We start from the raw sequence: 144,179 nt of genomic DNA, 5'->3' as shown, positions 1-144,179 counted from the left end.
TATCAGTCCCAGAGCCGAATTTCCACACGAAAGAAGCGCGAGTGAGAGCTCCAGCATTGAAAAAGGCTGGCTGATCTCATCTACCGATTGCAAGATTTCACGACGCGCCACGGAATCGGGACATACTTTTCGCGTGAACTCGAGAATCTGACGATCTGAGTACTCCTCACTATCATTTTTTGAAGACCAGTTACGCATCCCTCGTGCCGCATTCCAGAGCGTATTCATCAAAGTCTCGTGCGATAATCCGTCCACGAATTGCCGCCAGTATCGGCGTTTCTTGGCTTTGATGAGGCTCTTGAGTTCGCTTGTTCTTGAGTGCAAGAACCGAATACGCTTCGAAATGCTCAGGTTTTCCACGTGTCCGGAAAAGTTTAAACACGTCGCACTTTTTACGATAAACCTCAGTGCATTGCTGGTCCCACCAAGAGGAAGGAGGTTTCCTACGGAAAGACGTTCCAGGAACCGACCAAGTTTGAGCGCGTGCTGTTCAAGTTCAGATTGGAGAGCAAGTTCTATTCCTCCAACGGTGTAAGCCTTTCTACCGACGATACGGCTTCATCTATTGCGGTCTTGAACGTTGTGCACTCGAAATTACGAGTGAGGTCGTACGTGACGTTATCGGGTTCCGACGGGTTGAACCAACTGGCAACTGAAATTTTGATCGGCAAGTGATCACTATCGTGGGGATCTTGGATCATATTCCACGTGTCATCCAACGATAATGAATTAGAGCAAAGGGTGAGGTCTAATCTACTTGCATTCAAGGATAGACCAGCGAAGCGTGTTTCTTTCCCATTGTTAAGGATTGTCATATTGAAGTTGTCACAGAGATCATATATCAAAGTAGAACGGTTGTCTTCATACAGTTCCTCCAGCCTGTACCGCGGGAATTAAAATCTCCCATAATCAATCGTGCAGTAGGAAGAACTGAACAGATATGTTAAAGTTGTTTTCGATTAACCGAAACTTGGGAAGGAATATACACAGAAGCAATACAAAGGCTCTTGCCTTTGATAATAGCCTGACATGCGGCAACTTCATAACCTGTAAAATTCACTCTATAGAAGGAATGGCACTTTCTGATCCCCAAAAAGTACCCCTCCTCCACGTGAATTCTCGCGATCCGCGAATCATAAAAAGGAAGATCAATATCTGAAGAGAGCCAAGTTTCACAAAGAGCAAATGCATCATTATTGTGAACTAAAAACTAAAATGAGTGTAATTTAAGAATAAGACTTCGACAATGCCACTGTAGAACAGTGATCCCCGAACTCGTTTGGAAAATTATCCATCGAAGGAAATGATTGCTGCAAGGAGGGGCCACTTCAATGTCAATTGCTTCAAGAGGGTCTTTGCAGTAGGAAGCATTGCTAGAACAATGCTTTTCAGAGGATCAGAAATATCGAGGTACTTGAGGATACCGTCCTCAATGTCATTCAATGAGAACAGCCCCAATGAAGGGGCTTCTGTGCTTAAAATTGGAGTATCGGGGGTTTTCGATGTCCCTGGGAGAGGTGGAAAGTCCTGTAGTATAATAGTATAGTCAGTTCTGCGGAATCCAGTAGGAATAGAAGTCTCCTTTTTCCACCACTCCTTGATTTGGACAAGCTGATTTGGGTTTCCTTATCCGCAACTTTCCGCGAACGGATGCGTTTTCGTTTCCGTGCATAACCTTCCGGAAAACTGAAAGCATTTCCGCAAAAGACTGCCGTGAACGTTCCTTGAGTGAGCGTTGTTGTTTCTCCTCGCGTTGTTTGCACACCGGGCACGACGAGCGACCATGAGGAGTTCCCTTACAGTACACGCTTTTTGGTGCAGTGACTTTGCAGGCGCCATCCTAGTGCTTTTCCCCGCATTTGGAACAGCGTGCCTTGCAGTCGTGGTGGGCTACTTTAGACCCTTTCAATCATGTTGAATCAAATGAAGTAGATATATGAATTGAACGCGCCGGTGGTGTAGTGGTAAGCGTGATTACCTCTCACCCCAGCAGGCCTAGGTTCAATACCAGTCGGCGCCGCCGGGATGTTCTGAGGCATAACATCTCTGATCACGCCTTCCTTCGGATGGGAAGTAAAGCCGTTGGTCCCCGGTTCATGAGTTGATGGGTCGATAGGTAGGGTCCAGCTGTGGGAGCTGCCTTCCTGGCACGTCGGTAGCATTGGTGCTCAGCACGGAAAACAAGATCGACGGAAAAAACAAACCAAAGGAAAAAAAGATATATGAATCGATTGAATGTTATCCCAAAACTTAATGCTGGGACTGCAGTTAACTCGATCATATAAAATCGTCTGCTAATATCATTAAGCACGTCTCAAAACTAAATGAAAAAGTTTACAAACGAGTACTATCAAAAGTGTACCTTTTCAAGAATTTGACCCAAACTCGTTGTTGCAACTTGTAAACATTTTCACAAGCACCTCTCGGCAAGCAATAAGAATTTATAATACCGGATAGTGATTAGTAGCCCGTCTGTTCACATTTTTGAAGGCAAATGTGGCAGGTTTTAATGCAAAAAAATTCTACAGTCTATCTTGGTCGTTCATGTACTTCTCATTACACACCATAAAGGTATCCTCATTGAATGTACACCACATCCTATTATTAACTATTTTAATGATTGCCTACGAACATGTTCAAATTCGCATCAGAAAAGTGTTCCAAGCCGGAACGACGGTAATTTGTAATTTTTAAGAATATTGAAAGATTTATCAGACTGTTTCAATATTTAAAGGGAATTTAAGAGCACATTTGATCATTTCCAGGCCATTTAACACCGAGTAAGTGCAACCGTGTCAGGCTAGTTTAGCAATTTTGAGGACATTTGTGGTGTTATATCGGTGTATTCAATATTGTTTTGAAAGTTTACAGGATGTTTTCATATTTGATTCCAGCGATGAGACCTTGTGATTTTAATCAATTTTTTGTTACGTATTTAAGGCCTTGTTGACGCTGCAAGTTAGCCCGGAGCCAACAGTTAATGTTTTTAATTATTTCATCGTTCGCTTTGCTATTTACTTTTAAAACTACTTTGTCATTTTGATACTTCTCATGATTTACTTTTTAAGTGTTTTCAGATCATATTCCTACAGATAAGGTCTGGAGATGAACTAGCCAGTTGGCTAAAAATCTCCTTGATAAAGTTTATAAAAAAAAAAACATATAATGCCGATTTTGGACTGATTTGGCTAATTAGCGCAATTTAGTCGTTGACAGCATGTATATTTAGGTGCTCTGAGAGAGCGGTGCTGGTGGTGTAGTGGTAAGCGTGATTACCTCTCACCCCAGCAGGCCTGGGTTCAATCTCACTCGGCACCGCTGGGATGTTCTGAGGCATAACATCTCTGATCACGCCTTCCTTCGGAAGGGAAGTAAAGTCGTTGGTCCCCGGTTCATCAGTTGATGGGTCGATAGGTAGGGTCCAGGTGTGGGAGCTGCCTCCCTGGCGTCAGTAGCTTTGATGCTCAGCACGGAAAATAAGATCGACGGAAAACAAATCAAGGAAAAAAATAAGGCCTATTGAAGAAACGGCTACTTGTCGATTTTATTCAACTGCATGCTTAATATTACTTGTATTATTTTAAATAAAAACTTCTGTTCAACCACAATACGTTGAACTACTTGGTGTTGTATAAGGTATATGTCGAAAAGCTTTTATTCGACTTATATGAGTTGTAACAGAGCTTATTCGATCACATTTTTGATTATTCATTGATTGCTAAAACACGATAAAATTATTCGCTTACTTAATTTCATGTACCGTACACAGCAAAAAAAATAATTTTGATATCACATCAAAGTGGATGCACTACAATCATGTAGAAAATTTAATGTAATTTTTATGACCACATAAATAAACAAATGCAGTAAAAGCAGCGTAATGTCAGTTCATGCATTGTATTAATGATAATTTTGTCCTTTTTAGCAAGTAATATTACACCATATTTTCGACATGATTGTAGTGCATCCACTTTGACGTGATATCAAAATTATTTTTTTTGCTGTGTACTTTCCATCAGGGTTGCATGAAAAAAGATTTTAAGATTTCTGAAATCATAAGGTGGCATGATGATAGTTGCAAGTTACAAGAAGAGGTTGTGAAGCATATGGTTGACATAATTTTGCTTTTAGAGAGTCACAATGTAATGATTGGTGAATATTATATTTTCGTGAAAAAATACCATAAAAAATTGTGACTCTATGACCCCCTAATCTTGTAACTGACAGCTAATGGTTTCATAATTATTAAAAACATTTTTTAATTGCAAATGAATGGCAGCAATCCTGCTCTCCATAACTTGATATTCCCACGAGTCGATACCTAATATGAACAATGGAGTTCGAGTAAAGGCAACACGATAGATCAGCGGTTTACAAACTTGTTTCGATTGCGACGCACTTAGGGAAATTCCATAAGCTCGTGACCCACGAATATTGCATACAGTTGTTTTAGAATAAAAAAAACTGCTTTACCTGTATCCCAAAAATAGTATGATATTGAAAAGCCGAAATATCCCCAATAACAGCAAAAATTAAACCCTACCTATCGACCCATCAACTGATGAACTGGGGACCAACGACTTTACTTCCCTTCCGAAGGAAGACGTGATCAGAGATGTTATGCCTCAGAACATGCCGGTGGCGCCGACTGAGATTGAACCCAGGCCTGCTGGAGTGAGAGGTAATCACGCTTACCACTACACCATCAGCACCGCTCTCTCAGAGCACCTAAATATACATGATTTTTAAAGTGTGATGATGAATTATTACTAAATTGAATAATAGATATAAATGAAAAATTTATTTTGATGAACACCTTATACATTTTTGTTTCATTCCTTAACAGGTATATATCTAGAGATGCTGTTCACATGCTGGACATATTTAAGCTGTTAATATACACTTTCATTGGAGACGGTTGGTGATTTATTTGCGTCTATGAAAGTGATGATGTCATTGATTAATTTACGTAAGGAGATACGAGTTGTAAATTTTAATCATCGTGTATAGTGTACTTATGTAACCTTAGGTTATTTTTATCAAAGAGGCATTATTTGAATCATTCTGGCAAATATATTACACCGTACATGTGGTGAATATGTGTCACCGTACCTTAAACATAAGCTTCATCAAGTGAAAAAACTTGTCAGGAAATATTCTAAAAATTCGCATAGGAGCATATATAAGATAACAAAAAGATACAATCCCATGTTTTACACATATGAGCAGAAACCATGCTGACATTTTTGCACAATCTAAAAACACTACCTAACAGTAACTGAGATCTTGTATTATACACGGCTGCACCTTAGCTGAGTTGGCATCTTTCCGGATCGTCGTATGAATTACAATTCTAAGTGCCGTTAAATTGTAAATCTGATTACTGGTTATGTGCAATCGATGGATTGCTCTATCGGTCGATCGGTTAGGCCCATGTGAGACGATGCTGATAAGAAGTCACAACAATGTGGGAAACGCACTGCCGTCTCATCGGTGCACAGTGGGGAGAAATGCCCAGTTGCATTTTTTTTTTCGAGTCTCTAGAAAATTTTGAATTTTTCTTCAAACATTAGCTTGCAATTTGGCTATAAATAATCATAAATTTTACTAAATTTTTTACTATACGAATATCTGTTTTTAAATTTAAGAATTTTTAAATGTAATCCAAGTTGGATTTCTTATTTTTAGAATCTTCATAACATTTTCAAAAATCGATTAGCGTTTGTATGAAGTCACGTTGTGCCGTGTGCCGGCGATCCATGACCAACCATGATATTAGATGATATACATCTCTCCAAACCACACATACCACAATCGATCAAGATTGTTGTCTCACGCATGCTGGAGAAGCCCTTTGCAATAGCAATCGATTGTGACAGGCACCAGCAGATTATAAGATGATGATGTTGTACTACTCGCAAAACAAGAATAAAGAGGACGGATGGTATTAATTTCGAATCAATTAATAGTTTGCATTGTACATAACAATTAGTGGCCGAGGCGATCGTGTTTAAACGTTATAAAATCAATTAATAATTCTGCCGTAGAATTTGTACCACATACGTGCGATAATAACCCATGGAAATATTAAATTTCAAGATGCCACACGGAAAAGATGGTGTGCGTTCATGTCGGTACTTTTGATAGGTTGTATGGGTACACTAGTACATGCTAGGAATCAATCATCGTCTTATTAATAAACTCATGTCTGCACGTAGCCATTCCGAGAACGGTGAATCTCCACGGAGCTTTAAGTTTTCGTTTGTTTATGTTATGGGGCTATAACCTAAGCATTTTGACAGGAGTCTGTTACACTTCTGAAGCCATTATTATGGCCATCATTACTCCAGGGAGTATCAATGTGAGTTTTAATGTGATATAAAGGTTATGTTTAGGAAATTTTAAGAGGGAGGCGTCCACGGATCATCGCAGATCAACTCCCACTAAATAAGATTTGAAGTCTTTCTTTCAAAGCACATCGAGTGGGAGTTCCAAAACTGATTGGTATGACTGTTTATGTATTTTTTCCCATAAAACATATTTTTTATCCTTTTCTGATATGATATGATATGATATGAACGCTGCGGATATCTCGAAAACATATGGAGGATGAAAAGAAGAAGGATTGTACCGATCGGTTGTCGAACAAGCTTTCACACATCGACACAGGCAGCACAAGCGGAAGCTTAGCTCAAGTCGCCTCCCAGGAAGAGTAAGAGGGACTCATAAACATTGCCTCTCATTAGTATGTATTGTTATTAAAAAAAATCTGGTTTTCGGCTCCGGGGAGTACTTTGGACATTTGAACCTTAAAAATGCTTTCGCACACACAAGGTATAGAAAATGAATAATCGTGATGTCGAATTAAACAAAATTTAAATCCTTCCCCTGCGTTACAGCGAGACAATCTCCAGCAATGTTTTGCATGATTTCATCGTTTTGGATGATAATGAAAAGATAAAACCTCCCATTTTAATACGAGAACCGAATCTCGAATTCATGTTTTTTACCATGCAATTTATTATTTTATTCGTTAAGCCTTTTACATGTGGTGCGCTGAAAATCAGCCCAGTGACTTGATATACGCCAACAACAGAGTTTAACAGTAGGCAGCATGTCCCGAACCAAAATAATTTATTGTGCGGTGCTGGGCCCGCTGTCCCGGTATGTCATGTTGCCCACGCGATAATAACATCCTGTCATTTTCCAACAGTAAAAAAGATGTTGGATGAGTAAACGGATGTGTACATGTTTTTTTATTGAAATTCTAAGTAATATTTATCAAACCCCCCCCCCCCTTTGTAAGATCTTAATGGTCTGCATATGATTTGTTAATTCTTTCGTTAGATGTCTCTTAGACACCCTTCCTCTCATGTAAGAAAACGTAAGAAAATTTCAAAGTCTCCAGGAAAAGTCAGCTGGCGTTTTGTAATTTTATGATAACTTCTTATTTGAAAACGAGCAAAAACTAACCAGAAGGCTGTTTTTTCATGGTACCTATTCAGAACATTCAAAAATTTTGTTAAGGTACAGAAATTCTATAATCCACATTAAATTTCCCATGCAAACGCTGATTGAAACAAACGTTGCGTCACTTTGAGCGTGTGACCTTTTAAAAGTAGTGAATCGTGCGAAGCCGAATGAAAGCCGACTAAAAAACGAACTGAACCAATACATACAGCCTTCCAATTCCACACCAGGTTGGAAGGGTGTATCCAGTTAATGCATTTTTTAACGTTACATAATATTTGAACGGACCCTTTAACGGGCCAACTTTAAAAATTTAGGAACCTTCTTATAATTTTAGTGGAGAGAGGTATGGTTATCTTAAAATCTTAGTGTTCTAAAAGATGGCTAATAATCACCCAAAACCCGTACAGAATAGCCCTTACATGTTTAAATTAAAGCAATATTCGAAAACCTCACAGGCGACTCACCAATAATCACTGATAATTTAAGCTCTCCATCTCTCGAAGCTGGTGCCAAATATCCCACATTATGTTATGGGACTCCATGGACCTCTACGGATTTTAAAATTAAGTCGAGACATAGTGAAATACCTCGTTGAGCATGTAGATCTGATCTTCAGGATGATTGTTTTTTTTTGTTTAACGTCTTAATGGAAAAATCATCTCTAAGCCATGCAAGTAACATTACAAGATTTATGGAGGTTTTATAGCATTCTACAAGTTTAAATCATGGTCTACAGAACCCTTATAAAACCAGAATTGTTACTTGGGCAACCAATGATTACCGCGCTCAGAGAAGGGCTCAAACCCCATATCTTTTCATTCACACATACAGTCAAGATTCCTTTAGTACGGATTCGTTCTTGCCGGATTCCTATAGTAGGGTTGCCATTGGATTCTTATAGTACGGTCGATCCGGCATTAACGGATACACGTGCAATACGAAGAAACTTTCCCCGAGACACCATATACCTAACATTGTCTTCATAAACACGGCTTTGGGAGCATTGTGCATTGGTCCCCAGGGTCAATTTTCTGGGTATAACTCAAAATTAATTCTGATAAGACGCCAATGAGTGGTTCGAAAAAAAGCGGAATTTATTTTGATAAGACGTCTATCCCAAGTAACAATTCAGCAACCATTTAGCATCCACTCTGATTTATGATGGTTTTATAACGGCAATAAACAATCCATTTAGTTTAAATATAGCATTTCAAAGTGTAAAGCATTCCTGCTTAGTAATTCAGCTTTCTGTTGTTTTAAAAACCTTTTGTTGTCTGGCAAGAAAGTCAAAAACTGTCTTGTTTTAAAAATAAATTTAAAACAGTTATCAATCCCTCCTTAAAACTGTTCTGTAATTCAAGCATAAACGTCATTAGCAATTGTTTATTGATGTCTTGATAAAATACTTTATAAACGTGTTCTATCATTATAAAAGCAACCATAAAACCATTAGGTTTTGCATTAGAGCAAAAAGCATTTATTGTTGCTGTTCAGGCTTTTTTAAAGTGCATCATTAACTCCCCAATTACTCTGTTTACAAATTGAGCTTAAAAGATGGTTCCTCATAGTTAATAAATGCCAAATTTATGACAAGGAAATCTCGAAGGATAGACGAAGTAGGAAGAAAAATTCCAGTCGATTTCAGCAAAATTTACTTCTTTAGAAGAACCAGTACACCATCAACGACTGACCATCTGGCGGAGAAGAGCAAACTGAGCGGGGCCCTCGAATTCATAAAACATTGTCGAAAGTTTAAAAAACATACCAGTCTTCTCCAGATCTTGCGAAAAGATGACAACCGACAGCAAACCACTGAAACTGTTAGTTAGCGGAGATTAGCTAGTTTCCAATCCATAGCAGCGATTTCATTCAGCGAAAGAATCAACTCTTCGAAAATTTTATTCAAGCGTACATCCCTGCATCGTTGGTTTGTGCACTTCTGTAACCATCCGGAAGAAGGGGATCTTTTTCGGGAACGATTGCGCTTTCAGCTGTTTGAAATGCGAAATGTTGTAAAACATTATCGCAAACTGTTTGAGTAACTGCTCCCAATCTATCGGGAGAAAATCACCTGGAAGAACCCTGGATCCCACAGCACAACTATCGAAAGATAAAGAAACTATGACGTTTAACTTTTTGCAGGCAACTTTGCCTCCATAAATGTTGCCATAAATCTGAACGGGTTGGGATCAAGCAAAAGGGCTTTAGATAAATACAATTCAGCCTGCAAGTTTTCTTCATAAAAGCCATTTTAAAACCTTATTAATTTGTGGAGGAATTCTTGAAACCAAAACAACTTTTTCACAAATGACCCATGAAAATCAACTTTTATGCCACCGCCATGTTAGAATTAGTTTGCTTGTTTCTTACAATCTTCGATTTTCAATCTATATTTCCTTAGATATAACTATATTCTGGTAAATTTAGCAATGAGCAAACATTTAAATGCAAAAATAATAAAAAAAAATCTCGGCCAAGCTCGATCTGAAGATTTTTTTTTATTTTTCTATGTTAAATAATTAGTCAAATCGACGTTTTACTAAGGTGGACTTAATGTTTTCGATGTTTTCACGTACATTTCACATAAAATTTAATATGGCACTTACAACTAGGCCACTTAATGAGAACTGTCGTAATAAATTTGAACATTCAACAAGATTTTTATACCACCAGTTTCTATTTTAATTATTTTGATAAGATCGGATTCATAAATCCTTTTCTATCTTGATTGATGATTTCCTAGTGGACACAGCATGCGGCTGGGGTAAATGGCTCGGGAAGGGTTTTTATTGTTGATAAATAGCTTTTATTGTAGCTTTCAAATGGTGCTCAATGCGTTCGTCATACAACCTTTTGCAGTAAATCAATCTTGAAGAGCTTCGAGAATACACCCTTCAGAACCTTCTCCAGGGTGGGCCAACTAGACATATTCTAGTCTTATTGAGGTTTTGGTGGACGCATTTATGACAAAATAACCTTGACCAGGGTTTTATGAATGTTGTTTTATAGTTGCTTTGTAGTATTTCATAAAACTTAAAATGTTACTTGGGATGATTTGTTTGGAAAAAAAACCGTGGAGCTCTAGGATCAGTTTCATGAATCGACCACTTTTACGGATGTTCCGGATCTTCTAGTGGACCATCCCGTAGTCCCCAGGATCCATTTTTCGATCATAACTCCGAATTCATTCTAATAAGACGCTTATGAGTGGTTTCGAAAAATCCGCAGAGCTCTAGGATCAGTTTCATGAATTGACCACTTTTACGGATGTTTCGGATCTTCCGGTCCCCAGGGTCCATATTTCGGTCACAACTCCGAATTCATTCTGATAAGACGTTTATGAGTGGTTTCGAAAAATACGCGGAGTTCTAGGATCAGTTCATAAATTTACCAATTTTACGGATGTTCAGGATCTTCTGGTGAACTATCCCGTGGTCCCCATGGCCCATATTCTGGTCAAAACTCCGAATACATTCTGATAAGACGTTTATGAGTGGTTTCGAAAAATCCACGGAGCTCTAGGGTCAGTTTCATGAATTGGCCACTTTTACGAATATTCCGGTTCTTCCACAGGATCAGACTTGTGTCCTACCGGAAACCGAATCGTCCCAAAAGGTGACCAACTTTCTGCTTAACAACTTCTCAGAAGATATCAGGAAGTTATCTCTTCAAATTGCCGTACAATAAGTGTTTGGTCCCAATTAGCTCTAATCCCATATGCTACGTGTATTCGTTAATGCCGGTTCTTATAGTACGGTCCCTATTAACCGTACTATAGGAATCTTGACTGTACACACTTAGATTTTTTTTTGCCGAGATTGGCACCACCGAGCAGACTCGGCATTTATTTTTACTCAGCAAAATTTATGTTTGTTAGCCGAGATCTCGGCAAAATTCCCGTTTGTTAACTGAATCTCGACAAATTTTTCACTGAGATCCAGCCAAATAGATTGCCGAGCTGATCGGTGGTGCCCATCTCGGCAAAAAAAAAATCTAAGTGTGTACAACAAATAACAAATGTAATTTCACTAATTACGTTGAATACAAGTTACACAAATTATTAAAAGTTTAGTCAACAATCTAAAATAACTCAACACGATACTCTATTGATACACGTTATTCGTCCAAGATGGCTACCGATGTGCGTTGAGGCGACGTTGAAAGTGGCAGCAGAAACATCAAAATTATACTGTCCAAATGAATCGTTGACCCGGGAAATCATGATCCTAATTGGGACGTGTTGGCTATAACAACTGTTGCGGGCAGTTAGGTGCAGGTAGTTTCGTTGTCTCAAAAGTCGTTCTAGCACATACGTACATGTTCAGTTCAGCGAGAATACTTGGGGCATCGATTTCATTACTCAACACCTGGCCATGAAAACGGTTTGCATGTTGGATCTCTAATAACATACAACGATGTTCGTACGGTGGAAGATTTGTAGCATCAGGCCGGAGTATGTGCTAGTTGCATAATCTTTTTCTGTGTTGTTTCGATAGAAACAACCCAGTTTTTGTTCAACGGGCGCCAGGGTTATTAATAGTTAACGGACGTTAACGTCATTAAAAACCCTGACGGGCACCATACTAATAGCGCAGATTTAAGCGCAGAATTGAGCGTACAAGGGTACTGTAGAGATATTTCAGGCAAAGAGGATCCTTAAAGCTTATTGAAGGAACCAAGCTGTTTGTTTGCTTTTGATATCACACATATCAATGTAAGCAAACAATCACCAGTACGAAATTATCCTAGCCCTACTCTTACAGACCTTTCAGCCAAATAAGATGTAAACCAGCTCACAGAGTCAAAGTGAAAGGTAGACTTAATTAGCGGATTCAGAAGAGGACGTGCTCCTCGGTGATCTGAAAGATCCCAAAGTCAAAGCTGTCAGTTGGAGTATCACTGGTGGCAGCATCTATCTGTGGTGGTGAGCTAGTGTGTTCGAAAAAGCATTCTTGAAGTGCTCAGCAAATAGCTCATATTTGCTAGACGCTGTACAAACAGACCGGTTACCAAAGAGCATAGCTGCAGGCAAACCATTATCTTAACGTTTAGTCCGAACGAAAGACCAGAACAGTTTTGGATGCCAACGCAATTTTTAGTGCGTGCGATCAATGCATCGACGATACGATATGCGGTTGTACCGTGTACACCTGTTACTAGCGAAGAACAAAACCACCCTTTGAGTGTTGTGAACGATTGCGAATGTACGAAGAGCAGATCGTTTACGGCACTGTTCAACCATGAACGTTTGGGTAGAGAACGCTAAAGAAGCACGTGAGCTTCTGGGACTTGTCTAACTCCGCATTTAAGATCTCTACGAAGTCATCCAGATCCCGCTCAGAGTCCAGGAAATGCTAATCGATCGATAATAGTGCATCGAAATGACGACAGTGGGATGAGTGGAATCAATTTAATCAAACGACTGTGCGACTTCAGATATACATAAAATTGGCAGTGTTCTTTTATTTGCGAATACCAAATCAAAAATTCGTGAGCTGCAAGTCTCCACTGCATTGTTTTGCGTCAGACCGTGGAAAAGAAAAGTGTCATACAGTGTGCTACCAGCAATCGTCAATATCGATCTGCTGGGATCAATTGTAAAACCACAATTTTCAGATGGTATCCAGTACATTTCAGGGTGATTATAGTCATCAAACTGGAGAGCAATATCGAAAGACTCCTTGCCTGACATAATCGAATCAATGGAGTCAATATGCTGCTGAATGAGAAGCAGATAATTTTTACGATCAAGTGGCAGTACTTGAATGCTGACAGATTAACATCGTAACTTGATTTTAACTACATAAACATTTAGATGATACAGTTATCAGCACACCACCGGCACGAGTTTATCGACTGTTCAGCGAGTTGCGATCCATCCTGAATACAGCGTACGAGCCAGTAAACATTTGAAGTTTTAAAATACAATCGTCAAGCCAAGTCTCAAGAAGATGGAGTCTTTGTCCGAAGTGTCCACAAGTTTTGGTATTAAATTCGTAATTTTGAAACGGTCGTTGAGGGAAGATTCGTATGTAAATTTTGTCTGTGGTACGGCAGAGGTTGACTTTGAGTGAGTATGGATAAAGAGCTGAAAGCCAGATTTTTATCAGAGAAAGAATTGCCAAAAAATCAAGCAAACTTGCCTGAAGAATCAGATCGGGAGATCCTCACCCTATCTCCAACCACACTGACTCACTCGATCATAAAATCACTGATTATGACTCTCTGAAATAACGGCGCCGGTGGTGTAGTGGTAAGCGTGATTACCTCTCACCCCAGCAGGCCTGGGTTCAATACCAATCGGCGCCGCCGGGATGTTCTGAGGCATAACATCTCTGATCACGCCTTCCTTCGGATGGGAAGTAAAGCCGTTGGTCCCCGGTTCATGAGTTGATGGGTCGATAGGTAGGGTCCAGGTGTGGGAGCTGCCTTCCTGGCACGTCGGTAGCATTGGTGCTCAGCACGGAAAACAAGATCGACGGAAAAAACAAACCAAAGGACTCTCTGAAATTACCTCTTCTTGTAACTTTTTCTTCCTCTTCTAGGATTTTTACGCTTCTGTAGCTAGCATTTTGCTGGTTCTCAACTTAGCGTTCTTGATGCACAGTTATTAATTGAGAGCTTTCTATGCCAACCAATGCATGCATTTCTATAATGTGTGGCAAGCACAATGATACTCATGCCTAGGGAAAGCGAGAAAATTTCCAACCCGAAAGATGTCCTCGTCCGGACCGGAAATTGAACACGCCACCATCGATTTGATAAAACCGTGCCTTTACTGACTATAGGCTATCTGAGGGCACATGAAATTTACAAGTACAAATTATCATCATAACAGCTATTGATTTTATAATTCCAAAATACATTTTTTATAGCGAAAAGAGCATTTGTAGCTGTGCATCTCTTCAATACATTGAAACTAGCAAATCATTTTATTATGACGTGTGAATCCTTTCAAAAGTCTGAAAACTTATGGGATTTCAACCTTGGATTGTATCCTTTAACAATGAACACTGAATCCCAGGGCTGAAAGTCTCCTTAATAAAGATATAAAAAAAAAATGAACACTGAATAAAAATGTATCTTTTAAAAAATCGAATAATACCTGTAAAAGCATTAAACATTAAGCAATTTTCTTCAATTTACGAAAATACAATAACCGGAAACTGCGAGCCTAACCCAGCTAATTTAAAAGTAGTCGAAAAAGTTTCACCTTGCTACTGTAAACAAGCGGCCCATCTGTTTATTTAACAACAGCTTCAAAATTGGTTGAATTTGCGTTGAAAGAAAAACCGTATTTCATCTCCTGATTCAGAATCAATTCTAACCTTAACCCAATCAAGTTCAATGCATGCTGTCTACGTGGTAATTTGCCAATACTAGACATCACTTGCAGTTCTGCTTTGTGTTTTCCGCTCGTTCTCACGCCAGCAATTATCCATAACCAGCAAAAAACTCAGGTTCGCCAAAACCGAACACTAGCTTCCAAATAGATACCTACCTCTTTTCCGACCTATCCCAACCTGCCAGGTTTGGTACGGTGAAGAGGTTTTGTTCGATCAGTGTAGACTAGTGTTTGATTTTGGAAACAAGCAAAACTCGATGGTTTGTTATTAGCTGTACTACCTGATTACGGTTCTATATCTTGGCCCTTATAGCGTACGATCAGCACAGTTTTTCGGGCATTCGCTTATGATTCGCCTTGAACATTGTAACCTTTCATTCATCAAATTAATAGATGTAGATTGTTTTGATGTACGAGCAGCTAACCACAAACTAACCAGTACAATCAGCAAATAGAAAATCGAAGACATCATTGCATTCATTACGGTTTGTACATATGAATCGATTAATAACATCAGATGACGTTTGATTTGTTTAAAACTGCATAGACATAAATTTTGAATTTTTCTGTCACATTATATCACCGCTTGTTTCATTTTAAGCTGCACGGACTATGAGGGGAACTCAGTTACTGAGTCAAATTCAACAAAAATTTCAAAAAGTTGTGTTACTTAGTGAGTGAATAAAATCTTTCTCCCTTTTCCACAAAAAAAAAAAAAAAAAAAAAAAAAAACTTAGTCTAGTCTATAGTGAAAAATTTCTTTTCTTGGTTTGTTTTCCGTGCTGAGCACCAATGCTACCAAAGCACCTGGACCCTACCTATCGACCCATCAGCTCATGAACCGGGGACCAACGGCTTTACTTTCGTGATTGGACCCAGACCTGCTGGGGTGAGAGGTAATCACGCTTACCACTACACCACCGGCGTCGCTATCGATATTCTTAACATTCAAGATTTTTTTTTACCTGAAAAATCGAGACAAATTTTATTTAATCACTGAAAAAACCATTTTTTTTTCATTTTTTTTGCCGCGTATACATAATTAAGTTGATAACAAGCTTGTATATAACATTACAGATTTATGCGTTATTGCATTTACATTTAAATTACTCGCCTTATGCCATGTTTTGACCAGGAAGTTGTTACGTGTTTTAACCGGTTTACGTACTGGAAGGACAATGCTGATACCTTATGCCATGCGGTACATAATGTATGCCTGGTGGCCTCACAACTGGATCGTTTATGCCAAACTTGACCATCAATGTCATTAGAATCTGATACTAATAGAAATCCGAGAACGGAAGTACACCGTTTGATAAATTCCTGTACATTTCTGCGATATCTAACGCACACGTAAGGTAAATGATGGCTCCGGAACTGTTGTCGGCAACCAATAAGTTAATTTCACGGGATTTTGTTTAAACAATTAGTCTTTCAGCTTCAATTTGATTAAATTTGTACGAGCACGAACGCTGCGTAGATTGACAAGAAAACGTAAATACCCCAAGTAACGCTAGATTTGGGGTAAATTTACTCGATATTTCATGTAAATTTAAGAGCTGTATCATATAAATCAGCAATGTTGCATACACGCTTGCGAACAAGTTCGTTGTCTAACTCAAAATTACGAGGGGAGATTTTTTTTATTTATTTCCATTTCGTCAAGCCAGTGTGTAGTCTACACTACATGATTATTACAATGTTTACTTACATACTATGCATTAATTCTATTATGTTATAGCTTAGTTTTATTTGCTGCTTGGACATAGTGATGATGATTTTCGCGATGGTTAAGATTTAGATTTTAACGGCGCCGGTGGTGTATTGGTAAGTGTGATTGCATATCACCCCAAAAGGCCTGGGTTCAATCCAAGTCGGCGCTGAAGGGAAGTGAAGCTGTTGTTCCCCGGTATATGAGTTGATGAGTCGATAGGTAGGGTCCAGGTGAGAGGGGTTGCCTCCCTGGCTTCGATAGCATTGGTACGGAAAACAAGACCCACGGAAAAAAAATCAAAGAAAAAAAAAGATTTAGATTTTATTTCTATAGAGAGTAGTGACGTTTCACGCACGCACACTAGCGAGTGAACCACTGTGTAAAGTTGTTTATTATTTTCCTCTGGCTAACCTAAAAAAAATATGGAATTAGATCTGTCAAAATGAGTTTCATAGCGATTTGCTATGTATTTTCCTCGGATATTCTCTTACACGCTCTCATATATCGTACCAATACAACTGGACGAGAAAATCTCTATTTAGATCAGGTTTTAATCACTTCCATGTAGACACCCGGAGTATACATGTGTGTGTTCAATTTAGCTTTTGCCGCCAGGATGTTCTGGGGCATAACATCTCTGATCACACCTGATCACCGAAGTAAAAGTCGTTGGTCCCCGGTTCATGAGTTGATGGGTCGATAGGTAGGGTCCAGGTGTGGGAGCTGCCTCCCTGGCGTCGGTAGCATTGGTGATTAGCACGGAAAACAAGATAGACGGAAAACAAATAAAAAAAAATGCTTACCACTAGCGAATATCTATACTGCGATGCTCATCAAAAAACCTGAAAATTTCATTAATTTAAAGGAGTTACCTTTTTGTAACATGCTAGCCTTAAAAATCAATATCATACTCTTCACTCTTATCGCAAATTTAGAAGATTTAACGCTTTTTGCGTTTTATATCTATAGGCCGAGCATTAGGAACGTAGTTTTGAGACGTGTTCCTAATTATGGCCAACGAACTTTATTTGATAACTTTGTTTTGGTATTGGTGAAACTATTCGCGTTGACGACGACTTTGCAACTGTTCACTTCTATAGGAACCCCATAAGCAAATGTCGAATTTCGTGAATAATTAGTGATTCATTTCCTTTCACTCCACTGAAAAATCCCGTAGGCAAAATGTTAATCTTTGCGTGAAAGGACGGGTCGACAAATTTGGTTTGTTTAGAAATAGCGTGCAGTCAATCCTGCTGTCAAAGCAAACTTCATGACAAATGAAACTGATTCATATTTATGTACCGTTCACTCAAATTCGCAAAAGCGTAGGTCACTCGTAGAATGAGAACATTTTGTATCAAATATGAGTGAATGTCACTCATATTTAATTTAAATTTACTCACATATGAGTGAAATTTACTCATATACTCATAATTAATATTCAATCAATAAGAATACCTTAACTTGCATGCTGACCGTGAAATATCGACTGCAGCTTCGTAATACAAAAGATAAGGCTTAAAATGTAATTCAAGGCTTCATATTAGACATATTAGGGACACATACCCTATACTTTGGAGATCATTTTTAGTACGAGTGAGTGACGACAGTTGTTTTATTAATATTGCCGAGTTTGGTCGAAGTTTTGCAATGGATTGTGATTGAATTCTCATGTGAATCGATCATCCACATGATTGGTTTTGTTTGATTCAAATTTTGGCCGCTTCCCTCGGAACATCCGTAACATGTGGTGGTTGGAAACCATGACTAAATCCTTCCAGAGAGGTAATGATAATCCCGTAATGGCTTAAGCTTAAGAATTATTTGCTGTCACTGTTTTTGCTTACTACTCCAGATCCTTCAATCGCTGGAGTTGTTATAGTCACAATGCAATTCACACGTCATGGTGAATACTGATTTGCTATCTACTGGTTCACCAGATTTTGTACAATGATAATGGATTACCAATTCCAAGCCTCATTCATTTAGTTCTATTTGCAAATTTTAGTGTATCTGGTCAATCGCAATGTGGCAACTTTAAATTGTAAGGTCATCAATGTTCATGCTCACTCAAAACCCCACCTCCCCCTGCGTTGACCATCGTCCATACAACTTTTTCAAAATTTATATGAACTGTAGATAATCGCCAATCCCCCTCCCCTACTGATCCGTCTGCTTACTTTATGAATTGCTCCAAGGAAACTAATAAAGGACATAGAATGAAACATCAAGACAAAATCAGATGAAATCTAGAGTAACATTTGAAATGGGCCTATATCCAAAACGTAAACCAATCGGGTTTTTTTTATTGGGTATTAAGCTGGAGCTGCGTGACAGCTTAATTTTCAAGACTTGACCAATTTGAATAAATTTTGCTTCTATCTTTGACAAAACAGCAGAAGGACTAGCCTATGTTGGCCGCTTGAACACTGGATTCCGTATGTATTGTTTCAAGATAGTTATAGAATAAATACTGTGGCGTGTGCGCGTAGATACATCCGCGTAGTAAACCGATTGAATAAGTAAATCCGTTTCGAACGCAATATCTAAATTATGTATGTTACGAAAACCACGCGAATTCTGAAATCCGAAAGCCGAAAAACCGAAGCGAAAAAAAAAAGCTTGTTATCATTTAAAGAGTGCCACCAAAATAAATTTGATAGCCTACGTTGGCAAGTTGATTAATTTTGGTTTCCTCCCTAGATATTCTACTTATTTACTACTGAGCTTTGTATCAAATTAGTTAATTTAAAGAACGTATCAATCATTTCAAGATTTCGCGACCGCACCGAACAAATTCTAACTGACCGAATGATTGGTGCTCATTTTCCAAAGGCGGGGCTAATCTAAAGTTAGGTACTATACTCTGAAATCTGTGAAAGGGAATCTAGTATCATGTAGACAAAACGTCCAATGTAACACTGATTGATTATGTCATTGAGAAAAATCGTCCAATGTAACATGTCCGATGCACAACTCGACTTGTCAAACCGTCCTATGTGGTTTTTTCTATGTTGTAGCATGAAATTCAAAGTAAAATTGTGATTTTACCGTTTCTTCTGAATTTTCAGCGTTATTATACACTGACTACATTAATAATAGTATTGCAAACTGTATTGTTTTTAAACAGTTAAAATAATAATCTGTCGAACTTCAACTTCGATTTTCTCAAAATGGTGTATATGTTACATTGGGCTATTTGAAAAGTGACGCGAGAAATCATCGGCCCTGCCTCAAGCAGTAGGGCCTAGCTTTGGTTGAAAATTTTCAATCATCGGCTTATCAATGTAATGAAAAAAAAAATGATTTTCTGTTTTAGAGTGCGGGCCTATTAATGAATCGAAAATTTTCTTTGATCGGCCGTTTCGAAAATTGAGTTATTTTTAATGATTTTTATCGATTATGCAGAACTTTCCTACACGATTAGTAACTATCAAGCGGTGCTACAGAATGGTATCAAAACCCGATTGGTTTACCCTCCCCTTGGCTAGTTTTTGCACCTTGCTGTTGGTGGGCGGGCCTAATTATTAATTAATTAATAACTAGATTCCCTTTCACAAATTTCAGAGTATAGTACCTAACTTTAGATTAGCCCCGCCTTTGGAAAATGAGCACCAATCATGTTAGGCAGTCCGAATGACCGAAGTAACAATTATGTACCCATCATTTCAAACTGTACATTGGACAATTTTTGATCAATGATTATCTTAAATAAATGAAAGTAAATTTGGATGGATGTTGTTGAGCAATACTTTGTATCGCTTAACTCGATGTGTTTACATTTGTTACATTGGTCGATTTAAAAAGTGACGCGAGATTTGTTTTAAATTTATTTGACGTTGCGAAAAGGCTTAGCAAAGGGCGTGCCATTTCTAATGACAAGCACAACTTAACAAAAAGGGCCTCTCCATTAAAAGATTCACAATAAGGCTTATTAATTTAAAAAAAAAATGTTATCGATTTTCATATATTTTTGAAAACTTTTCGCATATTTTGGACGTTGTATATTAAGATACAGTTACTATTGTTGTTGTGAACAATATAAATGCATAACATACTTCAATTTCCTTATACAGTATTCAAAAAAAGTTTATCCACCCCCCTACCAATTCACATTATTTTTTGTTTTTCTGGTGAAAATCAGTTTAATTTTATGAGTGTTCCTCCATGATTTATCAATTTATGTTTATTTATCACATTGCCATTGAAAATACGGCGTTTATATCTTTTCTTGAGATTTCATGTGATAAATTATGAAAAATGGTAAAAAAATACGCAAAAAAAGTTTATCCACCCCCAAACGGATTCTATGATATAAGTGTGTTTTACAGAGCTTTAATGTGTATTCTGCAACTTTATTGAATGTAAACATTGTGTCTATCTGTAATTTAGTGCTCTTGAAGTTTTCGTGCTCAAAATTTCAGTTTTGTGTTCAAAATTGGAAGTTATTTGTTTCAAAATGCCTAAAAAAGATCAAATTTCAATCAGAATCCGAAATTTGATTATTGAACATCACAAAACTGGCAAAAGCTACCGTGATATTGCCGATATTGTCCAGTTTCACAAAGATACGGTCGCTAGAATTGTGCAGATGTACAAAAAGCGTGGTTCTATCTCACCAGCTAAGCGATCGGGGTGTCCTTCAAAGACAACTGACCGAATTAACCGAGTTATCGTGAAGAAGGCGGAGCTGGACCGGGGACTATCAGCTCCGAAAACTGCGAAACAGCTGTCTTTGAAGGACGCCCGATCGCTTAGCTGGTGAGATAGAACCACGCTTTTTGTACATCTGCACAATTCTAGCGACCGTATCTTTGTGAAGCTGGACAATATCGGCAATATCACGGTAGCTTTTGTCAGTTTTGTGATGTTCAATAATCAAATTTAATATACTGATCGAAATTTGGTCTTTTTTGGGCATTTTGAAACAAATAACTTCCAATTTTGAACACAAAACTGAAATTTTGAACACGAAAACTTCAAGAGCACTAAATGACAGATAGACACAATGTTTACATTCGATAAAATTGCAGAATACACACTAAAACTCTGTAAAACAACACTTAAATCATAATATCCGTTTGGGGGTGGATAAACTTTTTTTGCGTAATTTTTTACCATTTTTCATAATTTAAAAGATATAAACGCTGTATTTTCAATGGCATTGTGATAAATAAACATAAATTGATAAATCATAGAGGAACACTCATAAAATTAAACTGATTTTCACCAGAAAAATAAAAAAAAATGTTAATTGGTAGGGGGGTGGATAAACTTTTTTTGCATACTGTATATGAATTGAATAGTGGCGGAAAATTTCTAATTCATTTTCTGGTTTGTTTACATTTTGGACATAGGCCCGTTTCAAATGTTACACGAGATATAAGAGTAGACAGAAGAAACTAATAACAGTCTGTAAATACCTCCAGTGGAAGTTGAAAGAAATTTTTAAAAGAAGTGTTCCGGAGAAGTCAGAAATAACATTCGATGGAAACCAGAAGGACTTTTCGAGAATGTTGGTAGTAACTACTCGGGGAGTTTAGCAGAAACTTCCGGGAGATTCCGGTAGAATCTTTCGGGTAAAGTCCGAATAAGCTTCGTTTCGCGAGAAAATGGCCTTACAAGGTTTGCTTACAAAATAGAGTTGAGGCCTTTTCAATTGTTGGTCTTGAGATTGTTACAAAAGTAGATAGGGTAGAGAACTACTTCAGCCTAATCGCCCATTTTGCGCCTATCGAGCAGAAAACTTCAAATAAATCCATGATTTCAGAGTTAACAAGTCGATTATGCGTTTGGTACGATATGAAGGTTTGTCCCCAATATTCCCAAAAACAAAAGAAGCGCTCCGAACGAATCCATTTGTATCTTCATCCGATAAACCGAAGTGAATTCATTGGCGTTTCAATGCGTTAGGCCGAGCTTGGCGTCAAGAAGCAGTGTTAGACTTTTGACAATATCTCAACGATTGGTTTCTCTTTATCAAATCTTACGGTACGTACGGAAAGGTTAATATATTTGGAAGCCATCAGTAATAATAACATTCCGTTTGGTGCTAAACTGCGCTAGATTAAGAAAGACAGTGCGGGTTGTGCTTAATAGGCCGAAAATGGGGTAGTTAACCCTACGTCGATTTGAATAGTTACGCTTGATTTGTTTAGGCCGGTGTCATACTGAGAGCGAAGAGGTACGCGGTTCATACTCGAATGTAAGAAATAATATAAATAATAGGAATTCTTTTGTATAGAACGCTAAGCGCGCCTCTTCGCTTCCACTATGGCAGCGACCTTGGAGTCCTATGCCGAATCAATGGTAAAATTAACAAGTTGCTTAGATGTTCCATGTTGGTTTCAACCAGCGATGACATGTACCCTAATGTATGTACATCATAAAAGTTGGGATGGTTTTAAGGTTGTAAAGCTGTAGTTTTCATGCAAATCAGCTAGACTAGATCATTTTCAACTATCAAACATGAATTATGGAGGCTAGTTTGATGCATTTTTCCGCAGTATAACGAGAAGATGAATTGAATTGGTAACAACTACAAAAGTTATGACAATCTCAATCGAACCTTTGCAAATCATGAATTTTGTAATCCTCTATAATAAACAAAAAAAAAATGAATTTTGTGATAGCGCACTTATTATTAAAACGTTTGATAAAAACGCAATGTTAAACCCTAATGTTAAGAAAAGGAATCATTGTCCTCCTCAATCTCCAAACCTCAAATGAAATGTCCTCCTTTTTAAGTTTGGATATGGTAACAATACCAAGAAGGGGAATTGGAAAAAATTAACATTCTGATGAAAAATTATCAAAAATTTAGTATTCTTCAAATCTCAACTATTTCTCGATTCCTAAAAATACCTGAGAAGTGTCATTAGCTGTTTCCCGATTCCCGGAAGGCAAAAAAAATGTGTACTGGAAACACTACACACATACGAGTTTCGATTTCGCCGAGTCAGTTTTCCAAACGGTATTTAGAGTTGATGTCACTAATGTCAGTCTCAGTGTATTTCATAGTGGACCTATACAGTGCATTGCCGTTTTTGGCAACACGACTTCATCCTCTGTTTATTTCCTCAAATGTGTGATAAGAATTTCTGTACATTACTAAACTACTTCATAATTCATTCAAAACCAGCAGATTTCGGAAGCTGTACGAAAGGTTAAGGTCGTTCCATTTTCGTTTCATCAGATACAAACCTGTCAAAAGCCGGTTTACATTTTCTTGTATGGATGAAGGGTTTACAAGTTCTCCAAGCAAACTTCATCTTTGAAATTCGCAGAAAAGACAAACAAAACAAATCACTTTAACCCACTTTTGAATGGTGCTTCGACAGGGGTAAGTGTGCTGTCGGTTGCTTTTGCTACCGATCCGAAATGGATCGTGCCTCCTCATGCTTGATCACCAACTTAACAGTATCGACTCAACCCACTTGATGGATCTAGAATGGCTTTCAACAAGTTGTCCAAACACTTGGCACCAGGGGCTGCCGTTTCGGATGGCTTTTTACGCAAGGCTGTTTTCTGCCAACTGAGATGGGATGTGTAGACCGACCACTTGAAACCTGGCGTGCACCCGTTTTAGATAATTTGGCAGTAATAATGTTGATTTTCGTTTGATTTTGGTTGTTGCTTTTTGTTTCGCTCTCTTGGAGTGGTCAATGCCAAAAATGGGTGAGCTCGTTTATAAACAATCAATTATGATCCACAGGAATTGTGAAGACGCTTGCGTGGCTGCCCGCGCCGACCCGCCTAATGAATTGATGAGCGGGATGGATTAAGATTAAAGCTAAGCAAACCAAATCTCATTAGCGAGAAAACAATTAGTGGAAAAATCCATTTCACATGTTAATCAGCTTACTCTACTGGTGAGAAGTGAAAATTTTTTGACCCCAACAATTGGAGCCGACGAGAGCGTTGGTTTTCGGTTCGCCAAAATCCATTGATTTACAAAAATTAATCAATCTTTGCAGTGTGAAAATAAGACCGCTTCTTTGTTTGAAATTGAACCCGTCAGTTTTCCTCACATTTGGTTGGCACTAATCTATACTTAATCGGCCATGCAATATTTAGCATGTAATCATCTAAACTTTCGCTTGATAAGATGGTCTGTAATGACGATAAGATGAAAGAGAAATTTTCCGTGAAAAAATGCTATTATTAGCCAAATACATAGTGCTAAAAGTAATCAATCGGCAGGCTAGACCAGAAAATTGCAATCACAGAGGTGGGCCACAAATGGAAGAAGCAAGTAAGTTTGCTATGATCTGCAGGAGGTGCAACTGTATACCAATCATCGAAATCACTCCCCCGCGTTGTTGGTCAGCTTGGTGTGTGTTGGTTATAATCTATGTTAAATTGTTGCAGATTTTGTGTTTCCTCTATAACGGAGGCGTACCGGCTAATTTGTTTGTGTGTTGAAATTTAATTTGTTGCTGTTGTTGAAGTAAATGGAAATAACAATTTAATTAGCATTGTGGGTTGGTTATGTTGGAGAAAATGTCTTGCGATCGCGGATGCAGCAACTTTCTTTTGCTTTACTGAAAGCAAACATAGAACAGAATCCAATAATGGGCAGCGAAATTAACAATTAAAACTAATTAGGTACGGTTACTCTTCAGATCTATTTTGCGACCAATGTGAAAAATGACTCTTTGATGATAATTGACGGTTGAAACTGTTTTTATTGCTGTAACTTTCAGGTCAAAAACCGCAAACTAATTATGTGATTACATTGAATAGGTACCTAGGTACAGTTTTCTTCTATACTTTGATAATTAATTCTCAAAAGAATAATTTTCTGCAATTCATGCTTCCGACACACTCTACGTGACGTTATAACGGTATCTTCCGTTTTTTTTACGGTTTTTGTACTGTAATTGAAAATAATATTATTACTAATTTGGAAAGTGCATAAAATTTCCTATAATAATTGAATAATAGTTTTTGATTTGAGTAGCTCAAAACGTTTTAGTGAGTAGTTATTGAATAGTGTAGTTGAGAAAGGCAAAACTTTGTACTGCTACGCAACATAGTCGCTCACCAAATAATGTTGAGCTTCTCATATCATTAAACGTTGATCAATTCTTTTTGGAAATGTATAACACTTTCCAAATCTGTAATTATATTTGATGATTACTTTTATTTTTTTATTTACAGTACTCAAATTGTCTTAAAATCAGGAAAAAAACGTGCATACATCCTGGTACCAGGTGTCTTCTGTCTTAATTCTCCACAAAGTTGTGAACAACAGATTGACAATTTGCAAACATATTTGTCATCAGTTATATTTTCAAGTTTGAGATCCAGAGACCACGTCCGGCCCGCTTCTACGCTTCTACGGCTACACGTTGGGCATCACTGTTCTATAGTTTTGATATAAACGACATGTAGGTATCCAAATTGGAGCAGGATAATCTCTTTGGAATGAACCCATGTTGAGTCGCGGAAACGTTGTTGAGACAATGATGCTTCAGAAAGTCGAAAGCAATCAGCTCAAATAGCTTAGACGTTGCACATAACCCAAGTAACATTACATTGCAAGCTTTATACAGGTTTTATAGCATTCTACAAGACCAAATCATGGTCTACAGAACCTTCATAAAACCAAAATTGTTACTTGGGAATGCAGGGAGTCCGTTGTAGTTTGAAACCTCTCATTTATCGCCTTTTTTTGTTCTCGGGAAAAACGAGTGAATCCTCTTTGTGTTTTTAAAGGATCCGGATGAGAGCGAGTGGTTGAAAATAGTAGCTAAACGTTGAGAGATAGTAGAACTACACTTCCTCAAGATGATATACGGTACACCATCAGGACCGGGGTTTGACGAACATTTCATCCGAGCACAAGTTGATTAAACAGTGTTATTTGTGGATGAGAACTAATTGTCAGGCTTGAAGGTACATTAGTTGCACCATCAGTCACCGGTTGTACACAGATAAAAATTCTGAATTTTAATTGTGATGTAAACATTCATTCACTTAAACATAAATTTCATTTCACGCAGCCGAGCAAGTTGTAAACAATGTTGTTTACAAAGATGGGCTTTTGTGTACAATATTTGCTATATTGCATGAAATGCGTCAGAACTTTACATGATAAATAATGTAAACTTATATGATATGTGACGCTCCATTTATGTGCATCATATTGAACATAAATTTACACTACTTTTTCGAACTGTGTAGGTCAAGTGTTTCTTCGGTAAATTGGAGAGAATTGTTCTTTCAACAGGCCTCTTATGGCCGGAAGAGAAGAAGCTTCTATATCGACTAGTTTCATTGTTGAATGTAGTCCTTCCGCTGATCGTTTGAAACAGTTTCATGTTAAGTCGTTTGTATGCACTGTTGCATGCAAGGTAATACGATCTTCTGTAGGAATTGCGGTTATTGGAGAGCTTTATAAGAGCTGATTTTTTAACCGATTACAGGCTTATAAGAAAGTTTTTTTTTTTTACTTTGGTTTGTTTTCCGTGCTGAGCACCAATGCTACCGACGCCAGGGAGGCAGCTCCCACACCAGGACCCTACACACTTACAAAAAACTAATTTTACACGTGACGGAATCCATCTTTGGCATAAAAGATGAGACGTAAACAAACATGTCATGTAATATAAAGTGCTCCAAGACTGAAAAGTTCGTTGCTAGACGAAAAGTACGTTTGATTGAGCTATATTTCGCGTCTGTTATGACTCAAATTTATGTCAAAATTGACGCTCGTATATGTCACTCTCAGAGCACTTAAATTTACATGAACTTTTTTAACTGTGTACCTATCGACCCATCAACTCATGAACCGGGGACCAACGGCTTTACTTCCCTGATCAGAGATGTTATGCCTCAGAACCCAGACCTGCTGGGATGAGAGGTAATCACGCTTACCATTACATCATCGGCGCCGCTATATAAGAAAGTTGTTGGCGGGAACACAGGGTCTTTACAGGCTAGTACATATAAAATTGAACTGTTGTTTCGACGCTCAAATTTGCAATACGTTCTGTCAATCGATGGAGGATAAACGTTATAACGACTTCGGTGACAAAGATGAATTCATAATGAACACTTTCCATTATGAACAAATAAGCATTTCGAACATTACAGCCGGTGATTTATTTGATGCTGCAGATCAATCACTTCACTCAAACTTTTCTGCGTCGGATAATCTGCATCCGCTAATGCACCCGGCTTGTGAACAGGTTCTCCGAGCAAAGTCGGTCAACAAAATGAAAGCAAATCGATATTCAAGTTTGCAGTTTCTATCTTAATGAAAACTCATTTTGATTTCAATTGTCGCGATATAAGTCTGATATCATATTGTGCTTTCATTATGCAGTCAAGACTTTTTAAATGAAAGCAACTTAACTTGAAGTTCTGCTGTAAACGTATAAAACTTAATTTAAGTTCATCTGTCGTTGAACTAACGATAATTGTTTATATGTTTTGTTTAACATATTTCGCGTCATCCACGGTCCATATAATTTTTTTTTTATGGACAATTGTCTACGCAGGGGGAGGGGGGTAAAGAATCCTAAAAACTATCTATGTAGTTAATGACCAGCCCCTAACGTACCGTGTAAATCGCAACATAGCGGCATTAATCGTGTAAAAAAACTTGTAAAAAAAGACTTCAGTGTAAATTTAATTGAAGTACGCATTTTCTGTTAGAAAAATGTTGAAATGTTGGCTCAAAATACGTTAATCAGACTTTTGAGGCATTATGTCTCTTATCACGCCTTGCTTCGGGAAGTAAAGCCGTTGGTCCTCGGTCCATGAGTTGATGGATCGATAGGTAGGGTCCAGGTGTGGGAGCTGCCTCCATGGCGTCGGTAGCATTGGTACTCAGTACGGAAAACAAGATCGACGGAAAACAAATCAAAGGAGAAAAAGCAGTGAAACCCGGATAAATGTTTTTTTTTTTCTTTAGCTGAGTAGAATTCTCCATATCCGGTTAAACGAACCTTTTGTTAACTTTAATGATCTTTTTAAACGTGAATTAGCGTGCTGTTAGAAGGTTAAGCTCGAACATGAACTTGAAAGTTAGGTTAACTGCTTAAAAAGTATGCTGAATAGATTTCTCTTCATGATCCTTTTTTTACCTAATTAAGCTAAAAAAAGCCTTTTTTTCGAACCTTTGGTTGCTTTGGCAGGGACTCTCATTCTATGCAGTGCTTAGACGGTGGCCTCCCAACTGGCGCTGTTTAACGTATTCTTGACGTCGATCGCAATCATGGCGCAATATCGATATCTTATCCGCTTCTGTTAGGACTTCTTCTCGGCTTTCTCGACCACTGTCCAAATTGTAGCCACCGTTGTTCTCCCTTTCCGGAATCCGAACTACCTCTCAGATCATCCGTGCTCACTCTCCGTGCATTTCGTCAGTCTGTTTAGGGTTTTCCACGTGTATCCACAGGCATATAGGCCTATACGATGCTGGATCCCCCGGCGGTTTTCCTGGTTTTGGCAGCAACACTAGCTTCTGTATCTTCCACATGTCAGGGAAGTGACACTCGTCCAGGCATTTCTGCAGCACCATCCTGAACATGTTCCTGGAACATGTTGCTTCGGGAAAAATCCTTCCACGAATCATAGACTTTCAACTTCTCTGGACACATTTCAGCGGGCATCGTTGGATTTTTTTTTTCCGTTATAGTATGGCCCTATAATACTATCCTACACTCCTCTCTGTCTTCGTCAGTTCTCGCGTCTTCTGGCTCTGAGACAACTAGCGTGGAGGGTGCTGAGTGCCCTGTTCCACTAGTAAGCTGGGTGCTGGCTGTTCTTTGGCTCCAGTTTCTTCGGCATAGTCGTGTCACATGCTCTCACCAACGTTTCAGGTGCGAAGCAACTATTCCGTTAATTTTGACGATCATGAAGCTCGCAACCACTTCTTGAATGGTGTATTTGCCCATACGGTTCCGCAATGATTGTAACGTTGCACGTAGTATCCGTTGTCGACCGACAGTTGCTGTGTCGCAATGAATGTACGCTGGGAATTTGAAGCCTCCCGTCATATGGTCGTTTTCATCCTCCTTTCTACAGAGCATGCACCTCGGTTGCTTCGCGCAGTCTCTTGCGATGTGACTCTTTTCCCCGCATTTTCCGCACATATCAGATCTGTCAGGGCCTTTGCTGTTTGTTATCTGGTGACAGCAGCCCATGCACTTAAATCATCTCAGCAGTTGCTGGGTAGCCCAAAGGGCATCATTTAACGAACACACTGACCACCAAACTCCAAGAGAGGCTACAGCCGTCAAAAGCCATATCGACACTGTCTGCGTGCCTCATACGGATCCACCTTCCTCATCGGTGCATCTCCCAGATAGCATTGTTCCATCAGTGCATCCCTCAGCTCGTCCACTGTTGTTAGCTCATCCAGATTTCTGAACTTGACCACCGTTCACTTCTTCACCCAAATACTTCTCGATGAGCTTTTTGAAGGCTGAACTCTTGACCGTAGGATCTTTCTCCAGTTCGAAGAACATCTTGCCTTTCTCAGTTGCAGATTGGCTCTCACTTTCCGGAGAAGATCTGTGTACGTCGTTCCAATCTTTATCTCAACAATCAGAGCATCGCCCTTACTCCACTCGCGACGAGGCCTGGATTTCTACCCTCTTCTTCTCTTCTTTCTTCTTCACTTTCTTTTTCTTCCGTTTTTTCATGTCTCCTTCTGCTTCTCGACTGTGTGCCATCGACGGCCATCTCATTGCTCCTTGTTGCCTTCCTGGTCATTTTTGGATTTCTTCTGCGTCCCTTTTCTCGGCGTCTCCTGTGCTTCAGCTATTTCCTTCTCTTTGACCTCCAGCAAAGCCTTTTCAGTAGTCTCGGCTCTCGTCCTCAGCGTATTCTGTTTCCGTTCGCCAGCAGTTACGGCGGATTTGATACCCGTCACTAGTACCTTGATCCTAGTGTGGACGTGATCCTTATCCTTCATGAACTCGTAGAGTTCGTTGGTCTTCCGCCTGACCTCCGTCCTATTGGTCCTCCCAAGCTGCAATCCTTCTCCGTTTTTCTCCATTATATTGGACCGCTATCTCCACTCGTTGTTTATAGTCACCTATCGTGATGTCATGGTTATATATGCAAGCAGGTAGGTCATACTAGGGTTGACACGGTCCTTCAATGTTACATCTGACCCTACCACACACCAAATTTGGTGACGAGTTTCAAACGTACCCGGAGGCTTGCCAATGTTTTACTGGGACGGGGGTAGCCGCACCATTAGCCCACTCGACATTTCAAGAAGGTGTCACCCTTCTCTAGAAGAATAGCACGACTATCAGGTTGACGAAGCATTCCCTCTATCGCCGAGCTATGGTTACCGCACCAATGTCCGCGTTACACCTTCTCACTTTGGAATTGTCGGAAGGGCAACATTGCCCAGGCTACACGAGGAGGTGTGAGGTAGGAACTAATGAGGACCAGAGCTAGGTATCACGTATCATGTCAACTCACCATTTGTAGCCCTGTATGTGTGACATCTTTAATCACTTGAAAACTTAAAAAGAAGCTCAATGGTTATCATGTTGAGCGTCCAGGATGAAATTGGCCACATCCGGACATTTTTCGGCTACCTCAGGAGAGGTGGTCAATTTCTCGTATGGGCCAAAACCTATCATGGAATGCCTCAAATCTCAAACCAATTCAAAAACAAGTGGTTATATTAAGGTTGAATTTGCGCAAACTCCGGAGAATCAGGTATCACCAAACATAATTTTATTTTTTCGCATTCATTTAGAATTTTCATGACGACTAAAAAAAAAAGACTTTGGAGTGAAAATATACGAACTGCCCTAAAAAATATATTCGTTCCAAAATCTGACGCAAATGTCATCATAACATTACCTTCCGTCTAGACGAAACTTTGTGGAAACTGACCTACAAAAAAACTGTTAACGAGAAACGAGAACCCAAGGGGGATCAAGTGTGTCCAGTCCCCCCCACTAAGCTAATAAAAAATCTCTATATGGAATCTTACAAATTCATAATTTAATTACTACGTTATTTTTAATGTAACCATTTATGGATTTACAATTGTTTAATCTCTTAGAATCTTTTGGTTACATAGCTGTTAGTGTCGGAGTATGTCAAATGTTGCATATTGATCACAGTGACTCAATTGTGACAACATGTTATTGGTTCCATACATCTTATTATTTGTAAGATTTACTATTTACCATTTATCTATCCGTTGGTAAAACCTATCAGCTAAAATTAACTTTTATGAAAAACCTTTGCACTGATCCGTGCAATCGGCTGATTTTATATGGGTATAACAAAGCAAATTAAATCACATCGAAGTGGCGTTAAACCCTTTGACCGAAATGTTCAGATTTGTACAAACAATTCTATTTAGGTATTCCCTATGTACACTAACTTACATAATCTGAAATTTCTCGAAGGGAACTCCAGAATCTGTATGTTATTACAGGAACAAAAAAAAAATATTACGGTTCAATGATATAATAGGGTTCCATACAGCCAATCCACAAAAATAAGATACATAAGTTTTGACTGGCCTCGTAGCAAAAAGATTTAGTTGCAAGTACTTGTCGGGTATACCCTAACAAATGATTTTATTTATGTTTTATACCGATTGATTGTTCAATGATCTAAATTAAATCAACTTGACTAACATTTGTCCCAGGAAATTAATATGTGACTGTAACCAATTTGCAGCATAATCAAGAATGTGAACAGGTCATGAGATTAATGAGGCCATCAAATAAAAACTATCGGTCAGATATGTATTTATGCGCAACGTGCAAATGCACTCTTACGGTCAAAGCATCAAAGCATCTTGGCTTGCCAGGTGCGATAATTAAAAACAGCACTTGACCATTACTTTTATGGTCATCGCCTGTCATCAATAAATGTTTCTGTTGTTGGTTTTCAATGGTGCAAATAAAATTACTACATTGAGCATCATTTGGTCAAGGAGAGGTTGTGTGTCAGTGCCCACTGAAGCATCTTGGATGATGCATACTGTAAGCTTCGCTAAATTTAGCAATTTACTTTGCACTTTAACACCAAATTTACCTTTATTTATTCTTAAACGAGACGTGTACAAACCATTACTTCTGTTACTGATGCTGTGGTTGCGGATGGTTTTCAAGGTTGGTTCTAAAGGAGATTATTCGCGGAGAGGATATTAACGTCGACTTGTGTGTTTTATTATACGATCGTGCCGATTTGAAGGTCACGGATGACTTGGAAGATGGGCAACTACGCTAGTTGTTATTTCATTGCAGCCTAGAGCAATATCATTGATAGCAAACACACGGAAGATCTTTTTTTTACATTTCAGTAATTTTTTGATAGAGAATGTATGATTCGCGTGATAGGATATTGATTTTCACCTGGATAACTGTTTTTGACTTCTTTGAGACAGTAATCTAGGTGAGATGTCATCGGTATCATTCAGAATCACTTATATTCTCTTTGTTCAATAAAAAACCTTAAATTAGGAGAGAGTGGACACACTTGATCTGCTATTTTAGTTCTCAGCGGAAAATATCGAAACTTGTGCGGTTTCTTTACAGGTTCATAGAGAAAAATCTTGTTCAATTTTACACAGTTCGAAAAAATAGTGTAAATTTCTGTTCAATATGATGCACATAAATGGAGCGTCATATAAGTTTACATTATAAATACATATCATATAAGTTTACATTATAAATAATGTTATGTTCTGAGACATTTCATGCAATGTAGCAAATATTGTATACAAAAGCCCATCTTTGTAAACAACATTGTTTACAAGTTGCTCGGTTGCATGAAATCAAATACAAGTTTACGTGAATGAATGTTTACATCACAATTAAAATTCAGAATTTTTATCTGTGTAGGAATACTCTTCATTCTCAAAAGTGATGCGTCAAAAGCGCGTTTTATTTTTCTGATAGATGTCTAAAAACGCATCTTGAAAAATTGTGGGAGACTTGATCCCTTTTTGATAGCATGCATGCACACTTTCTAAATTCCTAATTTTACACGTGACGGAATCCATCTTTGACATAAAGGATGATGTAAAATTAAGTGCTCCGAGACTGAAAAGTTCATTACTCGTCAAAAAGTACGTTTGATTGAGCTGAATTTCGCGTCCATTATGACTCAATTTTATGTCAAAATTGACGCTCGTATATGTCAGTCTCAGAGCACTTAAATTTACATGATTTTTTTCAAGTGTGTGAGTTGACTCAGGGTTCTGTCATATAGGGTTACGGTATGTAATGTGGGTCTAGTCCTTTCATTCGGCCTATCACGCAAATAAATAATTAATTAAGGAATATTACACAAAAATAAGGAAAATATTGATCACTGATGGTTCATAAATGTGTACCACACACAAATCAATTTATATCACAACATTTCAATACATTTTCAGCTCTCGTAAGTAATAAAACTGGTTGAGAATATCACTCTGTTCGGAGTTTTTAGCCGCCATGACTTATAAGGTTAAGATGGGAAGGTTGACTGACGATCATCAAATGGCCTGATTATGGCATTTATTGAATGGAATTACCTGATAATACACACTAGACGTAAAACTTACAGTTGCTGTTTGAATATTTTATGTTTCTTTTAATTGTTTAACAACGTTTTCACAAGTAAATCATGGACCCAACTTTAGGGACACATTTCTTTTCTATGTTCCTAACTATGGCCCATGAAATTCATTTGACAGCATATAGCAATAAGAGTAACGTCAACAATGTGGTTTGCATTTGGATGATAAGGAACGAACAGGAAGGAAGATTTTTTCTGCCAAACCTGTATAATGAACATCACAATGTTTTGATTTCGCTATTCTGCGGTCGAAAGACGATAAGCGAAATTTTTAATTTTTAATTTTTAATTTGAGTGATTTAATGTAGTTTTCGTAAAATTTTCTCTGTGAAATGTTTTGAGGAATGAAGAGCATTAAGTTAACAGTGATAGTGATAAAAAAATATACATCAGAAAACGTTACCAAGAGCGTTTTTTTGAGGATCAAACAAGATAGGACGAAGTTGCATCCATAAATAGACCCAATTTGGGGACAATAGACCCATATTACATACATTTCCCTGGTGAGTTATTGTCTCAAAAAAAGTAAGTTTTTCAACTTTTCGTGGTTTCTGGTAGCAAACGACATAATAAGCATATCTAAGCATACCATTTAGCAGTAGAATATCGTTTGCAGGTAAATTAATTGATGAGTTATGATTAAAAACGTAATCGATGGCTGCATATTAGACCGAGGTTAGGGACGTATACCCTAATTGTAATTTTTAATTCATTTGAGCCTCTGAATGGATCAGCTAAAAACAATTATCGATCGGTTAGTCTAGCGTGTTAATCAAATGGAAGTGATTCATAGTTATGGGTGATCCATAATTGTCGGGTCAGTGCATACATACTTAAACGTAAGTTTTTTTTCTACGGTCATAAACGACGTGTGCGACCACAACAGTTCCTGTAAATTGTTATATGCGGATGATTTTAAACTTTACTTATGATCAAGTCGATTGTTGATTGCTGTGCACTTCAATCCGATATTGAACGACTAACATTGTGGTGTCAAACGAACGTAATGCTAAACCATGCTAGTAACCGTATCGATTGAGGTGCTGTGCTTCAGGAAACCAATATCCACGCATTGCGTCTAGAAAATCATCTCGTGAAACTTACACAACTACGCATTGTGAAAAAAACGGTTCCGGGTCATTTGGCCGAATGCCGTTTCGCCGAATGCCGTTTGGCCGAATCCCAAACAAAAAAAAAACCTCAAAAGAACTGCTCATGCATGGAAAAAGCATAAATATCCTGTTTTTTTTCCTGCGTTTACTGTGCAAACATAACTAGAACAACAAAACCCCAAAGAACTGCTCATGTTAAAAAGGTTGGCCAAAAACACACTAAAAGCTTATCTTTAAGAGAATAATGAATCCATCGACAATATAAAATTTCAGAATTGATAATTTTCCATTTTGATTTAATTTTTATTCTAAACAAAAAACCAATCATGCAATTTAAAACTCAACTCGTACATTAGAAAATCATTTGCTAGTACAGGATTGAGAGGTATTTGTTTGTTTGCCAAACATATGGTTAACAAAATTTCAGATTTATCGGTAAAAAGAATTCTGACGCAAATGTAACTTTAGCCGGCGCCGGTGGTGTAGTGGTAAGCGTGACTGCTTTCTAACACCCCGATGGGTCTGGGTTCAATCCCAGCCGAGGTCTGTGGGATTTTTTTGAGGCATAAAAATCTCTGGTCACGTCTTCCTTCGGAAGGGAAGTAAAGCCGTTGGTCCCGGCCCATGTGTGTTGAATGGGTGCGATATCCTACGCAGGTGTGGAAGCTGCCTTCCTGCACATTAGATTGCCGTCAATAAATGGCAATCGATGTCCGTCGGTGATTGGCACCAGATTGCGGAACAGAGACCGACGTTAAATAAAGGAAAGAAGAAGAAGCAAATGTAACTTTAACAAAACCTTCCGTTTGGACGAAACTTTGAGGAAACTAGGGGAACAGAAGTGAAAAGTGTGTCCGATTACTCCAGTTATGAAGCTTAAAAAATGAATGGCTAGGTATATACTTTTCAGCACTGTGGTTTCTCAGTAATATGTTATATAAAATTAGCTTTATTCAAAGATTAATCATGTCATTCAATTTGTTTATTTTCAGATCACAATTCCTGAACCAGGCCTGACGAGTTGATTGTCTGGGTTGTTTAATACAATAGTTTAAAAAGGTAATTTAATTGTTGCTGAGAACAAATAAAATTTAGCATTATCAGTGTCAAACAATATTTTAAAAATTCACATGGCGTTTCTGGGCTATAATAGCCCAGTGATTCCTCGTGGAAGTGCACAGGATTTCTCGGCTTCCATCAAAGCGAGTGTCACGTCAACACATTCCTATCCATTCCTTTCTTGACCTGCGTTCGGGTGCGGCCGGCGCTGGTATTGTCTAATTTGAGATCACCATTTTTATGCATTGAGGATGATTGCTATTCCCAAGCATCGTCTATTGGTTCTCTGTGTAATTACAGCTGATTTGGCAGTAACAGAGTACCCGAGTAACAATTTTGGTTTTGTTAGGGTTCTTTAGACTATGATTTAGACTTGCAGAATACTTTAAAACCGCAATAAATTTTGAAATGTTACTAGAGTAGTAACTGTGGGTGGTCATTCATGCTCATGCTCTTGCTCAAAATATCATAAAATATTTAAGTCGCAGTTATGGGCAAACATTCGGCACTGTGTAAATTTTTAACAACAACATGAATAGTTTATTTCCATTTTTCATACATATTCTTATACAAACTATGAAGTTCTCTAGAAAATCCGGATCGCCACCAAATTTGACCAAATTTGGCACAGTTGTTGGGGATCTCAATACAGATCGAAAGAATAGAGGAGAGCAAGGGGTTGAGATCAGTCATATAAACTTGAGTCACCCTAATACTCATGCTCACATCGCTCGCTTGACATATGTTGTGAGACAGTTGCCGCCGTCATTGTCATTGGTTTTGAATGGTTGTAGCCAGAGGTGGTATATAAAAATTTGGCATTATCACTTCTAAAACGTTGGGAATAAACATAAACCATCTCTGGCTGTAGCACCAACTCGATCATAAGTGTTGTAATATGAGGAGCTGGGTGGCCTTAGAGTTACCTTTATGCATACTGAACAGATTGTGGGTTTAATTGGCTAGACTTTTCAAACTCAAGAGCCGTTAAGCACTTTCTTCCATAACATGAACACAACACTTTAATTTAGCATACCGTTTACCAAAACAAAGCCTGGTAACACTTTTGCACAACATCCCAGTGAATTCTCATGGTGAAGTACAGAGGATCTTTTGGTTTTCAATGAAGCGAGTATCACGTCAACACTATTATAAAGTGTGGGATGATTACTAGTCCCAATAATTAGGTTCTTTGATTTGGCAAACCGTGGGAAATCAATCATGCTAATGCTAATGTAGAAAAAAAAGCTCTACCTAAATAACAAGAAATTTTAAATAATTATTGATTAAAAATTACGCAAAATTATTGAAAAATATTTGGAAAATCATTGTAAATAAATCCACTGGCCGGCAGTCGTATTATGGAAGAAAGCCATCTGTAATTTCTCGTTTGCGGTAATTGCAGACAGCTTTAGTTCGGAAGTAAAAGGTTATAGCTCGCTCTATTGCCGATCCAGCAACTCATTTCAGAATGTCTGGAGAGTCAAGCCCATTCACTTTCACTCAAAAAATACCCCACATCAAATGGATATTGGTATCACATACACACTTACAGGTTCGAAAATATTATTTTCAATCCTGGCACATAGATAGTTTAATTTTGACATTAAATTTGTAAATAAGAAATGTCCAACTCTCGCCACCGCTCACCGCCGCTGTTGATTGCTTCTTTTGGAATCCCTTTTACTTTTTCTCCCTAACGCTTCGTATTTCTCTAGTCATAATCACTGCTAGTCTCCCGACAGTCTCCCATGTTATTTCTGATGTATTCCACGCCATTTCAACGTTAGTTCGTTATGTTTGTATGATAATTTTGAGTTTCTTGTTGCGTCTTATAAAACTGTAACACCAGCACGGAAAATAGACAATACCCATCTCCGGGTATTTTCTTAATGAGCTTCACTCCATATATATAACCATTGAATGGTTGATTTTTATTGATTTTGCGTGTGTCCAGTGTTTTAAACCAAGAAGATAAAAATGCATAATGCGTGACAATACTGTGAACAAACTCGCTTCTCAGTAACAATACTACGGTTAAGATTATTTAAAAGTAGTTCTGTATTTTTTGTAGCTTTTAATGCTGCAATGAACTTTTTAAATACTGGGATTTCCCGAACACTGATCCTAGTAGTATTCAATTTAATTGTGCAATGTGTCTTAAGTAAATCGTAAAGGGCCAATCAATCGTTTCTGTGTACGTCTTAAGACCTGATCTATTCACGGCACTGATATACACAGACGCTGGAATGTGCGTGAACATATGTAAAAACATGATACTAGCTTTCTGACCTATCAAAACTACATAAAAAGTTTATATGTACTTATGAACACGGGGCGTGAAAAGGGAAACATTAATAATCTCTATAACAGCCATTAGGCTATAGTAACATACTTTCACTGACCAAACATTCTTTGCTGATAGTTGGCTTTCTATCGACATTAAGTAAAATAGAATTCCCAGCCTATAGATAATCAGATAGAGAAAAGTCCCTCCCACCGTCTAGAGAATACTTCACTGAGCGGAAGACATGCGATTTTATTATATAACGTGCATCTTTCTTTTTCTTGTGTTTCTTCTATGCTACACATGCTATAGGGTGGGAACAGTCGTAATTCAATCCAGGCGCTTGCCGCTTCGAAACAAAACGGTCGGCCTTGGAAGGACGCTTTGCGCTCAAGTTCAATGTAATGGAAAACCAAGACCATCCAAGCACCGCAGTAATGATAATGATGATGGTCATCATCATCATCATCATCATCATTGGAAGCCGTATCATCGACGTATTGGTTGGCTATGTGGAACGTGAACATAAGAGCGGTTTATGTGAAGTTTTTTTTTTTATTCCAATGCGAATTAATCGAGCAACGATTTTATGACCGTATGGTTCGCATCACAGATCGTTTCTCAAAGCTGGCTTGGAGCTGACTTATGTGTGTAGTAATAATGATCATGATAATAGTTTTAAATGATTACATGCTCCTGTGGAATAACTACCAAATTCAACAAGTGCAGGGTGCAGTAATGAGGGGAAATTCCGAAGTATGGTCGATCGAAGATCTATTGTGCTTATTTTTTCATCAACCTAAATTAGCCAATGGTAATATTTGGATGGCCGATAATCTTGAAAGATTCTAAGGAATGCGATATTGTTCATCAGTCATTCTCGCGATTCACGTGGAAAATAAAAATAAATGATTTTTGCTCTATTGACTTCAAGCTTGAAGTAACGAAAACCATGTTATCGGTTCGATCACCTCAACGTGGAATTTTTTTTCAATGGGGCGTTCCGCAGACAGTGAAAAAATTCGAGCTGATTCTCAGGATAAACAAAACGGTATCTGGAAGCTTAATGGAACCCACACGGCATTGCAACCCGACAGTCTGACCTGACACCTGACGAGCCAACTTCGCTTACGGTCGGTGACGTAAAGTTGAAATCTCTATAAATGGCAAGAAGATTAGCAAAACAGCAAATTAACGAAAACGGGGTTTAGACGTTCACAAGTTCGCACTTTGCCTGCCAGGTCAGTGGAATTTCAACCACCATCATTAAACGTTTATTGACATCCTACCGCTACCATTGTTGCTACTGATGGACCATTGGTGGATATTAGTGTAGGGTTGACATACGATTAATTATTGCTCTGCGGTGTGGAAGTGTGAGTATAGTGATGATAGAATTTTGTTTCTCTATTAATTGGAAACTACTAGTTGAAAATGGTAAAATATTGACTTTCCTTTAGTGAACAAGGGTAATTTTGACGTCTTTATGGACTATACTGGGGTGCAAATTGAAAAAAAATTGTTACTAAATAGTGTCTCGTTTTGAACGCTTATGACATGGTCATTTATGAATGAAATTAAATTTTAATCACACAATTTTATTAAGATTGAATGTTAGATATGCCTGCCCCGTAACGTGGGTACATCACCTTATCGTAGTACGTTACGGGATGTAAGATCTACCACCGAGTCCTAGTCCTGACTACTTCAAACTTGAGGAACAGGATTTTTCAGTAATCAAAGGAACACATCTTAGTCCTTGTTACTTTTTATGCCTTGTTGATAGTGACAAGACTCGGATTTGCCTTTCCGAAAATTATCAAGGAAAAAATGAGTTAGTTAGTCTTCATCTATGTGATTCCTAATCTTCTATTCGTTGTGCTCTAGTTTGAAGTGGTTAATGATGCATGGTCATTCCTTAATTTTGTTGCTAAGGCATCCAATTTTGACTGACAAAGGGGCGCGCCTTTGGAGGGTGTTTCAACACCCCGAAGGGTATAAAGAGCGGGTCCTTTCAACTAGAGTCGGATCCTTGCGATAAATGCAAGAATGGAAACTGTAAAAAAAATCGAATACTTCATCATTTCTCAATAGTGATGGAGTAATACGACATGCACTAAACTTAGGTCGCAGTAGTGTTAGGCCCCGAACAGAGGAAAAAAAATAGATATGTTTGGTATAAAGATGATAGTTGTTTACCAATTGTTAAATTTTAAAAATGTATCAATTTTTTCAGCCGTATTCAACCAATTAGGTGCTCGCTCGCTATAACTATCGAGAGAACAGAGAGAAGAGCCGGTACCACTCAGTAATAATTTTTTTTTCTCTTTACTTTTTTCTATTCATTGACCTACATCAGCAAAATACATAAAAAAGGTGGTGCTTAGAATGCTAATCTTATTAAGTAAGGGAAACTTAGACAATTTGACAGCAGTCATGACCTATTCTCTGCTTGACCGGTTTTTACTCGCCCTCTCGAGTTGTTCACTAGTTCGTTCCGATAGTGTTCGTACTCTTTTTTTTTCACGGTGTTTGGTGAAGCATCGCACGACCGCCGCGTGTTGACGATCGGACACAGCCAGTTCTCACTTAGCATCGAAGAAGCTGTTTGCGAACAATCGTTACGCCATCCTAGAAAACGGCGAAAGTTCCACCGTTCTTCGTAAAAGGACTCCCGGAAGACTTGCGGAAGAAAATCGACTTTTACATCGGTAAAGGTCTAAAGTGTACCATGCGCTTGTGCACTGACGGCATCAAGCTGATGGTCCCAGTGATGAACCACTACAAGGGCGTCAAGGCGTTCCTGAAGCAGAAAAACCTTCCTGACATGGAAACAGCCACACTGTCAGATGAATTAAAGCAACATGGATTCAAGCCAATCGACATATTCAAAATGAATACTCATGACGATTCACGTAAGTACTGCGACCAGCTGTATCTGGTTCACCTGGAAAGGAATTCAACATGCTTGAAGGACCTTCAGAGTATCTAGGCCCTTTTCCACATCGTGGTGATTTGGGAACGGTCCAAGCCAGTCTACCGTGATGGCACCCAATGCACGAAGTGTATGCTGTTCGGGAATGGAACAAGAAACTGCCACATGGCCTATCGCTGCAACAATTGTGTCAAGCAGCACGCGCCTGATGCATACAAGCTAATGCAGGACGTAGACCACAAATGTGCCAAATGTGGTGCAGCACATCGGGCAACCAGCAAGATAAGCCTGAAGCGAGCGGATTAATATCCACCAAAAAGCCTCCACGCAGGGGTGCCTAACACTTCGGAAAACTCAAGACGTCGGTCATTTGCGGCAACCGCTGCATCCCGAAGCACCTCTCCACCTCCAGGGCTATCTTGGTAGCTTTAAGGTTCTCCCTATTAACCAACGATCGAGAACGCAGATACTCTGCTTACAACGGCGGAACTTGTTAAACTTGTGACAGAAATCATTATGATACCGCGCACCCGCAGGACCCGAACAGAGCAGCTTCATGCTGCAATATCCCTAATCAATAAGTATGGGCCGTGAAGCCATCAATATTGCCAATTGTAATGCTTACTCGCTCCAGAGCAAGAGCATCGAGTTCGTTGAATTCCTCAACGAACGAAACATCTATATCACCATCTTCACCGAAACACACCTGAAGCCCGAGTTTAACGTCTTCCTTCCAATTTCCGGCTTGTGAGGCTGGAGCGAACCAGCTGCGGGAGAGGAGGAGTGGCCATAGCGCTAAAGAGGAACATCTACTGTCGGCTGCTGATAAGCTTCAGGCTGAAGATAATTGAAGCCGTAGGGTGGAAGTTTCTACTCCTGTCGCCCCATCAACATCGTTGCGGCTTACTGCCCAAACAAGTCAACATCAAGGACGGGTCGGCAGCAGACCTGCTACAATATATTTCCAAGCTAATACAACGGCGGGAAAACTTCATCATCGCTGGCGACTTGAACGCCAAACATCAAGCTTGGGGCAAAAGTTGGTGCAATCAAAATGGCACTATCCTGTAAAATGACCTGCAGGAAGCGCAGTACAACATCTTGAGTCCGGACACTTCCACCCGGTTAAATAGTTCCGGTTCCACGCCACCATCGACATCTACATCAGCAACTTGGCAAACAACAGCTCGCAACCTGTGGTTTGCCAAGAACTCAGCTCGGACCACTATCCGGTGGTGCCGAAACCGATTCGAAGTTTCCCGACAAAGTTTTCCAACACTGCGTTGACACCAGTGTAATATGCCGAACCTTTAGAGGCGCACTAAAGACCTCATTAGACTCCGCAACACCATTCGTAGGCAGTATCAGCGTACTGGTTTGCCTAACATGAAGACCAATTGCAATCGCTTAAACAAAATCATCCAAGCCAGGATGGTGGATCTCAGAAATAACGATTTTGAAAACAAGATTTGCTCTCTCCCAGATTGTGCTAAGTCATTATGGAACATGGCAAAGATTTATAAAATAAGCGGGGCCCATCCCTCCCCTTTTCCCTCTTTATCAGAATTGTGATCCATCCTTACTCATAACCCCAGTTGAAAAGGCCAATGCTCTTGGTCAACACTTTGTGAATTCACATAACCTTGGCCAAGCCATGGTGAGTAAGTAGAACATCGGCTGATGAGGTGATATCAGCCATTAAATCAACTAAGAACATTAAGGCCGCTGGTGTCGATGGAGTGATCAACCTTGAATTGAAAAACTTGAGTGTCGTCTGCTGGTATTTTCAAATGATAATAACATCTTTCTCAAAGAGCAATTCGGGTTTAGGAAAGGCCACTCTACCATCCACCAGCTCGCACAGGTTACTAACATCATTAAACGGAACAAGTCCGTTTCCACGACATCTGCCAAGATATTGTCGGACGGTGAGAAGGCGTTCGACTAGCATGATGGCCTCGTGTACAAGCTGCATCGATACAACTTCCTGATCTTCCTTGTTAAAATCATCAAAAACTACTTGTCGGGTAAATGATTCCAGGTCTTCTTGAACAATCCTCCTTCTGATACGTTCAACGTTGATGCTGCGGTTCCCCAGGGTAGCCTACTTGGTCCTATCCTCTTCAACATCTTCACGTAAGATGTTCCTCCCCTTCCGGGTGGTGGTATTTTGTCAATGTATGCGGATGACACTGCCATCATCTATAAGGGTCGAGTGATCCGTGCTCTAAAGAGAAAACTCCAATCAGGCCTGGATGTTCTGTCCAACTATTTCAAAATCTAGGAGATTTGTATCAATGCAGCTAAAATACAGACCATACTATTTCCGCACTTCAATTCACCTCGGCTTGGCCCCCCTGGTACCTTGAAAGTCCACCTTGATAATATTCCCATTGAATGGTCGAGTGTAGTCGTCTACCTTGGTCTCACCTGTGATAGCAAGTTGTTGTTCCGTTCCCATGTGGACAAAACATCCACCAAGTGCCACATATTTATTAGGTCACTCTACCCACTAATCAGCAGAATGAACACGCTTTTCCACAAGCTTGCCGTTCACAAGCAAATCATCCTCCCCGCGATTGAATACAGAACACAAATCTGGGAGGGTGTGCTAAATGCCATCACCTTAAACTTCAAAGGATTCAGAACAAGATCCTTAGGATGATCTTCAACAGTCCCCCACAGACTCAAAATGCTGAGATTTACCGCCTAGAGGAGCAGAGTACACTCAGCCTTGAAATGTTCACCTGTCTGAGATCAAATCACTAGATCATACGCGAGCTTGGCAATTAGGTTAAGTTATTATTGGTTAGGTAGGATATCAAATTCGTTTTTAAATTCAAGCAAAACGCAAAAAAACTAGTTGAAAAACGTAGACATAAGATGTAGAGCCCTTAAGACTAATCAATTGAAATGACGTAATTTTACTACTATACTGACAGCAGTCATCGTTTGACTGCCAAGTGCTATATAAAGCAGTGCTATTTGAGTTGTACACTAAAAAAATATTGAAATCTAAATAGTATAAAAGTTACGCTAAATCGCAACTCTCCGTACCGACGCAAAGGTCGGTATAAAGGGAGAGAATGCAAACTTAGTATAAAAATGGTTTATGCGTGGCATAGTATAAAATCGAAATACAGTTTATTCAAGAGAATGTATTTTTCGCTTCTTTATTTTATTTATGGTAAATATTATTGTTTTCAAATAAAAATAAAAATTGTCTCAGGAAGGTTTTTTAATTATTTTATTTCTTATGAATATTGTTTCAAAAATACTTACAATTTAGTAGAAATCCGCCGGGACGAAGCTCTTCACCAGCACAAAGCTCCGAAGAGAATCCAGATGCTCTTTTTCCTATCATTTTAGTAAACACTGATCGAATTCCACTCCATTTTTCGGACTTAGAATAATTTTGACGAAAATTTTAATCGAACCAATGTATAAATTTTGAAAAACCATAAGATGCATAAAATTTAATCTATATTCGTTTTGTAATATTTTTGAGTGTACATGGAAAACGAAACGAGCTCAGAGAGAGTGAGTCACTTTTACTCATTCGGATGGATAAATTTCTAAAAGCGGAGGTCACTCTCAGCGCATAAGTAAACTATTCTTTAAGAAATTTTCTAAATACGAATCAGTAAAAGTGACTATCTCTGCGTAAGATTCGTTTTCAGTGAAACTTGCTCGGCTACACGGTAAAAAAAAGTACCCACAAAAACTTAATTTGAAATTCCTGAAAAAAACGAAAGTTATAGCCGTTGCTACTTTTTTCAAAAAAGCTAAAAATAAAATAGCAACAATGGTTCATTTTGAGTTGTTCATATGTTGCTCATATCATTATGCAGTTTTGTTGTCATTTAGCATGTTGTTTTTTTTTTTCATGCAATAACAACTCAAAAAAGTTAACCCATTTTTGCTTGACAAAGGAGCACACCTCAAATAAATACCAGTTATAATCGTTGGACTGTTTAATATTTCATCGGATATTCAATATTAAGTCCAATGGAAATGAAAAAAAAAAGATGATTTTGGAAATCACATATTTTGAGTTTGTTGCAGTATTGCAAGAAACGGATGATATGCAATCTTTATTGAAAGAAAATAGGATAAAGAATAATGAAATTTATGAAAATAATAACTAGAACTATACGTTGATATATGGGAATTAATCCATTCTTTTGGAAGTTTTATATGGTGCAATAAAATAATCAAATTGACATTCCATTTTTTTCAATTAAAACGTTTGCTGGGCTATAAATAAAGAGCACAGATAAAGATGAATTGAATTGAAGTTGAGTTAAATAAGTTCTAGTTGAAAGCCGCTTGTCTGTCATAAATATTTGTGCCTCAAATTTGCACCTGCAACATAAATATTTGTGATGCCAGGTACATTTTGATTTCTAAAGTTGTTTTACCATGACTAATATTAGTAAGTTTCCGAAAGTTGGATGAACATGATTGGAACCTAATTATGATTAATAAAGAAACTGATTTTCTAATTTCAAAAATTCAAAATTAGTTTTAGGAAAAATATTAAACAAAAATTAAGGTTATGATCGACAGTACCTCTTCGATGCTCAATTTGAGGGTTGTTAGCCGTCATACATTCGTGGTTGTACTTTTCAATACGCCTTACGGAATTTCTGGGGTTACCCATAACTTTTGTAAGCTTATGTATGATGTCTGCTTGTCTAGGTAATTATTTTTCAGCTTTCTTCGTGAACGAAATTTTTTTCAAATATACGTTTTATTTACGTAGCATCAAATTACTGGCCCCGGCGTAGTGGTTAACATTTATACCTGTCACGGCAAAATCACAGGTTCAAATATTATTCCGGATAAGTCACGAATGACTCGAGAGTGTTAAAGTGACTATAAAAAAATTAATAAAGTTGTGAACAAGAAATAGTAAAAAGTTTTAAAATCCGTCCACAAAGATCGCTGTAATACACAGCAAAAAAATAATTTTGATATCACATCAAAGTGGATGCACTACAATCATGTCGAAAATTTCATGTAATTTTTATGACCAAATAAATAAACAAATGCAGTAAAAGCAGCGTAATGTCAGTTCATGCATTGTATTAATGATAATTTTGTCCTTTTTAGCAAGTAATATTACACCATATTTTCGACATGATTGTAGTGCATCCACTTTGACGTGATATTAAAATTATTTTTTTGCTGTGTAGGCTAAATTATTTGTCCCAATTCAAAATGATCCAAGTTAGAGATGGACAATCTGATTCAGAGTCACTCATAAAATCTGGATTAGTATGTACACAGCAAAAAATAAATTTTAATATTACATCCAAGAGGATGCATTTCAATCATGTCGAAAATCTCATGTAATTTTTATGGCCACAAAAATAAACCAATGCAGTAAAAGCAGCGTATTGTCAGTTCATGCTCTGTTTTTATGATAATTTTGTACTTTTTGGCAAGTAATATTACACCATATTTTTGGCACGATTGAAGGTCATCTACTTTGAGGTGATAACAAAATTATTTTTTTGCTGTGAAGAGTGAATGATCCACTATTTATTTTTTATTGAGACCCGAATCATCGGCTCATCAGAGTTTAATCACTCTTTCAATACTCTCCGATTGAAAACAATAAGGATTCAAACATAGGCTGTTAAACATGATCATATGAAATGCACCCTATTCAGGCAAGGTCACTATTTAATTTAATTTAATTTGTATCCATTAATTATTAATATACCGCCAGTTCCTCCGGGGCTTCTGGAACCGTTTATAGGGACATTGGGTGACCATTGCCACTCCGCTAAACTGGCATAGTCTCTAATGACATTTCAATTAAATTCTGACAATATAGATGTGCCACATGGTAGGGTTGTGCAAAACAAAGGTTTATCGTTATCGCAATATATGTTGGTTTAAATATCGGTATCGCTATCGGTATCGTACCAAATTTCGTTTATCGATATCGGACAGATATATCCGCTAATGGTTGAACAATAAACATTGTTTGTAGCCTTTTGAGTAGATTTTAAATAAACAATGCAAAAATGCATTACAAATGATCCTGGTCCACACAGCTTCTGAACTGAACTGTAAAAATGGGTTCTAAAATAGATCGATATTCCAAGATGAGGAACAGATATTAAGGCAGCCTTATGAATTACCACTTCCTCTGGGGATTCCGGAACCTGCTCCAGCAGCACTTGGTGATCATTGTCACTCTTCTCAGTTGGCATGGTCTCTAAAATATTATCCATGCATTTCTGAAAATTTTGATATTCCACTCGTCTGGTTTTGCTGAAATCAGGGATTGGTGATATCCTCCAGAGTTTCTGGTACCTATTCTGGGAACATTGGGTGGCCATTATCACTCTGCTCAATTGGTATGCTATAATGAATTATCCATAAATTTCTGAAATGTTTTATATGCGGCACGCCTTATAAAGATATTTATTACTATCCTAAACTGGTTTGCTTCAATCGATGCCTCTGGCGCTTAAGCGTAAGTGTTCTACAGATTAAAAGTTTCTTCAACTCTGACTAAACATAATTTTACCATGATGTTTCCTGTTCATTCAAGAGGAATCTACTATAGGTACTATAACTCCTACTGGATGGTGGTGAGCTTACAAATGAGTCGGTGTTACCAACAACGCTATTAAATAACTGCGTTAGATCGTAGCACTAAGATACATGTTGCTGATTCTTCCAGATTGAAACTTGTTCTATCCATATATTTCTTTACTTTGCACCAGTCTCCATACTCATTACTCTCGTTCTAATTGCAATTATTGAAGCATAAATTTTAATTATTTGATGATCTGAATTTTATTGCCTTTCAATTGTATTTACGATTTTGTAGGATGATCAGTTGTTATAAAGCTCTTAATTAGTCGAAGAAGCTATAAACTGGCATATTATTTTCTTGCAAAATGAACGATGACCTTTAGGATCATACTTGTTTTTACCAGGTTTTCTTCAAACTAGTTGGCACAAGTTTCTGCATTGATGTGCTAAAACACTTTCATTCCTTTTATGGATATCAATAACAAGCATAATGTTGAATCCAACTCCTTAAGAACAAATTCTACTATACTTACTTCGTGAGATGGTTTTTCGAATTGTGATTAATGTTAATGAACCTTTTATTAAAATCATAGCGGCTGACTCAACGTACAATTATCTTGCCAGCTGAGCTGTAGGCCGCCCTTCAGGCACCATCGTAAAATGTTCACGCCATCTGATACAAATTCGCACTTTGGTGTAGATAGACTATTCCTCCACTGACTGGACGGCAACTAATCATCTGGTTACAAGAGAATGGCTTACCGTCGCAACGTTATTTTTCAGCTCTTGGAACAACGACTTCGTTCCAAAGACTGACTGCAATCGTATAATTTTAATGACCACACGATGCATTTTTGCATTAACAAGCACAAATCCAAGATTGAAGCACCTGCATGCCGAGACGATTGTAATCAGAATTTCATTAAGTTTTCAGAAGCTTAAATAAATGACGGGCTGCACCAATGTTAGAATTCTTGGATTGTAACGCTTTGATTCAATCGTAAATCGTCTCGTATTCAACAAACAATGCACTTCATCTATCTTACATACAAAATGCCACTAACAATGGATCAGATTCATTAACATAAAGTCATTAGCACAAAGAGTTCAGCACCCTTTGAGTGTGATTCAACCACCAACTGGTTTAGATTAAAAGTGTTCAATTGTCAAGGCACATTAAGGTATTAGCATCTCAAAAAAGGAGTACAATCTAGAGTGTGCGTACTTATCGAAGTCACTTTAACAGCAAACATGTAGGTATTCAGGGGTAGCGTGGCGATAAGCACTCGTCGTAAGGTGTGTGAATATGGCCCATAGCGATTGTCCAGAGCAACGGCAGAGTGCGAGAGACTGCCCATTATCCTGTCATTCAATTCAATAACCATCGTGGTGGAAAAAAAGATGATAGTGTGGCTTTAGGTTCAACGGCTTCAGTGACCGGTGTCTGTTTGTCTGTGAGATAAATATTATTCAAGAGCTCTGACATGAACGAAAGAGTCCTATTATTTAATAAGTTATTACGCAGGACAGGCTGCTGAACAGAGTCGAACACAAAAGGCGTTTCCGCTGTGGAGCATCATCCACTCAATCATGGGCTTATAAAATGAAATGACGCGACAATGGTGTATACTGACCTGTGGTCGTCTGTCATTGATATCGTTTAATGGCCATTTCTTTTCTTAAAAAAATTGCTTCATTATACTATAAAAGCAAGTTGTTCATTTCTGTGGTTTATGATCATCTTCTTCTTCCTGGAATTGACGCTCTTATACGAGCATGTGCCTGCCCTCAGCATAGAATTCTTTAAAGCACTTCCACAGTTGTGCCAACTAATATGTGATTTTTCTATATTGCACAACGATACTTTACGCTTAGGGAAGTCGACAAAAATTCTACACTGAAAGTTTTTCTAGACCGTACCCGGGATCGAATCAACCGTCTTCGGATTTTTTTTCCTCTGTTCAGGACACCACTGCGACCAGTAATTTGATCTATTGTAGTATATCCCGTGTCCTTAGTTTAATACATGTCGTATTACTCCATCACTATTGAGAAATATGAAGTATTCGATTTTTTTCATTTTTTTCATTCTCGCAATTATCACAAGGATCCGACTCTAATTGAAATGTCCTGGTCTTTATACCCTTCGGAGTGTTGAAACACCCTACAAAGGCGCGCCCCTTTGTCAGTCAAAATTGGATTCCTTAGCAACAAAATTAAGGATTGACACCGAAAATGAGCATACATCAGAACCCTAGTCTAAACCACTTCAAACTAGGGAACAACGAATAGAAGATTAGGAATCACATAAATGAAGACTACACAGCAAAACAAAATGTAATATTGATCAACGTAATTCAAGCTGATGTATTAAATAATTATGTAATAGCAGCAAGCAGATACAATATTACATCAATAGATGTAATTTTGTTCGCAAAATCGATGTACATCGTACAACGTAATATTACACAACCGGCGGAATGACCTCTGTGCAGCTGTTTGGATGTAATATTCAACAACTTTTTTTTCTGTGTAACTAACTCATTTTTTCCTTGTTTCAAGATCATCCTCGGTGGACAAAGCCGAGTTCCCCTAGTTTGAAGTAGTCAGGACTAGGAATCGCTGGTAGATCTTACATCCCGTAAGGTACCATGAAAATGTGATCTACCCACGTTACGGGGTGTCTTCGGATTAGTAAAACTGTCCCTTAACTGCACAGCAAAAAAATAATTTTGATATCACATCAAAGTGGATGCACTACAATCATGTCGAAAATTTCATGTAATTTTTATGACCAAATAAATAAACAAATGCAGTAAAAGCAGCGTAATGTCAGTTCATGCATTGTATTAATGATAATTTTGTCCTTTTTAGCAAGTAATATTACACCATATTTTCGACATGATTGTAGTGCATCCACTTTGACGTGATATTAAAATTATTTTTTTGCTGTGTGGTTAGTTTATATTATGCAACTGTCGTTTATGATCTTGCTTGAATTCATAAAAGTGGATTTAGAAATCACAGGATATGATTGATTAATGTTTGTAAATTAATAAATTTCATCCTGTGTTAGAAAAAAAGGATCAATATCGCGAATTTTTTTAGCGAACAGAAACACTTAAAAGAATGCGATGTTAAGCATTTTATTGAACATATTTTAAATCACATTTTCCCAAATTTTTGTTTTTTAAATGTGCAGCGAAGTGGCACTGCAGTCGTCTTAGTGATGGCATCCTCAGCGTGAAGCGATTTGCGGGCGCAAACGATTTGCAGCAGGAGGTAGTCCTAGAACATAATGGATAAGAGCTTCATGAACTAGAATGTTTAAACTAGTGAAGTACCTGGCCGATTGCAAAATATTGATTTTTGACAAAATGGCGCGTGTTTGAAAAAAGTGGTCTGATTTTCAGGCAAAAATATCAAGTATCATCGTTTTTTATAAAAAAAAAACCAATGATAAATATAAAAACTCAGGTATTTCACTATAAAAAGTTTGTAAAACAAGCTACAAATAAATCAAGTCGATTATTCGATTAGAAATATGACTTACGTTTGAAAAACGCGGTTAAATATAAATTTCATACCAGGAGCGCGCAGGTAGTCCCCTAGTATCCACCCCAAAATAACGCTAAAGAAAATGTTCCTGTATATAACACCAATTTTCCCGTAAGACCAAAAAAAATCAATGTTTTGAACCCGTTACAGTGCCCTAACTTCTTAAGAAGGCATAGATTCAGTTGATTGAGGACAACTTACTTACATACTAATCGCTTCATTTTATCGCTTGTAAATGAAAGAACAATGATCATTTACTCAAGAAGTTATATGAAATCAGGGAATGGATGTAAGCTTAGCCTAGTTGACCCTAAATGGGATATTTAACCCTATATGTCCAGCGCAGTTATATTTATTTAATTCACAACGACTATGTCAGTACACCATAGCATAGCAAAAATGATCTATTTTATCAATAACAAACATTTTTGTTTTTGTTTACTTACCACGCGAAGGGAGGGCCTCAAAATTGAATTTAAAAAAAAAACATATAATTGCAAAAAATGCCGAAATGCTCAAAGTGAGTGTAGGAGCAAAGTTCCAGTAGCGATCGACGCTATTCGACACCAGGGATTCACCAGCTCAACCGTCGATCTGTCGTCTGTGGGATTTTCCGCCTGTTTCCACACAGGAAAGGCACCACCCCTTTCTGTTCATTCACCGCTGTACCGTCATCCGATCTGCAGAATAAAAGTTCCGTCCGTGTTTTTTTTAGTCAGAGAAGCGGAGCGATGAGTAAGCGTTAAGCAAAATCATCTAAAAGATGATTATAAAGAAATAACTCGAAAAAGAAGAGTCTAATAAAAGCTTAAAAACAAGATTCTTAAAGAAGCTTCTCAAGAACATTTTTAAAGAAGCTTCATTCTAGACGCTGCCCATCGCTCCGCTCCTCAATGTAAGAGGTTGTATCCAAGACACGACCGTACATTTGACGTAGGATTACGTGCTCAGTATCAATATTCGGAAACTGAGTTAGGGAAATAATTTTTTCCCATCATGGAAACGCCTGGTTTTCTGATGAAAAAATAGGCATTTTTGTGCGCAAAACGTATAGAATTTTTGGTTTATTTAACAAATAATTTCTTTCAAAAATTTTCAAATCGTGGGATATTTGCGATCAATCATATAAATTTGAATTTTTGTTTTGCTTTTTTCTAGCGTCCTGGCGAAAACCTTACCTTAATTCGAAGTGTTTATGGTTAATTGACAAGGTTGCGAGAATTTGTATGTACTTCAATACTGTAACGCATTTGACCACAAACGTTTGATTGCTGGGTACATTATCAAAGTTCTTTGGGGGTGATGTGGCTGGCAGCAAGGCGGAATTTGATTTTGAAATCTGTGTTAGGGAAAGGGCTTTTTGCAGCCAATTAGTGATAATTTTGATCACCATTGCTACAGTTGGACATTTGTGTAGATTTCAATTGTGACCTATTGAAAATTGAAAAGAGTTTTTTTTTATCATAAAGCGTTTTTTTGTCGATTTTTACACATTCAATTTCTCATATTCCTGCATAATGAAACTACAGAACGAGCGACAGCACCCTTAGAAAAATTAATGTAAATTTAGGTGCTCTGAGACTGACATATACGAGCGTCAATTTTGACATAAATTTAAGTCATAACAGACGCAAAATTCAGTTCAATCAAACGTACTTTTCGTCGAGTAACGAACTGTTCAATCTCGGAGCCCTTAATTTTACATGACATGTTTGTTTACGTTTCATCCTTTATGTCAAAGATGGATTCCGTCACGTGTAAAATTAATTATTTCTAAGTGTGTATACACTGAGGCAAATAGATCTTAGCATTTCATAAGACTTGAGTTATGAACTACATATATGAATTTCATAAGCGTGACTTACGAATGATTTTCGGGTAACATGAGTTAGCTCTTATACGCCTTTAACCATTTCATTTTCCCAAGCGTTGAAAGACGAGTGGTCAACACACGGGCTCCCTAACCTCAACATCCATTTTCCGGTTCCAGTCTGCTCCTTTTTATTATTTTTTTCAACATTATTTTTCATAAGGTAAATCAATGAAATTCACACTAATTTCTTATGGGTAAAATTCGTAAGTGTTTCTTATGGAATTTTTACGTAATTTTCGAAAGCTTCAACGTACAAATCGTACTCCATGGGTAGTTTTTATACTCCTTTTGCCTCTTAGTTTCGTTAGCACTGATATACAAGTGGTCAGAGAATGGGCTTTTTGATCCCTACGTTCATTGTACGAATCCTGTTCAAAGCGGCTTTTTATTTTTATTAACAACATTTTACTTCCCAAGTTAGAAGATTCACAGAGAAGCAAAGTGATTGCTATCAATCTGCTGTTTTTTTTCAATCATTCACAGCTGAAATTGGCAAGGAGAATGTTACACTAGCGAGGGGGTTTTTACGAAAGAGAAGCAAGGAAAGCCCTTTTTTGCCCGTTCGCTAGACTACGCGTTCGTCAGTTTGAATCGGAGGCAGGTGTAATGTGGAGATTTGATTTTTATACGAAGTACCGCACATAACGGACAATATGAAATTGAATGTAGCTTTTGTTGACTGCTTCGAAAAAACGACTGGCAGAAGCCCTGCCTACGTGTAAAAATCTCATGAAAAACGATGAAACACTTCCTAACATGCATGATTTTCATTCACCAGCTCATAAAAGTGCTATTGAAAAATGTTTTACATATCACAAATTATTGTCTCCTTTGATTTATAGCGACTGTAAAATAATCACGACGGATGGTAGTCTAATCGCATAGGAGTATTGAGCGAGAAATCAAAACTTGATAACTTCATAAAAATATAACCCGAAAACAAAAAAGAAACACTGATTTTTTGATATGTTGTGTAAAAAAAAACTAAATTTCCAAGCAAAAGTATAAAAATATATTGCGCTCTTTATCTACAATCCATAAAAAAAAACCATAATAAACAAGTACAATCAATGTGTTTCAATACCAAACACCACTTTTTTAATATCATTATATTTTTTTTAATGAATTGATTTATTTGTACAGGCAATTGAATAAGCTTTACTGAGCCAAGTTATCATTTTCGTTATACATACTAAATCCTAATCTTAAATCTAGAGTTACAGGGATTGAACCGAATACTCGCGGTCATCTCGAGGTTAGTGGAGATTTACAATTTTATGGATGGGGAGAGGGAGGAGGATATTTCACTTTTTCTAAAATATGAACTTAGTTCTATTCAACTTGTTATCAGCTCTATAATTTTACAATTATAACAAAAAAAAAACTAAAAAAAAAACAAACACACAAAATTTAAACTACGCACAAAGTTAATCAAACTTACAATCTAAGGTTAATATTCTTCAGGAAAACATATATGAGTTCCATAGACTCCAGGACGCGTCTAGCCAAAACATCCCGAACTGGAACATTAGGTTGTCTACCTCGAGGAATCGTACAGCTCAGATCTGACTCCACGATGCTCAGCACAAGACCAAATGATGTGATCTGCGTCTTGGTAGACAAGGTTGTCCACATTCACAGAGATTGCTGTCCCCCAACCCAACACGGAACAAGTGAGAGTTTAACGAATAGGACATGAGGTGAGACATCACACGAATGAAGTCTCGACCCAAGTCCAACCCTTTGAACCAAGGACTATTCGACACCTTAGGGATGATCGAATATAGCCATCGTCCCAAACTCCCTTCACTCCATTTATTCTGCCAGCTGGCGAGCGACTGTTGACGATAAATAAAGAAAAATTCATCGTTGGCGATTTGTCGATCGTAAATATCGCCTTCCATAGCGCCCACCTTAGCACTTGAGTCCGCCATCTCATTGCCCGGTATCGAGCAATGAGATGGGACCCATGCAAAGGTGATGACAAAAGGTCTTATCTTAGAAGCTCTCGTATTTTCAGAGAAAATACGAGGAGTGCTTTACCGGCCTCATAGAGCGAATAGCCTCGACAGAACTTAGACTATCCGTAAAAATAAAGCAGTGATCTGGTGAAAGTGAGGCGATGGTTTCTATCGTATAATGTATTGCCGCCAGCTCAGCAACATATACGGAACAAGGAGCTTGAAGCATTCGAGAGGCGCTATGAAGTTCGTTATAAATACCAACACCAGTGGACGCCTCTATTAGTGATCCATCTGTGAAGAACGATCTTGCGGAATCAACTTGGCCAAACTTTGCAGTGTATAATGACGGAACAATCATGGAACGATGATGTTCTGGGATCCCACGAATCTCCCGCGTCATAGATAAATCAAAACTAACTGAATTGCCGAAGTCGGAGAAGCATACACGATGAGGATTGTGCTGTGAAGGGCTGACATCCTGTGTTATGTACACGTAGTACAATGACATAAAACGAGTTTGAGGGTTCAGCTCAAGAAGCTTTTCAAAGTTTTCGATTACCAGTGGGTTCATAACTTCGCAACGGGTGAGGAGCCTGAGGGACAATTCCGAGAACCGATCCGATAGTGGCAACATGCCCGCCAACACTTCTAGACTCATCGTATGAGTCGAGTGCATGCATCCTAACGCGATACGAAGACAACGATACTGGATACGTTCCAGTTTGATGATGTGAGTTTTGGCCGCCGACTGGAAGCAGAAACTACCGTACTCTAAAACCGATAAAATCGTTGTCCGGTAGAACGTTAGAAGATCTTGCGGATGAGCTCCAAACCACGTTCCGGTAATTCTACGGAGAAAATTGATCCTTTGTTGGCATTTCCGCTTCAGATACTCAATGTGGGATCTCCAGGTGCATTTGGAATCGAACCAACCCCAAGATATTTGAAGGACATATAATGAGTGATCAGCTTACCCAAAAGTTGAAGCTTCGGTTGTGCTGGGCTATGCTTCCTAGTAAAAACGACCAAGTCAGTTTTCTCCGTGGAGAATTCGATACCTAGCTGGATAGCCCAAGTAGACAAATTGTCTAAGGCATCCTGCAGGTCGGCCTCTCTGGGCCCTGTCATAGACACTACTCAGTCATCAGCAAGTTGTCTCAACGTGCAGTTGCCACTTAGACAATTGACAATTTCTCTGACGTAGAAATTATACAAAAGGGGGCTTAAACATGAGCCCTGGGAGAGACCCATGTAGCTAAATCGTGAAGCTGTAGAGTTTTCATGAGAAAAGCTCATATGTTTCTCTGACAGCAAATTGTACAAAAAGTTATTAATTAATGGAGAAAGGTCACAAGCGTGGAGTTTGTCTGAAAGGACTTCAACCGATACTGAATCAAAAGCCCCCTTAATATCCAATATCACATAAGCTGTTCGCGCGACATCTGTGGACGTTACCTTACCAACTGAGATGTGAACAGTTGTTCTCATGCAGCATCCAATATACCTCTAATTGTCAGTCTTTGATAGATGACTATCTTTTCCTTTCGCTGCAAATCATGTCATCTCCTTTCCCCCAACACAAAATGAAAATGCATTGTATCAATAAAAATTAATTGAACTGTATCGCTGAACTAATCTACACGCGTCTTTTCACTCGTTTTTTTCCGAACGTAATTTCCCGGGTTTTCCGTGTTTTTTTCGGGCTCTGGCCACTCCAGAAAATGGTCCTTCGAGCCGGATCGGACCGAAGGTGAACAAAAAGTGCGTTTTTATCCGCTTTCGTCACCGTGTCACGATTCGCGAAAGTGAGTGCTAGAGTGAGGTTGGAATATCACCTCCGAAAAGAACATTCTCGGTGAAAGTGGGTGAAATTGAAGTTTAACGAACATTTAGTGAACTCACCATGGACAAACTTATTCGCGAGAGGAAATCGCTAGAAGCGCGATTAAACCGAGCATCGCAAAATGTTCACAAGCTCCAGAAGAGGGATGACATAGATGACGTCGACATCCAGACCGAGCTGGATAACCTCCTAGAAATTTGGTCGGCCTATCTTTCGGTCCATAAGCGAATGGTAGACAGCTGCAAGGATGAGGAGATGGATGAAATCGTGAGTCATCAGGCTGAATTCGAGGGTAATTTCGTTCCGCTGAAAGGTAGCCTATTAAAACTTCGGAAAAGGTTCGATTTTTCTTCTACCCGCCACGAGGCAGCATCACAAGATGGCGGCGCTGCCATTCAACAACTGGCACAGCAACAGGCAGAATTCATTCGACTGATTTCTACCAGCTTCAACACGGCGGCCAACGCAAGCAGCAGTTCAACGGTTGTCGCCCATAATGCTTCTCCACACATTGATGTCAAGCTCCCTCGCATGAATCTCCCTACGTTCGGAGGTGACCTCCTCGAATGGCCTTCGTTTTTCGACCTGTTCGACAGTGCGGTACACAAGAACGTGGCGCTACAAGATAGTCAGAAGCTCTACTTCCTCAAGACCAATCTCGTCGGAGAAGCCGCCGCTCTGATATCGCACCTTCGCATAGAAGACGCTAACTACGCTCCCGCTCTAGCTAAGCTGAAGGCTAGATACAACAAACCACTCGAAATCAGAGCACAGCACATTCATCGCTTCTTAAATCAACCTTCAATGACGTCACCGTCCGCAGCTGGTTTGCGCTCCCTGCATGATCTGTCCGATGAAGTGATACGAGCATTGGAGGCCATGAATCAGGAAGGAAGGGACATATGGTTGCTGTACATCTTAGCAGAGAAACTAGATCCTGAAAGCAAGCAGTTGTGGTGTCAGAAAAGGTCGGAGCTAAACGACGATGAAGTTACCTTGGAGAAGTTCCTGAAGTTTGTTGATGCGCAAAGCTGTGCACTGAAATCCGTTCAACCGATCCGCCAGAAGAAATCGTTCATCACACCACTTCCAAGCAAACCTCCTACCCGGGGACCAACAGCTCTCGTCACCACCGGGTATCATTCTCCGTCACCAATGTGCGTTTTTTGTGCAAAATCACCGCATCAACTGTATCAGTGTGGTAAGTTTCTACACGTCAGTTCCGATGATCGACTCCGTTTTATCCGTAGGCATGAACTCTGTGAGAACTGCCTAAAGCAGCATTCCGGTGAACCTTGCCAGTCCGGCAATTGTCGGATATGTAATCATCCACATCATACTCGTCTCCACGAGGCACTCCAACCGCCAGCATCTTCAACGCTAGTAAGCAGTACAGCGACCACAACCAATTCATCTGGTTCGTCTTCAATGTCGCAAATGCTCATTTCGCCCCTAAGCCTGGCTACCGATTTGACGGACACCAACGTTCTACTCTTAACCGCTACTATCAACGTCATCGATAAGTTCGGGCGCTCGCATACCTGCCGAGCAGTTCTTGATTGCGCATCCCACACAAGCTACATTACTGCGGATTTGTGCAAGAAGTTGGGTCTCTCAACCACGGAAGTGGATTTTGAATATGGTGGAATTGCAGAATCTCACGGTCACGCAAATCGTGGAGCACTAGTTACATTCGCGTCACGTTGCTCGGACTATCGAAATGTAGTGCCGTGCATTATTCTGGAGCGACTTACTTCCGAGCTCCCACTAAAGCCGATCAATATCGCAGATTGGCCAATTCCTGGATCGATTCCGTTGGCTGATCCCCAATTTCACCATCCAGGAAAAATCAGCATCCTTCTCGGCAACAAGCTTTTCTTCCAGCTTCTCGAGCCGGGAAACATCAAACTTGGTTCGGACGACTGCCTTCCTGTACTACAGAACACGAAGCTAGGTTGGGTGGTTTCTGGTGGCTACAAAAACTGTGACAATCAACCACGCACTAATGCTCCTTCGTGCTTACTGACGGCTTCCACTGATCCTCTCTCTGATCAACTTCGCAAATTCTGGGAACTGGAGGAGTACACGAATACATCTCCACACTTCAACGAAGAAGAGATTCGATGCGAAGAGCATTTCACAAAGCACACGATTCGCGATAGTTCCGGAAAATTTATCGTTCGGCTCCCGTACTTGGAGAGCCCTACTTCTCTCGGAAAATCGAGGGAAATTGCTGAGAAGAGACTGCTGCATCTAGAGCGCAAATTGGAAAGGAGTCCTAATTTAAAAGAACAGTACCATTCCTTTATGCGAGAGTACATCGACCTCGGGCATATGAGTCTTGCCACTACACCAGCTTCGGAGAATTGTGTTTTCCTCCCACACCATTGCGTCGTAAAGGAAGATAGCTCGACGACGAAGTGCAGAGTGGTTTTCGACGCTTCAGCAAAAACAAGTAGCGGCAAGTCTCTCAACGACATCCTTCCAGCGGGCCCTGTATTGCAGGATTCTTTGGTCAATATCTTACTTCGATTCCGGTTTCCCCCAGTGGTACTCGCTGGTGATGTCAAGCAGATGTATCGAATGGTGCTGCTGTACGACGAAGATCGAAACTACATCCGAATCTTGTGGCGCTGGTCAGAGGACGAACCGATCCTGGAATATTGCCTGAATACCGTTACTTACGGTACCAAGAGCGCTTCGTATCTGGCGACAAAATGTGTGCAGCAGCTGCTGCTCTCCCATCAAAGGCAATTTCCAGATGCAGTCAAGAAAGCTATTAAGGGGATTTACGTCGACGACGTGCTGACGGGTGCTGATTCTGCTGATGAAGCCAAGCATCTTCGACAAGAACTTTCCATCATCTTCTCTGCCGGAGGATTCCACCTGCGGAAGTGGGCTTCTAATAGCACCGAAGCCCTGGAAGGTGTTCCTGAAGCGGACCTCGAAATGAAAATTCCCATCGGGCTCAATGAACCCAACACCATCAAAGCCCTCGGGATTCACTGGCAGCCGTGCAGCGACGAATTCCTGTTTAGCGTCCAACCAACCAAGATCCTTCATCCCACAAAGCGCATCATTCTCTCCAACATCGCTAGTCTTTTCGACCCACTTGGTCTGCTCGCACCTATTATCATCAAAGCGAAGCTACTGATGCAACATTTGTGGGAGCTGAAGGTGGACTGGGATGCTATTCCCCCCAGTGAGTTGACTAATATATGGCAAGTTTTCGTGCAAGGTCTGGCCCTTCTCAACTCTTTTCAGATTCCGAGACGAGTTATCGGCACTAACAAGACGTCGCGAATCTTCCTGCACGGCTACAGTGATGCATCCGAGCGAGCCATGGGTGCCTGCATATAAAGGGTGATACGGTCAAAATTTGGTCAATATCAACTTGACGTATTTCTTTCAATTTTGCATTTAAAAAACCTGAACACCCCTCATTTTGAAGGTGTGTGTGTGTAGAATGTTGCTCCTATTTTGATTTTGGAATTCACTCTTCAGTTGTCAAAATGCCATCCAAGCAAGAAAAGCAGCGTATCAAAATTTTGCTCGCGCATCGCGAAAATCCGAGCTACTCGCACGCAAAGTTGGCAAAATCGCTAAAAGTTGCCAAATCAACCGTTACAAATGTAATTAAAGTGTTTGGGGAACGTTTGTCGACAGCCAGGAAGTCTGGATCGGGGGGAAATCGAAAACCGGAAGCTGCTGAGACGACAAAGAGAGTTGCCGGTAGTTTCAAGCGAAACCCTAACCTCTCTCTCCGAGATGCCGCAAATAAGCTGGGTGTATCGTCTACAACCGTGCATCGAGCCAAAAAACGAGCCGGACTATCGACTTACAAGAAGGTAGTGACTCCAAATCGCGATGATAAACAAAATACGACGGCCAAAGCGCGATCCCGGAGGCTGTACACGACGATGCTGACGAAGTTTGACTGCGTGGTAATGGACGACGAAACCTACGTCAAAGCCGACTACAAGCAGCTTCCGGGACAGGAGTTTTATACGGCAAAAGGAAGGGGAAAGGTAGCAGATGTTTTCAAGCACATGAAACTGTCAAAGTTCGCAAAGAAATATCTGGTTTGGCAAGCCATCTGTACCTGTGGCTTGAAAAGCAGCATTTTCATAGCTTCCGGGACTGTCAACCAAGAAATTTACGTGAAAGAGTGTTTGAATAAACGTCTGCTGCCTTTCCTGAAGAAACACGGTTGTTCCGTACTGTTTTGGCCGGATTTGGCATCTTGCCATTACGGTAAAAAGGCCATGGAGTGGTACGCCGCCAACAACGTGCAGGTGGTTCCCAAGGACAAGAACCCTCCCAACACGCCAGAGCTCCGCCCAATTGAGAAATACTGGGCTATTGTCAAGCGGAACCTAAAGAAGACCAAAAAAACTGCTAAGGGCGAGCAGCAGTTCAAGGCAAACTGGCTTTCTGCGGCGAAGAAGGTGGACAAGGTGGCTGTACAAAATCTGATGGCAGGGGTCAAGCGTAAGGCCCGGCAATTCGGATTTGGAAAAGCGGAAGCCTAACTGAATATTTTTCCTGAATTTTATACTAATTGAACTTGAAAAAGAAATTTAATTTGATTTTTTAAATAAACGATTTCACCGATTTACACGCGTTTTCCCTTGACCAAATTTTGACCGTATCACCCTTTACATCCGAGCGGTCGACGACGCTGGGAATCACAGTTCCCATCTTCTCTGCGCGAAGTCCAAGGTTGCGCCAATTGGAAATAAACGCACGACGCTGCCACGTTTGGAGTTATGTGCTGCAGTGATCCTCGCACGGCTGATCAACAACGTAACAAGTGCCATCAATCAACCCTTCTTCGAGATACGAGCTTGGGTAGATTCAAGTGTTGTGCTTGCTTGGTTGAACGGAGGTGCTTCTCGCTGGAAAACCTTTGTTGCCAATCGCGTCGCAGAAATCACAACGCACGTACCAGCAATCAATTGGAGCCACATCGTGTCGGAACAAAACCCTGCTGATCTTATTTCGCGCGGGGTGTCGCCAGAACAAATCCAACATAACACTCTGTGGTGGAATGGTCCCGCATGGAACACAATAGGTGAGCGAGGTGAATTAACCGACATCCCTGTACTGACCAACACTGACCAACAGCATATTGTTAGGGAGCAAAGAGCAGTAGCCGTTTCTCTTATCACCGTCTACGAAAACGACTTTCTCGATGGGATGATGGCACGATATTATCCCGATCTCACGATGCTGCTTCGCGTCACTGCTCGTATTCTTCGGTTTCGATCTCCTGACTCTCGATTGATTGCTCGTCTGTTACCACGCGAGCTTGATCGAGCACAAACAATATACATTCGCCACGTTCAGCAACAATACTTTCGTGAAGAGCTGGATCGACTTCGACAGCAAGTAGAAGTTAGCTCTCACAGCAGTTTGCACCAACTCAAACCGTTCCTGGACGAAGAGGGTGTGCTCAGGGTGGGCGGAAGGTTACAACAGTCAAGCCTCAGCTACGACGTTCGACATCCTATATTGATACCTCGCCACTCTATTCTCACCTCGTTTCTGTTAAACCACGACCACATCGTCCATCACCACTGCGGGCCAACACTGTTAGCCGTATCCCGCAGACGATTTTGGATCATAAGTGGTTCAAGTGCAGCAAGGAAGGTTTATCGCCAGTGTGTGACGTGTGCACGTGCCAAGTCCACACCTAAGTATCAACAAATGGGTCAACTGCCATCGGATCGAGTTCAACCAAATCCACCATTTGCGGTCACTGGCGTGGACTATGCTGGTCCAGTCAGCATTGTTGGACGAAGGACCAGAGGTGCGAAGCAAAGCAAAGGGTACATTGCTCTCTTCGTTTGTTTCACAACAAAGGCCGTACACATGGAAGCTGTGTCGGAGCTTACTACTGTCGCGTTCCTGGCAGCATTCACTCGATTCTCCAGCCACTACGGTTTGCCAGCAAAAATGTTCTCGGACAACGCAACAAATTTCCGAGCCACAGCTAAGCACTTTCGAGAAACGTATGCGCAAATCAACTCTTCTGCACACAACAATGAAGTGGCCGATTATCTGACCGATAAGGGAGTGGAATGGAACTTCATCCCAGCTCGGTCTCCGCACCATGGAGGATTATGGGAGTCAGCAATCAAGGTTGCTAAGCAACATCTTTCGAAGATCACCAGCAGCTACATCTTTACCTTCGAAGAACTTTCCACGCTGATCGCTCAAGTTGCTGCCACCATGAACTCGAGGCCACTCACGCCGATCTCCAATAGTCCGATGGATGATCAAGCTCTCACTCCTGCTCATCTTCTCATCGGTCGGGCGCTCACCACCGTTCCCGAAGTCAACTTGCTGGAACGGCAAATTTCCTCGATGTCACGCTGGCAGTTTGTCCAGCGCCTCTCGCAAGAATTTCGCAGCAGATGGCAGACAGAATACGTACGATCTTTGCAGCGGATGACGAAGTGGCAACGATCATCGCACAATATTTCGGTCGGCGACTTCGTTTTGCTAGTGGACGACAATTCGAAGCCAAGACAATGGCCTACTGGCAGAATCGTCGAAACCTTCCCAGGACCAGATGGATTAACGAGAGTGGTATCAGTAAGAACAGCAACTGGTACTACTCGGCGTGATGTTAGGAAGGTACGAACTATACCATTGGATGCGGATGAGTATGCTCCAAGAAGACTTCAATCATAAATTCCTGTGAGGAATTTGGTGGGCGGATTATGTTCGCGCGACATCTGTGGACGTTACCCTACCAACTGAGATGTGAACAGTTGTTCTCATGCAGCATCCAATATACCTCTAATTGTCAGTCTTTGATAGATGACTATCTTTTCCTTTCGCTGCAAATCATGTCATCTCCTTTCCCCCAACACAAAATGAAAATGCATTGTATCAATAAAAATTAATTGAACTGTATCGTTGAACTAATCTACACGCGTCTTTTCACTCGTTTTTTCCGAACGTAATTTCCCGGGTTTTCCGTGTTTTTTTCGGGCTCTGGCCACTCCAGAAGCCATTTGTTCTTTTTTAGCCAAAGCCAAGGGTTTCCCAGGCTTTTTAATGGCTATAACTCTCACTAGCCTCCAATCATCCGGAACAATATTGAGCTTCAGGAACTGACAAAACAAGTTCAAAACATGCGCCTCTTAGCGACGTCTGGGAGGTTCTTCAACAAGTCGAACTTCATCCTATCAGCCCCCGGAGCCGAATTACGATACAAAAGGAGCGCGAGTGAGAGCTCCAGCATTGTAAAAGGCTGGTTGATCTCGTCTACCGATTTCGTCGTTTTGCGAGGTATCATCTGTGCCGGCACGGAATCAGGAGATACTTTTCGTGCGAACTTGAGAATCCAACAATCCGAGTACTCCTCGCTCTCGTTGTTTGAAGACCGGTTACGCATCCTTCGCGCCGTCTCCAAAGCGTATTCATCGACGTTTCGCGCGATAATCCGTCCACGAATTGCCGCCAGTAACCGCGTTTCTTGGCTTTGATGAGGCTCTTGAGTTCGCGTTCAAGAGTCGAGTACGCCTCAAAATGCTCGGGTGTTCCGCGTTTCCGGAAAAGCTTAAACGCATCGGACTTTTTACGATAAACCACAGTGCATTGCTGGTCCCACCAAGGGGAAGGAGGTTTCCTACGGAAAGACGTTCCTGGAACCGGCCGAGTTTGAGCTCGAAGCGCGCTGTTCAAGATCAGATTGGAAAGGAAGTTATATTCCTCCAACGGTGGAAACTTTTCTACCGATTTTAGGGCTTCATCTATCGCGGTCTTGAACGTTGTTCAATCGATATTACGAGTGAAGTCGTACGCGATGTTAACGGATTCCGACGGGTTGAACCTACTGACAATCGAAATTTTGATCGGCAAGTGATCACTACCGTGGGGATCCTGGATCGCATTCCACGTGCAATCCAACGATAATGAGTTAGAGCAAAGTTTGAGGTCTAATTTACTTCCATTGGAGGATGGACCAGCCAAACGTGTTACTTCTCCATTATTAAGAATTGACATATTGAAGTTGTCACAGAGGTCATATATCAAAATAGAACGGTTGTCATCATACAGTTCCCCCCAGCCTGTACCGTGGGAATTAAAATCTCCCATGACCAACCGTGGAGCAGGAAGTACTGAACATATATCTGAAAGTTGTTTTCGATTAACAACGGCTCTAGGAGGGATATTAACAGAAGCAATACAAAGGCTCTTACCTTTAATAATAGCCTGACATGCGACAACTTCAATACCTGTAAATAGTGGGAGATTCACTTTATAGAAGGAATGGCACTTTTTGATCCCCAAAAGCACCCCTTCTCCTCACGATCCAGTCGAATAATATTGAAATCATAAAAAGGAAGATCGATATCTGAAGAGAGCCAAGTTTCACAAAGAGCAAATGCATCACAATCATTATTGTGACCTAAAAACTTAAACGATTCTAATTAAGGAATAAGACTTCGACAATTCCACTATAGAACAGTGATCAAATCCCCGACCTCGTTTGGAAAATTATCCATCGAAGGAAATGATTGCTGCAAGGAGGGGTCACTTCAATGTCAATTGCTTCAAGAAGGTCTTCACAGTAGGAAGCATTGCCAGAACAATGCTTTTCAGAGGATCAGAAATATCGAGATACTTGAGGATACCGTCCACAATGATATCAAATGAGAAAAACCCAGATGAAGAAGGTGCTTCTGTTCTGAAAATTGGGGCATCGGGGGTTTTTGATGTCCCCGGGAGAGGTGTAGTCAGTTCTGCGGAATCCAGGAGGAGTAGAAGTCTCCTTTGTTCCACCACTCCTTGATTTGGGCAGGCTGATTTGGGGTTCTTCATTTGCAACTTTCCGCGAACGGATGCGCTTTCGTTTCCGTGCAGAACCTTCCGGAAAACTGAAAGAAGTTCCCTCCTCAGCCAAGTCGCAGTCAGTCTTGTCATCTGACAAGAGAGAAAAGATATTTTTTTTTTCGTTGGTCGATGGCGTGGCTGTCTTAAGCATTTCAGCAAAAGACTGCCGGGAACGTTCCTTAAGTGAACGTTGTAGTTTCTCCCCGCGTTGTTTGTACACCGGGCACGACGAAGAGATGAACTAGCCTCAGGCTAAAAATCTCTATAATAAAGAAAAAAAAAAAAAAAAAAACCGGGCACGACGAGAGACCATGAGAAGGAGATTCTTTGCAGTACACGCATTTTGGTGCGGTAGCTGCCCAGGTGTCATCCCCATGCTTCTCCCCGCATTTGGAACAGCGTACCTTGCTGCCACAGTGGGAGGCCGCATGTCGCAACTGCTTACAGTTTTGGCAGTTCATGACCCAGGGAACGAACAAGCGCACAGGTTTTCCCAGCTCGATGTAGTGAGGAAGGGCTGAACCAGAAAAGGTCACACGAGACGAGTCTGTGGGGGTAAAGCTCTTTTTACCCTCTCTGACAGATACTGAGCCCAGTTTTTGGACATACAGTATCTTCACCGGGGGAAGCGAAGGGTTCTTAAAACGGCCAACCGCCTGCTTTCCCAAGATCTCGGGGGTCAGACTCGCTTCGGTGACCATATCTTCTATCTCCACATCACGAGCTGGGACGTAAACCTTATACTCGAGCGTAAAGAGCTGGGAGACAGCAATCTCATTAGCTTGCTTCAGGTTAGAGACGGACACACGAAGTTTATTGTGCCTAACCTTCGTGATTTCGGTTACGGCCGAGAATCGCTTCGTCAAATCATTTGAAATTTGTACCACTTTCAAAGGTTTGTTTTTGGGCTGAAAGTAGACAACCCATGGACCAGTCGAGTCATTCGGATAGGCCCGTGATCGGGAGCTTTTCTTAGCCTGCCCATTGACAGACACAAACGATGAACCAGGGATGACATCATCAAATCTGAGATGATCGATCATCCATGTCGTCTTCTGACAAAACCTCCATTTTGTCGTACTAGTGGGAGCGCAAAACGCTCTACCACTGAAACGATATTAAAAATCCACAGACACAATATACAGAAAACACTACAAACACAGAAACACAAAATGAAAATTTAACTAATGGGAGGAAAAGAAACAAAAAAAAAAACAAAAACTTATCTGATAATTCTATACAACTACCACCGAGCGTTAGTGTAGGCGTTTACACAGATGGCTGGGAAGCGACGCGCAGCGTGGATGACCTTCGTGTGGTGCACTTGATCGAGGCACACAGGCGCACGACGATTGATGAACGATGAAGATGTAGAAACGCGTGCTCACACTCGATGATGATGATACGTGAGCAGGTATGCGTGACCACGCAGCGATGATGCACTAATTGGTTTGCGAACTTCCAATCGCACGGATTATTCTTATCTTCCAATGATGCCGAAAACCACACTTCTTCTCAGAAATTAACTCACTTTCAAATTAATTTGCCAGGAAAAACTTAGTGAGAAAAAACTGATAATATACACCAGCGAATAGCTACACTGAGAATATTATTCCATCAGATTTCATAGAAATATCGTATGGTTTTTTGCGACAAGATTTTATGTTGGATTTCATACGATCGGACTATGAAAAACTGTCAGATGTTTTCAACCAGCCATCGTATGATTTTACACGTTTACAACTATGAATTTAAATACAAACAAATGATGGATTGATTTCGTACGTCGTACATTTTTAATTTATTGGATATATCGTATTTCATTCAATTAATTTCACGAGTTTTCTATCCTGGATTTATGGAATTCAAATATTTTTCGTGTACCTTTTGTTGTATCGATCTATAAATGCTATAGATGGAGTATGAATTCATACGATACCTATGAAATTGGATAGAGCGCATATTTGTATGTGTTCATACGATGCAGCTTATGAAAATAGAAGGGATAGTTTCCTCAGTGTAGAAAACTTCCAAAACAACGGAGCGCGAGAAAAGCCGACCGTACTGAATATTACGCTTTGGAGAAGTTGAATATCATTATATGTTTCCTAGTATTTTCAAGCGAAACCCTAACCTCTCTCTCCGAGATGCCGCAAATAAGCTGGGTGTATCGTCTACAACCGTGCATCGAGCCAAAAAACGAGCCGGACTATCGACTTACAAGAAGGTAGTGACTCCAAATCACGATGATAAACAAAATACGACGGCCAAAGCGCGATCCCGGAGGCTGTAGACGACGATGCTGACGAAGTTTGACTGCGTGGTAATGGACGACGAAACCTACGTCAAAGCCGACTACAAGCAGCTTCCGGGACAGGAGTTTTATACGGCAAAAGGAAGGGGAAAGGTAGCAGATGTTTTCAAGCACATGAAACTGTCAAAGTCCGCAAAGAAATATCTGGTTTGGCAAGCCATCTGTACCTGTGGCTTGAAAAGCAGCATTTTCATAGCTTCCGGGACTGTCAACCAAGAAATTTACGTGAAAGAGTGTTTGAATAAACGTCTGCTGCCTTTCCTGAAGAAACACGGTTGTTCCGTACTGTTTTGGCCGGATTTGGCATCTTGCCATTACGGTAAAAAGGCCATGGAGTGGTACGCCGCCAACAACGTGCAGGTGGTTCCCAAGGACAAGAACCCTCCCAACACGCCAGAGCTCCGCCCAATTGAGAAATACTGGGCTATTGTCAAGCGGAACCTAAAGAAGACCAAAAAAACTGCTAAGGGCGGGCAGCAGTTCAAGGCAAACTGGCTTTCTGCGGCGAAGAAGGTGGACAAGGTGGCTGTACAAAATCTGATGGCAGGGGTCAAGCGTAAGGCCTGGCAATTCGGATTTGGAAAAGCGGAAGCCTAGCTGAATATTTTTCCTGAATTTTATACTAATTGAACTTGAAAAAGAAATTTAATTTGATTTTTTAAATAAACGATTTCACCGATTTACACGCGTTTTCCCTTGACCAAATTTTGACCGTATCACCCTTTACCCTTCGTTTGATATTTTGATCTTTGAATTTGGCCTAGTCATTATAAATTTTTGAAAAAAGTCATTTAAAAACAAATTTTTGAGTCACCCTAATAGCAAAATAAAAAATACCGGTTTAATATTTTGCGATACAGAACAAAAACTACAATGTTTTATGACATTATGAGAACCACTATAACGTTTTGCTACGGAATGGCATTATATACCTACGTAGAAACGTTTACGTATAAATCTCATCCTTTACATTTGCCATAAAATTTAATGTGGTTAAGATCAAAATGCGATAAAAAGTGTGTTGACGTAGTTAATAGCCAAAATGACATTAATTGTATGCGTTTCAAATATGTATATTCAATTCCAATTTAATGAAAACTGTCACTGATTGGCTTAAACTTTCGATAAAATTAAGTATCAGAATTTTTTACGAAATTCATATGTATTTTAGTTGGTTTGTATCATTTTTTAAAAGAGCTTTAAATATAAAAGTATAAAACGTGCCTATTAGAGCACATGTGATTTGAAATTTCGTTATAATTACATGCTGTATCAAATATATTGAGCGGCATCGGTGGTGTAGTGGTAAGCTTGATTACCTCTCACCCTAGCAGGCCTGGATTCAATTCCAGTCAACACCACCGGGATTTTCTGAGGCATTACATCTCTGATCACGTCTTTCTTCGGAAGGGAAGTTAAGCCGTTGGTCTCCGGTTCATGAGTTGATGGGTCGATAGGTGTGGGAGCTGCCTCCCTGGCGTCGATAGCATTGGTGCTCAGCACGGAAAACAAGATCGACGGAAAACAAATCATAGAGGACTCCACCGAGCTGAGAACCAGTAAATAATTTTATAACCATAAAAAATATATATATGAGAAACATTGCCTATTAATTCTTTTAACTTTTCCTGGGAGGTGATTTGAGCTTTGCTTCCACTTTCTGCCGTACCCGCAACTTCCTTTTCTTCTTCCAGTCGTTTTTTTCTTCCACAGCACTAGGTGCTTGGCCTTCTCTTCGTACGCTTTTTGCTGCTTCACTGTATGGTCTACAAATTTGTAGAAATAATACGCGTCATTCCGTTGCTTAAACACAGGCGGATGCTGTTTCTGAGCATCGGTGTTTCCTCTTCACTGTTTTATCGGGAGCTAGGAACGTCACGTCCATTTCCACCACCTCTTCTATTTTTAATACCTCATCCGCTTTATCTGTGTCTCTATTATTGTTGTCCGTTGACAACGAACCTCTAGTCACTACACCAGCGTACATCCTGCAAATCTGTTCTTCGGTCCGTGGTTTGTTTTCTTCTTTCTGTTGTTGTGGGATGCATGACATTTTCTGGGCCTTCCACTTGGGGTAGGAATTCATCCGATGCCCATCCATCTTCCATAAGTTTATGTTCCCTTGATGGAATAGGTTCCCCTTCCGATTGATGAAATGCAGCGCGTAGGGAGTTTCCTTTTTAACTTTCATATATACACCTCGTACACCCTGGCATGTTGAGGTCTAAACCTGCAGGGAATTTCACCCGAATGACACGATTCACATCACCGTATTTCCCCAGATCTCAATCCAGTTGCTCTGATGGAAGATCGTAAATTCTCAGGTATCGAACATATGAAAAATAAATTACTCACGGTTATGCAACAAGCAATGAAGCATCGATTTCTTTGACTTGAAATTTATGAAGCATAGATTTCTCCTCCACGGCATTGGATAAGCTAACATTGGCACCGTTGAGATCACCACGTTATCGTCATGACCAACCTTTGTCTTCTTTGTGCTTCCAATGTCCAGTGTGGAAGTCTGTTTTTGTTAATCTTTACATGTCTACTTCGAATCTAAAATGTTTCCCAACTCTTCAAATGTCTTTTAAACAAAGACATATCTTCAAATCTGGCGTCCCTGAAAATGTTCTGAGTGGAGTCAGATTGTTTCACCAACTCTGATCAGGGTTTGGCACCATCCCTGAGAGTATCCATTCTGGGAGTATGTGCTGGATGTCCTGATATCCTGTCGAAATCGAATGAAATCTTTTATAGGGTCATATTTGACATTTTTGAATTATAACTGGACTTTACTATGAGCTGCTCCATTTTGTCTCTTCCGCAATTTCGAATCGAAAGATAGGGAAAAGTGGTATTTTTTTATAGTATAAGTATGATCTTATGTTCCTATTATTGAACCCATTGAAAAATATTTCTTAAATTAAACCGTACAAATAGAAAATATTGAGTACTATAAGAAATACAAAACCGCGCCGAGAGTCCATTCTGCGCATGCAACTCTAAATTCAAATCTGCATCTATCATTTTTGTTTTAATTACGCTCATATTGCTACAGTAATGAAAAATACATATTAATTGCTACCAAAAACAAAAACAAAATTATATATCCATTCCAATATCCCAAGCACTCATCTTTTCCCACCATAAACAGAAGTCCATTCAAAACCATATCCTCCATTCGTTACGTATTCTGCGTATTAATCGTATACGTAAAGCCGCAATCAACTTGATCGATTCTACAAAAGCAGTTAGTTCATTCATCCCATCATTGCATCGGTAGCGTTCTAAACAATCATAAATGATCGGTAATTAGAGTTCATCCAAAACTCAGTCAAGAACGGTCAATCACTCAAAAGCCTATTTTTCCTCAGACTATGTGCCGCCGACCATCACAGTCGACCTCCGTACAGCAACGTTTGGTATATCCCCGTAAGTAAACTGTGGGGTATATAATAGAAGCTAATTTGGCTAGCCTTAGCTTTACCTTCAGAATCAATTTGTGGAACCATAATTTGGATGAGCGAGTGTAGCATATTGTGTTGATGTTAAATAGTACTGCTTTGTTCCAGTGAGTTGGGGTAATTGAAATTTGTTTGAAAACAAGACATTACAACGAAGATGACTTGAATTGGCATTTGAGAAAAAAGAGACCAGATCAATTAGATGGGTATATATTTAAACAAAGTTAAATATGAAAGGGAAAATTTTCTTGTATTTATATTAGTGTTTTCAAGTACTTTGAGTTTCAATATTTTGAACGAGTCAATGCCAAATTATAGAGTTGGTGTTTTTATAGGAAGCACATTAGCTAAATTACTCGTTCGGTGCCTGCAGTAGTGCGAGTTGATTTACGGCCCTTGGATTAATTGATTCGGATAGAGGAAATGACGCTAGCACAAATGATGCTAGATCCGAATGAGCCATGTGTGTTTGGAGCTCATTAGGCATTGAATAGCCATTAAGCCGAGCAATATGTCGATGGTGCAATATAGTTGATTTGCTGAGGTTTCCTTTTAATGGTACATTAGTTTACAAAGTTGTCTATGCTATTTGTTCTAGTCAACATTAATAGATTTCAAGCCAGTGTATTCCGTTTGATAGAAGGGTGACAGTTTAAGTTGATAATGATGTGATGAAATTACTATAATTTTCTGTTGTGCTCGAGTGTTGGTTTTACTATTTTCAAACTTTACAACTTTCTCGCTCTAGTAAATTCATATGAGGGACTAAATACAGTAGAGTGCACTACTTTTGAGTGCATTTAGCGTTTTGTGCTCCACATGACTGAAAACACTGATGGCTAATACAGCAAATAGCCGGCGCCGGTGGTGTGATGATAAGCGTGACTGATTGGGTCTGGGTTCAATCCCAGCCGAAGTCAGTTGAATTTTTCTGGGGCATAAATATCTCTGGTCAGGTTTTCTTCGGAAGGGAAGTAAAGCCATTGGTCCCGGCCCATAGGTGTTGAATAAGTGCGATATCCTACGAAGATGTGGAAGCTGAATTCCTGCACTTTCGATGTCCGTCGGTGATTGGCACTAGATTGCGGAACATCGACGTTAAATAAAGGAATGAAGAAGACTTTCTACAATATTCACGAGAATTTTGATTGGAATTTCTAAGGAATTTTGAGGTCAACATATATTGAATCATTTCCCGTGGGGTTTCTGAGAACCAATTTTGAAGAGAACTGCAGGTGAAATCTACCAATTTTGAAGAGAACTGCAGGTGAAATAACTAGAGCACTAGAACACTACTTCGTCGTTATCACCCTTTTCCGTTGTATTGAGCAGAAAACATCATTAACGCCTACATCCATAGAACGCATTTTTTTTTTCATTTATATGCATTAGGACGGAATTTAAACTCGTAGGACGAATGTGGAATCAAAAGTAGATTTTTATCAATATCTCTACAATTTGAGACTCTTTATCAAATCCAATGGTATGAATAGAAAGGTACATAGATTTGAAAGTAACCTATTAAGGAATCATTCCAGTTTTTGATCAAAGAGGTAAAAATAAATAATGAGAGGTAAAGTGTGGGTTGTGCTTTGTAGGACGATACATTGCCAAAGCTAACAAGCAACTCGGATTCATTTTCAAGATTTCCAGACGAGCTACGTAATCCAGGCTACCTATAAGCATTATACAGGACTCTCGTACGTTCGTTGGTGCAGTGATTTGGTGCTCATATCAAACAGTATGGATAGCGAGTTTGAGTCCGTCCAATAGAAACTCGTTCGTAATGCCCTCCGTCACCTTCTCTAGAATGATCCAATGAACCTTGCACCCTACGAGAATTGTTGTCAGTTCCTGAGTTTTTAAACCTTTGTACGTAGGAGGATGATTAATGTTTACAGGGATAGTGAAAATAGGCGAACTCGATATAGAAACATAAACTGAACTTAAATTGTTGGATAGGTGATAGTACGGTTAGACACATGCAACTGTGGCGTCTTATTGAAAAAAAAAAATGTGAGCAGCTATCCATTTCAAGTACATCGGAAGCATTTTGTCCCCTGATAGACGCATTCGGTGCTTCAGTGCGCCGAGTGTCTGCTAAGTGAGTAGAAGGTCATGAGGTCAATCCCAGATCCGTCCACTTGAAATATTTGAAACTTTGATAAATTGCAATAGCTTATAACCAATCCTATGGCATGCCCTCGTTACTAACGAAATCCTACCTCAACTGTGTGACACTTATGACTTCTAATCCAAATTGCTGCCTATGCTATGCGCACAGATAAATGCCTACATCACTCGTACAATAATCTAGGATTTGTACCACCTACAAATTTGTGCAGCTAGGTTAATGCGAATATGTGACGCTGGTTTTCGTAGATTGAAGTCGAAATTGCGTTGATGTTTTTTTTTGGCTCAAAAATAATTATCTAACCGTCAAATGAATCTTCGTGGAATAGCTTGTGTTAGCTACTGAACATAGTTAAAAAGTTGATAAAAAGATAAGCATTTGAATTTTTGAATTATGATTCACGTACTTCTACTCCTAAACGCAAAGCTTACGCCTAGAACCTACCTAGAACCTAGAAAATATGTTTTTTTTCCAAAGACTCCGGAAAAAAATCTTGTTATTTTTTTTTTATTTGTTCCTTTAAAAATATTGGGTATAATCTAAAATCGTATGGTTTAAGTCTCATTAATGGATGAACATTGCAGGTTGCATACAAATAGGATTTACTACAGAGTAAATTTCTAAAAACAAACGGAAAAACATTTCTATGACATCTGCTTTATGCTTCCGGAGGAATTCGAAAGAAACATTCAAGAGATATTGGGAGTAGGCGGGTAGTTTATAAAAAGAGGAAATAGATTAAAGTTGTAAGTTGAATAGTTTCCTGGAATAATCGGGAAAAAATATTGGATCTGGTCTGAAAAGATTTTTAAAGGAAGACAAAATTTAAACCTAGCATAAATCAAATGCCCCTTTGGGGGAAGCTAGAAGAAACTTTCAGAGAAAGTTTGAATAAACTTTTAAAAATCTGGAGGAGCTTCCGAAAATAGTAGTTTCTTACTCACAAAAAGCTGGAAAAACTTTTTGGGGGATCTTGAGGACAGTTCCAGGAGAAGTTGTAAGAACATTCCAGTAGAAGCTGAAAAAGCTTCCTGGAGCTGGATGAAACCTCCTGAGATAGTTTAAATAAAACTTCGTTAAAAATTGTGAAGGATTATTTTGGAATAATCCCCTTAGTCTGGTTCAATGTGTTTAGTTATTATTATGCCACTCGGTGTTGATACCATCGGTAGAATGGGGGATTGCCGTTTGGCTACCGTTGATGTCTTTTCAATACCCCCACGTATGTGGCCGAGGATTTGTATACGCATCCATTCAAAGTCGATTGGTAATGATAGAGAAGGCGAGTTTTGCTGTCAAAGAAGTGCCTACGAGGGACACGCGTCGCGCATCTCAAGTAGCATCGGTATGCAAAATCCTCCGTGGGGTATCAATCATCCTAGCTTGTGGGCTAATGACAAATGATTTTAGGCCTCCAGCGACGTGTTAAAGTGAGACTGACGAATGGACGGCAGCAGTCGTTAATCGGTGTGGCTTTTTGCTCTCGAGGCTAATCTCAGCCGGCGACAGCACCGGGCACAACTGAGATGACAGGTGTCGTTGCGGAACAAATTTCGCCGAACGATGAGCTCTTGAGATGGACTGTCATTGATAGTGTGCTTTCCGTCGTATTTTTATAGCGGATGTCGATCTCTTCTTGCGCTAGTTCATCATCCTCACTGTAGGCATAATCATGTCTTGTTTGATTTATTGTAGCCACTATAGATATCCGCTAAATAAGATGCCAATTACATACCGTAGCAAACATTTGGATGTACTTTTTCTTCGCTATAATTGTGGAGTCTTTAGAAATTTGTACGAAATAAGCAGACGCTTTACTAATCATCAGTCCCATGTTTTCATTGAGGTACCGTTATACATAAACGCCTGCAAAAGTTCAAGTACGAATCTATTTGACTTCATTCAAGTGTATTAAATTTGCCCCTAGGGACACAACGGACTTGCTCTGAATACTTATTGTTGATTTACAAAGCGTGAAGCATCTAGCTGTCTCAATTTGTTTATGATACTTTTTGTTCCGTTTTAGCCTTAAGCAAGTGCATCCTACATTTATTATTGACTTGTAACAACGAGCATGAGAGTCGATGTTAATGGCGATAAAATTATGTAAACGGATTATGCTCATTTTTAAGCATTCTTATCACACGTATCTACACACTAAGAAATTATTATTTTTACACGAGACGTCATTCAGCTTTGACGTAAATCATGGAACGTAACCAAACATGACATGTAAAATTAAGTGAGACTGAAACATATGCAACTCGACGAAAAGTGCGTTTAATTGAATTGATTTTCTCGTCCTTTTCAACTAATTTTTATGTCAAAAGAGCCGCTTGCATGTGTCGGTCTCAGGACACTGAAATTTACATGTCTTTTTCATAGTGTGTAGTAAATAGGTAGAAGGAGGGCGATAAAAATAATTGCTTCTACATTCAGATTGGTTGAGTATCAAGCCAACTTGTTTAAAACTTTGCTCAATTAAAGAAGCGAAAATTAAATTTAAAATATGTACAGAAAATAAAATTTGGTTGTATACGCTTTCGTTTATGTCACGAGTCCATTCGTTTTTTCTGCAACGAAACAGTTTCTAACTGTATATGAAGCTTTCGTTTAAATCACTTCAGTAGCGAGATTTTATTTAGTATTAGGAAAAATGCTTCATAGAATCAATATGAATTTTCCGTGAGAATTTAATCCAACGCGTTGTAACGATGGATATAGTACGAATCATTCGTTTTATTTCCTTGATTTGTTTGCCGACCATCTTGTTTTCCGTGCTGAGCACCAATGCTACCGATGGGAGGCAGCTCCCACACCTGGCCCTTCCCTATCGACCCATGTACTCATGAACCGGGGACCAACGGCTTTACTTCCCTTCCGAAGGAAGGCGTGATCAGAGATGTTATGTCACAGAACATCCCGGCAGCGCCGACTGGGTTTGAACCCAGGCCTGCGGGGGTGGTACGAATCATTCGTTCCCACTCGTTTACCCACTAAGAAGTAAACCATGTTTACATTTTACGAAAAGCAATACAAAGAGATACGAACAATTGGAAAATTAAATTGTCGTTTTGGGAAGTCATAATAAAAACTTCGTTGAATTGAATATTGAATCTTTAAAATTAATCCATCAGTGATTCCTTCACTCTGCACCAGGAGCTTCTGAAAACCGTAAAGACATATCCTACGGCACGGCAGCATTTATCTGATGAACAGTCCAACGCCTTTCCGATCAGTCAGTGACACGGTCTCGTACAAGTATCCAGCCTCGACTGACATCCACGATCTTGGGGATTTGTTAAGTTGGCTGTGTCCAAGATCAAAATGCAGTCTATGTCCACCAACAAATTCACGTCTGGGCAACGAATCACAGGCTGTTGGTATAGAAGAAAATAAGGATTAGTTACACTACAAACTGCAAAACGATGGAAAATTGCTCACCTCATCAGGGACCGTGAACTTCCCGATAGCCCTCGATGAAAACTTAGTTGATCGCATCCGTCATGTTGATCGCACTCAGGTATCCATGGTCAGCGGGATGGCCATATCTTATGACGGGACTCCCAGCTTGAGCCATTTTTGCTCCTCCGTGGTGCGTATTCCGTTGCATGATGATTTTAATTTTGCTGCAGCTGCTGAGGGGCATCGACGCCACGGATCCAACCCCAAAAAAATTAACACAACAGTTTCACAGTCCAATATTGAACGAATTGAGAAACTTTCACTCACGAATATGTTTTTCTATCGAGCTGTCATTGTGCTTAAAAGCATTCGCATTACATATGAATTGATTCGTAATATTAAAGAGCGTCCAATGCTAGAATACACGAATGATTTTCGTAGGTGAACGAATGGTTTTGTAGTTTTCACGAACCTATGAATGATTTTCGTAGGCAGTGTTTTCGTCCGTACGAAATTCAGTTCTTGTTTTGTACTAACTAAGCGTAATGTTAGCATCATGCATGATAACATACAATACAACGCATAATATAAGAAAAATATGTTATTATTTTTCCCATTTTTACGAAACGAGCGTAAGAAATTAATTAAAAAATATTTTCAGTGCGTGGAGTTGGGCCTCAAAATAAACATGGGTGTACGAGGTGTATATATGGACGCGAAAAAAAAGAATCCTTTAATTTACTGATTTGAAAGGGGAATATATTTTATTCTGAGAATAAAAATAAATACTACACCGGGTTGAACTCCTGCCCAAGCAAAGGACCGGAAGCAGTAGCAACAGCCACCAGACGTGAAAAAAAAGTAGTACGATAAAAAGGCAAGGCGTGGACAACGAACAGAGCGATGACAGCAATATGTACGCTGGTGGAGGTGCATCGGTGGACAGCACTAGCCTGGACATAGAGGAAGGGATAGAGGTTCTGGATGTAGAGGTGGTGAAAATGGACGTGGCGACTTCGAAAACCGAAGAGGAAACCAAACACCAACCGCAACGGCAGAAGCATTGGACTGATCTTGCCGAATACGAAGTGTTCGGTAGTGAGCTCAACAGTTCAACCCTGGATTATGTTGGTCACTCAGAGCAAATAACAATCCCATCCCCCTCAACCCCACCCACTTTAACATCACCAAGAACTCCACACTACGGCTACTGCTACAGTACAGTGTGAGATTGTGGAGGCAAGAGAGAGGGCTCTCTATACAATCGAAAGACGATCGGAGTAGGTCAAGGATCAATCTATCAACCTGGGTCAACAACATCAATAGCCGTCGGGTAGGTGGCCCAGATCGACAATTTTAATGTTAAACGTTTCTGTATATTTTGTATTATCACAAACAAAGTGACAGACGGAGCGGCTCGAAAACTTTGGTGACGCACCTGCTATTGCAATTTTCCAGTGTACCACATGGCAACACCACTACTGCTGGCTTGTACCACATGGCAACACTACTACTGGATTGTACCACATGGCAACACTAAATGTACTAGAATTTTATTAATAAATTTAGTTTGTGTATGCAAACATGTGAAGTTAATTGAGTTTAACTAATTTCCAAGATCGGTTAAAACCACCGAGCTATGGAACTATAACGGATTGACCATGAGATGGAATCCCAATAAATTCCCATCCCCAAGAGTGTGAATACCTGAACACCCCGGTCCCAAGTAACTTTCTTATGCTGACTGTAATTCCCATACTGTGTTGGAGGTCGGTCGACTTTAATCCAAACACGAAGCGATCCAAATAAAAAAAAAACACGAGATGAAAAATGAAGAACTCAATCCCCCTAAATGTACAAACAAAAATAGTCCCTCTGCTCCGTTTTGCTCATAGAGACAATGCATTGCTTGTCACATAATGCTACAATGATCCTTCTTACTCCTTTGACCGTGACATAATCAATGCATCGCCCCTAAGCATGAGCATGAGCATGAGCATGATTGACCGCCCACGGTTGGTACTCTATTATTGCCAGACCAGCTGTAATTACACAGAGAACCAATAGACGATGCTTGGGACTAGCAATCATCCTCATTGTGTAAATACTGGTGATCTAAAACTAGGCAATACCAGCGCCGGCCGCGCCCGAACACAGGTCAAGAAAGGAAGGGGTAGGAATGTGTTGACGTGACACTCGCTTTGATGGAAGTCGAGAACACCTCTGCACTTCCACGAGGAATCACTGGGATATTGGGTAATAGGGTTGGGTTTGCAGCAGGGTTCGTTTTGGTAAACGATAAGCTGAATTGATGTCCTAACAATCATATAACGCGAAGGAGCTTGGGATTGAACCCACGGTCCTCTGCTCAGTAAGCAAAAACGTTTGCCACTAGGCAGACGAGCTCCTTTTTAATCATCGAGTTGCTGTTATTACCAAATAAAACGATTGACAAATCTTTAATGTGGATGGGCTTGAGATTAGGCTCATGATGTTCTGCTCAGTAAGCAAAACCGGTTGCTCTGAGGCCACCGAGCCCTACTCAAGTTTTTATAACTATTCAAACCCGGCACCGACGACAACGAAAAGTTTTACAAAATACACGATAAACAATTGATCTTACCGAGGGGGGCGACACATCTAAATCTCAATTCTAGATGCTCAAAAAATCTCACACCAGCAAATAAATCTTTGAAAAATCTTCCTTCATTTCTCGCATCTACTTGCATCGCGCATCATCATTTTGCAGGAAATCTTCAAAATCGTGATAAATCTTCTTTCTATCTACTCAGCGTACGCGCAGCTAGCCACAGCAAAACACAATATTTCCTGCATCGTAGATAGAGTCGTCCCCCTCGGATCTTACCATAAATTTTTAATATGAAAGGACCTGGGACCGCGTTTTTCTGCTCAGTAAGCAAGCCACTGCAACCGAAGATCTTTGAAATCCTAAAACTAAAAGCTACGAAAGAGTACTTAGGCCTTCATTAAAATCCACTTTCACGCGACGTTCAATGTTTCGATTTTCTCTTTACGCATGGTTCAGGCAATCATAACAAGCTATGACGCGACGATTGTTTAAGACCTGGTTAAACAAGCTATTCAAATGAAATTACGTTCTCGAATTTCACTTGGCATGTAATGAACAACAGAAATACGCGATAATTCATATTTTCGGCGGTTGGTGGTTAATTTTAAATATACTAACGGTACTGCCTACGACTACGACGGCGCCTACGACAACGATAACAGCGAATTTGTAACATACCATTTGTCTAGGATAAACATCTTTGCCCCGCACCTCCAATGGTTCTTCATGTCCGCTATCTGTCACTGTTTGCAAAATATCTAATAGCAATTACCTTTGTTGAAATACTTCCTGTATTTCCATGGCCATCTGGGGGGAGGGTCGCATCTAGAGCTTTCCCCAGGAACCGTTCACGGCCACCAGCTACCGCCCGTCCAGACTTGGGCATACCCAGCGAGACATCCTTCAGCTTACTCACAATCTCCGACACTCGATGCAAATTGCAGGCACAGTTACGCTAGTTATATATATATAAAAAAAAAAAAAAAAAAAAAAAAAAACACGCCCGTGCAAAGAAACTGATCCAATAAACTTCACTTTTGTGAAAGTACACCCGTCGTCGTCGAACGGCAAAAAAGGAATCGGTGGGCAATTTTGTGATACGGATTGTGACAACCAGGAATGCACGAATTTGACCACACCCAACTGCGAAACATGTTCAGAAGCACTTTTGGGACACTTTCGTTCGAAAACACTCAATTTTTTTTTTTCAAAAATAGTTGCGATTGAATCAACATCATCACCGCGTTAATAAACTAAAATTAAAATTATCACTCGCGATGCCACAAATTTCTGGACCGGGAGAAAAAATCAAACGCCGATAGCGTCAAATCTTCTGTTGCTTGCAAACATGATGAATCATGTTTTCTTTCTCGATTCTAAAACTTCTCGGAAAGCGAGAAAACCACCACTCACACACGTGTAACCGTCCGGGAGGCAGAGTGCCAGCGCTGACCCGGCAAATGCAGGCGAAAACTATGAAAGCGAATGCACGCACAAAACAGAGAACACACTTAATACACAACAGGATCCAAAGGCGTTCGAAACTCGACTCCCTATAATCAATGCATCGCCCCTAAGTGTTGAAACTGTACGTAAAATCTCTGGTGGTAGGCGGTGTTAAATTAATTCACTGGAAGTTGGATGAGGTTTCAAAGCATACAAATTCTAGAAATGTGTGTGCACTTTTTATGTTTATTCTAAGTTTCTCTATACAGGAGACATGTTGCATTTCCGAAAAAGTACATTTTTCCTGCAGAATGGAGTCAAGCTTGAGAATGTTGTTCGGTACAGAAATGCCAAGAAACAATTTTTGGTTTATCACTACCTTGTAGACAAAAAATCGACTTTTAAGGATGCTATTAACCTCTATAAAACATGAAATGATTTTTGTGATGGTTTCAGGTGTATGGCTAGAGCTAGGGGATGATTTTACTGCAAACTGTTCAATCAAAATAAATAGTTACTGTCAATGATTCAATGAAAATGACAATGACAATGACAATCAAGTTATAATTTTTGTGAAATCAAAAGTGTTCTTTCTGATTAGCAGATCCCTGAAATAAGACTGATTTAATACAATTATAATTGAGGACATTTTTCGATGAACTTAATAAATTTTGTGACTGTTATTATTTTTTGGGACAGTCTACCCGTAATATGAATGGTGCGTGTACTAAGGGGGATTGTTGGATCAAATCTCGCCAGTTGCTGTATTTTTTCTCAAAAACTTTCTCATAGTACAAACTTTTGAGGCCTCCCTTAGTTCAGTCGGTAAATCTGCAGCTATGAAGCAAGACCATGCTAAAGGTGGCTGGGTTCGATTCCCACACCGGTCTTCTAATTTTTCGGGTTGTGGCAAATTAAACTAATGTAAAAATGGTACAGTTTTGCTGGACACGATCTGGAGTTTCTGAAACTCACAAAGGAAATGGCTCTAATGTTGACCTAAATGTCTTAAATTTGGGCCCATGCATAAATTCAGTAGTAGCTCAAATTTTGATTAGCAACCAAAAATATGCATTGGTATCGATGATGCGTTCATCAAGATAAAATTGATAAATAATAAATTTTTAGCGATGGGCCCAATATTAGATCCATGGGCCAATATAAGAGCCATTTCCTCTATGTTTTCTTGAACAATATTAAGCTTAGATTGTAAATTTGATTAATCCTGTGTTTAGTATGTATTTTGTATGTGTGTGTGTTTTGTCTATCATGCCACCCCTTGACGACCAAGCGAACGGTTATTGGTGGCACGGTGTGTGGGATTCTTACCGCACTAAAACCTCCTTGGACGCCTTGCCCTTTTTCCCCGGAACCACTTGTCGTATTACTTCGGAGGGAGCTGTGCATTGCGCACTTCACTTTACCTCAGCTAACTGGCGCTTCCACTTCGCTGATCGTCTCTCATATTTGTAAGCCATTTAGCTCCCAGCGTCGCGTTATACTCGGTTAACCCCGGTGATGGATTCAGCCTACTCTGACGGAGAGTTCGCAGATCATGTCAGCGCTGCAGCTAAAATGGCGAGAAGATCAGCTAGAAAGTATTAATGTGCTCACACAAGTGCGAAGTGAAAGCCAAAGCCGGGAGAACTCTCGGTCAGAGTAGGCTGAATCCACATTTCTTCGACGACATGCTCCGTGCTAAGGACGAGCATATCCTCTCGCACAGCATCAAATCTAGAACATTCGAAGACCACGTGCTCTGCTAATTCTTCCACATTCCCACACTCCGGGCAGAAGGGTGACATTGTGTGTCCGAACCGATGCAGGTACTTCCTGAAGCAGCCATGACCAGACAAGAACTGCATCAAGTGGAAGTTGACTTCTACATGCTTCCTGTTCACCCAGGTTGAAAGAAACTGTATTAGCCTGTGTGTCCATCTACCGTTCTCTGCTGCATCCCACGCCTGCTGCCACTTAGTCATCAACACTGATCTCACAATTTTTCGTACTTTTCTGGTTTCTCTCGTCATATAGCACTCGTAGTCTTCCGCCAAGGTAATACCGATTGAGATCATACCGGCGATAACGCATACTGCCTCCATCGAAATGGTTCTGTACGCACTCACGACTCGCATGGCCATGATCCGGAACATACTGCTCAATTTCTTTTGGTTCTGCTTCAATTTCAGCGCTTCAATCCAGGCTGGACCACCGTCCCAGACAACCAGAAGTCGTACAAAAATGTACAGAGAGTATCGTAAATTGCTACAGTTTAAGTCAAAATCGCATATAAGAATGGCATACCTCGCATTATGTTTAGGTTAAATCGTATAGAATGCAAATTTCCGACCTATATGCCATGACTCATTTTTCCGTCGTACTGTATCACAAATTTAATCGGATTACATCGCAAGACTTTTCAAAATGAATTTGTTATTACAGATTAAATCGTTTATGATGTTAAATCAACTCGTTTAAAATAAAATTAAAATATGCACGTATATGGCCTCCACTTTTGTACGTATAAGCCATTTATTTTCATTCTATACGAATTGTTTGTTTGTATATATGTTTGTATATCACGAAAACAATTCTGAATATACGTGCATTCTGGTTGTCTGGGGTACCTTAGTATCGATGAGGACACACTAGCCAGAAGACGTCTTTTGCTGCTGCTTGGACCAGAATTGTTCGGTATGATTCTGGCTATTGCGTTGATGACCTTCGCCGCCTTCTCGCAAGCATATTCGATGTGGCTGTTAAAGTTTAACCGGTCGTCGATCATCACTCCGAGATACTTCAGCACGTGCTTCGAGGCTATGGCGTGCTCCCAGAAGGTGATTTCTGCCTGTTGTACCGCTTTACAGTTACTGACCAATAACACTTCCGTTTTGTGGTGGGCTATCTGCAGCTTCGGTCCTTGCATCCAGTTACCAATCATGTCAATCGCCTCGGTCGCCAACACTTCCACCTCTTCCAGCGTCTCGCCTGTTACCGTCAAGACGACGTCGTCCGCAAAGCCAACGATCTCAACTCCTTTGGGCAGTTTCAGCGTTAGCACGCTGTTTTTCGTGCCTTTCCAGATCGTTGGACCAAAGATAGAGCCTTGTAGAACTCCCGCTGTGATCCTAAACGATCTCTGTCCCATGTCTCGTAGACCAGAACCCGGTTCTGGAAATAACTCCTCAGGATCCTGCACAGGTAATCTCTCATTATATGCAGCGCTTCGGCGATGGCCTCCCAGCTGGCGCTGTTGAACGCATTCTTGACGTCAATCGTTATCACGGCGCAATATCGATCTCCTCTCCGCTTCTGTTTGGACGCCTTTTCGGCTCTCTCGACCACTGTCCGAATTGCATCCACCGTCGATCTCCCATTCCGAAATCCGAACTGCCTCTCCGACAATCCGTGCTAACTATCCGTGCATTTCGTCAGTCTGTTTAGGATGATCCGCTCCAAGAGTTTTCTGAGTGTATCCAGCAAGCATATAGGCATATACGATGTTGGATCCCCCGGTGGTTTTACTGGTTTCGGCAGCAACACTAGCTTCTGTATCTTCCACATGTCAGGGATGTGACCCTCGTCCAGGTATTTCTGCAGCACCATCCTGAACATGTCCGGGGACGCCAGGATCGCCACTTTCAACGCTACGTTGGAGATTCCATCCGGACCGCGAGCTTTCTTCATGTTCAATCCTTTCGCCACTGCTACGAGTTCCTCGTTGGTGACTTCGATGTTATTTCCCTCTCCTTCTCCGTACGGTGTAGGTGGCCAGGTTGTTGGGTCGTGCTTCAGGAAAAGTCCTTCCACGATGACTTTCAGCAGGCATCGTTGATTTTCGCCATCACGACTTGGTATGTGTTGCCCCAGGGGTTGTTATCAGCGTCTCGACACAACTCCTTAAAACAGTTGGACTTGCTCTGTTTTATCTCTCGAAACACTCATCTTCGTTCCTCTCTGTCTACTTCTGTTCTTGCTCTCTGAACACGTCTTCTGGCTCTGAGACAACTAGCGCGGAGGGTGCTAAGTGCCTCGTTCCACCAGTAAACTGGACACCGCCTGTTAGTTGGCTCCAGTTGTCGTCACATGCTCTCACTAACGTTTCTGTCAGCCCGTCCGCGTTCATAACCACGGGACTCCTTTTCACACGGAGTGCCTCGATGAAAAGATCCTTGTCGAAAGCCTTCGTCTTTCACTTCCGGTCACAAGTTCTCGTCCTCCGTACTGCCCCAGAATTCCGTTGGCCGATGTTTCCACCAACGACGGACTGCAGAAAGTAACGTCGATAATGGATCCCGGCCATCTCTGCGAAAAATGCTGCTGGTGCCTTCGTTGGCGAGTATAGCTTCCTGTTTTGCCAGAGCTTCCAGCAGAATGTGCCCTCTTGCATTGGAACACCTGCTTCCCCACCCCACTGCCCAAGCATTGAAGTCTCCTCCAATGACTACCGGTCGTCGTCCGATCAGATCTTCGGTAAGCCCATGCAGCATCACATTGAAGTGCTCCATCTGGAGTGTGCGTACATATGAAGATTCCGTTAATTTTGGCGATCACAAAACCTTCGTATGAGTTCGCCACCACTTCTTGAATAAAGTATCTGTCCATAACTTGTATAGCCGCCATCCAGGCTCTATCCACCACCCAATTATCGTTATCGGGAGGGACTCGATACGGTTCCGCAATAACTGCAACGTCGCACTTTGTTTCTGTTGTCGACTCCCACAACAGTTGCTGTGTAGTGTCGCAATGATTGAGGTTTATTTGAGTTACCTCCATTACTGTTGGCCTGCCATCACCTTTTTGTATGCTAGGCATTTGAAGCCTCTCGTCGTATGATCGTTTCCGTTCTCTTTTTGCAGAGCATACACCTCGGTTGCTTCGTGCAGCCTCTTGCAATGTGACCTTTCTCCCAACATTTCCTGTACAGATCAGATCTGGTGACAGCATCGCTCCAGTAGCTTGGTAATCCGAGGAGTGGCTTTCAGCGAGCACACTGACTACCCAACCTTGACCTTGCCCGTCTCCAACAGCTTGTTCGCTGCAACTGTCGTAAGCCGTATCACCGCCGTTTGCATACTGCCGTACGCCTTCCTCATCCGGAATGACATCGGGACATCTCCCAGAGTGCAGTGCACTCTCAACGCACTTCTCAGCTCCTCTTCTGTAGTGATCTCGTCCAGATTCCTACACTCGACCACTGTCTTCTGGGATAGGGCTCTTCCTATATTCGGGACATAACAGCACTGCGACCAGTAATTTGATCAATTGTAGTATATCCCGTGTCCTTAGTTTAGTGCATGTCGTATTAATCCATCACTATTGAGAAATGATGAAGTATTCGGTTATGATACAGTTGTCATTCTTACCTTCATCGCAAGGAATCGATTCTAATTGAAAGGTCCCGCTATTTATACCCTTCGGAGTGTTGGAACACCTTCCAACGCCCCTTTGTCAGTCAAAATTGGATTCCTTAGCATCAAAAGCTATGACACCGGTATTGACCACGCATCAGAACCCTAGTCTTAACCACTTCAAACTAGGAAACAACGAATAGAAGATAAGGAATCGCATAGGTGAAGACTAACTACTAACGGCGCCGGTGGTGTAGTGGTAAGCGTGATTACCTCTCTTACCAGCAGGCCTGGGTTCAATCCCAGTCGGCGCCGCCGGGATGTTCTGAGGCATAACATCTCTGATCACGCCTTCCTTCGGATGGGAAGTAAAGCCGTTGGTCCCCGGTTCATGAGTTGATGGGTCGATAGGTAGGGTCCAGGTGTGGGAGCTGCCTTCCTGGCACGTCGGTAGCATTGGTGGTCAGCACGGAAAACAAGATCAACGGAAAAAACAAACCAAAGGAAAAAAAAAAAGAAAGACTAACTAACTCATTTTTCCCTTGCTTCAAGATCATCTTCGGTCCAGGCAAAACGAGGACTTATCACTATTACAAGGTTTAAAAAATAACAAGGACTAAGATGTGTTCCTTTGATTACTGAAAAATCCTGTTCCCCTAGTTTGAAGTACCTACTCAAGACTAGGAATCGGTGGTAGATCTTACATCCCGTAACGTACCACGAAAAGGTGATCTACCCACGTTATGGCTCTTACGCTCGCCCCTTCGCCAAGAGACTTTTCGACGAACTCCTTAAAGGCTGAGTTCTTAATCGAAGGATCCTTCTTCAGCTCAAAGAGCATCTCGCTTTTCTGGGTGCGCCTGGTTTTCACCACGTTCTCTCCTAGTTCCTTCAACTCCGGATCCTCTCGAACCTTCCGGAGGAGTGCTGCATACGTCGTTTTGTCTTTTGCTTCGACGATCAGAGTATCGCCCTTACTTCGCTCCCGACGAGTCCTGGGTATCTCCTTCTTCTGATCTGCTGTCTTCTTCACTTCTTTTTCCTTCCGTTTTTTTCCACTTCTCCTTCGGATTCTCGACGGTACGCCATCCTTCCTCCTGGTTGTCTTCCTTGTCGTTCTTGACTTTTTTTCAACTCCTCTTCCTCTCCTGGCGTTTCCCTTTTCCTCTTCTCCGAGCGTGGATTTCACGGTACCTTCGGCGTGACGGATCTCGTCCTCAGGCAGCAATAATGGCGGCTTTGATGCCCGTCACCATTTCCTTTATTTCCTTGTGGACGTTGCTCTTATCCTTAATGAAGTCATGGAGTTCATTGATCCTCCTCCTGACCTCCATCAATTTGGTCTTCCCAAGCTGCAATCCTTCTTGAGGTGGGCTACTGCTGGATTTCAGTGTGAACATCTGGCTTAGCATAAGACCTAGCTCTCCTTGGTATCCTTGCAGCTCACCTTGGGTCTCACTGCTGCTGCTGGAACTCGCTGTGGCCTTTAGGTTCAACACTGGTGATCTCTGCAATATCCCGCTCCTTGGTTTTCACTTTCTGGCGTCTTGCCGTCGTCCTTCATATTGTTTGGATTTTCTTATTTTCTTCTTTTTTGTTTTTTCTCTGTTATTCTCCATTCTGTTGGGTCCCCCTACGGGCCGCTATCTCCACTCGTTGTATGTAGTCGCCTATCTTGATCCCATGGTTATCTATGTAAGCAGGGAGGCCATGGGGTTGACACGGTCCTTCATGGGGCCGTGTTCAGAGCCAGATCAACTTAAGTCAGGAATGTTACATGTGAGCCTACTACTCACCAACCACCAATTGGTGACGAGTTTTGAACGTATCCGGAGGCCTGCCAAGGTTTAACCGGGACGGGGGCAACCGCACTATTAGCCCACTCGCCATTTCAAGAAGGTGTCACCCTTCTTTACTCAGGGACTAGAATAGCACGACTGTTAGCCCTGTAGCGTGGTATCCAATCCATTGTGACGTGTCGTGTCCATTATTCCATGCCGTGTCCAGTATACCGTTATTAGGATCTTACTGGCGTCGATCCTAATGTGCCGGTTGGCACTCCTGCGGGTTGACAAAGCATTTCCTCTATCACCGTGCTATGGTTACCGTGCCAGTGTTCGCGTCACACCCCCTCACTTTGCTATTGTCGGAAGGACAACATTGCCCAGGCTACACCACGGGAAGGTGTGATGTAGGATCTTGTGAGGACCAGAGCTAGGTAAAACGATTTTCCCAGGTTGGCAACTCACCATTTGTAGCCCGTGTGTGTGTGTGTTTTTTTTTTGGCAAGAAGGAAACCTTCAAAAAGGCCATCGTGCCACCGCTTGACGACTGGGCGCACAGTCACGGTGACACGGTGTGTCGGATTCTTCCGCACTAAAACCTCCTTAGACGCCTTGCCCTTTTCCCCCGGAACCACTTGTCGTATTACTTCGGAGGAGTGTGTGTTTTTTTTTTTTTTTTTACTTTTTTTTTTTTTTTTTTTTTTTTTTTTTTTTTTTTTTTGGCAAGGAGGAAACCTTCAAAAAGGCCATCGTGCCACCGCTTGACGACTGGGCGCACAGTCGCGGTGACACGGTGTGTGGGATTCTTACCGCACTAAAACCTCCTTAGACGCCTTGCCCTTTTCCCCCGGAACCACTTGTCGTATTACTTCTTAGGGGGCCGTGCATTACGCACCTCACTTTACCTCAGCTAATTGGCGCTTCCAGTTCGCTGATCGTCTCTCCAATTTGTGAGCCATTTATCTCCCAGCGTCACGTTCTACTCGGTTATCCCTGGTGGTGGATACAGCCTACTCTGACGGAGAGTTCTCCCGGCTTCGGGTTTCAGTTCGCACTTGTGTGAGCACATTACTACTTTCTAGTTGGTCTTCCCGCCATTTTCGCTGCAGCGCTGACATGATCTGCGTTACTGCTCTGCTGACGGCGTTAAAGGTGCCCTCCTCTCGACACATTTCTTCGACGACATTCTCCGTGCTAAGGGCGAGCATATCCTCTCGCACATCATCAAATCTAGGACATTCGAAAACCACGTGCTCTGGTGATTCTTCCACATTCCCACACTCCGGACAGAAGGGTGACGTTGTGTGTCCGAACCGATGCAGGTACTTCCTGAAGCAGCCATGACCAGACAGGAACTGCGTCAAGTGGAAGTTGGCTTCTCCATGCTTCCTGTTCACCCAGGTCGAAAGAGTCGGTATTAGCCTGTGTGTCCATCTACCGTTCTCTGCTGCATCCCACTCCTGCTGCCACTTAGCCATCGACTCCGTTCTCACCATTTTTCGTACTCCTCTGGTTTCTCTCGTCATATAGCACTCGTAGTCCTCCGCCAAGGTGATGCCGATTGGGATCATACCGGCGATAACGCATACTGCCTCCATCGAAATGGTTCTGTACGCACTCACGACTCGCATGGCCATGAGCCGGAACGTACTGCTCAATTTCCTTTGGTTCTGCTTCGTTTTCAGCGCTTCAATCCAGGCTGGACCTCCGTACCTTAGTATTGATGAGGAAACACTAGCCAGAAGACGTCTCTTGCTGCTGCTTGGACCAGAATTGTTTGGCATGATTCTGGCTATTGCGTTGATGACCTTCGTCGCCTTCTCGCAAGCATATTCGATGTGGCTATTAAAGTTTAGCCGGTCGTCGATCATCACTCCCAGATACTTAAGCATGCGCTTCGAAGCAATGGTGTGCTCTCCAACGGTAATTTCTGCCCGCTGCACTGCTTTGCAGTTACTGACCAACATCACTTCTGTTTTGTGGTGGGCTATCTGCAGCTTCGCTCCTTGCATCCAGTTACCAATCGTATCTATCGCCTCAGCCGCCAACATTTCCACTTCTTCCAGCGTCTCACCGGTTACCGTCAAGACGACATCGTCCGCAAAGCCAACGATCTCAACTCCTTTGGGCAGCTTGAGCGTCAGCACGCCATTGTACATTCCGTTCCACAGCGTGGGACCTAGAATGGAGCCTTGGGGAACCCCCGCCGTGATTCTAAGCGATTTCTGCCCCGTGTCTGTCACGTAGACAAGGACCCGGTTCTGGAAATAACTACTTAGAATCCTGCAGAGGTAGCCTGGAACCCTCATTCTATGGAGCGCCTTGGCGATGGCCTCCCAGCTGGCGCTATTGAATGCATTCTTGACATCGATCGTAATCACGGCGCAGTATCGATTTCCTCTCCGCTTCTGTTTGGAAGCTTTCTCGGCTCTGTCAATCACTGTCCGAATTGCATCCACCGTCGATCTCCCTTTCCGGAATCCAAACTGTCTCTCCGACAATCCGTGTTCACTCTCCGTGCATTTCGTCAGCCTGTTGAGGATGATCCTCTCTAAGAGCTTTCCTACAGTATCCAGCAAGCATATTGGCCTATACGATGCAGGATCCCCCGGCGGTTTTCCGGGCTTCGGCAACAGCACAAGCTTTTGTACCTTCCACCTATCAGGGAACTGACCATCGTCCAGACATTTCTGCAGCACCATCCTGAACATGTCCGGGAACGTCTGGATCGCCGCCTTCAACGCCACGTTGGGAATTCCATCCGGGCCGGGAGCTTTATTCGCTTTCAACCCTTTCGCTGCTGCTATGAGTTCCTCGTTGGAGACTTGTTCAACGTTGTCTTCATCTACCTCGCCATATGGTGTAGGTGGCCAGTTCGTTGGGTCATGCTGTGGGAAAAGTCCCTCCACGATGACTTTCAGCTTGTTGTGACACATTTCAACCGGCATCGTTGGGCCTCTGATCTTCGCCATCGCAACTCGGTATGCGTTGCCCCAGGGGTTGGCATCGGCATCGCGGCACAACTCCTTGAAACTATTTGACTTACTCAGCTTTATCTTTCGTTTGAGTGCAGCCCTGGCCTCTCGGAACACCACCCTGCGCTCCTCTCTGTCTGCTTCTGTTCTTGCTCTCTGAGCACGCCTTCTGGCTAGAAGACAAGTAGCACGGAGGGTGCTAATTTCCTCGTTCCACCAGTAGGCTGGACGCCGCCTGTTCGTTGGCTCCAGTTTTCTCGGCATAGTTGTGTCACATGCCCTTGCTAATAATTCGGTCAACTCATTCGCGCTTAGGCCCGGGACGCTGTTGTCTACCCTTAGAGCTTCGATGAAGAGATCCTTATTGAATGCCTTCGTCTTCCACTTCCGCTCGCTTACTTTCGTCCTCCGCATTTCCACCGGTGTTCGTTCGCCGATACTGTACCGGATCGCCTGATGGTCACTATGGGTGTACTCCTCGCACACCGTCCAGTTCATATTTGCCATTAGCGACGTACTGCAGAAAGTAACGTCGATAATGGATTCCCTACCATCTTTGCGGAAGGTGCTGATGGTTCCTTCGTTGGCCAGACTGACATTCAACTTTGCCAGAGCTTCCAGCAGGCTATACCCTCTTGCCTTGGTACATCTGCTCCCCCAATCCACTGCCCAAGCATTGAAGTCTCCTGCGATGACGACTGGTCTCCGTCCAATGAGCTCTTCGGTGAGCCCATCTAGCATCTGGTGGAACTGCTCAATTGTCCATCTCGGGGGTGCGTAGCAACTACATACAAAGATTCCATTGATTTTGGCGATCACGAAACCTTCATATGAGCTTGCCACCACTTGTTGTATGGGATACCTGCCCATGACTTGTATGGCCGCCATTCCTGCTCTATCCGCCACCCAGTTACCATTATCGAGAGGGACTCGGTATGGCTCTGCAATGATTGCAACGTCGCACTTTGTTTCCGTTGTTGACTGCCACAACAGTTGCTGTGCTGTGTTACAATGATTGAGATTTATTTGGGTTACCTTCATTATTGCTGGCCCACCATCGCGGAGGAGTGGAGGAGTGTGTGTGTGTGTGTGTGTGTGTGTGTGTGTGTGTGTGTGTGTGTGTGTGTGTGTGTGTATGTATGTATGTATGTATGTGTGTGTGTGTGTGTGTGTGTGTGTGTGTGTGTGTGTGTGTGTGTGTGTGTATGTATGTATGTGTGTGTGTGTGTGTGTGTGTGTGTGTGTGTGTGTGTGTGTGTGTGTGTGTGTGTGTGTGTGTGTGTGTGTGTGTGTATGTGTATGTGTGTGTGTTTTTTTTTATTTTTCTTTTTTTGGCATGGAGGAAACCTTCAAAAATGCCATCGTGCTACCGCTTGACGACTGGGCGCACAGTCGCGGTGACAAGGTGTGTGGGATTCTTATCACACTAAAACTTCCTTGTACGCCGTGCCCTTCCCCCCCCCCCCCCCCCCCGAACCACTTTTCGCATTACTTCGGAGGGGGCCGTGCATTACGCACCTCACTTTACCTCAGCTAACTCGCGCTTCCAGGTCACTGATCGTCTTTCCAATTTGTGAGCCATTTAGCTCCCAACGTCACGTTCTACTCGGTTATCCCCGGTGGTGGATTCAGCCTACTCTGACGGAGAGTTCTCCTGGCTTCGGCTTTCACTTCGCACTTGTGTGAGCACATTATTACTTTCTAGTTTTCTCGCCATTTTCGCTGCAGCGCTGACATGATCTGTGTTACTGCTCTGCTGACGGCGTTAAAGGTTGCTTCGTTTTCAGTGCTTCAATGCAGGCTGGACATCTGTACCTTAGTATTGATGAGGACACATTAGCCAGAAGACGCCTCTTGCTGCTGCTTGGACCAGAATTGTTCGGCATGATTCTGGCTATTGCGTTGATGACCTTCGCCGCCTTCTCGCAAGCATATTCGACGTGGCTGTTGAAGTTTAGCCGGTCGTCGATCATCACTCCCAGATACTTCAGTACGCGCTTTGAAACAATGGTGTGCTCTCCAACGGTGATTTCTGCATGCTGCACTGCTTTGCTGTTACTGACCAACATCACTTCTGTTTTGAGGTGGGCTATCTTCAGCTTCGCTCCTTGCATCCAGTTACCCATCGTATCTATCGCCTCGGCCGCCAGCATTTCCACTTCTTTCAGCCTCTCACCGGTTACCGTCAAGACGACATCGTCCGCAAAACCAACGATCTCAACTCCTTTGAGCAGCTTGAGTGTCAGCACGCCATTGTACATTCCATTCCACAGCGTGGGACCTAGAATGGAGCCTTGTGGAACTACCGCCGGCATTCTAAGCGATTTCTGCACACTGGTTTGTCGCGTAGACCAGGACCCGGTTCTGGAAGTAACTTCTTAGAATCCTGCAGAGGTAGTCTGGAACTCTCATTCTATGGAGCGCCTTGGCGATGGCCTCCCAGCTGGCGCTATTGAATGCATTCTTCACATCAATCGTAATTACGGCGCAGTATCGATTTCCTCTCCGCTTCTGTTTGGAAGCTTTCTCGGCTCTGTAAATCATTGTCCGAATTGCATCTCCCTTTACGGAATTCTAACTGCCTATCGGACAATCCTTGTTCACTCTCCGTGCATTTCGTCAGCCTGTTCAGGATGATCCTCTCAAAGAGCTTTTCGGCAGTATCCAGCAAGCATATTGGCTTATACGATGCAAGATCCCCCGGTGGTTTTCCAGGCTTCGGCAACAGCACAAGCTTTTGTACCTTCCACCTATCAGGGAACTAACCCTCGTCCAGACATTTCTGCATCACCATCCTGAACATGTCCGGGAACGTCTGGATCGCCACCTTCAACGCCACGTTGGGAATTCCATCCAGGCTGGGAGCTTTATTCGCCTTCAACCCTTTTGCTGCTGCTATGAGTTCCTCGTTGGAGACTTGTTCAACGTTGTCTTCATCTTCCTCGCCATATGGTGTAGGTGGCCAGGTCGTTGGGTCATGCTGTGGGAAAAGTCCCTCCACGATGACTTTCAGATTGTTGGGACGCATTTCAACCGGCATCGTTGGACCTCTGATCTTTGCCATCGTGACTCGGTATGCGTTGCCCCAAGGGTTGGCATTGGCATCGCGGCACAACTCCTTGAAACTATTTGACTTGCTCAGCTTTATCTTTCATTTCAGTGCAGCACTGGCCTCTCGGAACACCACCCTGCGCTCTTCTCTGTCTGCTTCCGTTCTTGCTCTCTGAGCACGCATTCTGGATAGAAGACAAGTAGCACGGAGGGTGCTAATTTCCTCGTTCCACCGGTAAGCTGGACGCCGCCTGTTCGTTGGCTCCTGTTTTCTCGGCATAGTTGTGTCGCAGGCCCTTGCTAATGATTCGGTCAACTCGTTCGCGCTTAGACCCGGGACGCTGCGGTCTACCCTTAGAGCTTCGATGAAGAGATCCTTATTGAATTCCTTCGTCTTCCACTTCCACTCGCTTACTTTCGTCTTCCGCATTTCCACCGGTGTTTGTTCGCCGATACTGTACCGGATCGCCTGATGGTCACTATGGGTGTAGTCTGCGTGCCACCATACGCCTTCCTCAACCGAATTGCCATCGGTACGTCTCCCAGGTTGCATTGCACCTTCAGCGCACTTTTCAACTCGTCTTCTGTTGCGATCTCGTCCAGATCCCTGCACTCGACCACTGACTCCTGGGATAAGGCTCTTACGTTCGCCGTCCCGCCAAGAGATTTTTCGACGAGCTCCTTAAAAGCTGCGCTCTTAACCGTAAGATTCCTTTTCAGCTCAAATAGCATCTTGCCTTTCTGGGATCGTCTGGTTTTCACCACGTTCTCGCCTAGTTGTTTCAACTCCGGATCATCTCTCACTTTCCGGAGGAGTGATGCGTAGGACGTTTTGCGTCCTACGTCACCAGAGCGTCACCCTTGTTGCTGTCCCTCCGAAGCCTAGGCTTCTCCTTGTTCTTCCTGTCTTCCTTCTTCCTCGCTTCCTCTTCCTTCTTCCTAACTTCATCTTCCTTTTGTTTTTTCTTCCTCTCCTTCTGGTTCTCGACTTTACGCCACCCACCATTTTCTCCCATCCTCGTCGTCCCTGCGTTTTTTGGGCTCCTCCTCATCTCCTGGCGTGTCCCTATATCTCTTTTCAGGACGTGAATTTATGGGTCCCTTTGGCGTCTCATGTGCTTAAGCCAGTCTTATGCTCTCCTTGGCCTCCCGGAGAGCCTTTTCGGCATATTCGGCTCTTTTTCTCCACTCTTGGAATTCCCGATCTGCCACTGTTATGCCGGATTTGATTCCAGCCACAAGTTTCTAGATCTCTTTGTGTACGTTGTTTTTATCCTTGTTGTTCTCTGCTGTTCGAAGATGTCGTCTCCACTCTACTCGATCCATGGCTTCACATTTGCAGCCTCGTAGTCTGCGAAGGGTCCGCAGGTCGCCTTCTACTTGGTCGATCCACCTTGCCCGCTGCGCGCCTCTTCTTCTTGTTCCTGTTGGATTGCTTTTGAAAACCATTTTCACTGGGTCGTTGAGCGACATTCTTACGACGTGCCCAGCCCACCGTAGTCGCCCATTTTTTGCAATGTGGACGATGGATGGTTCTCCCAGCAGCTGGTGCAATTCGTGGTTCATTCACCTCCTCCACGTTCCGTCATCCATCTGCACTCCACCGTAGATGGTACGCAACACCTTCAGAGCGTTGATCCTCCACGAACAGAATCCAGGTCTCATGGCCGTAGAGGACCACCGGTCTAATCAGCGTCTTGAAGATAGACAACTTCGTGCGGCAGCGAATTTTATTCGACCTGAAGCACGATTCCCTGCCATAATGCGTCTTTGAATTTCTCTGCTGGTATCATTTTCGGCGGTACGTGCGGACATTGATAATGTCGGAGAAGAATTTCCCGTCGATTAAAACGTGATCGATTTGGTTTTCTATGTGTTGGTCAGGATGGATATCCTTGCGGGGGAAAAAGATACTTCGGACTACCATACCCCGAGAGGCTGCAAAGTTCATGCATCGTTGGCCGTAGTCGTTCAATACGGCATGCAGGCTGTTTGGCCCGATTGCCGATCTATAAATTGCCTCCCGTCCTAGCTGAGCGTTCATGTCGCCGATTGACGTCCCGTTGCAAACAACAGTCATACACCTGCTCCAGCTGCACATAGAACGCTTCTTTCTTGACTATACTATCAAGAATATTTTTATTGGGGCATCAAAACAAGGCTGCTCTTCAGTAAATTTGCTATATCACATGGACTAAACCGAGACGAATAACAACTTTCCTAAAAAAGATGCCTAGGATCAGGACCACCTGCTGTTGTAGTTAAAGAGGGGCAAGAATAGAAACACGAAATCCAACGTTTTTGATTCTGCTTGAATATTTGCCTAAATATTTTTGCAATCAATATTTGAATCCATATTCGAGTGGTTCCTGTTCAAGGGTGTTCAGTCAATATATGACATGATTTTTATCAACACTGATGATGAAACGAAGATATGCCCTTTTGATATGTAACATGTGACGCGAGAATTTGAACCACCTATATAAAAATGCCGGTACAGTAAAAATTGAAATCAATTCTAAATATTTTTCATTTTCTATTTACAGGTATTCTGCAAACTCGTAATTATATTCGCTGAAATCTGGATGTAGCATTTTGGTAGGTTTTATAAAGCAAAACGGAAAAGCCCATCAGACGACCACAATGAACAAAAACTTGCAATATTACCCTACTGTAAATCGATGAGAAATTTGGCAAACCACAGTCGATGATACCCATTTGGCATGTGGACGATTGACCGAATGAATGATTTGCATAAATACATTTGGCCGAATGGATGTTGACCGAATGAACGTTTGACCGAAAAGCTGTTTAACAGAATTGAGGCACGTCAAATGGTCATGAATAATATTCAATTTTAAATAATGTACGGTATGAAGTTTAATAAAATCAAACAAATACGTATTTTTGATTAACACTCATTTAAGGGGGGACACCTGTTGGTGGGCTTAAAAAATCGGATTTTTTTTTTAAACCAGCAAAATAATCTGACATAAAAATGACAGCACTTTACTGTAGAACCAGCTGGTTGTTGGTGCGTTCAGTAATTCAGAAGAGGAATTTATTTTGCTGTATGATCAGCAAAATTAGAAATGTATTATTTAAAAAAAAAAACAAAGATTTTATGTAATTCAAACTTAATTTATTTCACATTTTAGCATCATAACTGTATTTCAAATTATGTAGCGATCAATTCAGTGAAAACGAAGAAATACCACAAACAAACACCACAAACAAACATTACACATTTTGTGGGGGGCGACCCCGGCGTAGTGGTTAGCATCCAAACCTCTCACGCCAAAGTCACGAGTTCAAATCTCACCCCCGGACAAGTCACGAATGACCCAAGAGTGTTAAAGTGACTATAATAAAAAAAAAAAAAAATAACACATTTAATATTTTTCAATATAAAACAACGTCGCTAAAACACTACCGCCATCTGTTGAGAATACTGTGATGGGTAGTACGCTGAACAGATGGCGCTAGTGTTTAAACGTCAAACACAAGGGAATTGACTATGCGCGCCACAGGTGGTGGTACTACCAACTAAAAAAACATTTAAATTGACCGTTAACATGAACAACTTGCGAGTGTAATGTCTGTTTGTCTGTGGAAATACTATCAAAAACGATGAATGTAAACGCCGACCGATTATCCACTTCCTCTTGCAAATAAATAAAAAGGATGTCACATTACAGATGCACTGTTTTAAAGGATATTTGTATGCAAATTTACCTTTAATTATGCTATAAAATCTCATTAAATAGCAAAACATTGAAAACTAGTATAAAACAATCAACATAAATCAACTTGCGATCAGGCATGAGATAAAGAATCCACTTACGAAATTGCAATCTATTTGACAGTTTCCGCATTTTACAGTAAATCTTAATTTTGCTGGAATCTGCTCAGCAATTCGTTTTGCTGGAAGGCTGATTCAAAATTTGGTCTGTATGTTCGAATATGTACACTGTAAGCAAAAAGTACCCAAAAGTAAGTTCTTTTCACTCATCTCGGCACTATAGTGCAGGAACACAAAAGTAGGTAAAGCGGGTGAAAGTAGTTTTCATTTACTTGTGTGCAATTCGTATGGAATTTTTCACAAGCTCAGAGACCTTGATAGAGACGTGCAAAGAAAATTTCTGTCAAAACAGCAGCATGGTTTTTGAGGGATCTTTTGGTAATGTCACTGGCAACCATGTTTCTTCGAGTGGCTTCAAATGGTTTTCATACAGTGCCGCAATGCTGTTGAGAAAGTTTGAACGTTCGACTGGAACTGAATAAAAATGAAGTGCGCGGCAACATTTAGCAAAAATAAAGCGAAGACGAGCGTATTTTGTTATACCTACTACATGGCCGGTTCCAACTTCTAGTACATTTATGAATGTTCTCTTAGGAGAAAATTGACCGAGCTAAATCCATACCTTCATTGAAATTATCTCGAGAATGCTGCGATGCCTTCTTTTATATTCAAAATACAAGGGTATTTGGACAACACTATTATTTAGTGCTGTTATCTAAAAAAGATTAAGCCAAATTGTGCTATCATAAATTATCATAAATTACATTAAAATCTCTCAGGGTATTCAGTAGCCCAAGGAGCAGAAGCGTACTCATCGTATTCTTAAACCTTTCGTATTATCTTTTCTTCCAATCAACAATCCTGGCGACTGCTGTCTGCTGTCCAGTATAAATAGAGCAATCTATTCAATATAATATATAATTCCATCTGTACAGCCACCGACAGACCCCGGCGAGCCAACAAGCGTGAAGTATAAGTTCAAGTGCCAAGCATTACAGCTTGTATGTACCTTACTATTAATAATCACGTCAAATAAAGCCTCAGAAATATATACAGATGTGAAATTAAGAAGCTGACCATTGACTGCCACTGGACTGGCCACTTGAGCTGGCTGTCTCTGTACGTACGTGCATATCGTGGCTGATTCTTTGCATAATGAGACAATCTCTTGGCATCTGGCTCTTTATGCATACAGTAAATTATAAATCATCACCATAACGAAGCGAAGCACTGTATTAATCACACCTATTCACCCTAGAATTTTATTATTTTCCCAACAAAAGGCCTGCAAATTGAGCCACAGTGGAATGTCGTACGTATCTTCATGTACGCAATGCGCAGGTGAGCAATTTCACATGTCCAGACACGGATGATGGCACGGGTCCATTGTAGAACATCTGCATCTGTGCTCTGTGATGTCAAAAAGACGTTAGGGCAAGGTAGGCTCGGAATGCATGGTGAAAGAGATAAACCGACCTAGCGGAGCAGTCGTTAACAGAATGATGTAGTAATTAAATTAAACATGACTGGATATTAGTCAAAACGTCAACGGCTGGCAGCTTAGTCGGGTTAAGCACCTATAAATCAGGTGCTATAAAAGGAAATGTACTGTTTAGTTACAAAGTAGTTGACCAGGTAGGTGTTAGCATGCAATTGAGATCGTTTTTTATATACGGTACCAATCAGTTACGAAAATAGCCATTAATCGCAGCACACTGATAGCGTTCTCAACAAGTTGATTACAAATTGTTACTTCAACAGCTATATAGATTTACAATCTGAACCTCTTCTGAACGCACTTTAAAATATACCTAACGAAATACATACCGTCATGCTGGTCATCTTTATTATAACTTGGGCGGAGCAGATTGCACCGGAAAAATTAAAATAGGGGAAAAGTTGGCTTCGGCAATACCTTAACATATTATCGTCAGGGGGTAAACAAAGTCCTAGAGCACTCAAATTTGGCCAATAGTTGCTCTGAAACACATTGTATCCACATGCCAAAATTGAGCTCTCAAGGACGTTGTTTACCCCTCTGACGATAATAGGTTCAGGTATTGCCGAAGCCAACTTTTCCCCTAAATAGGGGAATTTACGTATTCTCGTCAATCTAAGCAGCGTCCGAACTTCTATTAGCAATTTCTCAGCGTCACACACATACATGACAGGTTTGTTTGTTGACATTTATCTGCTGCTTGCTGTTCTACCAATTCCAATCGACAGAATTGATCAAAACGGGTTGAACATGTTTTTACAACGCTCCAAACTTCTCAGGTGAGAGTGACTATTGTCGGCAGTCTCTTTTTCTTCGGCACCCTTTCCATTTGAACTGCGTGTTAACCAGCTGTTCTATTATCGGCAACTCGAAATCAGCCGTATTTTGTAGTATGTATATGTCATTTAAAGAAAAATATGGTATAACAGGAATTCACAGTCGTAAAAATGTAATCAGATTGAAGCTGAAAAGGTAAGGAATCGGCTTAATACATTCAGCGAAGAGTTTTGATGGGAAAATAACGTGAAATAAACGTTTCAATTTCGGTTGCCGAAAACAGTCAATGGGTGCCGAAGCCATAATTTACCCTATTTATGTATATCTGGCCACAAATAACAGTTAACAAAAGGAGCCAGAATGAGCCAGATTTTAGTGTATAGTGCATAATGTATAGTGTGTGACTGATTTTAGAATTACCAACAATCATGTCTAAAGATCTATAATTTAGAACACTTCAATTATTTCATGACTAACTAAAATGGCTTTTATTTAAAAAGTTCTCTGCAAAATATTTGACGTCGATAAAAAAATCTATATTCATTTTTTTTTACAAAAATGGGTGGCTGGTTAGTCAGTTGGATACTTAATGGCGAATACATACAGTTCACTGTCTCGTATAATCAGTGAAGTTTAAGGTTTCAACCAAATGAGTTACAATTTTCGGAAGATATTAATATAATAATATATAAGATTGATAACTTTAATCATCAAATAAATAATTTCAATCTAAATTTTCGTGGGCTTTGTAGTTGTGTAGCTAATGGCGTCACCCAGGCGTGATGTGAGTGCCACGAAATGAGGGTTCGTTTCCCGCTTCAGCCTATGGAACTTTGCGAATCCCGGAAATATTCCTACTGGTCTATTAGGTATTGTGTGTTGTCCTTTGTATAGTGTTAATTGTTCAGTCCGTGCAACCTCTGGTTGAAGACGGCGTCAATTGTCTTTTTGTCTTTTTATCGTTATGCAATCAATTCTTCACATCTTGATGTTACATGTATGATTGATTTACTTTATTTAGGAGATTTTCAGCCACAGGCGACAATGTTACATGTATCGAGAGATGCCAGATATAAGTCATCTTTATTTTACAGAATTTTATTTTTTCACAGATATTTACAGACTTTTGTAATCAAGGGAAAATTTTAAAATTTATTTGGTTGCACTGTTTTATATCGTTAATCATATTACATGTGCGATGCATTTTGCAACACGCATTAGAAATTTGTGCGTTTTCAAATCCACCACACGAACGAGCTGTCACTACACGGTAACCGCAAAATACCCAATAATGACTACAAAGTAAGCATTTTCGAGGAAGACTGGGACTACCCATTAAATGAGTAAAAATATTACCCATTTATGAGTATTTGTTATTCAAAAATGAATAATTACTACTTGTTTTTGTAGTTGTAATTACTCATAAATTGGAAAAATTTTACTTATGTAATGGGTAGTCCCAGTTTCCCTCGAAAATGCTTACTTTGTAGTCATTTTTGGGTATTTTGCGGTTACCGTGTAGAGATTACTAACGTTTTTCGTACGCACACTACTTCACGTATACGTATACGCAAAATGTTTTCATCGGAAAAAACAAACTTCATAGCGGAAATTTTCCGATGAAAACAAATCACTGACACAATCATACTTTTGCAATCTCTATAGATTAGTGACGTTTAACGTACGCACACTAGCGGGTGCATCACCGTATAAAGTTGTTTATTATTTTCCTTCAGTTTAAGTGCTGAACAGAGCAGCCATTTTTGCCGTTTTGTACCTGAATAAGAGTCGTAAATATGTGGAAAAAATCGAGAAAAATCAAAGGGAACCCCATAAAGAACTTTTTCAATGGATCAGGTACGCTATAAGTTAGGGAAAATCAATATCAATACTTGCACTAATCATTATGTTGAGTTCCATGTGATTTGAGCTATAGCACGATGCATTTCGGCGTACGCAGAATCTGATTGATTAATTTCTTTATTATAGCGACATAGCGACTTTCAGCGACATGTTAGAATCTGTCCGCTTCCCGGGAGGTACCCCGTACATCTGAAAGAGGCCATTGTGATCATTGGGTCTGAATATGACCACCATTGATCTTTTAGTAAAATTCTAATGGGATTTGAGGTGTCGCATGATGAGTTTTTGATATATCAATCTTTTGTAACTTCCCCAGTGGAATCTGGAATTCACATTTTTGTTCATATCTTTGGAACCATAATTCCGATCGGAGAAAAAAAATCAATAGCAATCTATGGGGATCTGAAACACATCTTTGGAACTTGCTCCACTCAAATTTGTCCAGCCATCTCTGCGAAAATTGAGTGACTTACACTCATACGAACTTACATACATACATACATACATACATATATACACACATACAGAAACATTTTCCGGTCCCGTTGAGATGAGTCTATTGGTACAGCCATTCGTCTCTCCGGGTATTGGAACAAAATTGTGTTTTTCAAGTGATATTATAGCCTTTCGGTACCTTGGTGTACAAGACAGGCAAAAAGGTTGGTATCAGCTTATTATGTTATATTTGGCCAAGCTTTTCTCCCCTAGGTGTGTAATTATTTTATATGTAAAATATAATTAATATGTTGCTTGATATATCTTATTTTAAAACTGTTTTTTGTAAAATCGTTATAAGTGTTAGTTTTTAGTGCCAATTCTTGGCTTCGTTGGACAGTACTCTCCATTTCTTGATGATCTTTATTTCGATATTCCTTCCTAAATATCTGAATCGTTTCAGCAACTCTGATCCTGATTCATCGACGCGTTTTGAGCACGAAGTGTTTAGAATCGTATTAATAAGCTGATAAATTTCTCTTTCGATTATCGATTTCTCCATATTTAGGTGGTGGAAAGTTGAATCTCTCACTAAGATGTGCTCATTCCCTTGCTTCTGGCATGCTGGGACCAGTACTAAGTAACTAACGGATTTACACACTACATGGCATATAAGATGGGGCCTCCCTTAGCTCAGTCGGTAAAGGCGCAGCTACAAAGCAAGACCATGCTGGAGGTGGCTGGGTTCGATTCCCGGTCCAGTCTAGGAATTTTTCGGGTTGGAAAATTTCTCGACTTCCCTGGGCATAGAAGTAAGATTAGACTTGCCACACAATTATACCAATGCAAAAATGGTACAGGCATCGAAAGCTCCCAATTAATAACTGTGGAAATGCATCTAGAATACAGTTGAGAGCACGAAATAAGCTAATATGTGACATGCAATAAGCTTGAAATGCGAAAAGAAGAAGAAGATGGCATATAAGATCGGCTCAAACTTAAGTTAAAATTACTCAAACTCTAGAAAACGTAGTTTACTTGTAGACTGAGTAAAATTTTCGGAGCCTCGGTGATCTTTTCGAACATGACAAAAAACGACGAAAAATCTACTTATTCTAGAAGTATGCACTCAAAGAATAAATCACATATCCAATGGAAAATATTCATTAGAATTTAACATAACTTTCATGTGATATCATAATTGGGAGTTGCACCACAAAACCACATGAACCTTATATGTCAAATTAAATTTAAGTGATTTATCATATAAAACTCATGTGATGACATGAATGTTATGTGAAATTCAGATAGATATCATTGGTTTTGTTAATGGAAAATGTAATGTGCATTTCCAATGGAAACTACATGAAAACTTTTTTCCGTGTTCTGATTTCATATGTACACTCAAAAAATTCCACACGTCATCATCATGTGTCTCACACTTAATTTTGCGCTTATTGTGAAACACATCCATTTCATGTGTGAATCTTATGCTATGAATCATGCCTGAACACTATGGATTTGAATTGTGACACACTTGGATTCTATGTGCCTCATTTGGTGATATCAATAGCTTAACACATAATATTTCAATATTCTGCTTTATCGACTTCTACTTTACCGACTTTAAAAATGAATCGACAAATATATAAACAAAACTGCCAGAGGCCAGAGCTTTCACATATCTTCTTAATGGGTCTGATTTGGGATTCGATCATGGACTGTTGGGATGTGCTGCTGCTGGAGTCTTCGTTTGATCTCACTGTACCACGGTTGTTCTCATATATCAGGCGGGCTGATAGGATGAAGTCACAACTCTTATTTTCGATGTTTACCTTACTGAGCAAGCAATTCACATCGCATTGAAATGCAAAATTAAAATCATCTGTTTTGAACAGTAGTGTGATTCAATGTGCAATACACTTGAATAGATAGTGAAAGATTTTCAACATTTCAAAATTTGAAACATTATAAATTAACATGTATAACACATTGAACCAAGGTGAAATACACTTAAAGTAAATGTGATTTTGCATTTAAAAAATCAAGTGTTTAAACACTTCGATCAAACGTGTGGAATTTTTTGAGTGTACATCGAAATTTTGCTCATATTAGAAAACAAATTCCTGTAAAATCTCTTAAAGTTTTACTCAGTCTATGAGTAATATGAGCAGTGTTGACAAAACCATCAATCAAATAAATTTTATCCGCTCTCATACGCTCTCAATATCACACGTGATATTGGAACAAAATATCATGCTTGATATTGATTTTACAAGCTGCTTTTATATTGCAAGACTATTCACAGCGTGCAAAAATCAAGCTGAGAGCTTACTCGACACAAAAATGATTCCGTTCCACATCGTTATCTTAGAAAGAGAAAGTAAAGTTTGCTATCGCTTTTTAATCTTCACCGATGGCAGACACGAAGGGACTGCTGCCAGCCGTTATGAAATTTTTGGTTGCATTCGGGTGATAAACTAAATCTCACCATAGTTTGGTGACATTTGCAGTTGGTGAGTTTTGTTAGCTTGATATTCTGAGCTGCAATATCACAGCTTGCAAAATCAACCGCAGATGTTTGCTGGTTGATTTTTGTCTACGAAAATCAAGCGTGATATATTTATATTTCTCCAACACTGGATATGAATGAACTAATCTCAACTTGGAGTCGTTTAATTTGTCGTGTAATCGTAATTTCTAGATAGAGCTGGAATTAGGACCTAACAGCTTTTGCAAACAATGACTTCTCTTGATGATTTCTAGAAATTTAAGACTCGCCCACGCAAACCAACATCCTTATCGGGTAGGGAAATACTTCCCCTATCCGATGGTTGGATTGGTCTGCGTGGACGTGCCTTGAATTCCTAGAAATCATCGATGGAAGCCATTGTTTACAAAAGTTGTTACGGCCTAATTCCTGCTCTATCTAGATTTATCTTTTTATTATTTGATTTTAACATAGGGAAATGTTGGCCTATGGATCTAAGATTGGGCTTTTCTCTAAAAATCTGCTATTTATTAATTTTATCTAGATAAACACGTAAATTTATGCATTTCCAACTCCAATTAGGTTCAATTCGATAAAAGCAGGTCTTTTTTGCTCGAACATGAGTTTTAAGAACATTTAACATTTTAAAATTTTGCACTTATTTCATGACCACTCCCTCCCTCGTAACACGCAGAAGTTTCTGCTTATTTTATGCAGCCCAATTACAGACATTTCTGAAATTCAAAGACCCTTTTCGCATCAAGAAAATATACCTAGCTGACTAGACGTGTCCGCTCGATGTCCAGCAGTAGTCTTATTAATGCTGCCAATGCCGATTGACGTTGATGCTGCAGCAGCTGGATACGAACCGGAAAAATGGGTTGCAAGTGCTGGAGAGCTGAAAGCTTTCAGCGATTACGATGTCAGGTGGAGGATGATTTCGAAAAGCAGCGATATGACGCACCCACAGCAAAATTGTGTGAAGACGAGCTGCAATTTCCAAACCTACGATGCCTCCCTTCAGATAACAACTTGAGTGCGGTACAATCGATAAAACTGTTTCAAACACATCGTCGGTACATGAGAAATTCGGTGTTCATCTCTTTTTGCCAGTGGTGGAGGTGGGAGGGAGGGAGGGTTATGAATACCCCTCACCATCCCTCTCCAACGGGGGAGTTTGGTAAAGAGAGATGATCAAACCGATTTGTACCTTCCTAAAAGGTGTCCTTGCTCGCTTTCTGTTGTCTGTATACAATTTTCACACTGCCGTACTCTATCAACTCTATATTGTTGTCTCCTAATTCATCGCATAAAAAAATTACCACTTTAGTCTGTTATTTGAAATTAGCATCTTCCCTGCTAAATTCACATTCTGGACCACTTTGCAATGCTGTACGTTAAATTTCCGAATTGATAATGGGAAAACCTTAAAAAAGTGCGCTGTGCCATTTTCGAGATTTAAGATTTATTTATTTATTTATCGTCTTTTTCATTAAAGCCATACAGACACACGAGACTGTTATAGCCAGCGATGCCTGCTAGCCCATAGAATGTACAAGCTGCAGAGTAGACATGACTAGTTTAATCGATATTTTAAAACAAGTCTAAACCATAGCCTACATTGCAATGAAAAAACATTAAACAATTGTGAATCGTGAAAATTGTTTATTTTTCTAAATGTGTTTTGGTATGCTTCAACAATTATTTACGATCTGCAACCAACGTTTAGGCCTCCCATGACCTCATACTGCATTGGATAATCTGGAACATCCTTAAAAGTGATACATTGATAAAACTCATTCCAAGCTTCCGTATTTTTTCCGCATGACTATAAAGCAAAAAAGTCTTAACTAAAGATCCTTCGAAAGTTCGGGATTTTTACAAAACGTTGAACAGGTATGGTCCTATGGAATAATTTAAACATTCAGATGTTTTTTTGCAATTCATTTAATCCTGAATAACTAATAATGATGAATAATAATACTTTTTTTTACTCTTGTCTAGATGCGACAATTAATTTTACAAAATTATATGTCTGCACATGATAGAAACATTATTCTCGAGTGTGATTTTCAGACGAATCTTTTGCAATTATTGCACTGGTTCGTTTACTTTGTATCGTTCTTAAACAAGTAGCAGAGACCTCGTTTTTATGATAAGGCTGAGTTTCGGACGATGGTTCAGAAAGTTCTTCGTTCCAAGACAGAATAATTTGAGTTGCCATTTGACCTCTAGGCAAAGTGCTACGACGCTCAATTTCTGCCGCTATAAGTTCTTTCCCCAGAGGCTCCATGAACAAGCGTTTCCGGTCAGTTTGACCTAAGTTCCAGTTTGGGATAACTGCACAGTACAAAATGAAGGAGTTGTTTTTTGAAATGTTCATCATATTGGATAAAATGACGATGTACCAGTTACAACTTCCACGTTTTACTGAACACGAAGCAATTCTGCGATCAGAATCAGTAAACAAATCATACTTAAAAGAAATATGGTACCTTGGGTAGCATCCAACATCTGACAAAAGTTTCATTCAAATCGGAAACAATCATGTCCAACCGTTTTGCGTTTTGGGCAGCATCAGGCACCAGAGTGAAGGAAGATGTAACGTCACAATCACCATTTTTGATCTCCGATTGCTTCAAGTGTCGTCACCACTTTTCATCTCCGCACATGATTGATAATATCAAACACAAACAACGTACGTGTATCTCATTGGCATTTCATGACTGTGTGACACTCGGGATGGGCTATGCCGGTGTATCCCCTTAATCAGACTATAATGGAAAGATAAAAGTCGTGTTTTAATTTGCATAAATCATCATTAAATAAATATAAGTTGCATCCCATTTTTGGGGGTGGTCTCGGCGAATTTATTAACATCTAGGTCTGGTGATTCCTCGGCTGCTACCCCTCGGTGTCAAGCTGGTAATTAAAGCAAATCAGTGCATGAGCTGTGAATGACTCTCTTGTCTCGACAGTACCTATTTGTTCTTTTTTTTAGTCTCTCTTAAGTAATTGAAATGCGATGTTTTGCGAAGTGCACTGGTAAAGTGAAGATTATTTCGCTTCTCGAAAGATCTTCCTTGCGCTACACAAAAATTGCTCAGATTATATCCAACTTATGAAAGATGCAAATGTTAATGTTCAGGATACTAGGGTTCTCGGTACTTTTCAAAGTTCCAATCGATTTACCTGAATGTCATGATATTTAATCTAAGCTGATCAATTCATTAATTTCATGTCGTTTGAAAACCATGCAGTAGTTGAAAATTAAGAAAGATGATTCAATAGAAAATCTATGATTATGTTAGGTTTTCCCAGTTGATAGTTTGTTTGTTTTTATTAGATAATTGATAACAACTAAATTATAGCAAATTATAGCAAGAAAACCCAGAAAATACTTGTTTGTCTCACAATCATGAAGTTATTTTTTTTTTTCGATAAAAATAACGGCGGACATTTCACGCATATTTGAGTACTTTCTATCTGTTTCCTTCTTACAATAACAGTAAAAGCTGGTTCGATTTTGGACAGTTCGAATTGGTTCAAAAATCATTACGTCTTCACCAGACTTAGGTTAACATCCATACCTCTCACGCCAAAGTCACGAGTTCAAATCTCATCATAAAAAAACCTTATTATCAATACTGTCAATAGTATTTCATAACTACTATCAGAAATGCTATTTATTCTAGCATATATCAGAGAAAACTGTACATTAAACATTTGAAAATGCTACTTAGTATGCACCGCTTTGCACCATTTTGAAGTGTAATTGTACCATATATCATCGGAAAAGCTGCGGTAGAAAGGTTAATACCAAGGTACCATGAAATCAGCTGAAATGTTCAGTAAAAATGCACAAATGCATTTCATGGTACTTATCAACCTTTCTACAGCAGCTTTTCCGATGATATATGGTACAATAACACTTCAAAATGGTGCAAAGCGGCGCATACTAAGAAGCATTTTCAAATGCTTGATGTACAGTTTTCTCTATTTTAGGGAACGTACTTTAAATATTTACTGAGCATTTTAAGATTTTTAACGTATGTTGATCAATCATTTAAGCCGATCTATTTTAAGGAGATTTTGTTTTAGTTATTAAGGAAAATTTCATCTGTTTTATTGAGCAAAAGTAGGGCTGCCCTGGATTATAGCCGGTTCCATGAGACCATAATGACCAAACGGCATCCAGACACCTTGTAGTTAATGGCAAAATGGAGCAAACATCATTTTATCGTGATCATTTCAGCATGATCATTTTATAGCAATAAAAATCTTGGGTCTAAAAATACCCAGAGGGTAAGATTGCAACCCTTTTTTAATACCGTCACCAGGTAAAACATGTTGATCGAACAAAGATACAGCAATTGAATGAAAGATGTTTTGGCGAGTTTTGACAGGCTTGGACTAGATCTTCAGTTTTCAGTATAACTCCACCTATAGGCGTATATGAGACAAACGTGGTTGCAATCTGGTGATCCACTGTCTGAATAATATTGCACTTTATTGAACTATCGGAAGGCCCCTTTAATTTCCAATACCCAATATAACTAAAGGTTTCGACCTTACGGCAAGCTTTGAAACGAGCGACATTGAGAGATTAAAAATCCAACGATCAAATTGTCTGCATACTAGCAATATACTGTTACCAACAGCTAGTTTTGGGAATGTCTTCTACTTCGTTTCGTTTTGTACATTAAATGAAAGTACAGTATGAAATGTATGAATCTGCTAATTAAACCATATAAATTTGATCATGTTCGCAGGTTGGCACTTACATCTGAAAAACAGAAACGAACATGGAAAGATCCGAAACGTGGCCACATACAAAAAAAAATTCAGCCAGTCGGTTGATCACAAATGCCGAGACTTCCATCTAAAATCAAGCATAAACGCGCATCATCTCACCAAGCACTTACACCTTTTAAGATCGGCTCAAAACGCCAATTAGTTCTGATCTGCCTCGCAATTTTCCTATGCTTTTTCATGGAGCGCTGCTTAACCTAGTAACATATATTGGTGAGCAACTGTGTAGTAACTCTCTGTTCAGTGACCGTTGGAAATTAGGTAGAACTCGCAAGTAAAAACGAAAGGAATTTTTTTTACGCACCAATCCCCCGGTTAATCTGCACCTTTTTTCTCCCTATGCTTTCAATGCTTACGCTTGTGAACGCCTATCTTTATCCGAGACTGATATTTGGTCCGCCAGTAAGTCAGTCAGTCACTAGTTAGTCCAAGACCAGAACTTAAATCGAAAACGTACGGTATTAAGTTGAGTAATAACTTAATCCATACATATAGGTGAACGAAAAGCGAGCATAATTTGAATTGTGTATAACACAGATATTCAAAGGCAATTAAAACGGTTCCCGTAAATGTTTCACTTCTTCATTCATCGCTCAATCGGGGAACCAAGTGGCTCTTTCGTTGAAAAGCGCATAAGGAAATATGTGGACGAGTTCCGAGAAGAGGGAAAGAAGTGGCTTCCTCACATGCATGCATGTGGAGGATGAGTTTGTGTTTTTCCGACCATTTACGTACTACTGACATATGATCGATCATATGGTTTGGAATTGATCAGTGTTGCCATTGATGATGGGAAAGGAATGCTTGGAGATATCTTTTCCATTGAGTATAATTGCGCCGTCATGCTAATTGAAAAATTGAATACAATTATGCTGTCAATTCCAAATGGGTGTTTTCCCACATACACGGTCAAACGCAGGCCAACAGTATCATCATAAATAGATATAACAGCAATACTAAACGACAAACGCATCACATGTACATGATTGTCTTAAATACTCTAAACAAGATTCGAATGAGGAACATAAAGGTTGTACAACATAACTTTTTTGGGATCATTACTATTTGCTCTGCTTGGGACATAACCCCAATGTGACCTTCTAATTGATCTAGCGTGACCTTAGTTTAGTGCTTGTCGTATTTCGTAATCAATAACAATTTAAAAAAAAACAGGGAAATATTCGGTTCTCAAAATAATACAGTTCAAAATAATGGATCCGTCAAGCAAAATTAAGGGGAAATAATCCCTCTTCTCCCTCCCTTTTATCACGTTTTTCCTATGCCTCATACATTGCTTGTCAAACCACTGTAGACCGTGAAGTACTTAATGGATCACTCCATATTTGCTTTTCTCTCGACGAACTTCTGTTACTGTTGCTACCTTAAATTGATTAAATAATTCGAGCTTTATGTTTCCTACCACTCCAACATGACTATGGAGAAATGTTTTGAGATTTTTTTCTTCTAGAACTTCGAGAAAATAGGATTTTATTTATGATAGGCCTAATAAATCCCTAATAAAGATATATTCTGACTTTCTGATAGAAGAACGTCTAAAACCTGCTCGACTTAATGATAATATGATTAATTGTTATCTTACAAAACTTTCAAATCATAATTTTTATGGTTTTAATGCATTGGATAAAGTCAACTTTTTATTTTTGCTGTAAAATGGTAGTCCAAAATAACGCTTTGACTAGAAACCTTTGGAATCGCCCTTCAAATGGTAGCAAATGGTATAAAAAATAAAAAATGGCAGTATTTCCGTAAAACGTGATTTGGCGGTAGCATCAGGACCTATATTTTTTTTTCTTTTTTTTATATACATTCCTGAAAAAATATTTATATTGCATTAAAATGTACTGCAACTTCTGTGTGTGTGTCTTCAATCAAACTCCCACTGGCAAGCAGTGGTATTTTCTGAATTTCATTCCATTGATTTTGGCTAAACTCAAAACATCGTACAATATTCACGATTTTGTTCAATAAATTAATTGTTGTTTGTCTTAAATTAATCTAAATGAAATTGAAATTTTTGGTTCAAATCTTACCGGTTGCTGTCAATATTTTTTTAAATTTTCTCACACACGCATGTGCATAGCATCATGGGCCCATTTATATAAAACAAAGTTTCTTTCAAACAAGCAACAACTTCATGAAAAAAATCTTAGCATGCTAACTTTGTCTCAGATCGATAATAGAGTTGGCAGCACTCTCTTAAAGCCCAATGAAAATTTGTGAGCATAGATCTTTGTCTAGTTAGCTAGTTTGCATACTTTTTTTTCCTTTGCGCTTAAGGAAATGAAGCGGCAATGTAATGTCCATCTCAACGTCCACATATCACCTCGCACACCTGTGTGCATGTCGAGGCCCAACTTAGCAAGAAATTTCTCCCGTATGACACGTTAAACTGTTTTCCTTGCACCAACGCTAGATCATGATCCGGGACCTCTGGTGGTAGATTGAACACTCGTACGTTTTGAACATTGACCACCACCCCCTCCCCCTACAGGTAACATGTCGCCACTGCCTTTCCATCAGCATAACGGGGAATTAATTGCTCCAGGTTATGCAGGATTGTATTTTTCCGTTTAATGAAGTTCACAGAACATAATGAAGATCGTCTATTCCATAACTTCTTCCATCTCAACGAGATCCGCATCACAAAACTGGAAACCGCACTTGCATTTGAAAAGTCAAATTGAGTTCTTCACTTGGTATCATTTTGAATTTTTATTCTTCCAACGGCGACAACAAAAGGTACGAACTGAGACAATATGCACAAAATCGAACAACCGAGAATCGTAGTCCCAACTGACTGATGCGGAGCAACACAAAAACTACCGCACTCTTTGCCATCTCTAAGGGAAATGAAATTGCTTTTTTTAAAACTGTTTTTGGGCATTTTGCAATACATGAACGATCACATGCTAGAGTACCCTAGCAGCACACTTAAATCCAAACAATTTTGGTTACTTGTGTGCAACTTACTCCAATGACAATCAAGTTGCTGCATCTTATTTCGATGGAAGTAAACTGCTTTGGTAATTTCTCAAAATCGTGTATGTATAATTATCTACTGCAACACTAATTATGCTTAGGATGAGCACTGTAAAATTCATAAAAGATCTAGTTCTATTTAAAACACTTTTCTGTTTGAGGTAGGTGACACCTAGAAATACATGTATAACAAGATAGATCTAAGAAGCTATTTCCTGCACGGATGATTTCTTAATATTTTAATTTATCAGCGACATTTCCCAGCCTATATTACACTTTTAAAATGCTTATTAAAATACACTGACCTCAAAGTAAAAGTCAAATTTAGATGGAAACACACCCGCCTCGAAACATTTCTGGTGTTTCAGGGAACCTAAAAGCGTACATTCTTCAACACAATTGCTACTGTTGCTTAAGCTTAACTGACCGTCAGATGGAGATAAAGATGATGATGCACCATCCAACGCCTTTGCCATCACTGCACTAGACCTCATCAACGCCAAGAGTTTAGCTGGAAAATAGAGCAGGAATTATTGACGCTTGGCAATGGTAAGAGGAAATTCCCACCTTGTCAAACTTTCACGATGTAAATCTCTCGTCAGCATCCAAGATGATGTGGGCAGCCCATCGTAAAGATTAAAACTATCGCTCGTTATAAATACTAAGAGGAAAGTAAATAACTATTTTGCTTAATTGCATTGTTGAAGCAACAATCAAGCTGTTTTTGTGTGTGCTAGATATTCATTGATTAACTTTTCTCCATCGCAGCTAGGTTTCTTCCCCTATTAAAGCCTACTTAATTAGGGATTTTTTTTCTTTTCTTTACCAGCAAGTGCGGCTGAGCACTTTTCACACAATTTTCATCCAATGCGGCTAGGTATAAGGAGCAGACCGGGCACGCGTTAGAATTATTACATCATTCCGAGCAGCGATTAACGCAGCTAGATAGAGAAATTTCGTTTATTTCTTTCTCTATTTTATGAAGAAAGGCGCGCTCGGTTTATTACGAAGTTTCAACTTTGTTTCTTCTACAGCTTCTAATGTACTTGTAGAGTGGAATTTGAGAACAAATCAATTTAACTGCTCCCCCGGGGCTGTTTAAGTGAAATATTTCTATCCCTGTGAGGAAGCGTATTGTGTGGTTCCGTAATTTGATAATGGTGTTGATTTGATGTTTTGATAATTCAATTAAACGAATTTGTAATCTTGGTACGGTAATATCATCTACCTCTCTAATTATGTCGGTTTTCGTTTCTTTCCTGTTGCTGTGGTTCTCCTCATGTTGGCACGTGCATTTAGTTGATGGGCTGAAATGTAAACAAAGTATACGTGGTATTGACCCTACAATGTACACGCTTTATTTCGTGGGAAGTTGTTTGAGGATCAGCTTATTACCATACCTTACTACATCGCTTCAATTATGTTGCTGTAGTTGTTGTTGTTATAGAACGTTAACTGGGTTAGTCACTTCTGCGCATATAGAAAGTTGTTATTCAGAATGGTAGGTATTAGCTATTGCAGTTGATTTGCTCTTAAGTTATTTAAAAATTATCTTTATTATTTATATTATTTCATGCTATTTTCGCCACATAGTTGGTTAAAAGTAGGTATTATAGTAGGTGTTCTAGTAATAGTGGTGTACCTATAGTTGCTGTATGAGGGTTGTGCCGGAATAATTAAATAATTATTTCAAACTTAAAATTCGTCCAAAAATTATGGAAAAAAATTGTTTTTCTCTAAGATTTTGACTCATTTGCACCTAATGTTTCGGTAGTGTTCCTATAACAGTGGAACGTATAAGAAACCTTTGCGTTTCACTATTATAGGAACACAAGTTAGCAACTAGCACTCCCAAGTAACACATAAAACATATTGATGAAAAATAATTAGAAAGGCATGTTGTATAAATGTAATATAAGTGATACAGAAAACATCCCACGTTTTATATGAGGTTTGTAGATGTTTTCTTCATACTTCTCAGATTTCAAAATTTTCCAAAATAGTTATCTTTTGCTGTGATCTTTAAATGTTATTTAAACGTTGCTCTATACATGTCATATCAAAATCAAATTCGTTGAATTTATAAAGCTCTTGAAGAGATTCTATACTTTACAAATTAGAGTGGACATTAGACTGATACAAAATTTGACTTTTTCGCTCCACAGTGCTTAAATGGTTTCAAATCGGGTCCTGATTAGCCTCCCAAAAATACAACTCATTTGGTTAGAAACAGACTTCGCACAAGTCATTTGAAGTTTACATGTGAATTACTATAGGAAATCTCAACTTTTTGTTCATTGTCCTGTCTTTTTCCATATTGAGCTGTGAAACAGTTTGATAGCCATTCTTATAAAAAAAATCTCAGCTACAACTTTCCTAAAGATCATTTCTATGTAAAACGAGACAGAAAAAAGTTATTAATTATTTAAGAGATTGGTAAACTTATGACATGATCAAGCAGCTGCTCTGTAGGCAACACTACTGTATTTTGCAGTGTGACATAGTAGTCATGATTTTGTGTCCTATTCAACGCCCCAGAAACACCAATGTTGCCTGCTGAACAGTTGAATGAGCATAATCATAAGACAATAGTGACTTCAAACAATAATAACTTTTGTTCCTTACATTTGATTGAAAAGTAGTTTCCAACAAAGTTGTAGCTGAGAAAATTGTCTACAATTAATGCTATTGGTTAATGGTCCCACCATCTTATTTAAAACAAACGTTGCAGTGCTGTGCAAAAGATCACTTTAAAAATTTCCTAAAAATTAACAACAGGTCATGAAAAATCTACATTTACGCTGTCCTCGATTCGTAAAAGTTTGTAACGGGAAACGATAGACATTACAACCCTTGAGAAAGACCACAACCAAACGGTCGAAACGTCGGGAACGTAAAAAATAATCGTTTCTACTAAAAGATTGAGAAAGCCACCCCATAAAGTGATTCCAATCAACCAGTCGAAACCACCATTAGCCTTAAATTGATACTTCGGAGGTAACTCTTCAACCTAAAAAATACAGGAGACACCAGAAAGTAGGTGGACCCACCGGAGCAGCGCTATCTTGTTCATCCCGCTTACAAGCCGGGCACAGGAAAGCCCCCACAACAAACGCTGTGGAACATTTTTTATGTATTTTTTCTCGGTACCACGAGGCGTGGTCTCTCTATGGGATCCCTGGAAGTATCAGGGACGCTCTGGAGGATGTCTCACAAAGAACCACTGCACTATTCGGATTCCTGCGGGAGATAAGATTCCTGAACCAATTTGCGGAACAGACCCTGCACTGCAATCACTAGGATACTCTAAAAGACGAATGAAAGCACCCAAACTATGCTTAGGATTGAATAAGGATTATGCCAAGGTTCAACTCCACAAAATCGACGACGACCACTGCTACACGGGAAAAAAAGAGTTCCCATATTCGTGAACCACAGCCGTGAACCATAGTTCACGGTGTATATTTGAGAAAATTTTGTTCTGGATAGTTGGCCGTAATTTTTAGTTCATGGTCCGTTCCCGTTTTCGGGAACGGATTTTTTTCCGAGTACCACATATGAACACGACTGGGAAACACGTTTCACCGCCAGCGAAACTCTGTATCTAGAAGGTTTTCCATGTGAAAGCCCTAATTTGTTTTAAAATCTATCACTGGGAGGTGGCTCTTCCAAAGCACCATCACTTTCAGCAAGTGATGAATCAGCTAAGGGCTGAACATCGCTCTTTTTTTTTTTTTTTTTTCAAGTCTTTATTTGTTCCAAATTCAAAATAAATTACATTTCATTTTAACCTAGGTGCTCCAGTTACTGCAGTAACGTACCAGCCTTAATTGTTATGATATATATCTAAGTGTTTTTACATTGTTCATGTCTTGGCAATTCAGTATTTTAAACAGGTATTTTAACCTGCATGTCAGTATAACAATTGATATCTTAAAACTAAAAACTAAAACTAATCTTATCTAAGTATAAAGGGAATTAATCGTTGCAATTGAGGATTGCAGCGACTTTTGCCTGAAATTATTAATTATTTTGTTGGACATTTGTTCTAAAGTCTCAACATTCGAAATTCTATGTACCTTGGTAGTACTGTACCAGGGAGGCAACTTCAAAATCATTTTCAGAACTTTGTTCTGAATCCTTTGAAGTGCTTTTTTCCTGGTAATGCAGCAACTAGACCATATTGGCACAGCGTAAAGCATGGCCGGTCTAAAAACTTGTTTAAATATTAGAAGTTTATCCGTCAAGCAAAGTTTGGATTTCCTGTTTATAAGAGGATACAAACATTTTATATATTTGTTACATTTGGCTTGAATGCCCTCAATGTGATCTTTAAAAGTTAATTTTTGGTCAAGTATTAATCCAAGATATTTCACTTGGTTTGACCAGGAAATTGGAACTCCGTTCATAGTGACTATGTGACTACTACTAGGTTTCAAAAACGAAGCTCTAGGCTTATGTGGAAATATTATAAGTTGAGTTTTGGAAGCGTTGGGAGATATCTTCCATGTTTGTAAATAAGAAGAGAAAATATCTAAACTTTTCTGCAGTCTGCTGCAAATAACACGAAGACTTCTTCCTTTAGCGGAAATGCCTGTGTCATCAGCGAACAAAGATTTGTGGCAACCTTGAGGCAAATCAGGGAGGTCCGAAGTGAAAATGTTATACAATATAGGCCCAAGAATGCTACCCTGAGGAACTCCTGCCCTAACAGGTAGTCGATTAGATTTGGAATTTTGATAATTTACTTGAAGAGTTCTGTCAGTTAAATAATTCTGAACTAATTTCATAATATAAAGTGGAAAATTAAACTTTTTCAATTTAGCAATCAAACCTTCATGCCAAACACTGTCGAATGCTTTTTCTATGTCTAGAAGAGCAACTCCAGTTGAGTTGTTTGAACGAATTAAATTGGTAACTCTTAAGAGTTGATGAGTAGTTGAATGCCCATGGCGAAATCCAAACTGCTCATCTGCAAAAATTGAGTTCGTATTGATGTGAAGCATCATTCTATTTAAAATTATCTTTTCAAAAAGTTTACTTAATGAAGAAAGCAAACTTATTGGACGGTAGCTAGAAGCTTCAGCTGGATTTTTATCCGGCTTCAAAATTGGAACAACTTTTGCATTTTTCCATTTATCAGGAAAGTATGCCAAATGGAAACATCTGTTAAATAATTTTACCAAGAAAGACAAGGTACTCTCTGGGAGTTTTTTGATGAGGATATAGAAAATTCCATCATCACCTGGAGCTTTCATATTTTGAAAATTTTTAGTTATAGACCTTACTTCGTCCAAATCAGTCCCCCAGGAATCATCAAAAATATTTTCCTGAGAGAAAATATTCAGAAAATCTCGAGAAACCTGATTCTCAATAGGACTAGTAAGACCCAAACTGAAATTATGGGAACTCTCGAATTGCTTAGCAAGTTTCTGAGCTTTTTCCAAATTTGTGATCAAAATTTTACCACCTTCTTTAAGCGCTGGAATAGGCTTTTGAGGTTTTTTTCAAAATTTTTGTGAGTTTCCAAAAGGGTTTGGAACTCGGGTCTAATTTAGAAATATTATTTTCAAAAGTTTTGTTCCTCATGGCAGAGAATCGCTTTTTAATTTGTTTTTGCAAATCCCGCCAGATAACTTTCATGGCAGGATCGCGTGTTATTTGAAATTGTCTCCTACGGACATTTTTAAGACGGATCAAGAGCTGAAGATCATCGTCTATTATAATTGAATCGAATTCAACCTCGCATTTTGGTACTGAGGCAGCTCTTGCTTCAACTATAGAAGTAGTCAGAGATTCAAGAGCATAATTAATTTTATCTTTGGTTTGCAAAGGAATGTTTGGATCGAAGTTATATTCCATAAATGTTTGATACTGCTCCCAATCAGCTCTATGGTAATTGAAAGTAGAGCTGTTGGGATTACAAATTATTTCTTGGGATATTTCAAAAGTTACTGGAAGGTGATCAGAACCGAAGTCAGCATGGGTAACCAATTGGCTACAAAGTTGACATGAATCAGTTAAGACCAAATCAATAGTGGAGGGATTTCTTGCAGAAGAAAAGCATGTTGGGCTGTTTGGATATTGAATAGTGTAATAACCTGCAGAACAATCATCAAACAGAATATTACCATTGGAATTGCTTTGAGCATTATTCCATGAGCGGTGTTTTGCATTAAAATCACCAATAATGAAGAATTTAGACCTATGGCGGGTAAGTTTCTGGAGGTCACCCTTGAGAAAATTCTTTTGCTGGCTTATGCATTGGAATGGCAAATAGGCAGCTATAAACGTAAGTTGTCCAAATTTTGTTTCAACAGAAACTCCCAAAGTTTCAAAAACTTTGGTTTCAAATGAAGAAAGAATTTTATGTTTGATTCGTCTATGAATAATGATGGCAACGCCACCACAGGGTCCATCAAGACGATCATTTCTATAAATCAAGTAATTTGCGTCCTTCTTAACCTTATGGTCAGGTTTAAGGAACGGCTTAAGCAGGTTTAAGCTATAACGGCAATATGCACGTTATGAACTCTCAAAAAATTAAATAGCTCGTCTTCATTATCTTTAAGAGATCGAGCATTCCAATTTACAATATTTAATGCTTTAATCCATTACTGAATTTTAAAGTCATGACAATATTATTTGCAAATTTTACTCCAGTTTGAATAGCATCAAACATGGAGTTAGATTTAAGCATATCAGAAATCATGTCAATTAATGAATTCTGTAAAAATTCCATTTTGGGGGCAGTAATGCTTCCTAAGTCAAAATTGTCAAAATTTCCGTTAGAACGTTGGTTAGTATTTTGATTTCTACCCACTGCAATAGCAGCATAGGTAGCTCCATTAACTCGCTGAACATTGTTAGCAGCGAGGGGAGTAGGTACAGATGAAAAATTTGAAGCAGGGGTGATATTTGTACCTACGGGTACGAATGTAGAATTTGTTCCTCGCTGACCGTTGTTAACAGCAGAGGAATTTGTACCTGGTCGGAAACGTGGAGCGTTTCCTACCTGTCGGTTAGAACGAGATTGTAGGATCGCTTTGCGAGTCTTACATTCCCAAAAATTGGATTTGTGGTTTTCACCACATGAACATTTAAATTTCTTAGGATCTTCCTTCACAGGACAGTCGTCCTTTGCGTGAGAGGAATCACCACAATTCATGCATTTAGCTGGCATGTAGCAATTTTTAGTTCCGTGACCCCATCCCTGGCACTTACGGCACTGAGTGAGGTTTTGGAAATTTCCTCCAGTCTTCCTGAAGTGTTCCCACTTCACTCGGACATGGAGCATAAGGCTTGCTTTTTCTAAGGCCTTAAGGTTGTTTAGTTCACTAGACTTGAAGTGAACTAAATAAAAATCATTAGAAATCCCGTTGCGCGAATCGCCAGGACGGGATTTCATTTTCATTTTGATTACTTGGAGTGGCACAACTCCAAGTAATTTTGCCAGTTCATCTTTGATCTGATCCAGGGATACACTGCTGGGCAGTCCTTTCATGACAACCTTGAACACACGTTCAGTTTTGGTGTCGTAAGTAAAAAATTTGTGCTTCTTATCAGTAAGATACTTGAGAAGACATTTAAATCCGTCCAAGGTTTCAGCCAATACACGGCATTCACCCCGACGTCCAATTTGTAGTGAAAACTTAACTTTCACGAAATTCAAAAGTTCCATGCGAAGAGCATGGAAATCGGTAGTGGTTATCACAATAGGAGGAATCTTTTCCTTCTTGGCATTAAGCCGGGAAAGTTTACTAGAATTTTTCTTGTATGATGGATCATTCTCATCATCCGTGAGCAAATCAAATTGATTACTCAAATTAATTTCTTCAGAAGGGGGGTCAAGAGTTTGTCCCTTTCTTTTGCGTTTAGGCGCCATGACGGCAGTAAATTTTTTATCCAAATCGACTTCCAAGCAGATTACTATAAGAATCTGAAGGATCGAAGAGGAATTTTCCAAATCGATATCCAAGAAGGATTACCTCGGGTAGGGTCCAAACAAGGATCGAAGAGGAATAAGAGTTGAAAAAGGTAGAAAATTTTTACAGGTTGAGCACTGAAAAGTGCTGTTTAAATTTGTTGTAGCTTTAGGTAGTAGTAACACTTCCTTCAGCAAAAAGCAAATAGATCCGCACGGCAAGAGAGCACGATGCGGACTGCTGAACATCGCTCTAATTTAGGCAAAAAAAGGTACACAATAAATTAATGAAATAAATGTGTAAAGGTATTAAGATCATCTCACCCATTCCAGTCATATTCAAGTTGCAGCAACTTTTTTTGATGGATGTGTGGGATATACGTTCATGATATATGGATATCATGCAGTTACCTCGCATTTACCTTGTTCATATTGCTTGTTGATTGAACCGGCCATTTTTTTATTCCGATTGAATCCAAGTAACATTTCAAGTTATATCAAAGGTTTAAAGCATTCTTTAAGCGCAAATCATAGTGTGAATATAGTCATATAGTGAAATCAAAATTTTTGAGCCTTAAAGTGATTCTGATTGTGGATTGAGTTGGTTTTGTACCAAGTATTAAGTGCCTTTCGAGCGGTGCACTAATGCCAAATCGAGACAAAATTGTACTGGGCCATCATGTTGGCGGTTTACAAGCACTCGGTTCAAGCCTGTCCGAATGTGGATTTCAATGTTCATCGTTTTACGTATCTATGATGTTCCCATTTCTTTTTAACCAAATCTCAAACAGAGGTACCGTTTAACGGGGTATCTTTGATAATGCCGGTAGCTTTGATAGTAAAATATAATGATTTAATTTACTCTCTGTCCTTTTTCCAAATAAGAAACATTGGCTCCATATTAAAGCTTACGGCATTTCCCTTGATATCGTGTATAGTTTTTACACAGACAAACAGACGTAACTCTTCATTGTGTATCTTCGTTCACGCATTAAACGGTTGATTTGAATATTATCAGTTCCGCGAACTACTCGCCGTAGCGCTGGCATCGGATTACTTTGACGTTTCTATACATTCTATTGAACTTTCATGCAATATTGTTTGCGAGTTAGCGAGTAAGATTGTTTTCTGCGAGAAGCTCGAGAGATGTCGTTACTGAGGTCCTATGTTTTGAGATGCTATGTTTTCAAGAAAAACTTTTTCAAAGAGTTACGTCTGTTTGTCTGTGGTTTTTATATAGTTTGTGTTACATATTTGCCAAACATATTGAAAAATCATTTTCTTCTTTTTTGCCTGCTTGAAAAAGCACTCAAACCCTCACTTATGAAATGTATTTCCGATATAGCCATCACAAATTCAACGTTGTGTTCTTATTGCTTATGATAATTTAAGATTATATACACGCTAACCAAAAATCTATTACAATGAATGTTAGTTCCGTTTCCTATCATCCTATGTTCATGAACATCGAAACGAATGACAATGCAGGCGATGTAATGGTTTTTTGTCTTTTGACGTAGGATTACGTCTTTCGGCAACATATTGGGGGTGCAATTTCAAAAAAACCAAAATCAACCGCGGGACGAAAATAGGTCAGGTTTTGACCACATATACCACTGTCAATAGCAGATGAATTTTAATTCTAAATAAGCCAAAGAATTGGGAATTTATCTACCAATCTGCTAAATTGAACACTTTATTAATTTTCAATAGGTCACTATTGAAAAATACACAAATGTCCAACTGTTGCAATGGTGATCAAAATTATAACCGATTACCTGCAAACAGCGCATTCCCTAACACAGATTTAAAAATCGAATTCGATCCTGTCTCACTGAACGGTGCTCATTCAATCACCGTGTGTGGTGGTGTCCGGTCGTCAACGTCAGCAGCAGCAGCAGTGATTAGCGTGTGGCGTACCCCACGAAAGGCAGCCTGCAAGCAGTGAGCTGCAGAGCCCACATGAGCACCCATAGAAGGAGGAAGAAGCCGCTGGATCGAAATCAGTTTCCTCGTGAGTAGCTGTAGGTCATCTATGCCATGCAGGTCAACCTTGCTCCAAACAATTAACAGCTCACCAACCACACCCCAATAGCTCAGTATTACTCAACCATCACGACTAAACGGTCCTTTTCAGGACCACCACAAATTTGTTAAAGAGTATGTTTTGGATATTGTAAAGGTTATCAATCGGATGTCAGTTCCCGCAAGCAGCTAACTATCAAAGCTCAACCTGGTCTATAGAAGGTGTGGAATTGTAGGCCTGAATGTATTGGTGCAATTCGTTTTTCACTAGGTTTTCATTTCGATTCGCACGATTCGTTTACTCAGTCACCCTTGTAGTGGCGTTATAATGTTTGTTTCGATCGGCATAGGAAATTAATATGAATTATAGAATTTGTGTATGTTACCAAAATTTTTGAATGGTCTGCCACTAAATGTTGAGATAATTAATTGATTATTGAATATCACACTGTGTATACCATGAAAAAGCAGCCTGTTTGTGAGTTCCATAGAACATACAGTTCGCCAGCCTTATCCGCCAGCCGTTGAACACCCTAATAGATCAGCATTACTCAACCATCACGAGAAAACGGTCCTTCTCAGGACCATCATAAATTTGGTAAAGAGTATTTTTTTTACGTAGGATTACGTCTTTCGGCAACATATTGGGGGTCCAATTTCAGAAAATCAAATTCGACCGCATTACGAAAAGAGGTCAGGTGTTGATTACATACTTATAACTCTGTCAATAGCAGATGGATTTTAATTCTTAACAAGCCAAACGATTGGAAATTTAGTTGGCAAATTGCTACAATGAACACTTTATTTATTTTCAATAAATCACTATTCAAAAATACACAATGTCCACCTGTTGCAATGGTGATAAAAATTATCACCGATTACCTGCAAACAGCGCATTCCCTAACACAGATTTAAAAATTGAATTCGATCCTGCCTCACTAAACGGTGCTCATTTAATCACCGTGTGTGGTGGTGTCCGGTCGACGGTGTCCGCAGCAGCAGCATCAGTAGCAGCAGTGCTTTCGGCGTGTGGCGTTGAACATCGTTATCCTGTACACCACGAAAGGCATCCTGAAAGCAGCGAGCATCTATAGAAGGAAGACGAAGCCGCACCGCGATCGAAATCAGTTTCCTCGTGAGAAGCTGTGGGTCATCAATGCCTAGCGCCGTCAACCTTGCTCCAAACAATTAACAGATCGCCAGCCTCATCCGTGTTGAACACCTTAATAGCTCAGCATTACTCAACCATCACGACTAAACGGTCCTTTTCAGGACCAGCACAAAATTGTTAAAGAGTATTATTTGGACATTTGTCGAGGTCATCAGTTCCCGAACCAGCTAGCTATCAAGGCTCAACCTGTCTATATAAGGTGTGGAATTGTAGGCCTGATTGTATTGGTGAGATTAATCATATCGTCCGGCCATTTTCCAGAGACGGAGCTGTTCCGCTGGTAGGAAGTTATAAAAATCCATATATAGAATTTGAAAGAAGTGGAAATAATGCGCTTTAGGTGCATATTCGGGTAAAAAGTGAACGACAAGTTAAATTTATTAGTCAGGGACAATCATTTGTTTTCCCGGAAAATACTGTTTAATATAAATGATTTTTCTTCATACACTTTTACCTGCTTTACTACCAATCCTCAGAAAGCCAAAAAATAATCAATTTTGTGAGTAAATTAGCTCTCACGAGCTCAATCTCTGAATTGCCATCTTTTTATGAAACCCAATTTGTGATTTCCTTTCATAGATTACAAAATAGAGTAGGGTAGAGAACTACTTCGGTCTAAAAGCCGATTTTGGGCCTATCGAGCAGAAAACTTCAAATACATCCATGATTTCAGAGTTAACAAGTCAATTAGGTGTTTTGTACGATAATTTAGTTAATAAGCTACCGAATAAAGTCAATGCAAACGCGTGATATGAAGGTTTGCACCCATAATTCCCACAAACAAAAGAAGTTCTCCGACCGAATCAATTTTTTTTCTTTATCAGATAGGCCGAAGTGAATTCATTGGCGTTTCAATGCGTAAGGCCGAGTTTAGAATCCGTAGGCCGAGTTTGGCGTCAAGAAGCAGTGTTAGACTTATAACAATATCTAAACAATTTGTTTCTCTATATCAAATTTTACGGTACGTACATAAACGTAAATAAATTTGGAAGCCATCAGTAATAATAAAATTCCGTTTGGTCCTAAACTGCGCTAGATTAAGAAGGACTAAGTGCGGGTTGTGCTTAATAAGCCGGAAATAAGGTAGTAAACCCTATCTGACAGTACAAAACATGTCTGGTACCACATTTAGATCAACATTCTAAGTCCCTCCTTTTTTACATATTCTGCTCAAACGCTACTTTCTGCCCCGCCCCATTCATACAATTCGGAAGGAAATCCTGAGAGGGGTGAGCTATTTTGAGTGCAGAATGTGTAAAGAAGGAGGGACTTCAGTTGTTAATCTAAATGCATATATAGAGGTACCAGACATGTTTTGCACTGCACTGTCCTCTGTGAACAGTTATTGGAAAACATATTATGTGTAGTTTCCGATTGATGCCACCGCCAACAACAGCAGTGACAACTGATGGAACATGAAAGCAGAAGCTTGACAAAATGATTAATCCGTTTTTCCCTAAGCTTTCATCCCGCTTTGCACGATTCGTTTTTTACTCAATCAACCTTGTAGTGACGTCAAAATGTTTGTTTCGATTGGCGCTTACATAGGAAATTTAATATGGATTAAAGAATTTTTTGTAGGGGAATTGGCTCTAATGTTGGCCTATGGATCTAAGATTGGGCCCATCGCTAAAAATCTGCTATTTATCAATTTTATCCAGATGAACGCGTCATTGGGACGGTACTAATGAATATTTTTGGTTGCTTTTGAAAATTTAGTTGATTGCTGAATTTATGTATGAGCCAAAATTAGAGGCATAATGTTGAGGTAATTAATTGATTATTGAATTAGCACTCTATATACCATGAAAAAGCAGCCTGTTTGTGAGTTTTTGCCTGTTTTCAAGTAAGGAGTTATCATAAAGAAACAATTTGCCAGCTGGTATTACCCGGCGACTTTACAAATAAATACAATCAAACAAAATCATCATGCAGAACGAGGATTTGTTTCACTTCATATTTCACAAAATTGCTTTCGAGTGTTATGACATCGTCTCGCGCAAAGTTTACATTTTGACATAGGATTACGTCTCTTGGCAACATATTGGGGATGCAATTAAAAATAAAAAACCAAAATCGACCGTGTTACCAAAACTGGTCAGGTGTTGACCACTTATAACTCTGTCAATAGCGGATGGATTTTAAATCTAAACAAGCCAATTGATTGGTAATTTTTCTTCAAAGCTGCTAAATTCAATACTTCATCAATTTTCATTTAGGTTACTATTGAAAATTACACTAATGTCCAACTGTGGAAATGGTTATCAAAATTATCACCGATTGCCTGCAAAAAGTGGTTTCCCTAACATAGTCGCCAAATATTGATACCGAGCACGTAATCCTACGGTCGAGTCTTGGATACAACCTCTTACTTTTTTATTTCGTGTTCTATCTACGCTTTCGACTATACCAGTAAGCTTGTAGAACGACGCACATTGTAGAACATTGTAGAACGACGCACACACTTGCCTCGAATCTCTCCAGCAGAAAAAAGCATACGAAGTCGAGTATGCGAGAAAATGAGCGCATCATGTTTGCTTTTAGGCTATTTATATTCAGGAGTATGGAGAGAGCAGTGGAGAATGCACAGGTCTGACAATCGCAACGTTCGTGGTTCGAGTCCTGTCGACAATCTGATTCCTATTTTTTTTTTACATAACTAATTTACCTCACTAATACACTCTACATTTTCGGTCTCCAATTTTCTTGCATTGGACCGCAGCTAGGTATACCGCATCCTCGGTTCATGCGGTCTCCACTTACATCCTCTGATGATGAATCCCACATAATTGTAAGCGAATCTTACATCCACCGGTTGGGTAAACAAATAAAATTTGAGAAACATTCATTGATGTAAAAAATATTTAGAATATACTTTAAAAAAAACTGTCAATGTTACCCTGTTTAACGGTACTCTTTTAATTGGCGATAGCTTGGGTTATCTTATGGTCCAAATTTTTGGTCAGATTTCGATGTAAACTGCACAGAGAGATTATTATACTAGGGTCAATACTTGTTTACACAGTATTTTTTTTCAAGGATAGAAGCTTTGGTTGGAAGAACACACACAGAGATTATTATACTAGGGTCAATACTTGTTTACACAGTATTTTTTTAAAGGATCAAAGCTTATTGTTTCACAAATTATCACCCCTGATGGGTGATTTTAAAACCACGTCCACTCATGAGGGGGTTCAAGAATTTGTGACAGTACGTTGAATAGATATGGGAAGAAGGTTTCTAAAAAATCAATAAAGTAGTGGACGTCATATTTTAAACGCCCCAGGATATAAAATCTACTGTCTTTTTTATGAATGGAAGTACAGCCATGTATCGATGTTTGATTTATAAGGTGTTGATGGATGAGATATAAAAGATCTAGGTGTAACCGGTAAAACCGTACCATTTTTGCATTAACAAATTACCGGGTTTTAACCTTCTAAACACTGGTAATATGGGTAATTTTTATATCAAATGTTTAATGTTTATTAGTTCAACTAACCAATGGCTGCTTAATGGATCTACTTTTATAATGTAGTCTTTACATGGAATATTTACCAAATAATATAGAGAAAGAGAGAGAAATCAGTCCTACAGCCATCGGTTATTAGAGCAATTTTAAGGTTTTTGGTTATACTGATAGACTCTAATAATATTCAAGTGTCATACTAAATCAATCAAACAATCTTACGTTATCCTGCTACTTTTTTTTTAAACGTATTTAAAAATAGCTTTTTATCACTATTTGAACTAAAAGCAGCTTGCTTCTTGCAATTATTAGTATGCTACAGATTGGTGTAAAGCAGATATTTGTAATGTTTTTTGATATTACCTAACGGTTAGCAACTAAGAACCATTTGGAATGTTGAATGTATAGCATCAATGTTTGGTGAGATTAGCTGAATAGTAGCTTATTCAGCAGCATTGCAACTTAAAGCTTTAATTGCCATGCCCATTGTGTAGTTTTTAACATTATTAACTGCTGACAGATTAAAAAAAATTAATGATTATAAGATAAAATTGAAAATATATAATAAATAAAATTAAGATACCATGGTTGCATATTATACAACAATAAAATCATCATCAGCCACGGAGATCGTCAGAATCACCCGTTCTGTTTTAATATCGGTCGAAGAGAAAAAAAAGTTGATGTTGTCCAACCCAAGACGAATTTCATACCAACTCGACTAGTGATGAAGTGGTGATAAAAACAGGAGAACTTTTTAAAAAGGCTCAATTTTTCGACAAAAAATGTGGAAACACTAATAAAAGAGCGATTTAACGTTAAATGGCTTTGGTGTCGTCTGCGTACTTATTCCTTGATTAATAAGGAGTCAGTGCGCAGCAAACACCAGGACGATACAACGTAACCGCGCACTTTTATTAGCAACATCACTTTTTTGACGAGTCCAGTAAGAAATGCAAAATACAATACTTGAGATGATACCATCTACAATAGTGCTGAACGGAATATTCAGCCGCCATAGTACTTGGCCGAATATCGAGATCTAAGTTAGCAAAATTTTATTCAATCGTTTTGACGGCCACTAGTCTAAAAGTAAAATGCCGAATATCAGCAGAAAATTAACATGTAAACACCGAAGACCTCCCTAATAAAAAATAACCATAAACGAACGATAACCCAAATCATTGAACTATTCCACAAATGGTTTGGATGATACCCAGAACACGTCGTTAAGCAAATTAACCATACAATTTTTATTAGGGCTGGCCGAATAGCACTATTCGGCGCAGCTCTAATCTTAACCTAGAGGCTTTCCATACTGAACATTCCTAGACTGTCATTTGAAAACGGTGGAAAAACCAAATGTAAACAAACCATATTTTGCTTCATATAAAGAGAACAGTTCACAAACTACTCAATAAACTCGAAAAAAAAATAGAAGAAAACATCATTTCAAACCACCAAAAATGTTTCCTTTTACATGGCGTTTTTCCAATTTTCAACTCTATGATGCTTCGGGTTGTTACGCCTTGTACGCTCGCTTGTACCAAAACCAGTGCTGAGATTTGTCATTGTCATTGACAGACTTTCGCGCGATATTGACAAAATTGTTCGTCACATAGTCACTGACAGACTTGATCCTCAAAAAAACCTTCGTCAAAATCTCATTCATTTTTTCGTCAATGACAAAGATTTACCTGGTAACAAAAAGTGTAATTTAGTACATTCTGTGTCACATTATTGTTATCCAAGTAGCTCAGGACGTAGATACTTGTTCACTGAAATGGATCTATGTAATTGTTTTGCTCAAGTCATTTAATGTCGTTACAAATTTAGCTAATAAACAAATCTGCACATGTTCGTCACTGACACCATTGTCATTGACAATTGACATGGTTTGCCTTGACTATGACTGTTAGCTCAAATGAGTGACCAAAGCAGAATTGTCAATATCACCGTGTACTGTCGAGATTTTGCAGCACTGACCAAAACTATGGATTATAATCATATGCAAATATGCAAAACGTACTGATTATGTAGTATCTATTTACACCGAAAAAAAAAATAATGGTGATGTAAACATCCATGCATACACAAATTTATGGATGTAAACTTCCTTTTCACCTAAACTAGCTACTTACAAGAAATGCTGCTAACAAACATGGATGGTTGCATACATTATTTGGAATATTTAATTAATTTTCTCATAAATTTACACGATCTATGATGTAAACTTGTATGAAACATGACGCATGACACAAGACCAAGAACTTACTCTCACAAAATTTGCGAAAGAAGAACCAATGCGGAACAAAAGACAACAAATCTCAACGGATCAACACCGAGTTGATCAGTAGGAAATTTTCCTTTTTACATACATCAAATTTTACATAAACCATTTAACTTTATGTACTTTATTATGACTTCTAATCCCAATTTTTATTTTTGTTTTACTTTCAGACCATCAAAATGATCAGTCGAATTGTCATAGTCTGCCTTTTGGCACATTTGGTGCACAACGCTGTCCTTGGAGCTCCAGTAGAACGCTCACAACTTCTTTCGTCAATCCAAGAAATTCAACGAAAGTACGGATCAATGGAAAATGAGGAAACGCCATCCAAAGAAAAAATCGGTTCTGAGTTGGAGAACATAAATGACGGCAAACCGGAAGTTGACGTAGACAATATAGAAAACATGGATTCGATGGTGGAAAGCGTTGAAAATGAAACTCCCAAAGATTCATTACGCAAAACTAAAACGCTCAAGTCAAAGCTGTTCGAAGACCTCACCGCACAGGGTACCCAGAGAAAGAACAAAATGTACGGATTTTACGGATATTACCCGCAGCCAACCTATCCACAGCCATCCTATCCACAGCCAACCTATCCACAGTCAAACTATCCACAGCCAACTTATCCACAACAAATGGCTTATCCGTCCTACTATCCGCTGGAGTACTATGATGACTATGTTCCTCTCGAAAACTATCCAAACGTCAACTCACTAGTCAATCTTCAAAATTACCAACAGAACATGGCGGCATACCAGAACATGGCAGGAATTCAGAGTCTGAACGGTTATCAACTGCCAAACGTCCCGTCAACTAGCATTCCTAATCTGAACAATTTGGATAACCACCAAGCGTCGCAGGACTATCAAAGTATTGGTGGATACTCAAACAATGAAAACATGGAAGATGAAGAAATCTTGTCTCGTACCAACCAAGGTGTTCGCCGCCGTCCCAACCAAAAAAATTCACCAATTTACTACATCCGTTTGCCTCCAACTCCGTACATGTTTGTTCCTGGGCTCGGATACATCTCGCAGCCTCCAACAATCCAGCCAATGACTCCAGCCGTTCCTCAGTACCCACAGTTGGCTCCACCAGTAAACATGAGTCCTTTCTACAACTTGCCCCTCAACTTTGTGTCTAATGGCAAGCCGTCCGGAATCTATCAGTGGGGAGGAGCGCCATCTCCTGCTCCAATGCCTCAACCGGCGTACGCTTTGCCATATCCTGTCGCGCGACCACCACCAGGTCGTCCTGCTTTCAGGCCTAATCCATTCGTGCAGGACTCCAAGATCACACACCTAAAAGGACCGTTCATCTTCAACGGCAGACCAGAAGAAATTTTCCTGCTACAAAATTCAATCAATCCTTTCTTCCAGTCACCAATGAATCAAATCAGCCCTATGAATGGCTATTACTAAAATGTGTTAAGATTTTATTGTGTACTCAAGACAATGGAATACTAAGCAAGTCATGTGGTGGGTTTCGTATATCTTATTTCCACTGGTGTTATTGATTAAAAATGCATGATTCCCCTCATTTTGCCAACGTTTTAGTGATTTATCATGATTGGGAATGATGCGCAAGCTTTCAGCGTTTTCAGCTATACATAGTTGATTTGAATAACACATTCGTATTCCCCACTGTAGGAAGTTAATATTAGAATTTGTTTATCAGTATTATTTTCGAAATATGTTGAATACGTTTCAGATCATTCTAAGATAAAAAAAAAATACACGAGTGGGGTGTATATACGAGCATAAAACTTCATATGAACAGTCTTCATGCCCCCGAGATACATCGCATAAAATTCATATCAACTTCAGAAGGTATGCAATGTACTGAACTTGTGTGCAAGTAAGATGATCATATCCCTGTACACGGCCGTTGAATCTCCCTCAGTGACTGAGTAAGATTCAACGGCAAAGCAGAACGGAACAGACATTCATCGATATACGGGACCACCACCGCAAAGTGACTTGCTTCAAAGTGCCTCATATTAATTGTAAAGCTTGCATCATATTATTTATATCGTAGCGCCGTCTTTCGTGAATCATTTTCTTACTCTATACCCTTTCTCTCTAGCGGTCATACGCGTGTCCAAACGAATTTACCTTAAGAATGATATTGAACACAGTCTTGTATGCAATAAACTATCGATAAGCGTGTGCACAACTTGACAAAATGTTTCCCGCAAGCGCATAAGTGTAGAATTAAACTGTGTTGCGCAACACACTCATGTCGCTTGGGAAATGTTTCTTTGACTTGATGCCTTCCTAACTTATTAACTTAATGACAAAGCCTAGCTTAGTATATTCAATAATTTATAGACAAAATTGTCATTTAAAATTGCTCATACATATTTGAGTAGGTTTGATCGACAATTTTGTGCATCTTGAAATAAATTAGAAAAATCCAACGAATCATTATAAATCGAGCTCAATTTATAATATTAGCCTTCTAAATAAACTAGTAGAATCGCGTATGCAATTAGTTACAAATGAACTAGTGGGACAAATTCGACAATCGAGTATTTAATACAAAATAATAGTGCTAAACGATAGGCATTACAGTTGAAAAAGTGTTAGATAATAAGCCCCTCATAACTTGTCAAGGGAACAAATGAACCTTTATATGAATGTTAATAAAACACCAATATTAATATATTATTTTTACAATAATCATTATTGAACCATGTTTCGGAAATGTTCAAAATTGTTTTGAATGGTCTTTAGATTTAGATTAGTTACTATTATACAACTTCGGAATCGCAACGATGAAAGATTGTTTCGAAAAAAAAGCATTGCACGAGTCCAAGTGAACAAAAACGTGGTAGTATTGTAGAAAATAGGTGAACAACAAATTGTACTGATTACGTGTAGAAAATAAAAGTAGTCTTCGAATAAATGCTGTTTTCATCTATATTGAGAAATGGGTTCTCGGGAAAATGACAAAAATCTGTCAGGAAATACACGAACCCGTCCTGCAACCCATCAACTTAATTGGGTGTTCCATGTTTGACTGCTATTAAAAAATGGTGCAACATTATGAATCAATAATTATGTAGTTTTAAATATGCTTTAAGAACACTTTCAGCATGGTCAAGCTTGGTGTATTCAACTACAAGCATGCTTGGCATACACAGTTTTGGTCATGAACTGCTCATTTGCTAATAACTTTGCACACAGTTGACAAAACATACACAGCTAAAAAAAAGTAGTGTAAATTTCCGTTACTATGATGCACATAAATGGAGCGTCATAAATCATACAAATTTACATTATAAATCGTGTAAATTTATGAGACATGTCATGCAATATTCCATATATTGTATGCAACTTTCCACCTTTGTTTGCAACATTTCTTGCAAGCTGCTAGTTTACGTGAAAAGGAAGTTTACATGCATGAATGTTTGCATGCATGGATGTTTACATCACCAGTAAAATTCAGATTTTTTTAGTGTGTAGTTCTGTTTGAAGCAGTAGATAGAATAATGTTTAAGCTTGTAATACGTAGCTTGTAGCTTGTAAAAAGATGATTTTAGTTCTAGTAATAAACTATGCATTTGTTTTTGCGTTGTAAAAATCAAGTGAGAAATGCTCGCTGCACATTTCGGACTTAAAGTGTAAACATTCATTGGTGTTGATTTAAATGTTAAAATTAACCTACTTTTTTCATATTTGAAGTAAGCTATGATCTTAATCTATCAATAACTTTAAAGAAAAACAAATGTCAGCAACTGAGTGAAACAAATGAGCAGTTGGTGTGTACAACTGTGCATGCCAAGCATAGCTACAAGGATAACACTTATTTTAATAAAAAATATCAATATACATCATTTGAGGTACGGTAACTTAACATCCAGCAACTCATTCTGCTTTTTCGATTTGTACCGAGTTGCCAACAAATATGACCAATTTCAAGGGATTCTGGATTTGCAGCAGAGTATTAAAATTTTTATGTGAAACGGAAATAAGTTATTTATTTCCATGTCAAAAAATTTGCACATTGCTAAATAAAGACCAATAGTTATGCTATCGGCCACCACGTTTGTGCTAGTCAGCGGAAAATTTTTCCGTTGGTAATTATCGGGGCAAATGGTATTACGAGGTAAGTGAAACGGCCATTTTAAAACCAGCATGAGTGTGAGAGTGCGATAAAACGGGAAACTACGTAGAGTCAATGACGAATATTGCTGATCAATTAAGTAAAAATGCAGTCAGATTTCCAAATAACCTTTAATACATATTCCTCTGTCCCACTAGGCTTGGTATACCTCACTATTCATGAATTTTATTTGAGACCCGGACTTCAAAGGTTTTATAAGATATATGTTTTATGTTTGTTTATGTTTATGTTTCCTTCTTTTTCATGCTACTCGATCGTTCCATATATTTATCGCATATTTCTTCCATGAGTAGTCCTTTCGAACTTTTGCTATTCTTGTAACGTCTTTTGAGAACTGGATTACTAGTTCGATCGTCGTTTAACCGAAACTGAATTTTCAGTAATACTTCGGCATATGTCAGCGGTATTTTATGAATTTGCAACATGTTTATAAATAATGTATCCAGGGAGCCAAAACTTTTCAAACTCTACGGATTGTCGTCTAGTTTCAAGTTTTTTCTAGTCGTATTAAAATTACTTAAAATCTTACAATCCTCTTTTTTTCTACTCCCGGATGTTTTTAATTTCCCTAGAAACCCCTAACAACATATTTTTTTTTAATTTTCCCATGAATTATCTTAGCAACAAGTTTCAAGTAATATCATTCAAATTATTGATAAATATGAGGAAGAAGCCCAGAATTATTTAAGCGATACATTGGTTTAAGGAATCTTAAGCTTGCAAGAAATTAAATTCAAAGGAATTGATTTTTTAAGGTTACGAACTCATGTTTTGCTCGATATCTGAATTTTGTTTTCACCAGACAGTGACAGATTTTTGAAATTCAGAGTCCATTATAATTTTAATTTTTTCCTGCATATTATATCATATAACCTTGCAATAATAGTACTTTTAATGTTGTCCACATAATCAACCCTATACGATATGCACTTAGAAAATTTAACATTATTTTGTGACGCCGAAAATAAAGCAAAGCAAAATGATAAAACATCTTAAGTATCTCTAATTTATTAAAATTTTCAATAAACGTTTAATTATGAAGATGTTGCGCGTTTTATGCATGAAAAGGTTTTTAATATTCTACAATTTGGTGAATATTAAATACTTATAGATTTCTTATTTTATCGAAAACATTCCCAATTGTTCATCTCATCTCATCTATTTATCTTTAACAACTTACAAAATTATGTTTGAAAGCTTAGTCTTGGTAGAGATTAATTAGATAAAAGTTTGGCAATTATCATCATTATAAATAATTTGAACATTTGTAAGAAACATTTTATTTTTGATTTAAGGGTTAGGCATAAGATAAAAAAAAAATTGGGGATTATGATTGTTTTTAGACCATTTTGGCATTTTTATTTTGTTTTCCACCCAATTGTGTTGATTTCAATATTATATGTTTACAAGTAAAATTTCTGACACACTAGAAACAATTTGGATTCTAATTGGAATTCCCTTCAAACTTTCACCATCTACTGAATTTTTGAAATTCACTCTACAGTATTGTTGCTATTCTCATGAAACCTCGCATTTTAGTTTATTCTATGTATAAAATACTCTTGTTCAATTCATTACAGTTCCTAATTGAATTGCCTATAAGCATTTTTCAGAAACCGTTTTGAAATTCACTTCCAACCTGCTATTGAAGTTTGCTAATAATTTTCTTCAAACTTTCTTTAGAACACTCCTGAAAATTTACTCCGAACTTTGTTAAAATTCTTCTTAGAATGTTGTAAGGGTTCTCCTTAAAATTCCCTACTATTTTTTTAAGAACCCATTGAAATTATCTCTCGAGCTAAAAATTTCTAGAATTCTAGCCCATATTGTCAATCTTTGAAGTGCCAGACTGTTGAAAAATAAGCTAATCATAAGAAAATTGAAAATATTTCAATATGACAGATTCTTGGGAAAGTTTTAGAGTCATTGGAGTTTCATGGAAGAGAAAATATTCAAAGCAACAAATTTGATTAAAGGAACAAAATATTTTAAAATTTAAAAATCTTAGTCCTTCAACAAAAACCAATAATTATGAGGATTTTCGTAATCTGTAATTATCAAGAATAAAAATTGTTGCTTTTTTGAGTTTACTAAAATAATGAGTCTATCGTCAATCTGATTCTGAAACTCATTCCATCCAATCATTTCCCCTACATGAAATCTGCGGCTGAATTAGGAGGGGGACAACTGCTATGGCTATGACTATGTCTATGTGCTGAGGAGCACGCAAAGTTGTTTGTAACTATTTGATTTGACAGTCATAGGATGCGTTTAAGTTTAAATCAATCTTTTAAAAATAATCACTGTTATAACTCACTTCCAAATATAGTTACGGCATCCATTTCAACTTACCCCGCATTTCAACCTGCTCCGGTGTACCTCATCAGGTTTTTGATAATTGTATCCATGAATCCATGTTAATTCACAAATGTCTAAAAAGCATTTATTTACTCCCTAAACAGTCATAAATGGAGCAGAATGAGCCAAAGCCTTGCAAAAAATGTTACCTTATTGCATTTATTTTGGAAAACCACAAGCTTGGACTGGATTTTCATTGTTTGCCAAGTTCTAACAATATAAGGACAGAAGCATGTGGTTGCTTTCTGTCGTTCATACCATCATGTGGCATTTAAAAATTTGTAGTGATAAACTTTCTCAAAAACTGCCATTAAGTTTGCGAACTTTTGCCCTACCCTAGTTCGGGACAAAAGTTCGATTTAATTACTCTTCTGAAATAATCGTTCGAGCTATGAATGAACTGAAAATCCATCAAGAGAAAGTTGTAAACTTAGAATTAGGGATCTTCTGAATTATTTTGAATCCAAATGCTTGAAGTTTTGAGATATTTTTTTTTTCCAGGTCGAGCTTTTGCTCAATCTTATTCTACGAGTCTTCAGAACTAATTTATATCAAACATAGCAGTAGAAATTCTATCCCAATATACCATATACAGCAAACATAAAAAACAGAAATCTAAAGAGGTGGACCCAATATATAACATATTTTACATTTTAAATGATTGGTTCACGAAAGTTCATTATAACCATAATTGAACGCAATGTTAACAATTAAAATCAAGTTTTAATTTTAAATTGAAAAAAAAACCTGATTAAATCCACCTATCAGACCCTCTTTTCAAATTGAAATTCTTAAGAAAGCTCTCGTATGCAAGATGTATATCAGCCTATTGTGTTACCTTACTGATAACGAATATACTAATGACTCGGGAAAACATGAATTCGTATAATTTCACGTTAATTGTGCTAGCCAAAAAATACAATCATTTTATATCTCATAATATTACGTATATTAGCACATACATATGTGGAACTCGAAATTCAAAATATGAAACAATTTAGTGATTTCAAGAGATGAAAAGCTTTTTCAAAACAATTAGATCCATCTGCTGGTCCCTGAGCGTCGAAATATTTAGCTGAAAAAATCAAAATAATTGTTGCTATTCATCATTTTCTGAGATACTTGACATGTAATCACAAAAGTCTAAAATACAAGTATTTTCTCTAATAATTTACATGTAGATTGTGAAAGAAGCCCAAAAAACTGCGTTCCTATTGCATTTACTATGGAAAACCGTTATTTTTGAGCCGTGGACTTCGCTGTTCGTCAGAATTTAACAACATCTGGGCACACATTTCTGGTTTCTTTATGTTTTTCACACCATTATGGAGTATTTAAAGATTGGTATTGACCAAATTTCTAAAATCAAAACTACCATTAACCAATGGAGAAATTGTTCGTTCTGAACACTCTTCCGAAAATATCTATGAATGAACTGAAAATTTATCAATGATCTGTAAGATAAAGTTGTAAATTTTGAATTAAAGATCCTGTGTATGGAGTTCGTTTGATTCCAAATTCTTGGGTTTATGAGATATTTTAATGTATTCAACAAAGATCATACTTTAGCCCACCTTTTCGTTCCTTTTTTTTTTTTGCTTTATTAGAGAGATTTTCAGCCATGGGAGGCCTTTTCGTTTCTTCTGTTCGGGACATAAACCACTGCGAACAATAATTTGATCTATTGTAGTATATCCCGTTACCATAATTTAGTGCATGTAGTATTGCTCCATCACTATTGAGAAATGATGAAGTATTCGGCTTTGATACTGTTGTCATTATAGCCTTCATCGCAAGGAATCTATTTTAATACCCTTGGAAGATCAACCAGCCCCTTCCCCTCAGCATTCAAAATTGGATTCCTTAGCAACAACATTAAGCAATGACACCGATAGTCACCATGTATCCTAGTTTTAACCACTTCAAACTAGGGAACAACGAATAGAAGATTAGGAAGCACATATATGAAGACTAACTAACTAACTCATTTTTTCCGCGTTTCAAGATCATTCTCGTTCCAGGCAACCTGAGGGCTTATCAATATTAACAAGGTTTACATAATAACAAGAACTAAGATGTGTTCCTTTGGTAACTGAAAACTTCTGTTCCCTTACTTTCAAGTAGTCAGGACTAGGAATCGGTTGTAGACCTTACATCCTGTAACATATCACGAAAAGGTGATCTACCCATGTTACGGGGCAGCCCATGTTACTCTATTATAAGTTCATGTTTTCAAACATATAATTTTGTGTTAGCGATGGTCACAATGTCTTCCTGTAATTTCAGGAAATTCCAGCCTCCTAATGACATATCGAAAATCTAATATTCATAAAATCATCTTCAAAATAAAAGCAGTCTTGCCTTGTAATAAAATACTCCATTCACTGAGTTGAGTTTCTAATGTTCTACGCCCCCAAAGTTGGTATACATGTTATATAATTTATCATCTCGAAAGAAATAATTATCTGGAACTGTGTGTAATGTTTAGTAATATAGGAAAAAGCATTTGTTAATTAACCATAATTAGATATGGTTTCCTTTTTATTAACTTGATTTTTAGTCGTAGGCTAGTTCATCTTCTGAAGATAATCAGTAATTTTCCAACTGTAGCAGTCCACCGAATTGTTTTGCACTTCACTTTGTTTACTGTGCAGCATTTATTCATGACCATGACGTTTGCTGATCGTGGTGACATGTTAATAAGTGATCAATTGTTTAATTATAAAACATGTACTTTTGATATTCAGTATTAGAAATATTGTAATAAACATGTTTTGAACATTTTTAACGTTGAGCAGATCATAATTTATCAGCTAATAATCCTCAGATGTAAAATGAGCTATTACAAGCTTGAAATTCATTCAACTTAAGCAATCAATTTCAAAAATTCAATTATTGCAATTCATCTATCAAACATGTAAAATGAACAGAAACAATATAACTGGATCACATGTAGACACTTGACCTTGGGTTATTGTCTATGGGGACAACACCTAAAGGTATGGAATGTTTCATATCAAATAGCTGCTGCGTGTATTATCGTTCGATTATTGATCGTTTCGATAAAATCAATACAATAACTGATATCGTAAAGTTACGTTTAATTATCTAACATAATCACTGAAAAACTTGCTGAAAAATTTTATTCCAAGATGCATTTAGCCATATTTTATGGGTGTGCAATAGTTAGATACAAAGTGTGCAATAATAGAATTTCAAGGCAAATGATGCGAGCAACAATTGGACTCTGAGGCACATCCCAAAGTTTTACTATATGGATAGCTTTCATCAATATAATCTGCTGATGAGCTCAGAAAATGCTTCCTGAATCACATTCAAAGGTCTCTTGAGGAATTCCTACCTCAAAATCGTTTTCAATCTCGTTAAAAGGCAAAGTTGCTTAGTTGTTCAACATTGGAAAATTACCCTAGATCTCACGAAATTTCTTCCCTGGAGAACCCCTGGTTCATTCACTCATGCTAATTTAAATTTTTTGGCGTATGACTTTATTAACGTCTTTCAAAACACTCAAAATTATTGGAAAATTTTTTGGGCGACTAAAATCTATCAGCCAAATGTAAAAAAAGCATTCCGAAAATTTCAAACAAGTTTTTGCTTGGAACTTTTCGTAAAATATCTCCAATATCTTGGGGGGGGGGGGAGAAATTCTGGCGCTTGAAAACCTTCCAAAAAAGTGTCAAAACATTGAGTTTTATTTAGCACGGGCTTTGAAAACCTCAAAAGGAACATTTGCCCCACCAATCAAACTGGACGGTGATCGCATTTTCTAACTTCAGACGCCATTAAGGTGACTTAAACATGATCCTCTCTCTCACCATAATTCCACTTTTTATCTATACAATCTTGAAGTTATGTTCAAGTTTTGCGCCAAATCGGTCAACATTTACCCATATGAAGCTATCTTTTCTGAGTTGAAGTTTAAAATGAATAACTGTCGAAAGGTGGCGTTGCAAACAGCAAAATCATCTCCAAACCCAATACATAACTTGAAGTTGCTCAACACTTTGTCCAAGACCGGAAGACGATCCTAAATAGATGATCCTCAAAAGTGATTTGCATTTTATTGAAGCGATGTCCGACTGAATTTTATTTTTATTCTTTTTTTTTCTTCAATAAAATGCTAATATCTATTCAGGATCAACTCGGTCCGTCGTCCGGTTTTAGACAAAGACGTTTAGAATGTAATTTCCAATTATGAGTATTAGGTTTACTGATGTTTGGAACGTTTGCAAAAGTGACAACACTTTAAAAATGGTAATTTTTATACATCAAAAATATCTTCAAATAGGTAAATGATGCAGCCTCAGGATTGCATAGAAAACAAGTGGTGTTATGGTAGGGAGGAGGGTTATTTTTTGGTTACCATAGTGGTTTCCAAAAATTAAAATCATATTTAATTAGAAAAAAATATCTTCGAATTTCAGTAAAATCCCCATTGATGTGCATGTATTTCAAAATCTCTGTGTCATTTTGTTTTCCAAAACCATTAAAAAAATGGTTGAAAAATGATTGAGTTACTCATGATAGTAAACTTCTGTATAACATGCGCAGAAGACTGATGCAAAATTTGAAATTTTCGCTCCACAGTGCTTAAACTGTTCCAAATTGAGTCCTGATTAGCCTCCCAAAATTTGAACTACTTTAGTAAGAAACTGACTTGGCACAAACCATTTCAAGTTTATATGGGAATTACTATGGGAAAACTTGTGTTATTGTCCATATGTATCTAAAAATTCACCACATCAGTATGCTTTTAAAAATGATAGCAGTGATTGTAGAAAATTTTCTCAGCTTCACCTTTGTTGAAAACCAATTTTCAATCAAATGTAAGGAACAAAAGTTATTAATGATACAAGTCACTGATGTCTTATGATTATGCTCATTCAACTGTTCAGCAGGCAACATTGGTGTTTCTGGTGTGAAGAATAGATCACAAATATCATGGCTACTATGTCACACTGCAGAATACAGTGTTGCCCTCAGAACAGCTGCTTGATCATGCCATAAGATTATCAATACCTTAAACAATTAATAACAATTTAATTTGACATTTGGCTGAAAAACGATATTGCGCAAAGTTGTGGCTTAGAAAATTTCCCGTAAGAATAGTTATAGAAATTTTCGAAAAAGCTATATTAAAAATGGGTAGAAGACAATACACAAGAAGTTTGGTTTTCCCATACTAATTTCCATGTAAACTTCGAATAGTTTGTGCCAAGTCAGTTTCTTACCAAATGGGAGCTGCCACCCTGGCGTCGGTAGCATTGCACAGTGGTCCAGAATGCAGATTTAGGTGGAATGATATGTTTTGAGCCTGAAATTGAAACTTTAGACAAAAAGTCTCTTGTACAAAGTTGTTCTTTATAGTTAGGCCCTCATTTTTATGACAATGAATTCTTGGGTGGCTCTTATTACCATTAAAATAAAAAATCTAACTTTTTGTTTGAATAAATTAAGGTATACATTCTTGGGCAAATTTATAGCTGAGCTTATTTCAAGTAACTTTGTTGAGAACAACTTTTTTTGATAGCTTAAATTGACCGATTTAGAGCTATTTTCTTGAATTGAGCTAGGGTTTAGAGCCACCCTAACTCATTTTAGAGTAATTTTTCAGAGTTGACTTAGGGTGTTCCTGGAAAAAATAGTTTTTTAGCACTAACTTTTTTATTTGAAATTGCTCATGAAAGTCATCTTCTAGAGACTTTTGAAACTCTTTAAGGCGAATGTTTTATAGCACATTTTGTTGTCTGTATCTCTTCTAATAAAAAAGATAGACCCAAATATAGTAAAAAATATGAATAAATTCAAATTGATTTAATTCGAGTTTAAAAAATTACATACCTCCATTTTTTTTCAAATTATTGAGAATATAAAACGCCCTTCCAAATGCCGTAAAAAAAACTTTTTTTTGTTTGCCCCAACCAGAATAACATTTGAAAAGTGCTTATTTTTAGTATAAAAACGTCAATAACTCTTGATCGGCGAAAGATATTGACAAGTTTTTTGCAGAAAAATTTGCGCCTTCTAAAGATCTAAAAGTTATTTCAAGACACCTTTGCTGAGAAATTTGAAATAAGAAAACTAAAGCAAAAAACTGTTTTTTTTTTTAGATCCACCCTAACTCAATTTAAAAAATAGCTCTAAATCGGCCAATTTAAGAGATTCAAAAAAGAGGTTTTCAACAAAGTTGCTTGAAATTAGCTCAGCTATAAATTTACCCAAGAATGTATACCGTAATTTATTCAAACAAAAAGTTAGATTTTTTATTTTAATGGTAATACGAGCCACCCAAGAATTCATTGTCATAAAAATGAGGGCCTAACTATAAAGAACAACTTTGTACAAGAGACTTTTTGTCTAAAGTTTCAATTTCAGGCTCAAAACATATCATTCCACCTAAATCTGCATTCTGGACCACTGTGCAATGCTACCGACGCCAGGGTGGCAGCTCCCACACCTGGACCCTACCTATCGACCCATCAACTCATGAACCGGGGACCAACGGCTTTACTTTTCTTCCGAAGGAAGGTGTAATCAGAGATGTTATACCTCAGAACATCCCGGCGGCCTCAGAACAACCTTGACCTGCTGGGGTGAGAGGTAATCACGCTGGATGCACTTCAATCGTGTCAAAAAATGTCCTTTATAACTTGCCTAAAAGGACAAAATTATCATTAATACAGTGCATAAACTGACATTGCGCTGCTTTTAATGCATTTGTTTACACTTGTGGCCATAAAAATTACATGACATTTTCGACATGATTGAAGTGCATCCTCTCGCATAATATTAAAATTTATTTTGTGCTATGTGCTATGTGCTATATAGAAGCTGTGATCGCCTGCTCAGTAAACTAAAAACATGTTGGTACTTGACAACCGAGCCTGCTACATCACAAAAAAAAAAACCCACTCGATGATCAATCCCGAACATTAAGTTTCGTAGCTTCAGTTAGGATAAGGTTTTCCAAACAAAACGAAATCTAATTGGTCAAGTACCAAGCCTGTACGTTCAATCACGGCATCTATTGTCTTCTTCAAAACGAATCATGTATAAAAAAAAACTTAGCTAATAACACTTACCGAACCGCACCGGCCTAAGCATAGATCACAAACGATCGAGGATATCACGCCAGGTAGCAAAAGGCAAACAATAGCAGTTATAATATATTTGCATACATCAAGGTCATACAGGGTAACAAAAGGAAATGTGAAAGCAGCACACAAAGTACCATTGAATCAGTAATTTAAAAAAAACGTTTCCTAATTCAATCATATTCCATTATTGTGCACTGAACATGAAATTAACAAAATCCGATCACAAAATCAATCGAAAAACTAATCCTCTCTCAACCGATGCACAAAGTGGATTTCCATGAGGATCAATTTAGCATCTTGATCTTGTATTTTCACAAAAGTGGCTGGGCCCGGTCCTGTAATTAGCAAATGAGCTGATTTTTTGC

The 144,179-nt window shown here is 39.3% G+C and overlaps 2 protein-coding genes across 2 annotated transcripts; both read left to right on the top strand.

Moving 5' to 3' along the window:
• Nucleotides 1-36,249: 36,249 nt before the first annotated feature.
• Nucleotides 36,250-131,840, top strand: LOC135712947 (protein enabled). Its single transcript, XM_065236047.1, has 2 exons — nucleotides 36,250-36,268; nucleotides 130,381-131,840. Exon 2 carries the CDS (start codon nucleotides 130,390-130,392, stop codon nucleotides 131,629-131,631), a length of 1,242 nt encoding a protein of 413 aa, XP_065092119.1. The 5' UTR covers nucleotides 36,250-36,268; nucleotides 130,381-130,389; the 3' UTR covers nucleotides 131,632-131,840.
• On the top strand, nucleotides 57,347-63,985 carry LOC135712934 (uncharacterized). Its single transcript, XM_065236031.1, has 2 exons — nucleotides 57,347-60,632; nucleotides 62,067-63,985. The coding sequence occupies exons 1-2, from the start codon at nucleotides 57,347-57,349 to the stop codon at nucleotides 63,983-63,985; spliced, it is 5,205 nt and encodes a 1,734-aa protein (XP_065092103.1).
• Nucleotides 131,841-144,179: the final 12,339 nt, after the last annotated feature.

The sequence above is a fragment of the Ochlerotatus camptorhynchus genome, unplaced genomic scaffold, assembly GCF_037179485.1.
Source record: "Ochlerotatus camptorhynchus isolate MF236.1 unplaced genomic scaffold, CSIRO-AGI_Acam_v1.1 ptg000521l, whole genome shotgun sequence".
Lineage (NCBI taxonomy): Eukaryota > Metazoa > Arthropoda > Insecta > Diptera > Culicidae > Ochlerotatus > Ochlerotatus camptorhynchus.
The sequence above is the reverse complement of the archived record's forward strand: the minus strand, read 5'-3'. Positions and strand labels throughout refer to the sequence as shown.

Excerpts from the sequence above, each read along its gene's own strand:
- LOC135712947 (XM_065236047.1), top strand. The coding sequence starts at position 130,390 with ATGATCAGTCGAATTGTCATAGTCTGCCTTTTGGCACATTTGGTGCAC.
- LOC135712934 (XM_065236031.1), top strand. The coding sequence starts at position 57,347 with ATGGACAAACTTATTCGCGAGAGGAAATCGCTAGAAGCGCGATTAAAC. Across the intron at positions 60,633-62,066 it reads TGCATCCGAGCGAGCCATGG|TGATCCTCGCACGGCTGATC; the intron begins GTGCCTGCATAT and ends TATGTGCTGCAG.